Raw genomic sequence first — 144,179 nt, 5'->3', positions numbered from 1 at the left:
TATTTCACACATTTTATCACATGAACTCCTCCAGCTCTAATCATAGCCCTGCCATCGTAACGGGGAAGGAAGATAGCCCCACCCACTCAGGGGGCCACTATGCGGAGGCACAATGTCAGATTTATCGCAAGAGAACAATTCAAGGAGAACCAATTAACTTTAAAATAGTACCTAAAGAAAAGTCTCCCATTTGTTTACAAACTTTCAAAAAGATGAACTGAATCAACCTTGGCCTGCAAATCTGAATGGGGATCAGTCCTACAAATATTTGCACTACGTCAGAAAACTGAATGAAGCTCTAAGAAAAACAGAGAGGCTGGAGCACAATCAAGGTTTGGTCAAAGAAAAGATTTGTTTTGGTCTGAGACTTATTTGCAACATATGATGGACTTAGTTTAGATGTAAGAACTTCATGTTCTCTAGTCGTTCTAAGCTGTCAAGTCTTAGCAATCTACCTGCAGATATATCTAAAAGAAAAGGAGCATATTAGAACAGGTTGTCCTGACTATTTCTTTTCTAAAAAGAGACAAAGTGCAAGTCACTTTAATACTAAAATGTTGCTGCTTGCAGTTTTTACTTATGGTGTGACAACTTCGTAAAAGCTACAATAAAGGGTCCTGGTATAAGGATTAGAGTACCTCAGGGTTGAGTGATTCAAGAGGTCAGGTTAGGTCAAGGTGGGCACTGAGGTAAACCTAAAATTGCTATTATTGAAATAAATGAGTCACATGAGTCAGGACAGGGACAAAAATCAAACATTTCAGGATGACCTCAAAAAAGGACTTTAACCCTGCAGATATAACACATAAAATTAAATTCATTAGGAAGATAGTGTATATACAGTAAATTCAGAAAGTATGCATACCCTGTTCTGTTTGTGTGTGTGTGTGTGTGTGTGTGTTATGTAGCAGCCTGATGTTACAGTAAAAAAAAAAAAAAAAGAAAAAAAAAAAAAAAAGAAAGAAAAAAAAAAAAACATTCCCAATAATCTACACTGAATAGCCCATCATGACAAAGTGGAGAAAGAATTTAGCCCTCTTTTTTCCAATTATTAGAATACTGATGTGATTTTTTTTTTATTTTTTTTTTATATTGACTAGAAAGGGGGTGACTTTCCGTGGAGGCTCTCCTAGCATTGGTTGCTGCACAGATGGAGTAGGTGGTGTTTTCAGATTAGACTTTTCAGCCATTCACTAATCAACTGCTACAAATCTCCATATATTTGCAGACTACTGTTCACATTTATGGAATTCTGGCTGCATTTGTGGATCTAGGCACATATTTGTGGCTGTGTTCATGCATTTGTGGATCTGTGAGTGCATTTGCCTGTCTTTGCCTACATTCAAGGATCCATTGCAAGTTGTTTTGCATCCATAATGCCATGATAAATATGATCTTACTCCCATTACGTTTCTTGCAGGGTCTATTGCAGTGTTATGTCATTGCATTCATATGTGCTGTGGAGGACTTTTTTTCTTTTCAAGAACTACATTGTCTGGTAATGTTCAATCAGTTTCCTGTGTAAATGCAATGTGCATGAGCCACACAGTGGCTAATATAGAGCAACCTTTTTTCCATTATGAGAAAAAAAAATGTATTTTTGGTTGTTCCATAAAAAAACAGTCCTTAATGATTTGGATATATGTTTCACAGTAACCTAGTCTCTTTACCTATGAAATGATGAAAAAGCCAAAAGAATAGTCTCAATAGCAGTCTCTGTAAGGATCCTTGTATATGTTTGACAAGAGTCTGCCTAAATGTAAACTCTAGCCTCCTCTTTTTTTTTTTTTTTTTTTCCCTTCATGTTCACAATAGTCTTATTGTTTTAGGCCTTCCTCCTCATTATGACTCATGTAGACAAAGTTTGAGCCCCTGTCCTTTCACATTAAGTGACAATTAACATTACAAGGAAGAAAGAAGTATTTGGAAACAGGTAAAGCTAAAGTATATAACACTTTATTCCCATTGGCCTCCCTAAAAAACCCTCCTCTTTACTGGCTAAACAGAAGGCAGGGTTGTGAGTGTGTCAGAGTACCCACATGTGTTCTACTAATGACTGAATGATTAGAGAAATCAATCATGGTAATCATTGGCAGTCACTTTGGAAAGGGGTCAGGGATGAGGTCAGGGATCGGGTACAGAACACTGGCTGCTTCACTGTATTTGTGTGCATGCAAGCAAAAGTTTAAAAAGGCTGCCTGTTTCTACTTTAGTTGCCATCTGCAGAGCATCAACATATACTCACAAAAACTATGGTGATCCTGGATCAGTGTTTGTTCTGTCTGCAACCCCTTGCTGTTTATTGTGGGCAACCATGGCTCAGCTGGTAGAGCCAGATAGAGTGGTGTGAAAAAGTATTTGTCCCCTTTCTGATTCCTGAGTTTTTTGCTGATTTATCACACTTAAATGTTTCGGATCATCAAACCAGTTTTTATATTTCACAAAGACAACCCAAGTAAATGGAAAATGCAGTGTTTGAATGATCATTTAATTTTTTTAAGGGGGAAAAAAATCCAAACCTCTCTGGCTCTGTGTGAAAAAGTAGTTGCCCCACTTGTTAAATTACCTGTGATTAACCACAGTTCTTGGGAAGCTGAGTTCAATTTCAATGGCCTCACGCAGGCCTGATTACTGCCAGATTTGTTGAATCAAAACAATCACTTAAATAGAAACTCTCAGACAAAATAAAGTTGGCAATAAGATCTCAAAAAGAAACGCATCATGCCACGAGCCAAAGAAATACAAGAACAAATGAAAAAAACAAAGTGATTGGAATCTATCAGTCTGGAAAAGGTTACAAAGCCATTTCCAAGGCTTTGGGACTCCAGCAAACCATAGTCAGAGCCATTATCCACAAATGGAGAAAACAAGGAACAGAGGTGAACCTTCCCAGGAATGGTCGGCCAACCAAAATCACTTTGAGAGTGCAACCACGACTCATCCAGTAGCTCACAAATGAACCTAGAATGATATCCGAAAACCTGTAGGCCTCACTGGCCTCAGTTAAGGTCATTGTTCATGATAAGAAAGACACTGGGCAAAAATAGCCCCCATGGGAGAATTCCAAGGCCAAAACCGCTGCTGACGAAAAAGAGCACAAAGGCTCGCCTCACATTTTGCTGTGATTGATGGAACAATTAGTTCTGCTGTCTACCAGAAAATCCTGAAGGCAAACGTCCAGCCATCAGTATGTGCCCTCAAGCTCAAGCACTCTTGGGTTATACAGCAGGACAATGACCTCAAAATACACCAGCAAGTCCACCTCTCAATGGCTCAAGAAAAACTAAATTAAGGTTTTGGAGTGGCCCAGTCAGGTTTCAGACTTAAATCCAACTGAGATGCTGTGGTGTCACCTTAAATGGCAGTTCATGCTGGAAAACCCTCCAATATGGCTGAGTCAAAGCAATTCTGTGAAGAAGAGTGGGTCAAAATTCCTCGACAGTGATGAGAAACACTCATCACCAGTTATCGCAAACGCTTGATTTCAGTTACTGCTGCCAAGGGTGGCACAACAAGTTATTAGGTTCAGGGGGCAATTACTTTTTCACACAGGGCCAGATAAGTTTAATTAAAGGGATTTCTTGGTTCAATAAATCTGGTGGTAATCAGGCCTGCGTGAGGCCATTGAAATTGAACTCAGCTTCCCAAGAACTGTGGTTAATCACAGTTAACTCATGATTTAACAGTGTGTGTGTGTGTGTGTGTGTGGGGGGGGGGCAGTTTTTGCATAGGGCCAGATAGGTTTGTTTTTTCCCCCTTAATAAATAAAATCATCATTTAGAAACTGCATTTTGTATTTATTGGGTTGTCTTTGTTAGATATTAAAATCGGTTTGATGATCCAAAACAATAAAGTGTGATAAATATACAAAAAAAAAAAAAAAAAAATCATGAATCAGAAAGGGGGCAAATACTTTTTTACTGCACTGTCCATATGATACAGTCTGCCTGGCAAGTTAGGTTTGGCAGGAACATCTGGTGATGCAAAGAGAAAATACCCTAGACCAGACCATTTCATTTCAAATCAGCCTGAGAGGTTTACAAGTTATCAAAGCTAGAGCTTTTGGAGGATGCTTCCCTGATTTTGTGAACAGCAATCCATCGTGTTCAGTACTCTCTGTATGTATGTTTCAAGTTGCTTCTGGAACCAGAAGATCATTAAGCTGACCTGGAACATCGTCCCAACTAAGAGCAGAAAAGGGGAGATAATTAGCAGTTGCCTGGCTGTGTGTGTTGTTCAATGGCTGCTTGCAGCTGCTGAGATAGAAGGTGTCTTTAGTGATTTATGGATGTATTTTAACAAGGAGTCATCAGTGAACTAAATGTGAATTTCTTATTTTGGTTTCAGTTATGATTGGCATTGTATGTATTTAACTGAAAAGTTACTTTCCTCATTTGTAGCCATGTATGGAAAGGTATCAGAGTGAAGGGGTGACAAATGTGGCTCAGTAAAAAGAACAATAGTGAAGAAGACAGTGCAGGCAGGACAGATGAAAATGTAACTTTTATGCTCATACAAAAGGATTTGGAAAAGTCCTTCCACTTTTAGTTGAAGAAACTTTTGTACACTACTATAATAACATCAATGCATAAATGAATAACCTCATATAAACCTACATCATTCTTCCCCCCTCACCTCTCTGTCTAGTGGTCAATCTTTGGCATAGAGACAGCAATTGTGAGCAAAAAATCTGATTTTAAATTTTGTATTTTTTTTAACTTTTCCTTTTCTTCCTCACACCTTCTTTAGGCGACCAATTCCACATTATCTCTAATGTCTCCTCTTGCTGCTGGAAAATCTATCTCTGCTCCTGTGTGCTTTTTGATTACAGGACTATTTTAGGTCGATGAGTCGTGACAGAAGCACAAAGACATGTTGGCAGGAGTGTCCTTGGAGCTGAGCACAATAAAGTACAATGAGTACAATCTTATTCTTTAGCGCCATCTCTTTCCTGCATAATCCATCTCTCATTTTTCTTTCCATGCTGTGCTTTCTTGACCTCTAACCCCACTTTCAATTTTCAGCCATGTCCAAAGAAATCTGTTCATTTTTTTAAAAAGCAGAAATTGCTTATCAGTTTTGCTTGTCTATCTTTTATCTACTGCAGGCAAAGAGAAGGTTCCCTCTCACCCACACTCCAAGATAAAGTGGTTGGATAAGTATTGCGTAATACTGTACTTAAGGTTTGAACTATTTATTTGGTTGGCTGAGGTTGTAATAGGGCTGCACAGTCGATTCCAAGTGTTCTGTGTTTACATTTTTCCAATTCTAAATGGTTATGTACATGGCTGTAGGAAGATGCTGACTGAATCCACATCAATCTTTTGCATCTATTTGGTCTCTATTCATGTCACTCCATTTTCTGATGATAGTTTTTTAAGTTAGTTATGTTTGTGTAGCCGGTGAACTAGAGACTGTTTAAAATACCGTTTCAGTAACCTAAATGTTAGATTCTAGTCATTATCACTCTAAGAGCTGCTACTCATTCAGGTAGCACTGTCCCTTTAAGAGCCAAGCAGGGCTAGACCTGCGAGAGCACGGAGTTGTCATGAGACATTAGACGCATGCAGGAGACGTAAACAGAACGCTTGCGAAATGCTGGACTTCTGAGGTGTGTATTTTGTCCATGTAAAAGAGAAATATAGCTGTAAACATTAATGTAGTCCAAAAATATGCATCAGTGGATGATGTTATGCTAACGTTGGCACAGCAAGGCTGATGAGTGATGATTCTGTATTCCTGACGATTTTTGTAGATTGAGAAAGTGTGTGTGTCATGGCTGCCGCGCTAGGGGAAAAGACTGAGCAGCAGAGCAGCGTGAGTGGTCATTTCTATCTTTTTCTGGTAGAAGTCAAAGACAACTGAGTTATACGCTAACTTTGTCACAATATGTGCATTTTTGTGTACTTTTGCCTGATTTAGAGGGGAGATATGTCGAGTTGAGTTCCAGAGGTGTGTGTCTTTGAGTGCAGACTACACATTGCGGTGAAAGCGAGTTCATTTCTCTGTAAAATGTATTTTCTCTGTATGTAGAATTATTTGCACTGTTAGAGGAGTATTTACACAATGCACTGTGAATTTACACTGAAATAATGCACTTTTTCTGAGGTTACTGAGAAAACTGTGAGTCTTGTAGCTCAGGAAATGTATTAATACAAAATATATTTTTGCTTTCTTTGTCTAGAAGCGAGCCACTACTGTCGTCTATTAATTTCTATTTACAGGTATTGTCTATTTAGTGTTGTCTTTTCACTAGTGTTGTCTATTAACTACTGTTGTCAGTCAAGGATTCAGATTACAAGCTTTAAGAATTTATTTTGAAACAGAAGTGCAAGATAACTGTGCCATACAGTGACTACTGTGAAATCCCTACAGTTCCCAGTTCTAAAACATCAATGCTGTTCTTATCTAAGTACAGTCGGGGAATAAAGACCCACATAAAAATGTATTTAGTGTGTTCCTGTCTCTTTTTGACCCGGTCACATTTGTTTTTGTACAGTTGGGTTAATAAGCAGTAAATGGCAAATCTAAGGCAGCAAAGAAGACTTCTCACCACATCACTGAAAATTTACTGAAATAAAGTAAAGACAAATAAAAATTTTGCACACTTGTTACGTTTCTTAGTCCAAAATAAGGTATAGGACAGATCTCAATAGTTTTGCCAAGTTTTTAAGTCACTTTCTGAAGTTTTACTGCTGGCTGCTCACTGTTTTATCTGCACTTTAAACTTAGCTCTGTAGTTTTGGTCATTGGATGCATCAGTAAGAAATTACAGAGCGACTTCAACATGGAAGTGTACTGGCCAGTAGCAGGCTGGTGGTTGCGGTCAGCTGTCAGACTGCACACTGCTTTCATTGTTCTTAATCATTTTCACTGCATTTGTTGACTTTTTATACACTGAGGATTTTAATTCCTCTTGAAGCATTTTATGGACTGCTGAGGATTTGGACTTCTGACTATTTTCTTATGAATATACTTTTTGTTGGAGCTGCCATGGCCTATAAGTCTGAGTGTGTGTCTTGCTCACTTACCATCTCAAAGCTGAAAAAAAGCATTGAATAACGGTATTGTGGAGTTTTTAACTGTAGCCACAACCCAGGCCAAGGACCTGGCAGTCATGAGCGCCTCCAGTCATGGATTTTCTAACATGGCCAGCCTCTACCAAAGCTCCACTCCAGTAGCTCCAAGGGTCAGTGATCTCACTGTTCCACGGTTCGGCTCCACTATTGCTGGTGTTCTCGAGTCTGAGACTGCTTCAGCCCTTCCTGAGGATCCGTGGCTCCTCCTGGGACTAAAGCCCAAAACAACGGCGGGATCCACCAGCCCCCATGTACCTGCAGTTCCAGCATGTTTGCTAACCTTCTAAAACCTTCATTGTCCACCGCTGAAAACAGATGTAGGTCTTTGCCCATATATTTCCCAAACCCCATGTGTTCTATGGGAGCCTTCAAGCTGTTGTAGGGAAGTGGGATTATGAACGCTTCCTTGAGCGTCTTTTGTGGCTCCTCATGTTATGCGTATTCCCCATCAAGTGTGTCACCACATTCTGGCAGTGTCTGCTTATTGTTTTTGTTCGTCCGTCACCTTTTCTCCTTTCTCATTTCTTGATACTGGGAATCTGAAATGCTTCCAAAAATCAGTAAGAGGTCACACAATCTTAAAAAACTTAAGTTGCCTGGGTCTTCCTGTAGACTGTAGCATCAGCCATTTTTGGCATGTTAGATCAAACCAGTGAGTGGAGCGCAAAGGATAAGTATGCAAGGGCCAGATGATCTGATGTTGTAATACTAGTTAAAAGACAGTCATTGTTTATTGCTGCTGTAGTGTTCCCTAAAGGAACAGTTGAGTGTCTAACGGCATAAATCCACTATTATTTGCTCCTTTGGGTTTTCCTCCTCTGGTGCCCTTCTGCTGAAGTCTTACATTGGCTTTCCTCCTCAATGGTTCGTGCATCCAGTTAAGCAACTTGAATGAATACATCCATTACTTGAATACAACATGTAGGTGAGAGGTGTAGGTGTAGTGTCAAGTAAAAAAAAAAAAGCTCTGATATGACGTGTCTTGAGTTTAATAGAACTGAACTGGTTTCATCGATCTCTCTTATTTCAAGCTGCAAAGATGAAGAGCCGCCGAAACATTTCGGAGTTTATGACTATTGAATGTTTGATGTTAGTTGGGGCAGCAGTGGCAACGAGAAGAAAAATCTTTTAGCTCTAAGCGTGGTGTGTGAGGGATAGACTTTCCTCCCTGATCTGACCCCTGTGTGAGCCCATACACACACATAAATACACACACACACACACACTCCCTCAAAAGCACTGATTGTAGATTGTCAGTAGTCGGAGTAAAGCTCCAATATTTTTCACGGAAATGTTTGGAGAGGAGTAATATGGTTGTCCCAGCTCACACCACTAGATGTAGCACCTACTTAGACCTGACAGGCAATACCATACATAATTATATGCTCTGGAGAAAGCTGATGTTTCTGTTTCTTATTTTGTGTATGTGCTAGTGTGTGTGTGTGGCCTTTTCTGCCTGTCACTAGCTGCAGTAATGTTTAGTGGCAGAAAGCTAAGAGGTTTCACTCCACTCTGACCGTGTGTCACCACATACACTGATGGAGACAGGGGAGAGGAGACTAAAAGCTGAGAGAGGCTGAAAAATAAGGTTGCACTCACGCATCAAGAGAGCTAGTGTGACAGTCATGGGGAACAGGGGATGAATTAAGAGAAAGGGAGCCTGTAAATGGAAAGAAGAAGGAAAAGGCTTAACCCATGGGGATCTCATTGAAATACTCAGAAATTCAAAATGTCAGGTCTAGAATATTATTGGTATATAAGATATAATATATATATATATATATATATATATTATCTTTTAACACTAATGATTTTTATTGTCATGGGGAAGATCAAGGTCAACAAAGTGACCATTGTGGTTCCTTGAAAGTATATAGTGAAAAAAAAACCATAAAGTTCATGCATATTGAAATACTAATAATGGAAAATAAACACTACTAGAGTCTAATGAGTCTCTCTTTCTTTATTTATATATTTCAATCATGAAGTACATCTTTAATTCACAAAGAAGACAAATTGCCCCTTTTCAGTTCAAGTGACTTCTGGTATGAGAAGATGTGGTATATGGCTGAGCTCGTCTGACTTCCAGTATGAAGTTAAGGTCCGTCGTCTGCATCCAGGTCCCTCTCCTTAAGATTCAAGACATGCTTCAGTTTAAGTAATTGTGGTACCATCAGTTTCATCTTATAATTCCAACAGGGAACCTTGAAAAATAAAAGAAATTGAATAACTTTGTGAATTTTAGCAGTGGTGAGGCTCACAATAAAAACAAGAACTGATTTATATAATTTAAAACTGTAAAACTGTTGTAAAACTGACTTAAATCACATATACAGTCACTAGAAAAAGTATGTGAACCCGTTGAGATTTTTTGGATTTCTGCATAAATTGGTCATCAAATGTGTTCCGATCTTCATCTAATTCACAACAATAGACAAACACAGTCTGCTTAAAATAATACTGCACAAAAAATGATATGTTTTCATGTTTTTATTGAACAAAACATGTAAACATTCACAGTGCAGGGTGGAAAAAGTATCTGAACCCCTAGGCTAATAACTGGTTGACCCTCCTTTGGCAGCAATAACCTCAACCAAACGTTTCCTGTAGTTGCAGACCAGACCTGCACAGTGGTCAAGAGGAATTCTGGACCATTCCTCTTTACAAAACTGTTTCAGCTCAGCAATATTCTTGGGATGTCTGGTGTGCATCGCTCACTTGAGGTCATGCCACAGCATCTCAATCGAGTTGAGGTCAGGACTCTGAAGGCGTATTTTCTTCTGTTGAAGCCATTCTGTTGTTGATTTACTTCTATGCTTTGGGTCGTTGTCCTGTTGCATCACCCATCCTCTGTTGAGCTTCAGTTTGTGAACAGATGGTTTTAAGTTTTCCTGCAAAATGTCTTGATAAAATTGAGAATTAACTTTTCCTTCAATGACAGCAATCCGTCCAGGCCCTGAGGCAGCAAAGCAGCCCCAAACTATGATGGCCCCTCCACCATATTTCACAGTTGGGATGAGGTTTTGATGTTGGTGTGCTGTGCCTTTTTTTCTCCACACATAGCGTTGTGTGTTCCTTCCAAACAACTCAATTTTGGTTTCATCTATGGACAGAATATTTTGCCAGTAGTGCTGTGGAACATCCAGGTGCTCTTTTGTAAACTTCAAACGTGAAGCAATGTGTTTTTTGGACAGCAGTGGCTTCCTCTGTGGTGTCCTCCCATGAACACCATTCTTGTTTAATGTTTTACTTATTGTAGATTTGTCAACACAAATGTTAGCATGTGCCAGAGATTTCTGCAAGTCTTTAGCTGACACTCTAGGATTCTTCTTCACCTCATTGAGCATTCTGAGCTGTGTTCTTGCAGTCATCTTTAGAGGATGACCACGCCTAGGGAGAGTAGCAACAGTGCTGAACTTTCTCCATTTGTAGACAGTCTGTCTTACCATGGACCCATGAACATCAGGGCTTTTAGAGATACTTTTGTAACCCTTTCCAGCTTCATGCAAGTCAACAATTCTTGATCATAGGTCTTCTGAGAGCTCTTTTGTGCCAGGCACACATCGTGGTTCACATCAGGCAATGTTTCTTGAGAACAGCAAATTCAAAACTGGTGTGTGTTTTTCATAGGACAGGGCAGCTTTAACCAACACATCCAATCTCATCACATTGGTTTGACTCCAGGTTGGCTGACTCCTGGCTCCAATTAGCTCTTGGAGAAGTCATTAGCCTAGGGATTCACATACTTTTTCCACCCTGCACTGTGAATGTTTACATGGTTTGATCAATAAAAACATGAAAACATATCATTTTTGCACAGTATTGTTTTAAGCAGACTGTGACTTAGATGAAGATCAGAACACATTTGATGACCAATTTATGCAGAAATCCAAGAAATCTCAAAGGGTACACATACTTTTTCTAGTGACTGTATGTCATTATTTATACAGTTTTTTCTGAATAGCTCAAGCAGAAAATGGACGACATCACACATTTTAATGTCTGTATTAATTTAAGTAGAAATAAAACTCACAGTTTAAAAAAAATGATATAAACCATATAAGACAATAACATAATGAAACTGTAATAAGGTTTTAAAAGTGACCAAAAATCATGTCTATTTCAGTACTTATACCTTGAAGAGTTCTATAAATTAGTCAGATTAACCACTGGATCATTCATACATTTTTAAAAACCTGTGGCAACATGCAACTACACAAGAGTACTGTTATCCTATATTATAACTAGTTATTTGTCAAGAAAATATCTGTAGTATTGTTGCTGGATGAGTTGCCCATATGTCTTAATGTAGACAACATTTCACACCACTAAATGGGAATATGATCAAATATGGTTCCTCCATTTTTCACATTTAAATTTCAGTATTTGCTAGAAATCCTACTCATACAAAGCCCATAATGACATTTAACTCTACTCTTCATCTTTGTAGGGTGTGTTATCAACTTACCATGATTAATTATGATTTTACAGCCAATTGTTTGGGACCAAAGGAGACAAAAAACTGCATTTTTTGTTTTAGTTCTGGAGGAAACAGGACGTTTGAGACACCCTGGGCCTCTGCAGATTTGTCAGATGCTGTGACAGTGAACATGTGGTTCCTTAGCCCATATCTATCTATCTATCTATCTATCTATTCCAACGATGTAGACATACAGTACATATCTGCTAAAGCAAGGTAAACATATCTCTTAATCATTCTCCTGTCTATTTTGGCTGAGAGACATACACAGCACGCAGAAAAAATAAGGGTGCCTTCTATTCTCTAGATTGACGTGTGAGACACGTGTATCCGGCACGCGGCACACGCTCAGGCAGTCTCAACACTCTGACTTGTTAACATTCTAACTGATGTGAGGATCATGCTGTGTCGGGGCTAAATCGTGCGTTTCACATGTCCAGTCCAGTGGGATTTACTGTGTCCCAAATCAAACCAAATGACAGCTTTTCAAGCAGCGTCTAATACTTTTAAATGTAAATAATTGGTTTCATTTCAGTTGGGAAATATTCAAATGATTAAAACCCAAGAGACTTTAAAAAATTAAATTATTAAAAAAAAATAAAGCTTGCTACAGTGCAGATGACAGGAGATTGTCTCATTTCAGACCAGCCTGAGCTGTCTACATGGGCTATAAAGGCTGGGTAATACAAATATGCTAACTTTGAAGTATGACACAGCTAAGGCACATGTTGGTTTCAAACAAAACAGGAAATGTCAAAAAGGAGATACAAGAAAACAAGGGCATGATCTATAGTTAGCTACAATTTTCACTGTAAAGAAAGGTATGTTTTTGACATGGCAATGTTTGATTGACAAATGATCAAGTTGGGTGTAGCCATTTAAATCTAACCTCTATAAAAATGCAGCCCCTTAAGCTCCATAAATAATAATAAGTAAGCAATAAGCCAAGCTTAAAGGTCAAAAACCGTTATTTAAAACCCAATGGGAATCGTCAGAGTGGTTTTGTCCACTCATATTCATATTGTTTCCATCAATGTGTGACTTTTATTTAAATGCTGCATTGTCTGTCCTCTACTCTGAGCATAAGTCAGTGCTCTGCTGGCTGGTGTTAATGTCAATTATTATTTGGCAAGAATTCAAAGGCCCAGATGCAGCCTGACTTAATCAAAATCAAGCAGACATTTTTTCTGCGATTGCACTCGAAGCAGGAGGTGATTTATCAGTGAAGAGGCTGGTAAACAGTACAAGACTGACAATGAAGGATGCAGAAACATGATGAAGAATCTGATTAAGAGAGGCTTAGCAATGCAGCACATTGAAGAGAAGGGTTAGTGGGGGAGAGAAGGCCTACAAACGGTCATAAATGAATAAATAAGGAGGTCACATGGAGGGTATTTGGATAAAGGATATGACCCTAAACAAAAACAAATGAGTTGTGACACAGCGGCCACCATGATTACTACACCACATCCATGTGATTGCATTGTGTACAGTGACAACCACATTTGTTCACCTGTCTGTCACGTCCTCACCCTGTGGGTATTGTCATCTTTCTTAAATCTGACTACCTTTTCTATCCCTATCATTTTCTTTTATTCTTCCTCCCTTTGTGCCTCTCATACACAGCCCTAATACCCCTTCCAGACAGATATTGTTATAAATTCAGCAAGAATGAATGCATACACAGGCTGTGTCTGCTTCCTGAGACCTCTGACAAGGAACCATTGTTGTATTGTATATAGATGCATTGAACTAAATGAATTCTACAGGGAAGGAAATAATGAATGCTGCTGGAGTCTTTCGTATGACTGACTTGCACAATGTAACTGCTTTTACTAAGACTTTCAAAGGACTTGTGTGTTTTCATATGCATGCTGCTATATATTTACTAAAGGAATAATTATTTAACAAACATAAGAATCTGGCTCTCCAAGTTCTGTTTTTTCAGTGGATACTGAAAGACTTCATTGTAAATGATGATTGCAATTTACAATTTTCTGACTCACTTTAAATGTTCAAGATCATTTAAAAAGTCTATTTTGAATTTACAGCTGTGCATTCTTATTCAGTTATTTTACAGACCAAAAAACGTCTTACTAAGAGTGAACACAGACATGGCCTTTAACCATTTCAGGTTTCTTGATACTCAGAGCAGGAAGGGTACTGAGTGGGGAGCAGTGATGAGGAATGGTTCCCAGACAACTTGAATGACTTTCACAAACTCTCACACATGAAGCGTGAACAGGTTTTTTTTTTTTTACTCTGAACCACAGATACAGTCATATACAAACAGGGTGGTCTGCAACATTGACCCCCTCACTCATGGTGTCACACTCCAAAAAAACACTTCTCACTAAAGACACAAACTAATAAACTAAACATGCATCATTTTTAATAATGTTCATGTTCATTGCAAAGTTGTTATTATGCGTGTTTAGTCTATTAGTTGATGTTTTTGCCTGATCTGTAGAATACAATGTGGTTCTTCATATAACCATTAGAAGACAAGAGGGTTATTGGTGAAACCCTTATAAAGTGGTCCCTGAGTGGGTTCTAGATGTAACCCTTGAAATATAAAGGGTTCTCAGTGGAACTCCCTGTGTGGGGTCTAGATGAAACCCTTAGAGGGTGAAAGGGTTCTGGATTGAACCCTCAGTAAGGGCTATCAATGAAACCACTACACCATTGCAGGGTTCTTTGTATGACCTCTCATAGAGGGTACTGGGTGGAACCTTTCACAGATGGTTCTGGGTATAACCCTCCGGAGGGGTTCTCAGGTGGAACCTTTATAAAGGGTTCTAACAGGGTTCTCCTATGAGGACGGGCCGAAGAACCTTTTTTGGTTCTATTCAGCACCTTTACTTCTAAGAGTGTAGATTCACCTTAAGCTGCTGCTCCCCCCTTCAAATAGCACCTGCACAGGTAAATGTCAGATTTCCAAAAATGGTGTCTGCCTGTACAGTATGGTGCAGAACTTTCGGGCATGTTCAGACCAAAAAATAAGGCAGAAGTAATGTGTAAATATAAGCTTTGACTGACACCATCCCAGACAGGCCCTGGATGTCCATACATATTACCAGGGGTATGGGACAATAATCTGTCAAAAAAATAATAAAGGCTATACCAAAAGAGTGGATTAAGGGGTGGATGGTGAGTTAGCACAGCCTTGGATACCCTTCAAGTAAAAGGGTTTCCATGAGCCCAGGTCATGCGGTGAATGCCTCAAGGGCCCGGTGGTATCAAGCAAATTTACAAGGGGTGATAAAACCAGGACAAATGAGATGCCATTGAGCTTGACTGTGGCTGCCCCACACCACCAACTTTGGGTTGTGGCACATCAAGCCCTGTCATGAATCCCCAGAAACCTTCATGCCTGGCAAACTGTGTCACTCTGCAAGCTGTACTGTAAAAAAGTTCCAGACAAAAAAAATGATTAAATGTGCTACTAAGTTGTAGATATAAATTCCCCATTAAAGTGGGTAACATTTAATAAGGCTATGGTTGTAAATATGCCTAATTATAAACTGTTCTGCAGCACCCTCAGCACCCCCGTGCTCCACATTCTACCCTGAGGAAATAAAAACGCAAAATTATTGCATTATCTGATCTGTAAGATTATTTATCTCATTAGTGCTTTCACAACCCTGATTCTTTTAATGCTGACAGTTCCACATTCACCCCTGCTGTTCCTGCTGTGCTGTTTACATCTTGTTTCGCACGTTGTCACATCCTAGAATTCAACACAGATCCAACACTTGTTAATAATGTGTCATAAAAACTGGCTGTGGTGCCCCAAGCTTCCCATTGTTCTCTTAGTATTTTGCTTTGAGCTTGTTGTAGACTGTTCCAAGGTAGGGGGAAGTTATTTTCGGTACCTTGGTAAATGAAAACCTGCTGTTACAGCTCCCGTCTGGAAAATAAAAGTTCCCCACTGTCTGGAAAAAGCTTTGCCAATGCAAAGAACTTAAGGTCTTGCTGATTTTGCTACTGCTGCCACTGTGCCTGTGACACCTGCTAAGAGTGGGAGTCCAAACTTTTTTAACTTCCACCCAGAGAGCTGTCATAACAGACAGAGCTCACATGGTCACACATTCAGGCTGCAAAAAAATGTTTCTTACCCTGTCCTGCTGCATTTCTACATCTTTTGTCACCAAAGCCTCCAAATGTAAGCCATGCTTTATTTCTTATCCCCAACTATTTAGTTGTGTGCAAATTGTGCCAAGTCCTTTTTTAAGCTGGAATCTGCAGTCCCAGCTGCCCAAACTTAAGCCTCATGCTTATACCTATATGAAGAATTAAGGTTTAATATCTGTGCTAGTTTGGCCTACCTATTTATAGCTATGAGCATTTCTGACTAAGTCTAAATCATTAATATAAGCTTCATTTCAATACCAGGGGCTTCTCTCAGTGTGCATTCTAAACTCAACATTTTTTCTTACTAGTCGCACCTCATTGAAAAGCATGTGCATTGAAACTGTGTTGTCGTAGTTGTGAGTTATTGTTGTAGTTGTGAGTAACATTTTACCTGAAGGACCTTGTCCAAAACCTGCCAGGTGACCTAACTGTTCATGCTTTCTGATTTCTCTCTTGACTGAAAGCCAAATGAGAAATGTCCTTTTCTGTTTTAAACACCAAAGATGTGCCACCAAACTAAATCCAACTGCTTCTTTTAGCTGTGTTAGTTGTTGAGAGTAGGTAATTGTTAATTTATAGTTCTTAGTAATTTGATGTGTTGCCTGGAGGGCAAAAAGAGTTTGGTGAAGTTGCAGCCATCACAGAGCTCAGGCCCGAAGTGACTAATCTTGAGAATTGAGAAAATGGGCCTGGGTGGCTTTAGGGTCTGCTAGGCCAGTGTATAGTAGCATTAAACAGGCTGCAGTTGAAATGGGTGGAAAGGGCAAGACATTTCATTGTCTGAGTTGCTGTTCCCCTCACAAATCTCTCTCTCTCTCTCTCTGTGCTTGGTTGGGCGGAGATGGCCGTCCTCGTGTGTCCAACTAGAAACACCAATGTAACATTGATTCTGCATGTAACTTGTCAGTAGTTAATACCTCCGACCCACGACAGTCAAGTTGTTTTTCAAAAAAGAAAGATGAACAGTAACTACATCATGGTTGGCAAAAAAAGTTACGCAAAAAAATAGAAGCTTATGCGGCCTAATGTGCAAATTTATTTTATAAATTACAAGCTCACTGCTCATAAACACACCAGGTGTAGATGACACAGGTAAACTAATAGTGCCAGATGTTCTTAACAATTGATCAATTTATGAATCAGTCAATGAATTGTATGGTCTTACAGCCTATATAACAACTTAGAATATACAATACAGATGAGCTTTAGCAACAAGTTTAACAAGAAGTTAGTGTAAAATATCACCTCATCACCAATAACAAGCACAAGCCACAATTGTGAGAAGAAGGATTTAGTCAATGTTAAAAAACCCTTATGATTTAGGAATATGTAAATAAAAATAAGTTTACATGTAAATGATGGAAATCTGTCTGTCTTTTTTATTATTATCATTTTTTATTCAAGGGAAGACTTTTAACTCTGCAAGCGTTCAACTCTACATCTCTAAAATTAGGACATAGGTGTTTTTTTTTTTTGTTTTTTTTTTGCTTCTTTTGGTAGTCTTGAAAGTGGTCTTGCACTGTATTGTAATCACCTGAACTGGCCATGCTGAACACTGGGTTTGGCTTTGCCATGTTGCCCGTTTTTCCCACATTGCTTACATTGACTGGCAAATATGATTTTGAACATTTTCTAGACTTGATTTTTTTGTGTCAGTATCAGGTCCAGGCCCTAGTATTGAGTTCAGTGTAGTAGTTGCTGTCAAGGCCTAGGCTTGCTGTTGTCAGGCTGTGTGTAATTAATTGCGCATAATAAAACTGGTTTCACATAATCTCCCTACCTAAATGCCAAAAGAAACTTTTACTGCTTTTAAAAACAATATTAGTAGTTGAATGTTATTATACTCAATACACAATTATATATTCTGAGTCAATAGTTGTGAACTTAAGTGGGCTGGTCTGATAGAACTCAACAGTGCCTACCCACTTTTTTTTTTGCCAAATCTTGTTCTGGAAGTAAATTTGCCATTTAAATCTTCCATAGACATTTGTAAAAATCCTTATATCAAGCTTTTTGATACAGGAACTTAGCCAAACAGCTACCCCAATGCTAATTTCTGTCAAAACAGACATTTCCATGGTTACAGCAGACCCCACCAATCAGAGATGCTGTTGCACTTTAGGACTGTGGGTACTATACCATGCCATATTTCACACTCAGGTAGTTTGTAGTCTTTACAAGTGATGTTAAATTTCATTTTGTGGAGAGCCCTCCCCTAACACAGCCCCAAGGAAGAAAGTCTATGAAAGTACAGGCAGTTGTATGTATTTTTAAATTACTCATTTTTATGTATTTTTATTAGGGAACTGAAGGACGAGAAATTTATTATAAAAATAGGTGAGTGTTTATTAGTTCATATAAGTTAGTTAATGTTGTCTAACAGTAGTACCATGATCACAGTCAGCTACCACTATAAGTCATTTTATGGGTCAGTAATCTTAGTAAAAATGCAAAATGCAAAATGCAAAAAAAAAAAAAAAGCAAAAAAAAAAAAAAAAAAATAGCACAATATTCTATATGACAGGATGGGGAAAGTCTGGTCTTTTGTTTTCTACAGGGACAGCAGAGTGTCAGAGAGGATTCTGTAAAGTAAAACTGACATGTAACCCATACACTCACATTTGTGGTGCATTAGTGTTTATTAATATGACTTTTTTGAAAACCACCACTGTTTTACACAATTAAACTGTGCAAAGGGATACTCCCTAGATTCAGAGAGAGTGGGAAAATAAACACCAAGGCACTCTCTCCAGTGGTTGAACTTTGACGTGTTTATGTGTGCGCATGTTGAAACTCTTTGCAGGCCAGCCCACTGTTTCTGAGCATTTGTCCATTTGACTTCCTATGGTTTGATATTAAAATGTGTCAGAATGTGTTTTTAAGATTCACTCGGCCATACTATGAAAATAAAGGCATTTTAACCATTAGAAAGGGAGCCTTTGTGTTTTTTTCTTCTTTAAACTATTATCAGGAAATAAACTCAACACAGTTGGAGAAAGTGCAGAAAAGCAACCCAGTAGAAGTCTGTATTCAATCAGTCACATCCTTGAATCCCAGCACAGTGAAGTAGCTTTTCTGATGTTGAAATATCACTTAAATGATTGAGGCACTCACTGGATTGTTGTGTTTCTAAATGCCATTCAGCTCATAAAAAGATTTGCTACAGAAAACCTGCTGTTACTATTTCAAAGTTAAAATTCTGTATGGTTATTGATTTCAGCCTTTTCTCACAACTGCTTGGTTGTTACCCACAGTTGGTGGTCTTATGCACCCAATTCTAATCTTCCCTGAGGTGCCCAAAAATCTAGAGCTTGTACGGCTTAATGTTTATAAGAAATAACATAAATACTTCCTCATTGTTTAGAGCGTAAAACAAACCAGATAGATCCACTAAGTTCTTTCAGTTTCTGAGAATTCAGGAGAGTTTAGGAGAGCCTGAAAGCTGTACATAAAAAAAGTCTGCTGAATGTAGGTGCTGCAGCTAAAGTTGTCCTCAGATGTACAGAAAGTGCTCGGATAACTGTCGGAATCAGCACAAAATATGATTGAGGCAGCTTTTTTTCTGCCTTCCCTTTGGCCAAAAAGTTTAATGTTGTGGACATGTCCTTGGAGACGTAACTTCATCAAATCTAAAATAAGATCTCTCAAATTTGAGATTTGTGACCTAGACTGGATTTGACCACTGTGGCTTCAACTCTTCTGGATGTTCTCCCAACACTGGAGAGCTTTCCATCCCTATAGGTGCTCTATCTCCCCTGTGACAGCAGCAGGAGTGGCTGCAGTAATCCAGTTAGAGGAAACTCACTCACTCTAAATAGCAGCTACAGAGATTATTCCTCCGGGTAAAATGGCACCCCGTTCATTTGTGTATGTGCTAGTTTGTTGCGGCATGTGTGTGTAAGTCTCGAGGGAACATGCAGTGTAATCACAGGAGGCGATTACCTGGTAGCAGCCAGGCTTTTGCCAGTGTGTGTATGTGCAAATCCTAGGAGAGCAACACAATGTAATCGCAGGAGACTGTTACTCAGTGGCAGTCAGGTGTGTTAATGTGTATGTGTGTTATTTGGTTGTAGAGATAAGAATGTATGCACTAAGATAAAATATCTGCTCTGCAGATAGGTCGGAGAGGCTGCATCACCAGACACACATACTTCATCTCTCTCCATCAGCAGACTGCTTCTAAGTGCACCTTCGTCTGCAGTTTTGATTTAAAATGTGGGTTTGAACATCAACAGCATGAAATGACTTTCAGTGAATCATTCTGAATACCAGCTGCACAAAGCAGTGGAAGTTGGGCCTGACTGTGCATCGTTTGTCGTAGTAGTTAACGGGGGAAATGGTGTCCGACGATGAGCTGATCAGCTACTCCTGACTGGTCTTATAGATTTCTGGCATTATGTCTTGGCCAAACAACTGCACACACTCTCACAATGAGAGCAGAACCACAAGCAGGATGCACAACTTTGGGGCATTTTTCCTTTGTAAACTAACATACAGCATCTTAAATTACCATAAAAACAGCAGGGATGCCTTTTTGATATGCCTTCTCCAACTATAATGAAATAAACTAGACTGGCAAGCAGTACTGGAGGGCCATCACATCCTGATGCATGCTGGGGTGTATTGCACCTGCCTGAGTGAAGCTACTGCTGGGTGTAAGCACAGCAGAGAGACCATTCAGATTTTCCTAGAACTGTCATTTAGTCAAATAATGAGCATATTGCACTTTGCATATGAAGTAATACTGGCTTTCAACACTAGATGGCAGTATGACAAAGCAAGGTGCAAATATATAGAAGTTATCACTCCAAGACTGACATTTTTAGCATGTCAAATTCAAAGAAGGTGGGAAGTTTTCAGAGGTGTTACTGGCTTCATCCAGTAGGTGACGCGACAACAAAACCATAAGATGAGCATTTAATTGTGTAGGGAGGCCAACCCTGATCAAACGTGAGATTTGAAGCCAATCAGATATTTCATATGAGAGTTACTCCTACTTCCTGTGTCAGCTGGTGAGATACTGAAATGGTCATTATCACTGCGAAGACGTTCTTTGATTAAATTGTCAGTGTTATGCAGCCCTTATTTGAAAATCAGTGCTTGAAAGGTATAATAAAGTAAGAGAAGTAAAGAAATTGCCTGATTTTAACCTCCTGCTGCCAGTAAGGGGCACTACGATGAAATGTGTCTGTGGGTATGTTCAGTGTGTTACAGCTGTCTTCTAAGACATAGTGGAGGAACACAGAATAAGATGTACAAACAAGGTAAAGCCATCCAGCACCATCAGAAATGTCTTATTTTGAAACTGAAAGCTGGTAGACTTCCTGTTGTGATACATGTCCAAGAGGCTTTTTTGTTGCACTTATGATGACCCATATGTAGACTGAAAATCATAAGCCTAGATTGAATTTTGTGTGGGGACTGACTGATTTTGAGAGGAAAAAAAAAAAAACAACAATAAGAGGAGGACATATTCAAAAGCAGAAGGGGGCACTATAACAAAGTAATGATATTAATGAATTAATTCATTCAGAATCAAGGTACGATCGTCCCTGTGAAATTTGGTGATGACTGAAATAAGCACTATAGACTTAAAGCATATGGAGTTATTGGTTGCAGCTTTATTTTACATTCAGAGTTTGAGTAGTGATGAGATAGCATCTTGGCTAACCTCGGAGCATTCAAGTGGGTGCAGGGGAGGTGATTTAAGTTAACAATGTAATACTGATTTAGGGCAGAGGTGGCAGTGGCAGAGCTGAGGGATACATCAGAAATCTTGCTGATTAAACAGACTGCCAACTGGGAGAATGATTGTCAAGTTATTGGATAATGACACGTGTCAAGTGTGAAATCAGCGCGGCTTGAGTTGACCGTCTAACCTTTCTCACAGGCATCATCCCAATTACGTATTTCAAAGAATATAAAGTGTATGCTTGTCTGTATAAGTGAAAGAAATAGCAGACCAGACTTCTGTTTAAAACACAAATAAAACCTTTGAAAATCTTTCTCCAGACTAAATCCCAATTGTTTTGTACTCTTATGCAATACAACAACTAAGATTCAGTGTCGTTAAAGCATATTAGAAAGCATTAAGTTATGACAAGATGATGTAGTATAAGTCTCTGTCCCTTGTGGTAAACTGGTGCTCTATTACGACACAAGTAAACCAAAAAAAAAAAATTAAAAGAAGATTTGTTAGTCTGTTTGCATTTTTGGTATTTGGGCTGAACAGCCAATCCTGGAGGTGTGAGCGAGATAGTCTTAATCAGAGAAACAACACGTCTTCATTGTTTTACAGCAGCTTTGTTCATAAGCAGCGGTAAAAGACTTTACCTGAATCCAACCAAAGCAATGTTTTGTTGTTGTTATTAAGGAGAATACTTCACTGGCAGAAGGTTGACCCCATCTAAATTGCAAAACAGGAGAACAGGAAGGTACTTAAAGGATAAAATCTGCAAATTCAAGCATTTTCTCTAAGTTGATAAGATCTTACATTGGGCCCGAAAATTCTATGTCTGTTCCGATGTACATTCCTTCTGAGTCCGGCCCAGCCTGTCTCATTAACTATACTTTTCTGATTTATTTTAATGGAAATAAAAAAGATCAGTTTAACAATCAAGTGTACTGAGATCGCGTGCTTCTTTTTGCTCACTTGTCCCCCACTGCACAGTTTCACTGTTTCATGTAATAAGTGAGAAAAACTGGCGTAGTGTCTCTGCTTCACTCCATGTGCACAAATATGCATGAAAAATCTTATTTTAAGAAATGTGACTACAGAGCTGGGCAGAAAATCACATAATTTGGGCGGTGGGTCTGTGCAGAGGAGTGTTCTGAAGTCAATTTGAGAAAAACAGAACAAAAAAACCTCAGACCTAGGCTACAATATAGTTGTGCTGTTGTGAAGATAGACTTTGACTCCTTTCACGTCAAACTTGTCGAGTGCCCAAGAGGCAGGTTGGGGATCTTAGCCTGACCAGGGTCCAGGTCATGAGCCACATCAGCCCTATCTCTGGCTCAGGCAGAGAATCTAACCTTTAGTCACAAGTTATGATTGAGAAGAATGTTTTGCGTTCAGTCTAAAATAATAATTATAATGTTACATTTAGGTTCAGAACCCGCTCAAAATATTTGATATCTACCAGTGATTCAGTCAGCTTTATGTTATTTTATTGGTGCCCCTTTTAGAGACAAGGATGCATTGTGTATGGTGTGTCCTCGAAATGCTCCAAACCTCCAGTCAGGGTGGTCATAGAAATAAACACTCTTTGACTGTAATGACGAAGTTAACACTGATGTTCTAAAAGCATTATGTCAGCTTTCATGGTTCATAGTGGTACTGAATGAACACTGCACGGTGCCTATAAAACATATTCATCCCCTTGTTATACCCTTTTATTTATTTTACAAATCAAGCATAGTCAATATAAACTGTTTGTTTTACAAAAAAAAAAAAAAAAAAAAAAAAACAGTACAAAAAAATAAAAAGAAACCTCTTAAATGTCAAAGTGAGTGACTGGTGTCAATGAAATAAAATATTTAAGGTAAAATAAGAGACTGCATAAATATAAACTTCCTTCAAGTCAGTATTTGGTGGAAGCACCTTTGGCTGCAATCACAGCACAGAGTTTGTGTGAACAGGTCTCAGTCAGGCTTGCACATCTGGATACTGCAATTTTCTTCATTCTTCCTCGCAAAACTGCTTAAGCTCTGTCAGGTTGCATGGGGATTGGGAGTCTTTTAAGTCCAGCCACAAAAGCTCTATTAGACTGAAGCTTTATTCGGCCACCCCAGAACATAAAGCTTGTTATCTTTAAAACATTTCTTTGTAGCTTTTGCTGAATGCTTTGAATCGTGGTCTTGCTGGAAAATAATTATTCTCCCATGCCTTAGCTCTGTTGCAGACTGAAGAAGAAATTCCTCTAGAATTTCCCTATATTTTGCTGCATTCATTTTACTCTTCACCTTTACAAGCTTTCCAGGGCCAGCTGCCAAGAAGCATCCCCATGGCATGATGCTTCCACCATCATGCTTCACAGCATGGATGGTGTGTCCGTAGTGATGTGCAGTGTTTGGCGTCTGCCAAACAAAGCATCTTGTCTGATGGCCAAAAAGCACCATTTTGGACCAAAGAACTTTCTTTAATGACCACTGAATCTCCTGCATGCATTTAGGTGAATCCTGCTGGAGATTTAACATTGGTTTTCTCCAGCAGTGGCTTTGTCTTTGCCATTCTCCCATAAGCTTGTAGCTTGAAGCTTGTAACTCCTTCAGAGTAGTCAAAGGTGTCTTGGTGGTCTCTCTCACTAGTCTTATCCTTGCATGGTGACTCAGTTTGTGAGTACGGCCTGAACTAGGCAGATGTACACGTGCTATATTCTTTCCATTTCTTGATGATGGGTTTAAATGAACTCCAGTGCCTTGGAAAATGTTTTTATCCATTCTCTGACCTGTACATTTTAATCAACTTTTCTATGAGTTGCTTGGGGTATTATTTTTGTCTTCATGGTGTAATGGTAGCCAGGAATACTGGTTAACCAGTGACTGGACCTTCCATGCAGAGGTGTCTTTATACTACAATCAATTGAGACACATTCACTGCGCTCAGGTGATCCCCATTTCACTAAAAGTGAGACTACTAAGCACTAAATGGCTGGCCTCTACCATTCATGTAACAACTGGACCTTAGCGCAGCTTTGTCAGGTTTTTAGCCGTTTATTATGAAAGCTTCATTATTTTTCAGCAAGTCAGCCTATTATAGAGTTTCCAACCAACTCATAAATTTCAGACTTAAATTAAGCTGAAAAAGTCTGCTTTTATCCATTTCTGCTTTAGCCTTCAAAATTAATAAATCTCTGCTTTATAATTTTAAGGCAAGCTGAAGTAAACAGACTCTTTCTTTTCTATCTTCTCCAACTTTTTCAAAACTTCTTTTTACAGAGCTACCAAAAATGCTTCACTAAAACTATATAACCACTGGCATCGGTTTTAACTCTGAGGTTATTTAGTCAATTTTAGTCAAGCTCATTCTGCTCAACAAAGCTCTCTTAATGTACATTTTTGAATGTAATAGACTGCCTCTCCACCACCCACTCCCCTTGTCAAATCATGCTTGTGCTTCAAACGTCAGACCTTAACAGCTACTTCTCTCAAACCTGACTTCATTATTATCAACACCTGAAATTCTTCTTTTGTTTTTTCTCTTCCTTTGATTTTGCTTTGGTCAGTGCACAAAAGTTTCTTTTTCCAGTTTGCACAATCCAATGTCAGAATATCTGACTTCAGAAAACATGGTTTTCACTCATGTTCTTGCTCTACTGAGACTATTATGACTTTGGGGTCCATTCTCTGAGCAAATCCGAGCACTATTTTTGAAATCACATCACACGAAAAAGCTCTTGCTTTCGGCAGTGATAGATGTCTGAAAACCTCTCTGCAACCTCTTTTCCATACTTCAGGTTGTCAGTTTTTATTTTCAACTCCAATACCTGACTATTTATTTCCTTCTATTTTTCTTTCTCCTTTTGATCTCTACTCTTTTATGTTCTTGCATTTTTTTCTTACATTTTTCCTTTCAATTTTATTTATCTCTTTTTAGTTTTACTCATTTCAACAAATATATACATTAGCACAGCATTACCTTTTTGAACAAATACTGAGATTTTTTTCTCCCATGATAAAAATAAACCCTCCTCAGCTGTATTAAGACTTTGGCTCAAAGCTAAAGACAACCATTGGCTCAGTTGCTCTACAAAAAGTAATAAAAGTTCCAAATAAACCAAAAGCCCTGGTGAAAAATAAGATGACTGCACAACTTGAAAGGTTACGCTGCAGGGCAGGACACAAGTGGAGGCAAAACAAAGCAGCTGCATTATGACATTTTAAAGGACAGCCTTACAAACTCAGTATTAAAGCAGCAGAGCTTCCAGGCAAGCCTTTGTCCCCTTCCTTATAACTATGTTCTATATCTTTCCCCCCTTTTAAAAAGAAATCCTGGAAGTGTTAACCTAGATACGTTTATGAGTTCGTGTTACGGCCTGTGGGGCAGCTCAAATAATTCATATTTTAGCAATATCACATACACAGAGTGTATGGAAAATTACTGTGGCATTTATTTCCAGTGTGCTTTTTGATAGAAAATGTTTCAACAAGCTGCATATATCTGCACAAATAAACCAGTTATAAAACCCTGCCTCCCATTCCCTCCCATTTTAGAATGGTGGGTACTCTTAAAGGCTGAAAAACCAAAGCTCTCACCAGACATATTTTAACCATATGTGACAAAATCATACATAAAGTTTTATTCTAGACATATTCAAACTAAACGCATTATTAGATATATTAATGTATCCAAGCATTGCTCTTAGATGTCCGCAATTGTATTGTACCATGTGCTCATCACAACAGTAACCTTGTAATGCAGATGGATTAACCAGACTCCATGTCTGTCATCAGGCAAATCTATTTTTGAAAGCTCCAAACTACAATGTTTGTGACAGACTCGAAAACTGTTTGGACCAATGAATGTCATTTGAGAACGAGGGCGGGCTACTGGTGTAGCAATTAGCCCAGGTTAAGCTGTAGTATAGCGCAGTTTTTATCAGAACTCAATCATATTTCTTTATTAAACCAAAAACAAAGAACCACACAGAAAGGTGTTTATGGTAAAAAAAAAAAGGTGATTTTGCTCTTATCTTGACCTGCCTCTACATGAGACTGTGATCATTACAGACACATCTCCTGATAGGTTTTGGCATGAATTTTAGCCACCAACAAGCTCATAAACCATGGCAGCACTAGCCTGTGCCTCTGCATGACTGCCACCTTATTTTGTCATGTTGCTCTGATTGGCTGATCATGAACATTTGTCCAATCACCTTCAGAGAGTTCTTTTGAAAAGTCCTGCCCTTCCCAAAGGCTTTATATGGAAGATGTCCCACATGAATGTTAAAAAAAAAAAATGCAAATGATATGTGAAACACCATGTCAGGTTAAACTGGGAAGACTGTGACTCCTGCAGCTCTGCTAAGAAGGCACCAACAGTAATCAGTCCCTGAAGGCAAGCCATATGCATGTCTATCAAATTTGATCAAATGATGTCTACACACACCATAAAGCACATTATCTGTGTCCAAATTCAGGGACTACATCCTTCAGAGAACACATTTAAGGCTCATTTCAGACTGATCACATGAGATGCCTGTCTTGGCAGTGACACCGCTTGATTTTAATTTCAGTTTGCATGTTAACTAGTCAGGGTTTTCAGACTGCCTGCATGAGCGCTGCATCAAATGTGCCCAATACACGCATCTCACACACAAAAAAATTTGAAGAACTGCCAATTTTTGTCTGTCTTTCAGCCATTAAGACAGGAAAATGATAGAGAGAAAGCCACGTTTGCCTTTTATTAGCAGATATGTTTGTCCACATTAGAAGAATATGTTTGTAATGAGCTTCTTGATGATGCAGATGGGGAAATGTGCCAGTCTAAGAAAGCTGCTATCTTAACTTCAGCTTTCATGTTTAACATTGGATGAATATGTTATGGTCAAGATAAACATAGCACTAGTACATTTCTGAAGATTTATATATGTAAAACCTATGAAGAGGGGCACAGATGGCCTAGTGTCACCAAATGGAGGACCTCTGTCTGGGCACAGACCAAGTGTTTAATGCGGACCCGTGGCCAATTTCTTATGAATAAAACAGGACAAAGTAATGAATCCTCATGAGGTTCTGTCCTATTCCTCACAAAGATTGCAGCCTAAGTCTGTGTGCTCAGCTAATTCAATTAATGCCACAACCCCTTTCTGTGATCAAGTTACTCAGATTAGCCAATCAAATCATTTGTTTACCACAAGAGCTGAGTGAGAGTGACAGGACAACATGACCTGTTTGAAAAGTAAGGAAAGCTGATGCATAAAGTGTAGTGATTAAAAATGAATGGACAGACCAATATATGTTTAGTCTCCCAGAGGATGGCACAAAAACATTGTGTCTTATATTTTGTGAAAAGGTGGCATCAATCAAAAGTGGGAATGTTATGCATTATGAGAGTAAAAATGCATCCTTCGAGGAAAAATATCTACTAAAATCTGAAGAGAGGCTGAGAGCCCAGTGCGGCAGAGCCACCTGACTCATCTCACATTCATTTACGGGTCAGCAACGAGGACATTAATGTTCACTATGGACTGCATGGATTTTGAGATAGCATAAAAAGCATTCACTGACAGGGCAGTTTGTTAAGGAGTGTTTCAATGTGGCTGCTTAGATGTTACCCGAAGATAAAAAGACAATCTGTGTGACAAAATCAAGCAACTGTCTGTTCTTTTTGATCCAAATGTAGGCCTGAAGTACCCATGAAGGAAAGTTATGTAGGCATATGTAAAGAGGACAAGGACAGCTTAAGTTTCTGAACTTGCAAATTCATATTGTTATGAGGAATTTTTAGTAAAGGGACCCCCGTGCATTTTAATTGAAGACCCCTTGCCTTATGGTAAGGTCATGCCTCATGTACTCAGGAGTCCCGGGTTCAAGGCCAGCTCCTTTCCCGCATGTCTTTCCCTTTCTTCCTCATCCCTGTTTCTGACTTTACTGACTGTCTCCTTCTATAAATAAAGGCATGAAATACCCCCAAAAATATATCTTGAAATATAAAGAAATGTATGAAAAATGACAGGGTAGTGCACACCTGGTTGGTATAAAATTTGTGGCAGTGCACGCCAGAGCGGACATGGGCAGAAGCTGCATGGAGCGAAATAACACCAAATCCAGCCTGAAAAAGGCGCAACTCTCATGCAGACTTGTGCAGAGACTTTCAGAGGGGCAGTCAAATTAAAAAAAAAAAAAAAAAAAAAAAAAAGGTACAGGAAACCAATTTGAGTTGATTAATTTAAAAGTACACAGAAAAACAATCAATTATGTAATTTTTTTAAACAAAATCTTCAGATATTTGCTGGTTCTGGCTTCTCAAATGTGCGGACTTGCTGCTGTCTTTGTCATTTTTAAAATACATGAAGAATTTAAGGGATTTGGTCTGATGTTTATATATTTGAAAAAAATCCCTGCATGTCATTTTGTGCTCTTGGATATTGTGATGTTGTATAAGGTCTTTGCACTCTGAGTCTGTTGCGTTTTATTTGTACTGCAAAAATTTGTACAATATGGCAAACTGTTTCGTACTGCTCCTTTAAAATCACTCTGGATCCATCCATCCTGGCAGAGAGCTTTCAACAGCACCAGCTCATACGATGTAAAAAAGAGTCAGTGTGCAATCACTCTATGTGATTGGTAAAAAAGAGTCAATAAACCACCAGGGCGTAAAGCATGATTTGCCACACAAACACAATAATAATGCCATTTTTTCCAGTAGGTTTTCTCTAGCGCTAATTATGTCTTAATTAATATGTTATTTCAAGAATTAGACCTAGATAAAGAAAAGTCACCTTGTTTTTCTGCAATTGCGGAGATTGATCATCAGTCATGAAAGCATTAAGGTGCAGAGTGGAGCACCTCAGCTGTGATTTCTCTCCCTCTTCCTCCCCTCTGTCTCTTTATATGCTGTCCTTTTTTTCCTTGTTGTCTTTCTTTGTGTCTCCAAACGGTAAGAAAGCACAAAAGCTTCTATGGTAAGTAGGTCCCCATTTCATGCTCCAAAACTGAAACAAGTTTGGAGTTCATGTGTCAAGGCAGTCTCATGCGCTACATAATGTTTTTTGTCCATTTCAAAAGTACAGGTGTTCAAGCACTGTTTGCTCCTTGCTTTTCATGTGCAACGTCCTTCACAACATTGGCACATTTGAAGTGGCCAATTAAAAATCTTTTGAAGTTAAAAGCTGTGATATGTGGCGCTATTTCAGTAATGTTTGAATCAAAAAATAATTTTGATCATAACTTTTTGAATCAGCCAGTCAAGGTAAGCTGGCATGTAACTAACCAATGGGGCAATGTGAATGCATCCTGGTGTCTGGCAACAGAACAGTCAGAAAAGGAACCTTGGATTTTTACATTGAAAAGTGGCTTTAGTTATGTTTGTTCCACCAGCTTATCCCATCCTCATTATTTCACCAGTGATACCAACACTAGCAAACAGGAAACTTATCCTCTGAGGACCATCAAGGCTGGGTTCTTCGAAGGATATTACACCTGAACCGAAGACAGCAATCAACTTGACAAATGTATCAAAAGCAGTGCATCCATTAAGCACAGATAAAACAATCAGCTGCCACTTTGCATATAGTTACCCAAAGATCAGAGTTCTGCCTTCAATTTTGCATTTTAACTATAATAAATATTGTCTTTATCAACTAAATTTTTATAATGTAGCTTACGGTTATGTTGTACTGAATGTTGCTCTTGATATTTGCATTCATAGAAGGAGCAGACTAACAAAAAAACTTTGAACACAATGAACTCAAGTAAGAGCCCACTGCAACCTCAAGAATGAACATAAAAAAAAAAAGTTCATAGCATTTCAGGTGTATTTGGAAGGCTTAGCTATTGTACCCAACATGGAGCTCTGCCATTCAGACTTCTTTTTTAGGAGAATAGTACCTGTGAATATAAATACTCCTTGCCTAATGCCCCAGGAACACTCAGTAATAGGATAAGGCAGGCTGTCTGTACACTGAGAGATGAAACTCAGGGCAGAAAAGTACCCTGAGCAATATCTTCAGCACTTTGCTGCTGTTTTAGTTTTCAATGAACACGTTAGAAACAGATTTATGAGAGGATACACTAAAACGTGAAAAAGGCTGATATCCCAACTTTGCAAAGTAGATTGATTTGCCTGTTTCCTTGTTTCTCACTGGCGAATCCATCTTGCAAAGCTCCTATGTGAACAGATTGGGCCCTGTAAGAAAGTGACAGGACCAGTCAGCGTTGTTTGAGGAGTAAGAGGCAGTACTTCCAGATCTGCCAGAGTTGTGGCGTAAACAAGCAGAGACAAAAGGCCAGTGCAATTATGGCGGAAGAGATTGGTGTGGATGCTGCTATAGTGTCAGTTTTATCAGAACTTGATGACATTTCTCTGTTAAAAGAAAAACAAAGAACAGCATTGAATTATTTTCTTTTCAAAAATGACAAAAGTCGTGTACTGGTATGTCTTTAAGTTGCTGTGGTTTACACTGTGCAGTTCTCTATGGAGTTTACTCCTTGATAGCAGCGCACACCTACGATGTCACGTGTTTTGTTGCTCTGATTGGCCCGTAAAGATGTGACAGAAATTCCATCCAGTCACCCTCCAAGTTTTTTTTTGTTTTTTTTTTTGTTTTTTTTTTGTTTTCTTTCCAAAGGCTCTGCCCTTTTCCAAACATCTATGGGAGGTTTTCAAGATGGATGTGTGAAACACAGTAACCTAACACAGCATGTTAGGTTACTGATATCCTGTATGTACTGTAAGAAGACCAATCAGGAGGAATCATCTGACATGCTACCAATGTATCCATTTACTTCTTAAACGATTACCTTTCTACGCAACTTTACGTTTGATAACAATGTGAAGAACATTGGGGAGAAAGAGTGGAGCTCTTAGTGGCACATGCTCACGACAAACTATGTGGATAAAAGAAATGCACTGTAAGGCTATACTTTAGTTAGGTTTCTAACTTATCCATCCATCCATCCATCCATCCATCTTCATCCACTTATGCAGGGCCGGATCGTGGGGGTAACAGGCTAAGCAAGTCCACCCAGACGTCCCTTTCCCCAGCAACACTTTCCAATTCCTGCACACCAACGTGAGACAACTGAATGCACCCCTCACACCTTCATCCTCACACACCATGTTGCGTACTCCGCTAGGTAGGACAGGACATCAGGTGGTGTTTTTTCTTCATTTAAAGAATTTCCCTTGATTTGAGTTTAATTAAAAACCTGAAAGATTCAGGGATTTGGAGAAAACATCCATGGCTCAAGCCAAAGTCACCCCCTGGCTATACTATTTTAACTTTTAATATTTTGTACTATTTTTCAGTCATCTATTAATGCCCCTTGTTTAACTGGCTTGGGAGTTTTCCATCTGTCTCTACTCCTTTGATGGAAATAAATGATGCGGCATGCAGGGGTCTCAAGGAAAAAATACAGAAAACTCAAAAGTCACAGATTCCACTTGACCTGTGTCTCCTGGCCCATGTGACAAAAAGCCTCTGAGCTTCACAAAGCAGCACAGCATGGAAGATGGATTGATGCGGAAAGATGTTTTGGGTTCTTTCAAAGCAATATGCTGCCAGTTCACAGGTATCGTGAGAAGGAGACACACACTGGCCATCAGATGGCAAGCTGAGAAAATCCCATTGGAGCAAAGAAAAAAAAAGTCATACTCACACATTTACTCTTGATTGCCCATATTCAACCATGTGAGAGCAAGCACAGCACACAAACTATGCACACATACACAGAAACATTTATCCTGTTCACTCTGATACACTTCTGCCCCTAAAGGTATCAGGAAGCACAGACACACTATCCCACACATACACCATCTCCTGTGCTTCCAGACAGTAGGAGAGACTGTCAGACATGGTGTCATGCTGAGTTCATGTGTATCACCTCTGATTTGGTTGTCAGGATGGATGGGGATGTGCAGTGATTTTTTAGTGGTCTTAAGGGCTCTGCAGGACTGCTCAGCACCTCATTTGAACTGAAAAAAAGTGAAGCTGAATGTTTTAGCAGCTGCAGAAATGCCTGTAACCTTGAAGTCAAAATGGCTTTTAACATTGTGAAATGTCAATAAGTACAAGGTGTTTTTGTCTTTTTTTAAGTAAAACCTGCAAGGTGGGGTATACTGCACATGGAATAAGGGGGATAAAAACAGGGAACTTAGCAGAAGGATAAAATAAAGATGAACTTTAGTAGCTTTAGCTTTCATCACACCACTCAAACCTGAAATGGGAGCAGCAGTAAACAGAGTATCATAACTCCAGGCTGTGTCTTAAAGGTAAAACTTCTGCTGTTACAGCCACAGTGAAGGAGTAACTAAACCCTATGATGACTTTTTCAGATGAAGATCCCCTGTATATGGAAAGGAGCTTCATTGCTTCCTTTATTATCTCATTTACCATAGGATACACTGGACCATCCTTTATGAAAGAATTAAAGGAAAGGGAGAAAATCACATCCCACAATACCATATACAGCTCCCCACTGTGACTGTGTTCACCAGGAAGGACCCATTAGAATTCCAGGTAAAATGACACTGGCGTTTCTTCCCAAACTGTCAGACTCACTCTAGGTGCTACTGGTGTTGAGTAATAAAACAAAAATAAATGAATTTGTATTGTGAGCCTTAGACCTGTGGATGGCTGTAGCTAAGAGGTAATGTATTAATCCAGTGTCACAGAAAAAAATAAAATAGATAAAACAGGTCAAAAAATGGACTCATAATGCACTCAAAGAGGATGAGCTGTTTCATTTAATAGATTTTTTGTCTTTTTTTTTTTTTTTTAATTCCTCCATATGGACTGCGGAAAAAAAAAGAAAATCACCCATGGTACAAGGAATCTGCTCTTAAAGACCCAAGGGGGAGGCTGCCAAAAGCCTTGGCTAAAATGTTCCCTGTCCAAGTGGTTGTTGGTTTTCAACTCCCGGGTGTCAGACCCACCAATCCAGGAGTCTCCACTGCCTCTCAGTGCTCCAGTGAGTCAGCCTTCCAATGCCCAAGAGCTCCAGCTTTCCAGTGTTCTAGAGACCCAGCCTCCCTCTGCCCAAGGGTCTGAGCCCTCCTTTCCAGTTCTAGGTGAAGAGGCATCTGGCACCAGTTAAAGTGGAGTGGTACCTGCCTATTTTCTCTCCTGAACATCTCTGGATCCCCATTTGCAGACTGTGAGGATCACCCAGGCTCTCCAGTTCCCCATTAGCAGCCTAGTTACTCCCAGCTCCTGATTCCCCAGTGCCTAGACCCCTACTGGCAGCCCTGCTGGTGCCAGCTCTTGGATCCGGTCAAAGGTCCTGCCGGCACTCACTCCTGGTTTATCATTGGAGGTCCTGCTTAACCTTCCCTGCCCCTTGGTGAGCCCCCTGTCTGCCCTTAGGACCTGTCCCAGTGTCTAGTTGGTCCCCTGGCCACCCTTCGGACCTTTTTTGGCCATCCGGTCAGCCTCCTCAGTTCCCTCCTGAACTTCTGTTTTAGTTCCTCCTCAAGGCTCCCTCCCCCCTTCGTCTTCTTTTGTACTGTTTTTTGGAATCAAGTGTAATTTTTGATGCAATGTCTAGAAGCCATCTCTTGGATGGAAGAGGGGTTATGTCATGATCTTGTTTTTAACTTTATGTTTGTGTAATTTCTTTTTTTTTTTTTTTTTTTGGATTGTTATATTTCTGCTATCCTTTCAGCTTCTTTGTACCTCCTGTGTTCCTGTCCTTGTGAGTTTATTGGAACTTCCCAGTTTATCCATCAGCTTTCCAAGTTATCATCACCTGAGGGGAAAACAGCTGTTTCCCCTCAGGGAAGGGACATAAGCAGAAATCTTTGCTTATGCCTTTTTTTAAAAGTCCTAATACAGCAGTCTAGTTATGACATTTTTTGTAACATGGCCTCCTTTTATCTCTTTTATTCTCTTGGCTCTTGATGAAGTCTACAAGCCTTGTTTTCAGTTGGCCTGCTTTTCCCACCTACTGTAGCCAACGCTGCTGTGACTTGGAGCTGGTGGCTTCTTTTCTCCAGTAGTCTGGCAGGCTAATCTCAGGCTCCTTCAGTTTATATAATGTAGTGTTTTTGGCAAGACATTAAACATCAGTAGCACAAAAAGGCCCAACCACGATGCGTCTCAAGTCATTGTTAAAGTTAAACTGATCTATCGCTGTGGTCATAGATACACCTGGTGTTGTGACAGCTTGGACCTTTCACTTTATTTTCCCTGGCTTTCCTGTATGATGGACTCTGTCAGCACTATATCTATCATGATCACTCACTGTCTGCAGTCATTTACAGGGCACACAGAGTTGTTACAGAAGTGTAGTTGTCTCTGTGCAATCGATTGGTCAAGACTCTGGTCTTTGCCCACATGATCAGGCCACATGATGACCGTTATTACTGTCACTGTTGGGGACCTGCTGGCAGTGACACTGCTGAGTGAAAGAGTGACTGTCTATCAGATCACACTGTTTTACTTTCACTTCTGGGACATTTTCAGGAAGATTTCCCATAAACTGTTGGTGTGAAGCAGTTAGATGCTCTGTCGTGACAAAGAAGTTTGCTGTATTTAACCAGCTAATGTACATTACATGGTCATGTTGTTTTAAGGTAAAATCTTGTGTTCTACCAACTGAGTTCCTAGGTACTTACGATAGACATAGTTCAAATTTATCTGCACAAAATCTGTACAAACCACTCCATCCATCAACCCATGTTCCTCCACTTGTTCAGGGATTAATCATGATGGTAGCAGGCTAAACAAGTTGAACCGCACATTTTAGTAAGACCTTTATCCAGTTATATTTTAGATATTTTAAACGAAGGCATTAAGTTGATAAGATGATATAATAATATTGAGGAAAACAGAGGTAACAGCTGCAGGCATTTAGTTGAACTGCAAATGCAAGCCTGTAAAAAATCTCATCAAATGTAGTTACTGTCCAGCATTATTCTCCTACCTTATTTCTATTATACTAGGTCACAGTCTCTGGTTTAGCCTTTGGGCACCAGATGTCTGGGCGATGCTGAAGATACAGACATTTTCTTGTGTTTTACATCTGTACAACTTGCCTCCTTCAAATTGTGAGGTTCTGACAGTTTATAATATACATTGTCTGAAAAAAAAAAAAAAAATCTTAATCTTTTTCAAATGTTAAAAGTGTTTTAGATGTTTTAGTGCATTTTTGAGTATTTTATCTTGAAAATAAAACAAAGGTGATCTCTTCATTTAATCTGAAAGATTGAGCTTTGCAGCTCAAAAAACTGAAGCTTATAAAGTGCTTGGAATGCTGATAGTACCTTATAATTCTAGGGGGAAATACTGTCAGTATCACTTAGTCACTTTTCATCACCTCTGTAGTAAACCGCACCCACCGCGCTTTGAAGCACGGGGGTGTCTCGTTTGTTCTCATTCACTCTGCCAGCTAGGCTGCTTTTCCTTTCCTCTACTGTGTTGACTAGTTTGAGGGAGGTGAAAAAGATCGCCATTCATTCAGTGTTATGTTGTTGACAAGGGCTGGTCATCAAGCTAGTATTAAGCAATGTTGTTCTGCATGAATTCCTCCCAATCCTCAGACATTAGGGCAAACTTGGTCCCTTGAAGGCTCTTGCATCTGGTCTCCTTTTAGACAAAGCACAGGTACCTAATGGAATCCGTTTTGGGACATTATCTCTTTGAGAAATGCATAGCCCCAGTCAGCAAACCTCTTTAAATTAATGTGCTTTCTTCTTTGTCCACCATTTGCATTTTTTTAACAAGAGCACTACAACTCATTCAGCGCATCTCCTGTCATATCACACCTGTCATCCCATCATAGTCCTTCATATGTTTTAACATGCTATCATCTACTCAGCACAGGAAAGCAGAGAGGGCATCATCGATGCTGTCTTTAGCGTTCTGTGAGGCTGGCAGCTTCTGTCATTATATATTGACATTGTTTCCTGCCAGGCTTTTCACAAACTGCAAATTATCCATCTTTTGCCATCTCTTTCTTCTCCAATGAAGGCAGATTCAGAGGGACAGCTGGTCAGCTCTGCTCTGCTGCCAGCACAGCAGCAGGAACAGCCCATAGAAATTCAGGAGTTTTCAGGACCTATTGCCAAAAATAGTAAGATTTACTTGGTATTTTATGAAAAACTAATCTCATTTTACTAGTCAAATGTATCCGCTAGCTGGTCATACTAGCCTAAAATGACACACTGGTTATTATAGGCTAATAGATATGGTAATATTAGATCCTATTTGAGCCTGACATACTGTACCTGAATATCAGTAGATGTTTTGTTCACAAATATTAAATTAGGATTTGCAATCCTGAGCATTTCAGCTTAGTGGGATTAGATATAGTCTTGTGATCTTGGCATTATGTTCTTATGTTAATATTCTTAGGTGAGGCTAAAGGTGGCTTTAGTTTTTCAGTGATATACAGAAACTAGCAATACAACTTTCTCAGCAAAAGTGGGAGGGACAAAGGCCCAGGAAATGTTACAAAAACAATGACACAAGACATTTTCTTCAACATATATGGTCACTGACTGCTTTGGTCTTCCACGATAAAAATATACAGATCTATTATGGGTTTTCCAATTTTAATAAAATACCTCATTTATAAACATGATGTGCAAATGTTCAGGATAAGTCTAAGTCACACGAGTTCAACTTACTCTGAGTTACTGCATTTAAAAAGGTCAAAATGACTTTCTTGGTTATGCTGACTTGTTTGACTTTACAGTCTGTTAATAATTTTATCATACATTTATCTATGCCACATTTGGAGTCACAGGGTGTCTGGGGCCACTCCCAGCTGTCAGTGGCAAAAGGCAGGTTATACCCAAGATGAGTAGTCAATCACAGGGCTGACATATAGAGACAGACAAATCTCACTTTCACCTATGAGCAATTTAATGTCATTTATTACCAAACATGCATGTCTTTGGACCATGAAAAAAGCTCCCTGGAGATACTTCATAGGGGAAAGAAAAACTCCACACAAAAATGCCCTATCTGACAGAGCTTGGAGACCACAGCTCTAATTACTGCCTCACCGTTGAACTAAGATCAAGAAACACTGGCCTTCATTTCCAAAGTTGTTGTTGGCTCTTTTTTTTTTTTTTTTTTTTTTTTTTTTTTTTTAAGATTTCCAAACTCTGATTTTCCCCAAATCTTCTGTGTGAGATCTGTCTTTTCTTTATTCTGAGCATGAAGTGAATGATAGCCAGAGCAACTAAAAAGAACTCTGTTCTCTTGCTTTAAAAATAAAAACCTTTTGACACTCAGTGATTTACTTTACTAGAAAAATGAGGGTACAGCTTCTTGTTAACAGGGACTATTGTGTGACTTTCTCGTCACACACTGTTCAGGTTCTGATGATTAGACCTCATTTAAAGATTTTCCTGTCGGAGTCTTCTGCCCTCAGGGAGTCTAAAGGTCTAAGCCTGGCCTGAAGGCACTGTTGTTATGGGTGAACTGAAGAAGTGACCTCAGGCAATGTGCCTCCTGCCAGGCCCAATTTGTGAGCTCCACTTTATGAACTGAACTGCATTTTAACTTTTGTTCAGCAGGGTATACTTAGCCTGGGTAGAGATGTGCTGACAACTACAATCAGAAACATTGTCTTTAGTTTTTGCAGTGTAACAGATTTAATATTCTCCACTTTCTAACCTTGGGGTTATATTACAAAGCACACTGGAAAACACTGATGCAAACGTCAAAATACTTCTTAAACATAAAATGCATGTAGTATTGGGAGATATATTAAAAATGCCTTAAAATATTGTGAATAATGATTTTTGTCATTAGTGATGAACTTCTGGCCTGTTTGGTCATGTGTTTTTATTCTCATGTTGCAGGTACTGTCTGATCAGAGTGAATGAGGACATTTGGGCCTAATGCTCCTGATCACTATTGAAGCAGCCACCTTAGTCTCAAATTGCTCTAGCTAGCTCCAAAATGACAGAAGGTGTTTTAAATGAAAGATTTTTGTTAACACACAGACAAAAAGGCCTTCGACTAATTACTTTAACAAACAAACAAGCCAGACGGTGTAGCAAATCTAAAGGCTTTTTTTCCAAGCTGAGTTCTGATCCTTGGGACAAATAGTAAGAAAACATCCTGAGATTAAAAGTTCCAGAGCTCTTCTGACTGATGTAGGTCAGAAGATAAGAAGGAAGAAGGCAGAGAATTGCCTTGTAGATAAGAATACCCCAGTGATTTAGTTTTTTGTCCATCCAACATGTTCAAACAATGAACAATGATGGGTGAGGGCCTTTAAGTCAGTGATGAACCTATAAGCTCCATAAGGCATGTTGTCTAGAGCATGTAAACTTTGAGACAAAGCATACATGTCCAAAACATTGCTATAGTCCAGCACTAACATAAAAGCTGCAGCAACCAGTCTCTTTATGGATTCAAAAGAAGGGCAGGATTTAATTGTGAAATAGAAACCCATTTTAGCTGTGGCCTTTTTACCAACTGCTGAATGTGAGGAGAGAGAGAGATTAATCTTTCCAAATACCAAGATACATCACTCCAAACAGTCTCAACCTGTGTACCTTGAGAATTCACAATTGAGAGCAGATTCTGTGGCTTAGTAGTAGTGTTAGAAAACAGCATGACTTCTGTTTTGTCTGTGTTTAAAACAAGTTATAAATCAAAAAAGCCAAATCAAAAAGGTCTTGGCACCTGCTCATTGTGAAGCCCAAACTACCAGAAACTGGTTTGCTAACCACGGTAATATTATGGTATGGAATGTCAAGAGAAGGATGAGCAACCTTGGCTTCATAACACCCCAGCAGTGCCACAGACTGATCAGCTCCATGCCACATACTGTGGATGCAATCATTTGTACAAAAGTAGCGCCAACCTGGGTGCAACAATGAGCACAATATTCCAGATGATTAACATTTCTGTGTTATTAATCTTTTTTTGGACTGGTGTTTTGTGAAATTCTAATATTTTGAGATAGTGGATTTTTAATTTTTGTGAGCTTTAAGCCTTAACCATCAACATTAAAACAAGAAAAAAGTCCTGAAATATTTCACATTGTGTGAGATTAATCTAGATTAAATGGAAGTTTTCCATCTTGAATTAAATCACAGGAAAAATGTACTTTTCATTGTATTCCATTTTTTAAGAATTACCAGTGGTTTCATTTAACTCTTGGTTCTCCACTTCATTTTAAAAATGGACATGTTCAAATGCACAGCGAAATCCTCACTTAAAAGTTGTTTTCCCCGGGCCTATACTGTGGTGTCGTGACTTTACATTTTCATATATACATACCCAGAAGCCTCCTATCTTTATGATAAACCTTTGTTGTGTGGCATGAAAAAGAGCAGAGTGATTTATTTCACTGAAGTCAGTGGAGGTATTAAATGGTTTTCCACCATGATTTGACTTGTGAAGGATTTGACAAATCTTCTGCATTCTGAGATGGGCGATATCGTCATCATCTCTGCATCAGTGTTAGTATGCTCTGTAATCCTTTTTCTTGTCTATCATCTTCCTCCCCGCTGAATCTATTTGAATATTCCTCCCACTGTTCATTTTGACTCTGTGGCTTATTCAAAACCCACTGCCAATTACCAGAGATATCATCAGAAAATAACACTGGAGATATTTACTTTGTGGAAAATGAACTGTGAAAATTCTCACTGATATGTGATGGGTTAGGGATAGCTATCAGTGACTGGGGAAAGAAAGATGGTGGGGAAGGTGTTTTAGTAAGGGGTTAGATTGGGCAAATGTCACAGCTGACATTCTGAATAAAACACAAGATACTTGTGCCCTATAAATAGGATCAGGGCTCAATTAATAACAAGTTAAGGGGTTTTCTCAACCTTTATTTTTGCCCTTGCTGGCATTACTCCTCCTCATCCAAATCCACTGACTGGGCTGAGCTGCATCATCTGACATCTCCTTAACTGTCTTTTGCAAATTTCTGTTCCTGCACCCCCAGCTCTCTAAGTAATGAGACAGCTGATCTCGCTACAAACCCTCTACATCCCACTTCTACTGGACGAGTACTACACAGTAAATTTACCTGAGTAAATTCTACTCAAATTGAATAAGATTTTGCTCTGAAAAAAATAACATTTGGTCCCAGTCTATTTGGAGTAAAATTTACTCTCTAATGTTTTAGAGTTGTTTTTACTCTAAAAAGTATTTTTATTTACCCCTAAATGATGATTATGTGCTCCATAATGAACAAAATAAAAACAACTCTACAGCAACTGTACTCACTACAGAGTGATACAGACCTTAGTTTAGTCATTATAGAGCTTTTTTTTTTTTTTAACCTCAATATAAAGTGATATTTAGTCCTTTCAGAGCTTTTTTTCATTCCTTTTAGAAATGTTCTCCACTCCTTACGGTACAATTTCTCCTCCATTTACAACTGGGTAATGCTTATGTAGAACTGTTTCTTGTTCTTAATAGATTGATCTTCCTCTTTATAAAGAGCTACATTTTCCTCTTAATAGATAATTCTGCCTTTCCACCTACAAAGGGCATGACAACAAAAGAGGGTATATACAATGTTCTTATATAACAGAAACAATTGTGATGAACATATGACAAGGACCCAGGAGCAGAGCATGAGATGAGGCAGTGAGGTCAACAGTGCAAATGATGGTGAGCTGGCTGGTGGTTGACAGATTCACTGGCAGTGGGACGGAGACACTGCAAAAAAAGAGGACAAAAAACTCACCTAAAATCACTAGACTAGAAGCTGGAGTACACAGGTGTCTGAAAATTCATCACCAGGTGAGGAGGTCTTGATTGCAAAGGATTAGCCGCAGCTGAGACACCTAACAAGCTGCAGCCGTGACCAGCCATGAGTGATGCCAGCTGAACTGGAACTTAAGTGGGTGTGGTTAAAGTTTTACTCCAGCAGAATCTACTCTGTGTTTTTACTCCAACTCTGGCAGTGGCTGGTAATAAATACACTCAAAAAATAGCAAATTTTCCTACTTTTGAATAAAACATTTTTTACTATGGAAAAAATACTCCTCAGATTTTCCTGTGTAACTTTCCATCCTCGCTGTTCAGCTTCTGCTTCTAAATCTGTGTATCTCTACTCCTTCATTTCATAGGCTTCCTCCACAGAATCCTCCCATGAAACTGTCAGCCCTATAAAATAAACTATGCCCTGACTGGCAGACCATAGCACTATGTCAGGCCTAAGATTGGTGCAAAATATCTCCTGTGGCACAACACGTTTCCCTCCTAAATCTACCTGCATCTCCCAGTCCTTAGCATCTTTTAACTGGCCTAACTGATGCCTTTCTAAAAACCTGACTCCTTTAACCTTCTCTCCTTCTAGGACAAACTGAACCATCCTCGTTCCCTGACTATGTCCAGCATTCACCTGTCGCCTTCTGTCTTCAATTCCTGCTGCTAGACTTTTCAAAACCCTGACATGTCTCCGTGTATATCTACCTTGTGACGGACTAATCTTAGATCCTGTCAAAATGTGCCTCAAGGTTGCTGTCTCGGAGCACAAAGGACATGATGGGTCCCCGTCAACCCAGCACTTAAGGATCTGGGGTGATGGTAGGACATCATAGGTAGAACCTAGCAGGAATTTGATCCACCTATCTTCCATACTCCATAGGTCTCTCCAACTCAGCTTCCTCTTCTCTTCACTGTCCTAGTTCATCCACTGTCCCTGCTTAGCCTGAGCCACAGCCTTAGTACCCCTTACTACTTCCTCCTGTCTATGTACCTGTTCCACTACCAGTCTCCTTCTATCTTTAGGACCTGCTTTGTTCCACGCCGGTCTACCTGAGCCAAGCCACAGGCCTCCCCGGCCTATCCGGACATTGCCTACAATCTCAGCATGCCTAAGAGCTGCCTCTGCCTCCTTTACTGCCTGTCTTGGGCCCCATTTCCTTCCCCTAGTTGGATTGCAAACTACACTGCTAACTATTCTATCTTTGCTCCCTGATAACAGCAACTCTGTTCTAACCTTTGAGCACTTGAACTCTTCTGTCAAACTAGTGATCGGGAGTATCCCTTTGCCATACAGCGCCATACTGCTAAGGCACCGAGGAACGCCCAACCACTTCCTTACAAATGAGTTAATTACTCTTTCCAGCTTCTCTACCTTTGATATTGGTGTCTCATAAACTGACATGGGCCACATCAGTCTAGGAAATAACCCAAACTGCAGGCACCATAACTTCAACCTCCCTGGGAGCCCTGATTTATCAATCCTCCCTAATCCCTCCACTACATCTTTTCTAAACTGCTCCACCTGTTCATTGGCATTAAGGTCTTCATTATACCATCTCCCTAAGCTCTTTACTGTCTTCTCCCTATTTGATGGTATTTCTTCCGCATCTACAAAAAAAGAAAGAAATAAAGAAATAAAATGCCCTCCACATAAGACTATGAGGTACTGACCCAAATGCATTTGCTAGATCTAGAAAAACAACGTGTAACTCCCTATTCTCTGCCTTAGCTGCCTTGATATGATGCCAGATCATACTTGTGTGCTCTATGCACCCTGCAAAACCTGGGATCCCTGCTTTCTGCACTGTCTTGTCTATTAGTCCATTTACTTGTAAATAACTGAAAACATTAGGGTCCATTTTTGAGAGGCATGGGGCAAACTTTCAAAGAAGGGGATAATCAGGAAAAAAAATCAATAATTTTTAAAGTGAAAGAGAACAAGTGGATTAAGTTCACATGGAATTAAAACAGTTAAGGTTTTTCTTTCATTACTGAATATAATTGACCTTTTTCCTATTGTACTTTTCATTTTGTATCTGGCTGAACAATAAAAAAGGGTCACGTCCTTTTGGTTCTTAATATTTTCCCAGAAAACTCAGAAAATATTTTAATACTGTCCCTTCACAAAGAAGCGTGGACTCTTTCTCTCAAATGAAACACTTTCTTCTCATGAATCATGCAGCAAACTTGAGAGCTGCAGACTGACGTAAACAGATGGAGAGGGCTGTGTCCTGTGAAATCTAACTTATTATCCTTCATATGGAAAGTTAGAAAATCAGATTTCATGTTGGTCCGTGTTTTTCTTTAATCTTCCTGCTAGAGTTCAACAATCTGTTCAGTCATTTTCATGTAAATGCATTTTTTTTTTATTCTCTTTTGAATGATCAACATGGTAGCCTTGAGATATTAGTCTCTTTTCATACAACTTGTGTCTGAGTAATATTAGGCATACTTGAAATCCCACTGAAGATCTCTGAGCACAACTGTTGTAAAACACACAGGGCATTATTCAAACTGCTTAAAGTGCACTGTCCAAAGCATGTGGCTCATAGTTGTACACGGGGCACATTTTTATGAGGACCAGCAGGCATTAAGGCTGTTTGCAGCCCAGTGCAAAGCAGTCAAGATGAGGGCCAGCACTTCAGAGTTCAAGACCATAGTTCTCTGCTGCAAAATGGTGGGTTTGCTCCCTCTGCCTCAGGTGAAGGATTTCATTATGTCGTTTCCACTGAGTGGTCCAGTATAGTTTGGTATGGCATGGTATGTGTTTATTTTCATTTCCATTATCAAAGTTAGAAAGGGTTCAATACTGGGTTCAAGGGATCAATACTGTTTCCTGGACAGTGTTAATTGATATGCGGCCATAAACTTAGTTTCCTGACATTTATCTGGACCTGATTTTAAGTGATGAATGTGTTTCACTATAATGACACCTGTGTCTGTAAGGTCAAGTCACTGACTGATCAGCATTCTTAGCTAATTTTACACCATGAGGACCAAAGAACACTCCAGGCAACTTAGAGAAAAGGTCAGTGGATGGATACAAACACATTTCCAAGAGACTGAACATCCCCAGGAGTTCAGTTACAACCATCATTAAGACATAGAAAGAATATGGCACAGTCTGCCAAGATCAGATCGTTCTCACAAAGTACATGACCGGCAAGGAGACTAGTGAGAGAGGCCACTAACACCACTATGACTACTCTGAAGGAGTTACAAGCTTCATTAGCTAACATGCAAGAGCAACAGCAACATTTGCCAGGGTTCTTAATGAGCCAAAGCTTTATGGGAAAGTGGCAAAGAGAAAGCCACTGTTAACAAAAACGCATTAAATCTGAACTAGTGTTCACCAAACAGAATGTGGGAGACTCCATGGTCAAGTAAGGGAACGCCTTTTGGTCTGATGAGACAAAAATGCTGCTTTTTGGACATCAGAAAAGGTGCTATGTTGGCGGACACCAAACACTACACAAAATCATCATGTCCATTGTGGAGCATGGTGGTGGCAGCATCATGTTGCAGGGAAGCTCTCTTACACTCCAAGCTCCAGGAAGGATTTCAGTCAACAACAGTGGTAGAAACGCCAATATATCACCAGTATTTGATATTGGTAATATTTTTGTCCTCTTACACACATTTTTATCTTTGTCTTTGGTCTTTTTATGACACCAAGTTTATAATAGAAATGAACCAATTAAATACAATAAAAGTTAGGGTAATCTTAATTGTTTAAAATAGGCAGAAGCAGACAGACAAGAGATTTTGTTGTACCGTACAACAGTTAACCCAGGAGGGGGGCCTTGGCAAAAGGTCATTAGAAATGGATAGCTTATATTTGTTCTGGCACTCATGAATGAATCTAAATCCAACTTAGATATGGCTCTACAGAGGAGAGCTTAGAAACCTCGGCTTAAAGTTTGAAAAAAACAAAGGGAAATGGGTTGGAAAAATGTCTACATGGAGAGTATAAAAGAAACTACTTCACCATGGTGACCCATCAGCAATCCCTTATTTCCAGGACACATTTATGACTGTGTTGTAACAGACTCTTGAGCAGCTATAGTTTCTGGAACATTTGAGCAGGATCTGGGACAGAACACCCTAATTAGCTGCGTTGTATAAATCTAATTTTAGAGATGAATTTGCCATGATCTGATTATTCGCTTTTACTGAGACGATTACTGAACTGATTGGCATCTGAACATCAACAGCCTCTTTCAGGCATTTTTTTTTTTCTTGCCCTGTTTATTTTCTCCCACTCATTATTTTCTAATGAACCTCAGTGATGATGCTTGCAGTGGTTGCTATTGACACTGTGTTGCATCTGCAAAGCATAAAGTGCTGCTCAGAAAGAAACACGTTGCAGTGGGTGTACAGCCGACCATCCACCATGCAGTGTCATGTTTTTGCTGTGGCTGGTCAGAGAAGAGAACGAACTGTCACATCCACACACTGCCCACCCATCCAGGGAACACTGCTGTCATGTCTTTTCAAAGAGCAGCGAGATAAAAACTTTTAAAGCTTGCTTGTGTGGGTGTTGTCTGTAGAGGATGGATGTGATTGAGACACTCTGGTGGCAGAACTCCTGGATTGTAATATTATGCTTTCATGCAGCTGTCCAGCTGTACTTGTGATAACAGATGTGCTGCTGCCATTGTTGCTGTGTGTTCATCTTTGTCTTCATCTGTCACACTGCTTCATGATGCTCCCGCCTGTCATCTTTTTTCTCTTCTTCTTGTTTCTCACTCTTCCATCTTGTGCCTCTCTGTTCTGATAGCTGATGGTTTTCCCTGAAAAATCAAAATCTTACACATCTCTATTTATTTCCTCCAATGACAACAAAAGTAAGTAGACTCAGCAGTTAAAGACTTGAAAATAAATCAGAAGATGGATGAATGACCACAAGACAGAATGGTGTGACATTAGTCACTTTTTAAAAAGATGGTTTTATTTCATTCAAATTTAAGTTTCTGCAAGCACACCAGACTATAGTGCAACTATATACAGTGCTTAACAAATTTATTAGACCACCACCCAAAGAAGGGTTTATGCCACAGCTGCTCTAAATTAACAGCATTGTTAAAAACTGGTAATACCAAAATCATGTTTTATGTTTCTACAATGGTTAATACACCAATATGTAGAAGCTCTTTAAATGATATAAATGATATTTTTAATGTTAAAATATAATTATTATTGTTATCCAGGAATTTTCAAATTGACTGATTTACAAAAAAAAAAAAAAAAATGAATAGAGTAAAGCACATTATATTTTCTTGATTAATATGTCAAATTATAGTTATTTACTTGCATTCCTGAACAGAAAAATGAGTTTTAGTGGTTGAATGTTATGCTTGATGAATTTCTGACTTCTCAGAGAAGTCCAGTGAGCCGGCTCAAATTTGGGTATAAAAAGGCGAATTCAGTTTGAAATTCCTCATTCCTGTTCAAAATGGTAAAACATGGAGAGCTCACTGAAAATGAAAGAGTCTGCATTAAAGCACTTCATGATGCTGGATGGTCTTTGAGACAAATATGAAAGGTGGTCTAATAACTTTATTAAGCATATTATTATGAGAGTTAGGACCCATCAAAAATTAAAACAAGACAGTGAAAGAGCAATAGTGGGCAATGAAGATGGAACTGAGGCCTGGATGGCCTGGATGAATATATGTAACAGTGGACTTTCCAAAAAACTATAATGTGTCTGGCCTTGGCGATTGCTGCCCAGAGTGAAGTAGGCTAAAATATCTCAAAAAGCAACACATCGTACTGTGATCTAAAGACATTCAAGAACAGATGACAAAGTCGTTGACATCTATCAGTCTAAAAAGGGTTACAAACCCATCTATAAGGCTTTAAAACACCAGAAAACCATGGTGAGAGCTATTAACCACAAAACTTGGAACACTGATGAACCTTCCCAAGAGTGGACGGCCAACCCATCCAGGAGATCACTAAATAACCCAGAACAAAATCTAAAGACCTGCAGGCCTCACTTGACTCAGTTAAGGCCAGTGTTCATGGTTTAACAATAAGAAAGAAGAATAGGAAAAAATGGCATCAAAATGGAGAGTTCTAAGGCCAAAACCACTTCCGACCAAAGAGAACACTAAAGCTTGTCTCACATTTGCCAAAAGTCATCTTGATGATCCCCAAGACTTTTAGGAAAATATTCTGTGAACTGACTAGAAAAAAGTTAAACTTTTTGAAGGTGTGCTTCTCATTACATCTGACATAATAACACAGCATTTCATATGAAGAACATCATACAAACAGTCAAACATGGTGGTGGTACTGTGATGGCCTGGGGCTGCTTTAGTGCTTAAGGACCTGGATCACTTGCCATAACTGAACCATGAATTCCGCTTTCTGAAGGAAAATGCCTCGTCGGTTTGTGACCTCAAACTCCAGAGCATTTGGGTTATACAGCAGGGCAATGATCCGAACACACCAGCAAGTCCAGCCCTGAATGGCTTAAAACATCAAAATGAAGATTTTAGAGTGGTCTTGTCAAAGTCCAGACTTGTATCCAATTGAGATGCTGTAGTGTGGCCTTAAACAGACCTTTCATGCCCTAAAATCACGAAATTCTTCTCTCAACAACGGTAAGCTAACATTTATAAAAACTGAATAATAATAATAATAATAATAATAAACAAGGCTGCCTAAAATGATAGGTTCTTGGTTGAGCCATAATGTCTGGTTTGTAAAAGGACAAAGGGAAACTGATGATTGGGCTAAGCTATTTTGACAAGCTGGACTAATCAGGTTACTGCTGGATGGCACCCATCACAACATTATTGAGGTCTTGTGGACATACAGTGAGGGTTGCAGTCATAATCATGATGGATCATGATAAATAATAGTTTCAACCTACAGCAGAGTGTACAACTTCCCTTTTTACAACATGAATCCTTTCATATCCTCCTTCTGAGTTTGAACCCTAACTGTACCCCAACAAACCATCCAATTATTTGCTTTACCAGAGTTGCAGTTCCAAAACAAAGAACTTCTTATCCTGTCCTCTCTTTTACAAGCAGCAGTCTCATTAGAGAAACCACTTTAACTAAGTGAAAGTAACTTAGAGTTGAATACGGGTTATTTATCCAAGTCCACATCTCAGCCTCACATGAGTCACTGCAGGAAAATGCGGCTCTAATCAGCCAATTAATTCTACACTAAGCGACATAGTACACATTAATTGGATCTTTAGATTTAGGTTCTTCTTTTGTCATGCTGTGCTTTATGACACATTATGTGTGTGCCTGCTGAGAGCTTGCAGCTGTTAAAAAAGCAAAAGTGACAACTGAAGATCAGTGCTTGGACAATTTGATATTACTACATCCTTCTGATCTGATCCACACTCTTCTTGTCCACAAGAGTATTTTATTTTGCTTCATGGACTTGGAATCCCAGTTATCAAACTTCAAAAATAAAGGAATAAATGCATTTAAACAGAAATGAAATGCAACTTCTCTTCAAAACAATTTGCACTCCAAAGTCATTTCAGCTTTGCAGTTTTGGCCCTGGGGCATAGCCTGCTCTCAGTGAAAAATAACCCAAGAAAGGAACTGAGAGTCCCAATTTAGCTGTTCCAGGGGCCTGATGCATCAACATTAACTTCTATATGACAACTATCATCAGTAATACAAGTGTATGATTTTGTGTCAGGTTTAGTTTTAGCAGAGCTTCAATACAGCACTAAAAAGACGTTTGGATAGGTGTGACCACTAAAACACATGTATCCTTTCCTTGACAGAAAAAGGATACAGGTAGATATGAGTAAACCCATAGATCTGTCATCATGATTTAATTCCCACAAGGCTGGCCAGCAAATTCAACATAGTCAGTTCATGCTGCTCTGATCAGTGTTTGCCCAAAAATGATTTTGCCATCCATTGACTTTTGTCCTCTGTGACCCTCTGACCAAATAATGATCCATGGCTTGTGCCAAAGTGAGTTGTAATGTTATAGCTGTGAGATTTGCAATCTGGATTTTGTGCATTGTGGATGAAGAACATACAAAGCATGTGGTTATCTTCAAAATAGTTGAGCGGATGCTTGTGAATTCTTCCTCCTGTTTAAGTTGATGGTGTGTGCAATAGAACTGCAAAGACAGTGTGCACCTTATGCAGTTGGAGTATGTGGAATTTGAGGGTTACACTTGTACGCAGTTTCAAAGATCTGAAGCTGTAATGACAACAGGTGAAGACTAAACCAAGTTCACAATTTCAAAAGCTCACTGTCACAAAGGTGACGAAGAATACTTGACGTTTCTTCCAGCAAAGTTGTCAGAGGTGAGACTCTAACAAAATCTGTGGGACCGTGTCTCAAGGCTGAGAAGCTCTATTTTTATTTTATGCATATACAAACAGCTCTATTGCAGACACTTTGACAACAGATTTTCCCTCTCTGCTTCATAACCAAGGTATGTGACCTGAAACTTACACTTTGACCAATACTCTCCACTACCTTTATGTTCATGTGGACACACATGATAATACCAGGCACAGCTTTGACCTCAGTTGACAAACCAAGTGCAGATTTGTGGCTAGAAGTTGGTTTAAAAAGTAACAGCTGATATTGGGTATGTCAGTATTTTCACCAGTATGTCCAAAAATCAATTAAAGTGTTGATAGTGCATTGATACAACTGTTGGTTTACTTCTTGTTTTGAATTGAAGACTCTGTTCATTGAAAACTGCGCTTCATTAGGTGTATGTATTAGACAATAAACCAACTTTCACTTTCACTTTTATTAAATACCTCAAAATGAAGGAGGAAATTATTTTAAAGGAGCTTTTCCAGTATTGTGTTGCAATTGATTTCAGCATGCTTGTGAGTAGCATGACTAACTAGAAGGAGCTTTTTTTACTGCCCCCCCATATCATGTGAATTTCATAGATGAAATCAAAATTGTTATTTAATACACCACTTGCGGTGCTGTTATAAGATGACTGTGTTGTTGTTAGTTAATTTTACTGTAATAAAACAGATATTTTCATGAAGGAGAAAGACTAGTTTCTCTCTGACCAGACTGGAGCAAGAAGGCATTGATTCAAACAAATACAATCAATTCTGTTTATACTTTCAAGAAGCTGAAGCTGTCAGACTGTCAGGCTGACAAATTCAAAGAAAAGTGTCCATCAATAATCTGAACCATGAACTGCACTGGCATACTGTGTTAGAAGAGAATGGCACTGAGGGTTTAAATGCTATTGAGATCAGAAAACCAAATAACATGGGGAAGGATTTAGTTTTTTTTGCTTGTAGAAGGATTGTATTTTTAAGGAGTACCCTTTCTAAATATTATTATTCAAGAGGCATATTTCCCTTTTTTTAGGGGGGCATGGCTCAGAATAACCAACAGCTTGACTAAAACTATTAGACATTGCTGTTTTGTGCAGGTCAATGACTCTTGGACCATTAGGCCACCCGGCCCCTTGAGGGGATCTTCCTGTGATTGAATGTTGGCAACAATTGACAATGAACCTGAGGCGGATACTGTGGAGGCGAGTTATTATTCAGTCTAATGTTTCACAGTCATTCATGCCTGTTGTGGGACTAGACAGGACAGAAATAACTCCAGGGAGGAATTATGATGCCATGTTGGCTGTGATTTGAGTTTTATCTGGAAAAAATGACCTCTGTGCTTTTCTGCTCTGCCCGAAGACTTTCCATTCCTCCATATATACACAGTGCTTAACCAATTGATTAGACCGCCTGTCATATTTGTCTCAAAGACCACCAGCATCATGAAGTGCTTTAATGTGGACTCTTTCATTTTCAGTCAGCTCTCCACGTTTTACCATTTTGAACAGGAATGAGGGAATTCAAACTGAATTCACCCAAATTTGAGCCGGCTCACTGGGCTTCTCTGAGAAGTCAGAAATTCATCAAGCATAACATTCAACCACTAAAACTCATTTTTCTGTTCAGGAATGCAAGTAAGTAACTATAATTTGACATATTAATCAACAAATATTAATGTGCTTTACTATTTCTTCAGGTTTTTTGTAAATCAGTCAATTTGAAAATTCCCGGATAACAATGATAATTATATTTTAAAATTAAAAATATCATTTGGGTTAAAGAGCTTCTACATATTGGTGTATTAACCATTGCAGAAACATAAAAAATGATTTAGGTAATTATCAATGCTGTTAAATTAGGGCAGCTGTGGCATAAACCTTACTTTGATTAGGGTTAGGGTGGTCTAATAAATTTGTTAAGCACTGTATATATATATATATATATATATATATATATATATATATATATATATAATCTCATAATGTAAAAGTGTTTTACAATTATTGCATAATGTAAACTGCATACCTATGGTACCACATATTCTATGGGTTCATGTTTCCCTCAGTACAAGCATTCTTATTTTTGGTACGAAACTTTTGGAAAAGTGCAGAGCTTGACATGATAATGGTGTTCTCAGTCCTCTGTTTTCCAAAACTCTGGGCTGACTCATGCCTTCAGCATGAGGCTGAATCATGAATATTCTGGAAAGGAACCAAACGGCTTGCAGTTTTGATTGGCAACTGCACCTCTTTTCCACACAGACAGAATACCTGGGGTATTAAACTAAAGATAAATTCAACAACTCAAAATCAGGACATCCATGTATTTTTATGTTTTGTAACAGTGTCTGCATTTAGAGACTTAATTATAAAAGCCTATTATATTACCACACATAGTAAAGTATCAAGTTGAACTGTAAAACTGGTCTTCATAATACCACTCAGTGCCAAGCCAACACTAATGCCATGGTGAACTTTGAATTCTCTGTCTGACCACAAAAAAAAAAAATGTTGGTTTCTATTAAATTTCAAGGTTGAATTCCTTTATAACACAACACTTCTACATAACCCTTTGTAATTCTGCACAAACCAAATGGACCTTGAAATCAAATCAAAGAATAAAGGGTCGCACATTTCTCTTCTGAAAAACAAAACAAAACAAAAAACCTAAAATAACACTATTATATTTGCTTCATCAGGCACTGGAAGAAGTCTGTGTTCAGAGCAGACAAACAAATAGAGCAGTGCAACAGTGTACTGTAACTATAAAACTAATGTGATAAAACAGACAGTGGACAGAATGTTAAACATTTAATTTACACTCTCTTGTGCTAATACAGAAGCTCGAGAGGACATACAATGTTTTTCCTCATCTGTTTTCAAAAATAGTCCTGTCCGTATGCTATCGTCTCAAAAACATCTTTCTTCACAGGAAAACGTATAAACTCACTTTTACATGTTGTAAGAAGAATGCATGCCAACAGCAGTGGTATTCTATGAGATTTTATTTGTCTCTATTAAAAAGCCCAATTCACTACAAAACAGTTTGGCTGCATACTGTAGCTCTCAGATACCCCCTCTTGCAGACCACTACTGTGAGATGCCCCCTCTGTCAGGATGGAAATACAATCTAAAACTTTTAAAATATAATTGTATTTGACTTCCAGTTAGGGTATGGGTTAAGGTAAGGGTTATCATTCCAAAGGTTAAAAACGTGACCTGATAAACTGAATTACAAAACATTAAACCAAGTTAACAGTCTGCTTACAGGGGGAAAAAACAAAAAAGCTTGTCCTCCATGACAACACTCTAACGCAGCTAATGTAGCTAAGGATAAAGCCAATAAAGATCAGTTCATAAGCTACATAGGTAAAGTAGCTAAAGCTAATGAAGCTACGCTGGCTTATGTTATGTTTACGTAGTTATGTAGGATGCATTAACTATGTAGCGTATGTATCAAGGTTTGCTTTAGCTTTGTTTGCTTAAATTCAATCTGCTAAAGCTAACATAGCTACACTAACTAACGTAGTAACATAAACTCGGTAGCTAAAGCTAACATAGCTACACTGGCTTACGTAGTCACATAAACTCAGTAGCTAATGTAGCTATGTTAGCTTTATCTAAACTAAAACTCTTTCTAAAACTCTTCTAGGCTGATTAAATCCCAATTAGATCTCTGGCATTTTTTCCATTTTATTTATTAAATGTTACTTAGTCTGTATTTCTTAAATGTGGTTATTTGAGTGATGTAACAGCCAGACCTTTTTTACTTAATAAAGCTGAATTGAAAAAAGAAAATCAGGAAATATTTTGTACTGGCAAATTACATCACTTTTGTCCTGACCAGGTGTGGCAATCTCGTACTCTTGGGTTGCAGCACTCAATACTGGCTAATTATCCCACCATCAGAGAAAGTGAGATTATATCTGTATGTACTTGTGTGGTTGCGGAACGTGAGCATCTGCGGACCATTTCCAGAACTTGCCTGTGCCAGTGTCATAAGATTTACCAGTCACTTTAAGGTAGTTGTCAGTGCTGGGTGTCTCTACCTGACCGTTTTCTTTCTCTAATTACAGCAGTCTGATGGCCTTTGCAATTCATTTAAGAAGAACTGAAAAGTTTCCTCAGTCTCCTCAGAAGTTTTTGTTTTTCATCAGCAGGAGTTTAGTTTCCTCTTCAGTGATTTTAAGAAAGGGAGATATTTCATTTTAGGTCATTACCATTTCTGTTTACTTTCCCCCACTGCTATTAATTGTTCACAATTTTGACAGTTATTCTTTTTGAAGTAACTTTAAGGGTCCACAATTGCTTCCCCTTTCCCTTCTATTGGCAGGCTAGATGCTTAACTTTAGGTATGTATCTTCATTGGAAAAACAGAACTGTGTTGAGTTCTACTATGCTGCAAATGGAACAAACTGCCACTGGAGATAGATATGCTCTCAACAAATCATCCAGGGTAGAACTTCACATATGATGTCATGTTTAACTCTTGATGACATTTTATGTACTTTTTCTCTGTATTTTTATCTCAATTGTTACATCTACATCTGTATTGTCTTTATCTTCTGTTTGATTATGAAAAGCACATACATAAACGCCTTTGTTCATGAGATGAATAAAGTTGACTTACCTTGTCTTGCCTTGCCTTAAATAGCTGCGTCAATACAGTGTTTTTCTCTTATTGTACATGCACGCTGTTTCCGTAGTGACAGACAAAAAGACATAGCAATTCCTGTGTATACTGTGCATTAACACAGTGTACAGTGCTGTATACTCTCATGAAGGACAATCAATGCACAGCCTCTGGTGCATTAAAGGAATCAGTACAAATAAGTTATGATCCATAAAAAACTTAAGGTATGAACCATTATTGTGTGAAAGCATTTATAATTCCATCAATTGAAACATTGTGCAAAGGACAACTAAACTGGTCGTGAACACAGTAATGGCTGGCATAGGTGGGCTATGAAGTAACCGTTTCAGGAAAGATTTTGTTGGTCGTAAACACGGAGATGAAATGGTTGGTGCATACAGATTTGCTCACTCTGGGACCTGGTTTAAAAAAAGAAAAACTGTGGTTTTGTTTGTTTGTTTGTTAAAGGCAACCAGGAAAAATCCCAGCTGTTTGTGTTCAAACATAAAGCTCAAAGACCTCTTCTTTGTACATGTGTACATGTGCATGAAGCTCAGAGGACAAAGCATATCTTGGTTCTTTACCAAATGTCACCTCCTTTCCCTGTATGTTCCTTCTTCAACATTCTGTATCTCCAGCTTAATATCACTAATCATCTTGGTTTCTTTTTTTAATCTTCATGTCCATCTCTGGGGACCAGGTGGAGAGCATCCTCACAGTGCTTTCTCTTTCAAACCCACTGATTACATCACCCCCAATGGATAAAAAGGCATCACGCCATTGGAACATTTACAGATTGATATTCTCCCACAAGCATGGCCCCCAAGTGATATCAACCCTTTTTACAGCAGAGGCCCACAGCTAGTAGGATATCAGTCTTGCAATTACAATATGTAAAAAGAACCTGGGAGGCCTTCCATAGGGCCCTACAATGAGAAGTAGTTTGTATAGAAATCAGTAGAAATTTAGTTCAAAAAAGAAAGCCAGAAGTGAAAAATAAGATATAGTGGCAGGATTATACATGGAGGAATATCCTTTGTCAGAGCTATTTTGTAATGCCAGTATCCCCCAAAGGAATTCCATGAATCAGTATGAGACATGGCAATGCATTAGTATGGAAATGAAAGACCTACAGAAGAGGTGTGAATTCTATTACTGTCACTGCAGGATCAGGGGACTATGGCAGCTCCATCAATGAGAAGTCATGTTCCATACACATTACAGCTAGATTAACATAGACATACTTTAAAACAAAATCTATGCAAGAATTCTCATCTCCACCATTGCTTCTCTAGTAGAGGAAATGCAGAAAGTTAATGTAAGATACATTTCAGTTTTATCTATTTCCTTTCCACCGGTGCAATCAGTCTCCTTTTCTGAGTTTCCTTTGCAGATTAGGATTGTATTCCAACTATGTGCCATCAGAAGAGATCAAAAACATTAGTTACTCTATTTTTGACAATGTCTATCTGACAATGGAGCGCTGGTTGTAAATTCATAGGCTTATCTTTGCAACATAATCATTCTCAAGCATCAGTAAGAAAAGGTATAAGACCAGTCAGTATGATATTTGAATTACTTAGTTGACTTTTTTGTCTCAAGCAACAGCCATCCAGGTGAAGTAAAGATCAACAATTTTCTCTCCTTATGATAGACTTCCAGGCAGGGTGGTACTTTTCAGCCCTGGAGTGTCAGACCAGCCCGCCAGCAGAATCTGGTTGAGAATGTGAATTAGATAAGGATTTCAAACAAACTAAAGCACATGTTTTATCCCATGTCCATAAAGTCTCATCAAGTGAGACACCTAAACATTGTGTTCGTAAAAAAGTCTCCAATGAGTCACCCTGGTTACATTAATCTGAATAATGGTTTTCTATACACCGTACAAGGTGTAGTTATTCCACACAGGAAATATCTGAATCTGAGCTTTAACATAGCAATCATCAAAGACTAAAGTATACCTTTGCATAAGCCATCCCAAGGGAAATGTAACCGGCACATACTAATGAACAACCACTTAGATAAGCAACTTCCGGTTGACAGCAACAACGTGTGACGAAAACACATGCAGGTCCCTGGTGTGAAAGAGAGAAGGTGACTCATTACATTCATGTAACAGGAATTTGTGCTAAATGACATAGTGCATTTAAAAGAAGCCCATTGTCTAAATAATTGGTGTACTTTAATGGACCACATCAGCTGTTGTAAGGCAAGAAACAGCTCTGGAGGAAACTTGCTTCTAATATCCATTTGATATGATGCTATAACCCTGGAGAAAGTCTGTAAATCAGTACCTCTAAAAGACACTTTCCTTCAGCAATCAACAGTGCATGACACAGTAAAACACATACATGGAAGCGTTTGAATTCCATAAGATAATTAAGGAAACTCCATTAACATCCCAGCAACACATGGCTAAGCTACATAATACCATTCTTCTCATTTCTTTATCCCATAAGAGCCAAATGATAATTATTGCAATGTTGTGCAGTTTAAAGTGTCAGTACAACAGCTGCAGTCACATGTATTATCTCGTTAATGGCAAGCAGAACAACTGACCATCAGGCTTAAGAGATGAATAAGGACTGATCAGGTTTCTAACATCAGAGGACAAGAGAGAAGCAGCTGGTGTGTGCATTGTGCTTCAAATTCAATTCATTGGGCTTAATTTTGTATTTATTATGTCACTTTTTGGTTAAAGCATTTTCACAACAGCATTTCAAATATGTATTTATTAATCCATTTCCTTACTTACTCCTGAGAATAAGGTCAGAATACAAATTGACAAGCACTGACAAAGAAGTGTGTTACCATCCAAACATCAGGATTTGAAAATTATAGAAAACAATACATGCAATCCACTAAACAAAAACGGTGCAGCCACAGTGCTCTCATGATGTATATCGATAGTTCTTTATGGTTGGGGGGATTCCTCTGAAGCCATTTACATTCTATTCACAATGGAACATACACTGAAAAAAATGAATCTGGGCAAAAGTTAAGTTAACTTAATTTAATCTGTGATATCAACCAAAAAATTCCAAGTTTCTAGCCTGAAATAAGTACACTTAATTTTGTTGTCAGTTTCTTTTGTTAAAATACAAGACATTGTGAATTTTTCCTTAAGAATAATTTGGTAATGTGAGACAATCTTCCAAAGTTTGTCCTAATAACTAAGCCTGACTTTGTTACCTTTACTCAGTTTCATTCTGTGTTTCAAAACTACAAAATACTACCCATAAATAAATGACCCCTGTGATGCATTGTGGGTCATATTAGTGATAAATGGCTTTTCTAACAATCAGGAATAGATGAACTGATAACTGAAGACATGGCAGTGATGATAGATCAGATTGGTGGGATTCAAATCTGGGGATATGTAGGCAGAATTTTCCCATGATGACCTGGGGCAGAGTATTTATATGTGTTTAGATATGTTTAAATGTGATCAGGTGAGTTTAGATGTTGAATGTTGTACAGAGATCACTGCTGGGATTCCCTTGTTCACCTTTCTGATGGAGTATTGTTGTTTTTGGTGGTCAGCACTTTTGCACCATGAGTGAAAAGAGTACTTCCTGAAAATGAATTTGACTGCCTGTCATACTTTCATGTTCAACAATTTAACCGTACTCTGATAATTTCAGTAATGAGGGAAAATTAAGATGGTATGGAAACAAATGTTGATACTACCTTTGCAAGCACTAATACAGGTGTTTCTAATTTTGGAAAATGGCATTGGTTTAAGCAGGGAGCGGACAGTGAATGTGTTTATTATTATTTTTTCTTTGAATTAGACCTCCAAGGTTTAGAACTGTGAATGCTAATTCAAATCTGGGGTCTCTGCAATTAGCTACCCAACTCCTTTCAAAAAAGTTAAAACGGACAAGGCTAAATTTGCCATCTGATTTAGTTTGTAAGATAACTGATCATTTCCAGCAGAATTCTTACCAGAAGTAAAAAAGAAGTCATTGTAATTTGATTTTTTTTGTTTGTTTGTTTTTGCCATTTTCTCTACAATGTTTATCTGATATTTCTATGGTAGCTTCCTATTCCTCAGCATAGCCTCAGACAATATGTGTTTATATTCAATCTAATCAACCCAAGCCTCAGCATGATATGGTGCCTGTGCACAGCTTCCTCTAGTCACCATTGCAGTGAGTCACCCATGCAGTTCGTGCTCCTTGAAATCCATTTTGTCCATCCCAGACATGTCTCACTTCAGTTGGCCAGTCTGGTGTCATTCTGCCCTCAATTTTTGACTCACTGTTCTCTCCCATCACAGACAGTTTTGTGGTTTATGGTCACCGTGAAGATAGAGTGGTGTTGTTTGATTAGCATTTGCCTCTACAGGTTTTAAATAAGCAAACCTATCACCATGTTAAACTCTGGACACTATGTGCACAATCCTAGCGAAGCCTTTAACAATCCCAGACATGCTTCCTGATGTTTTCTGTTTCACTTATAGCAACCAATCATAGAGTTAAAAACTTAACAGCATAATATGTGACAGGTTATAATGTAGCCATGCATTGCTTCAGCTTATAAAATATACAACCAGATACATTACTTCATTTTCTGAGCAATGTATGATTTAAAAAGCACTTTCTGGCATTGATACACCCAAAAATGTCAAACACGATCAGCTGACTCTCTCTCTCTGGGGGAAAGAAAACGTAATTTAAGATGGCAATGCAAATGTACCGTGTCACATGAGACACTGAGGGAGATGAGGAAAGGGATAGAGATAGATTATTTGAGCTGACAGCCTTTCATGTCATATACTTTCTCCATCAAGTGAACGATCATCTAGCCTTCAAACCCCCCACACACATGTATGTGCACCCACACTCACAGCCAACTGCCTGATTGCCTAAGCCTCCATGGTTTAAGGCCTTTTCCAACCTTAATATCCATGTAAATCTTCATAAGCCCACGGTAATGAAAGAACAACATGGATATGGCACAACTCTCAGAGCCCAGTGATATGATGTGACACACACACACAGAAGTACACACACACAGTAGGGGGAAAAATAAATAGGCAGTGCTTATTCAAAGTTAATGACAATATCGCCCTCAGTGTATAAGTCTAAAAGCCAGCTGCCTTCCCTGAGGTCCACAAGCTTTTGCCTTTAACTTAAACAACACTGGTCAATCAATTTGAATAACTGGCATAATTAGCAGTAACCCTTCTTCTAATGTTGAAGATGATTAGCATCACTGCCTCTGCCACAAGAAAAGGCCATTCCTTAAGCTAAAATGAATGCAGTTGTGCTTTGAGGATTCAGGTAGGGTAAACAGGTGGCTGGCTGGGATAATTGCTAGTTGTATATTCTTTTTTTTTTTATTTGCAAGATAAGTCGAGTAAACTTTTCCCACCAGGGTAGAATAAATCATTTTGAATTAAGCAGCTATGGAGAAATAAATGGCACACGCTACAACACAGAGTGATAAGGGGAGGAGAAAAGGAAATGCTTATCTCATTTCTTTTGTAATTTGCTTTATGGCATCGATGGATTGAAGGTCATGGTGTACATGCAGTTTTATTTACCACCAGAAGCCATGTCTCATCAAATTACAGGCACTTAAATGTCAAGTTCTCATTAAAAAGGCCCAAAGTGGCCATTTTTATCATAGTTCTGGCACAGCATTTTCTTAAAGATCATCTGTCAGTCATACAGAGCTGTGGCATAATTTTATTCTTGAGACAAGAGGAGTGCATGAGTTCACACACATACACACACGCCCACACACACATTTTCAATGCAGCAACACAGACTATAAATATCAGAGAAGTTGTAGCTGATATGTGTGCTCTTTACAAATTTGTAGTAGTGATTATCAGAAGATTAGGTACAATCAAAATGTTAGAAATGACTTTCACATACAAGTCAGTTCAGTAGGTGTTACCAATATGAGGAAGGTATGTTTATTTTTTTAAAGATTCTTTTTTGGGCTCTTTTGCCTTTTATTAAGATGAGACAGCTGAAGAGGGAAAGGAAACATGGGAGGGGGGGCATGCCCAATACCACTGAGACCAGGAATCAATCCCACAACCAGCATGTTGAAGACTATAGCCTCCATATGGGTGCCTGTGAGCCAACACTGAGCCAAACCAGTGCCCACGTAAATTATGTCTTTAATCATGGTGTGAAGTTCACACTTCGTTTCCACATAAGTGTGGTTACGGAGATAAGTCAACAGGAAGTCCATTCATTCCAATACAAATCTCTGTGATGTCCCGCGACAATAATTCAGTGTTATAAGGAAGTAGCAGGTGCTGTTTTGAATCATTAATCACCCATTTGATATGGACTGATACCCACATTTGCACTAAGTCTAACCTGCTCTGAAGAAAAAACTAAAGAAGGAAAAAAGTTTTAAGTGTGCAAACATGATTAGAACATGAGCTTGATTTTATTATTATTATTATTTTTTTTTTTTTTTAACATGGAAATAATTAGGACATAAAAAACAGACTCCATTGGCAAAGACCTTATACAACGAAACTAGTTATTGACGCAGAAATTGTGTTTTCACTTAAATTGACCAACCAGTGAAAAGCATTTTTAATCCAGTTTTTCTTGCAGTGCTGCCTCTTGTGTCTAATTATCTTGCAACACAGGCTACAGCTGAACATAACTTCTGCAACCTACTGTTAATCCTCAGACATCTTCGAATTCAGCATAAAACAAACAGAACACACTGCTGACACCAAACAGCTGGTAAAATCATCTGCTCCTTGTAATCCTCAGAGTTATCCCACTTTTTTAAACTATCACCAAGAACTTTATACCTAGTAGGAAGCACAGTAGGTGTAATATAAGTTAAAACTTTAGCCTACAATGAAACTGTATCAGCTGGAGCAGCACCTTGAATATAAGTAGAACAGAAACCCTTTTCTAAGTAAGACCTAGGCTATGTTTAAACTTACTGTTGCAACCCATAGCTGCTCAAAAATAGAAAACAAAAATATGAAACTAATGTGCAGACATAGCTCAACTGAAGAAACCTCTACTCTGGTAACAAAAGTAAAGATTATTAGCACAAAACATGAATAAGATGCAACAACAGAACAGCTGCTTCTAGAAGCAGTTCCCTTTTCCTTATGCAGCCGTCTAAAAAACATATTTGCTGAAACTATGCAGTTGCATCATGGCTGCCACATGTCGCCGATGATGGTTTGACATGACGGCTGTGCACGTCCTCATAAATAACTATAATGCAGAGGAAAGATGCAGCATGCACATGACTGGTACTACAGTACAGCTCAATGCCCTCAAGGAGTTGCCATAGGTCTAATCAGTGTTGTGGTACCAGAGTTTGAATGTCACAGCTGACATTTATTTACATGAAAATGTCAGCGAATGTTGACTCAAATTTAAACTTTGGTTACGATTCAGATTTACACACTAAATAAACTCATGTCGATAAACACACTTAGTGGAAACATGAATATATGGAAGAAGGACACCCAGCTGGGTCACTGAGAGTGAAAATGATTCATTTAGAGAGGAAGAGCAAGGTAATGGCTCTTTGAGCTCCCCATTAAACTGTGTATTATGTTGTGATTTGATCACAGTTTAGTTCCCATCAGCATGTGTATGTATGCTGCAACCGTCACCAAACCATAGATTGACTGATTATGTGTCATCTACTCACAGATAGGGTCTATTCCAGGTTCTATCAACACACATCATTGGCACACATCATCATCATCAGCATCTAAGTGAGAAACTATTTGTGCTGCAACGTTCTAGATAGCTGTGGTCAATGAAGTGTCCGGACACATTTATAAGGTGTGTTTACATATCCTTGTGAACCTCTACATGTGAAAACTTGTTATCTATATTCTGTATGTCCCTATCACCAGACAGTGTCGCTCAGCATATCTCACAGCTCTGAGTTATTGTAGAAAAATCACAGGAAAAAATAATCCTAATGCCATGTTGTGTTCATTCATTACTTGTGCTGATGGATATGACTCCCATGACTTCACCAGGATCAATCATTTTCAATGATTTTATCCAGTCTTTTCAAAATTGAATTAGAAGAACGACAGTGATGTGTGTTTTATATTTGTGTGTGATGTCTTTTATCTGGATCTTGATTCTGCAATAAAGTATTAAATACTCTTTGAAGCACTAAACCAACCAGATTATGCCTAATCTTGTATTGGCCAATCATCACACAGCCAAATCTATTCTCCTAGCTCTTTCACCATCACTTGGTCATTTCAGTTCGATTGCTGTGACCTTCCTCCACTCCTGTCACCTTCCTATCATCTGATCAGTGTCCAGATCCAGCTCCTCAGAGTATTACTCCTCATCCTGCATGCTTGTCTTTACAACCACCTCCATCAGTGTCCACCACATTCCATCAGGGGATACCGTACTTTTTTGCCCTTAACCTTACTACCTCTTTCAGTCTAATCACCAAAGAAACCACAAAATTATCATTCCTGTTTGAGCTTGTAAAATAAATAATTGTGCGCACACATGAAAGGGTTTTCTGACTGAAAGGTACAATATGAAGAATTTTTACACAAAAATGTCTGAATTAAGTCATTGTTTAGGCAGGCTGAAATACTTATTTTAAATACAGTGCACGTTCCTGGCTATATTATTAATAATAATACTGGCCTACCCTCATTTATCATTGACACTGTTTTTTTTTTTTAGATTGAAAGTGATTTTGTCTTGCTCATTATTTCTGTTTTTTCATGAATGCGTGCATTTTTGCAGATGTGCATACACATTTGTCTTAGAAACAGACCCATCTCTGTGTGCTTTACCACACTGATAATGTTTGGGTATTATCCTTATTGTTTTTTTGTTGTTGTTGTTGTTGTTTTTTCTGTGCTTTCAGCGATAATGACATTTTACCTGAGGATCATATGTGTGTGTGTGAATGTAGTTTTGTATTCATGTTTTCAGGTGGATTAGTCAATTTCTGAAAGATGGCTGTATTTATTAAGGACATGGTCATTAAATAAAGATTAGATCATGTCTGAATATGGAGGGGGACGGTTAAACACCGATGAACAGTGCATCAATATTTCAATGAGCATGTGTGCTTCTCTGCAATTATTTTAGCATTTCCTCCACAATAATTTGTCAGGACCCAAAGAGAACAGACTGGTTTAGCAGATGTGCAGGAAACGCCCCCATTTCCATAATTACCTACACAGAACACATTCCCCGTAAAAATCAATTTTCCTCTCTAACTAATGCACTCGTAAAGCAGTGAAGACAAACACAATGAACTGCAGGGAGCAGCTGTATCTCAAGCTAGTTAGACTATAAAATGTTCTGATGCAGTCCCAAGCAAGTGCACGAATCAGTTCCTCAGTTTCTCTGTTCCTCGGTATTTTGATGTGATTAATGTCACTTGTTTCACTGAGACATGCAATAGTTCCTGAGTCTACTGTGAAAATTAATAAGAACTTTGTTTGAAAGACCTGAGTGGTTCTTAGTTTTTGGTGAATGGTAACAATTTCACTCTGTTTATTTTTTTACCTTTTGGATGTTTTAATATGAAATAGACCACTTATTCAACTCAACTGGGTCCAGTAGTTTGCCTTTTTATGGTTAATCTGTTTCAGTGTTTTCTTAAAGTTATATGTTAAAGGTAGTTTTGAAATAGTCTAAAAAGTATAAAATAGAAAAAGAAAAAGGCAAGGTTTTTCTCTTTTTTTCTTTCCATTTAAGATAATGCAGCCAGAGATAGCATGGTGGTGCAGGGTTTACTTTGATTGCCTCACAGCAAGAAGGCTCCTGATTTAGATTGGATTTCTCTGTGTGGAGTTTGTATGTTCTTCATGTGCATGCATGTGTTTTCTGTAGGTACCCTGAGTTCTCACCACAAGCAAAAGCTATGCTCATTAGGTGAGATGGTGACTCTTAATTGCCCAGTGACTGACTGGAGAGCAGTTCAAGGTACATCCCCATATTCACTTCAGTAAAGGCAAGGACCAACCCCCGTCTTCCACATAATAAAAGCTGGAACTAGTAAGTCACTGCTGGTGGTCTCCTTCTGGCACCACTGTAGCATAGCACATGGTTCAAGTCCAGCAGCTCATGCAGCCCACCCTCTGGACTGAGGAAATTATGAGCTGCATGGTTCCTTCACTTTGCATCTTCCAGGTTCCTCTCAATACCATGACCATTACAATTTTCATCAAATGACTGTTATAAAAAACAACTAAATTTGTAAAGACCAAATAATTTCAAACATTCCATTGTGCAATAACTAACATGAGCACACAATTCCAATACAAAGTCAATGATGGGAGCATGATGGGAGATGTTTTTGGCTTTTTTCAACATTTTAGTGTTGTCTAATTTGCCATCATTAGATTTGTCTTAGGCTTCATGTGGTTTTGATTAGGAGCATGTCTAAATTGGCAGCACATGTTGTTTCTTGCCCATGGTTTGCTCTTGTCAAGTACTGTATAATGGTGCTCATGATTTGGTGTGCAACAATCTGAGTGTGGTAATTTCCAGGAGAGTTAAAAATTCTCACTTTAATCTTTAAACATTTATTTCCAGACATTTTGCCTTTGATGGGACATATTGTAAAATAGGAAATGTTGGGAGAGAGAGTGGGGAATAATGTGTGACGGGAACTGTAGTCATTGTTTTGGGCTGAGCTAATATCCCCCTGAAGACCATAGGAAACGAACAGAGGATACGACCAAATGCCATACCAGGTCTCAGCTTGTGTACACACATTTTCAAGCAGTGTGGACTGGTTGTGTCAGCAGCTGAGAAGCATCCCCATAGCATGATGCTGCCGCCACCATGCTTTACAGTGGGGATGGTGTGTTTGTGGTGATCTTCAATGTTTGGTATCTGGTGTCTGATGGGCAAAAAGCACAATTTTGGTCTCATCAGATTAAAGAACTTTCTTCCACTTGAACATGGAGTCTCCCACATGCCTCCCACAAAGCTTTGACTGGTTTGACTGGCAACAGTTATTGTATGAAGAGTCTCTCCAATCTCAACAGCTGAAGCTTTAAACTCTTTCAAAGTAGTAAACAGTGTCTTGGTGGCCTCTCTCAGTTGTCTTCTTCTTGCACAACAACTGAGTGTCTGAGGATGGTCTGACCCAGGCAGATTTACCCATGTGTCATATTCCTTTCATTTCTTGATGATGAATTTAACTGAACTCTGAGGGCTGTTCAGATCCCCTTACTTATACCTTTCGATAACATTTTCTCAAGTTGCTAGGAGTGTTCTTTTGATTTCATGGTGTAATAGTAGCCAGGAATACTGATTAACCAGCGACTGGACCGCTCTTATTTAAAATTGTGTTCAGCTACACTTATCAACACCTACTAATTTGTACACTGTGATTAGCCGGATCCGCTTTCTTCAAAATCACATGATGACCCTGTCGTTACATGACTTCTTCACCCAAATGTATGCTGGTTTCTACACCAGATTGATATATGAGGGCTACTGAGAGGCTGCGGTGAGAAGGTGGAATAGGACACATTCTTGGGATTTCCCCTTGCGGGACTAATAAAGGAATATCTTATCTTCTCCTGTCATAAAAAACCTGTGTTAACCACTTTATATTGAATGTGCAGCTGGTGGTGTGGAGGTTAAACTCCAACACCTTGCAAAAAAACAAATTATGTTTTTATTGTGTTAGTGAAAAAAATCCAGACTGAGGAGAACATCCCCTCTGTGTCCTTATTAGAAGCAATGTGCTAACTCATAACAGTTACAATGTGGACTTTCAGAGTACTTTTTGTTAAAACCGATAAAGGTGACATGTTCTCAACTACTCTCAAAAAAGATAATATATTAGCTCTGTATTTAATTAAATTTGTTGACTAAAAGGCTTTTCATTGGTGGCTCAGGCCATTGTATCAGAAGCTATTCAACACTTTTCTTCTGCAGGGCCTTGACAAGATTTCCTGGTCAACTTACGGAACATGATAATGATGTGAAAATAAAAGAGAAACATGTGATGTCCTTCTATGAATGCTTTCGTAAAGCATTGTGAAAAAGTAAGAGACAGTGAACAGATCTCTTCCTATTAAAGAGACTTTAATTCTATGTTGTCCTCACATGTAGTAGAGCAAAAAGACTCCTTTCTATGAGAAATAGAAAGGAAAGTAATTGTGTCCTTTTCACTTTCATAGAGTAGTTTGTGTCCTTGTACTCTGAACATCCTTTTCTATTATTTATTCCAGTCCTTGTCCTCTTCCATATAAGTCCTGTTTGAAATTATATGTAGTTTGATGACATGTAGACTTTGATTTAAGAGGTAAATAATTTTACAAAGCATATTTTATTCCAAGACATGATTGCTTGTCATTATTTTCTTTCAATCATGATTTAATTTGACATTCTTTTAATGTCTGCCACTGAGTGTCCATAGATAGAAGTTTTCATTGACAGTATCCTGCATGTATGTGCTGTATGTAAAGTTGCTTTTACTGTTGCATGGCCTTGATCAAGTTACAACCACAAAATGATCATTCGTAATTGAGCAAACAATAATTATTTTAAAAATTTTGACAAAAAACAGTCACAAAACATCCTCTGTGTGGTTTGATTGCTTCTTTGTCGATAGTGATTAGTGTTACCCACTTGTTCCTAGATGACAGAGAGGAGACAATCATGATGCAACACAAAGGGTACATTTTCTGATGCCCTCTATTATAGTGTTTCTGCACCAACTGGTCCCAAAATGTCTGTCGTTACCTCTCATGTGGTGTGTCATAGTACCAAGGACAAATCTAAGACACCTCACAACCTCAAGCATGTTTGATTTTTGACCCGCCTTCTCTTCTCTATTCTTTCTTTTCCTAAATTTTATCAATGGGCATTGCTCACTGAGCTGTAGGTATAGGACTTGGTGCCTTCAACTCCACCAAGGTAAGGTTGGCCTGGGGTTGTTGAGCCTCTGTAGCAACCAGACAGCTATACAGACTTGTGCCAAACATCCAAGTGAGGAGGATCGCAACTGTGTATAAGGTCTCCAGGTTCCCCAGGGTATCGGTAGCCCAGGCAAAGTGGTGATCACAGTCCTCTTCTGTAAGACCAAGTGTGCTATTAATTTGCAGTGCAGTGTTAGTCCTCTAATTTACAGCATTGCAGTAGATGATCTAACGAGTATGTCCTGGCATTCTCTGCAATAGTCACGCTGCAGATGTCTTTTGCCTCAACAAATCGGAAGTCAGCAGTTGAGTTTATACAAGCTTGAAACTGGCTAATCTTGATGTCTTCATGTGCAAAAAAGCCAGTTATATTCCATACCCCTGTGCCCTCAATGACCCCTGTGCCCTCGATGACCCCTTTAAGCACAAAGAAGTAAACTCAACTGTCTTTAGGTGCACCAAAGTCAGGAAACTGTAGCATGTTCCTGCTCAAACATTAAAAACCAACTAATACTAATACTAGTTTACTTTTTTATCAGTGGCACAAAAATAGCCTAATGCCAAAACTGTGCTTTTTTGTTTTTTTTTCTTCATCGATATCAGACATGACAATCTTGTTGACTGCCTTTTTTAAACACCTCCAAAATCCATCAATCACATGCAGTACAAAACACAATCAATGAACATCTGGATATCAAATCTATGAGCATCCTAACCTCAACCCTCTGAAGATAATTGCTGATGCTGTATCTCAAATATCGTTGAATATATTAGAACCCTCAGTGTTCACACTTCAGGTGGGTTAGATCTCATACCAGATATAAAATGCACTTATTGAAACCATATGAAGTTATTAAAACACTAAAAAGAGCTTCTACACTCCCTGTAGCTTTATATCCTCATGCTGCACTCTGTCTCCTGCTCTATAGTGTCCCTTTTATTGTGGCGGACAGGCTAATGTCAGCCTTTACATGGTACAGTATGTACTTATGAGTTCCCTTTTATCACCCACACTAACTTCAATACATTTGTTCTAAAGATTGTAGCACCATATATACAATTCAAAGTTATCTGGTAAACAATTTTGTGATTGCATTTTAAGTTAAGAAGTCACCACACCTCCGAGTGCTGAGACACAGAGCTGCAGCTAAAATCATCCCTTTTGTTATTGGTCAGTGTGATTACATGGTTTGGTTAGAAGCTGAGATCAGCCATACTGTTTTGAGGAATACACTGAAGAGTATTGCCGACTCAATCTATCGCATCTGCCTGTGTTGAGCTGCCGAGAAGCTTTGATGTAAGTTTATATTACTTCTTTAAAATGTTTGAACAAGTATAGGAATATATTTTGTTGTTTGTTTGGACATCCATACTTTACAGGATATTTGCTAAATGCCAGATTGAACTACATAGAAATAAATGTTATGGACACATTTTCCCAGTTTTGATACTGTATTCAATGCTGTGTATGTTTTTTTTTGTGTATTTATTTTTAGTTTCACAGGGCTTGTCTGGATTACATTGTAAGAAAGCTGTAGCATAAGGACAAACAAGTAAAAAGCCTGAACTTAACTTCTATGTCTGAGTCTTTATTCAATCCTTTCAATGCCCAGGACATCTGTTTAGCTATCTGTCATGTAGTTCAGCTTTACGGATGAAGGGGACAGAATGCATTTTCTGTTTTTTGAAAACATTTTGTGTTTACTTAGTTTTGGTTTGTCCAAATAAACAAGATTTAATTTGTTAAAAACATAAAATAAAATCAAGGCCTTGTTTACAGGACAACTCTCTGCTTCTTTTTCCATTTTTATTTTCAAAAAGTTCCACTTTTAGATGGCAATGTTTTGAAAACAATCTCTGTCTACACGAGGCCACAGGAATCAAAACAAAAGTTATTTACTGCACAATAAATCTGTCTCTACAACAAGGACAGTAGCGACTGCATGTTCACTGTTTTTCATGTTTTTTTTTTTTTTTAAACATGTGACATCTTTTTCACGGGTGCAAGAAAGTAATCCATCACCAGATCTTCCTCATCATCATCGTAGTGTGGCAGCGAAATGTCACAGCACACATTAACAGAAAAATGCCTAGCTTGACCAGACTTGTTAAAAGGGAAGATTTGCTTTAAGACTGTTTATTATTCCATGGACAATTTTTTCTCCTACAGCCTTTAATTTCTCACAGAGTTTCTCAGAAAGTGCAGCACTTCCTGCTTAAAGCTCAGCAGGAATAAAGATAGCCTTTTGAGAACGATATTTTTAGTTATCTACAGGCTGAAGTTTCTGTGTAAGAACTTTAAGAAAAACAGATAAAGGATAAATCATTTCCAAGAAGAAGATATACTTGAAAAAAAAGGGGAAATAGAATTATCATTCTGAAAAGGCTCCAGCTGTGCTCATGAGCAGTGCTGTGCTTTATGTGAAAATCCATGAGAAATTAAAGGCTGTAGGAGCTGAATTTGTCCATTAAATTTTAGTTATTCTCAGCGAATATCTGCATTATAACAAGACTGATCTTGCAAAGCATTTTTTTGTGTTAATATGAGCTGTGAAATTTCTCTGCCGCACTACAATGTTGATGACAGTTGTTGATAAAAAGGTAGGTATAATCATTTCCAAAATTAATAGCATGACTTTGTCTAAAGAAACTGGCATTGATAGCCCTCCAAACAAGAATAATGTTTCCCCTTCTCTAAATCCAGCTGTCTGTTAACCTTGCATAGCAGCTAGATACGTCCGTTTCCATGTTTCTCACTGACGAATCAATTTTGCAAAGCTCCCGTCTGAACCATTTTTAAAAGTGACAGGACCAATCAGCGCAAGGGGCAGTACTTTCTGGCGCAGCGGAGTCGTGACGTAGGCAAGCAGTGACAAGAGACTGGTGCAATTAAGGTGGAATATTAGCGTGGATGCTGCTAAAGCACCAGTTTTAGCAGAACCTGATATAATTTCTTTGTTACAGGAAAAACAAAGAACAGCAGTGAGTTGTTTTCTTTTCATAAACAACAAAAGTCATGTACTGACATGTCTACAGTCCCTATGGTTCGCATTATGCAGTTCCCAATGGAATTTAGTCCTCAGTAGGGGCGCAGCTCAATAGCGGCTATGTCACGTGTTTTGTTGCTCTGATTGGCCTGTAAAGATGTGACAGATGGAGCATTCATCCAATCACACTCCCAGTTTTTTTTTTTTTTTCAAAGGCTCTGCACTTTCCCAAACACTGTGTATGAGTGGTTAGCTGTCTGTGACTTAACCTGAATCAGAGGTAACTACACCTGACGGCTTGGTTCAGAGTGCTGCGGCACTCACACTTGACAACTGACTGCAGCCATAATGCATTTCATGAAGCATCATTTTCCCTGTTTACACAGAGACGAGGACATTTTGAAAACTTTCACTCTGGAGCCTAGTTCCAAATGGTTCCGTTTTCAGGCACCAAAACGTTGTTCTTGAGTAAGCAGATAGCCAAAACGCTAGAAAAGTTTTGCATTTTCACCTGAAAACTTTGTTGTGTAGACAGGGCCTGAGGCATCTTAAAAACATCTGATTTAAACATCTTAAATATATTCTTTTTTTTTCTCACATTGTGAGGTGACATGTTATTTAAATGACATTACACCATATATCTCTAACCATATTTTGGTTAGTCAGGGGACTTTGTCCCAAATCTTTCTGCTCCACCTTAACATCCATGTTCAAAAAGACAGATTGCCTCATCTGTGGGCAGTAGACAAGACATCAGACGAAGTTTACTGGAGTATGAAGGGACTGGCATCAGAACGGCCCTTTATCTCTCTCCTAATGTTTGGGTGGTGAAAGCTGCTTCTTTAGTATGTTTCTTGACCTCACCCACTCATGCGTTTTTCAACCTTGCTTTCCTGGATTTCTGCGGTCTTTTTCAATATGCCTAACACACTAAATTGTGTTACGTCCCTGTGCCTTAGATACTCAGGTTTTTGTTTTTCTTTCTAAATGCATGCCACAACCTTCACCTGCCTGCTCGAACCCCATCATAATGACAAGGAATATAAGGGTTGTAATTGACTGACAGTATTTGGTAAGAATTACATGCCAATTTCCATGCTATTGTGTGCTATCCTAATCTAATTTTTCCATCCATTCAGTCTTTCCTTCATCTCTTATTGTAGTAAAGATTGAGTGTATCTCCTGACTCTGGGCTGAGATAATTGTCCATCAGCTCAAATCTACCTTCAAGGACACTGTGGCATGCTGTATTTGTTCTTGTATAAGAACTTCATTTAAATGTTTCTGCCTCCCTGTACATTTATATAAGCTGAGTTTCTTAAGCATAATTCACATGGGACAAGTTTTACCTGTGGACCTCTGTGAATTTGTGAAGTGCCTGTTGACATCAGTGTTTGGTTCAGTGAGTTTGTACAGGATTAGTGAAAGGTGACAGGTGACACTGCATCCATGTATCCTCCACATACTGTCAACTGAGTTTCCCATGCCAAAGTATTTATATATACGGTGCATCCAGAGAGTGTTCAGACCCCCTTCAATTTTTTTCAGCTCTGTTATGTTGCAGTCTGTTGCTAAAAAATCATTGTTTTTCTCATGAATCTACACCCAGTACCCGTTAGTATCAAGGGGAAAATGTATCAAAAACAAAAAACTGAAATAGCACATTTATGCAAGTGGTCAGACCCTTTGCAAAAACACAATTTAGCCAAGGTGCTGTCCATTCCCCAGTATCATTGCTGAGATTTCTCTGCACCTTGATTGGAATAAACCTGTGGTAAATTAGATTAATTGGAAATCATTTCTAAAGGCACACACCTTTCTTTAGAAGGCCCCACAGCTGAAAATGTATTTTAGAGCAGAAACCAAGCCATGAGGTCAAAGGAGCTGCCTGTAGACCCCAAAGATAGGATTGTTGCAAGGCACAGATCTAGGGAGGACACAACCAGGACTCTTCTAAGAGGTAGCCCGGCCAAACTGAACAATCGGCAAGAAGATCCTTCTTAATGGAGATGATCAAGAACCTGATGATTGCTCTGACTCAGCTCCAGAGATCCTGGAGATGGGACAAAGTTCAAGAAGGACAGACATCACTGCAGCCCTCCACTGTTCTGGATTTTATCCTCTAAGACCCTGTATGTACCCTATATAACACCACATTACAATATGGCTTTCTTATACATATTTTAAGTTAAATTAATTTGCTATATATTTTCAGTGATTATCATGGCATTGGAATCAGTTTAGATATTTTGGAAAATTTCCTTGAAAACTCTATTTTCATGGAAATTTTTGATATTTTTCAATGGAAGTTTTTAGGGGAAATTTTGAATATTCTTTGGCATTTTCATGGGAACTTAGAAAATCTGTTTGGATCTGTTAGAGGGAATTTAGTCATTCTGTGGCATTATCATGCAAATTTGGGGAGGACATTTTTTTTTTTTTTGTAAATTCTTGGGAATTCCTTGGGAAAATATCTCAGTGGAAAATTCTGTTGAAGGATCAGCACGTCATTGGTGACAATTGTAGAGCCCACTGGATTGCAGGCTTCATTGAAATTTTTTGGGACAATACGTCTGAAGTTTTTGTTCAGGTCAGAGGACAAACATTCATTCTAAGGATGTTTTGTCAGGTGGCTTTGACCTTTGAAATAAAGAGAATTATGGTGTGCATGTTAAGTTTATACAAAGGAATGGAGCAACCTGCTTTGGATTGAAAAGATATTGTATTATAACTGAACATTTTGCTGTTATAAAAATATTGCTCATTGCCAGAGGCTACACTATGCAAAAAAAATAAATAAATAAATAAAAATAAAAACATTACAGGGTATCACTTAGAGAAATAGAATGCTAGTTGCATGCAGACCTATTGGAGGACTCCCTTAATTTGCAGAAGTCAAGCAAATGTGCATCATTCAGTTGAGCCCTATTATCTATTGCACAATGTACAGCCATCAGTGAAGTCCTCTATTTGATAATATCATACTGGTTTTCTCTGATACATTTCAGTTATATGGTAAGCCTGAGAGGATTGCATCATAAATCCAATTTGTCATGCTATTGAATATTTTCTTATTTGTCTTCTTATACAGTTAAAACTGCTTCTGTCAAACAAGTCAAAAAGAAGGCATGTCTGAATATTCACAAAAGTCATCCGTCAGCAATTTTAAGGGCCAATGATGTTATCCCCTATCATCTCAGTTGCTCTGCAAATTAAACAGCTAAACTTCCATAACTTCCTTTGTTTCTTGGCTTTTTGGATTTACTTCCTGGAATCTCTGCTGGTTGCTTGGCAACCACTGTCAGCCAATAAAAAGTCTGGCACATAAAACTCCATAAAACTGTGAAGTAATCATACAACATAAGATATTTCTTCTGGATTAAACACAAGCACATTATAAGGTGCAAATTAGTGCTGGTAGGTGTATTTGTAACTGAACACACCTGCGGTCATCACCAGGATATTGAAACAAAGTCAATCTGGGCAGAGCTGATGAGGAATGTAAAATGAGCAGTTAGCTTCTGTCACAGCCTTCCTGCACATGCTGTAAAAGCATCTAAGCTTGATGTATATCCTTAAAGAAAATGATTACAAAAGCTGTGCCCAGGCTTTAAGAAGTTGTATAAAAGGGTTTAAAGGGGACTATTTTTCTCTTTTTGGCTGGCATGTAACTGTACAGACACTTTCCATATTGCTGATGAGACTTTTCAATCAACAAGGCCTGCTGTGTTGCTGCCTGTTCTCTATGCCAAGGCTCGGTATCATAAAATTGCTTCTCAGCAGTTATGGGTTTAATTTTTTTTTTTTCTGTTTTTTTTTTTTTTTTTACAATTTAGCGCTTTCATTAAAATGCTTGTGTTCTTAGTAAGCCATATAATAAGTGAATTAGCTCTGTGAACTTTTAAACATTTATGAAACTTCTTTCCAGAAAACAAAAAGGAACCCACTGAACTTAAACAAGGGAAACAAGGGAAAGTGTTTTATTAGTGCATCATGTGCTGGCTGAACACTGCTAGAAGTCTGTTAAATCTTCTCCACACAGTAAAGTTCAGCACGGGGACAGTGAGCTGCCTTGCCTTTGATGGTGCTGCTGGTTTACAATGCCCTGACCTGTGATTAAATGCTGACAGTCAGGTCTTTTGCTTGGCATTCACTATTTCAAGTTAAATTTATCACAGTCAACATCAAAGCAGGATGACTTAAGCTCACTGTCCTAATACTTGTGATTGTATTTACCATTAGCAGGCCCATTGGTTTCTGTGAGCTGTAGAAGAAGACATATGCCTCTGTCAGCTAACTCCATAGGCTCATTATTAAATGCCTATGGATTTACGGTCGGTTTATGACCAAGTCAATATGGTTGTAAAGAAGCTTCAAGCAATGCTCTCACTGAGCTGAATCACTGACTCTGTTGGATGTCACCCTGCAGTTCCTGAATTTATTCGACTATAAAATCATGTAAGTAGCCTATATATCTGCGTTGGTCCTGGAGAATGCAAAATAAGCTTTTTTTTCAAGTGTCAAAACTCACATGACAGATGAAGAAGTTGCAGATTTGTCTTGGTGGATCTGCTAACTCTGAAACAAAGTACAAAACAACTTTGCTTGTGACACTGTCATCCTTGAAAGACGAATGAGAAATGTAACAGCATTGTGCTTTGATAAGATTCAACAGAGATTTATCAAGATAGCTAAGAGTAACTAAACCTTCGGACCATTTTGTACAGATGCAAATGAAGTAGTACTGTTGATTAGTTAGATCCATAACTTGACATTAAGCACAAAGTATTGCATCTCTACATTTTGTGTTAAAAATGTGCATAGCATAGAGCAAAAGCTACACTGACAGTATTTAAAGACAACAACTTGAATGTTCTAGAGTGGCTGATTCAAAAAGCAGAAGTCAATCCCATAGAGAATTTTAGGCTGGACTGGAAAAAGGCTGTTCACTGTCCCCGTGAAACCTGGCAGAGCTTAAGCAGTTTTGCAAAGAAGAATTGCAGTGTCCAGATGTAATTTTATTTTTTTTTTTTTTTGGATAAAAATCCTAATTACATTGACCATGACTGGGTTATAAAATCAACAAGGGTGTAACATCCAAGGGGGTGAATACTTTTTATAGGCACTGTACATGATAACCACAATTGTAAATATGTCAACCAGCATTCCTGCTATTAATGTAAAACTCCAAAATACGCTAAAAACTATTCTAAATTATGACATTTATACAGTACATGTACACAATGGCACATAGAAAACAGACATAAATTAATGAAATATGTCTTCCAAATGGGAAGCTATTCTTAATCAGAGAGCCTCAGCCACAAATAGTTGGTCTTTCCTACAAACACTGAATTATCAACTTTTCCTTCTACACAGGCTGGGTAAGTCTCTTGTGTGAAAGTCAGCCAATTCCTCTTCCATCCAAAGACACCATCAAGCTTTAGGTCCCCCCTTTCACTTTCTCTGACGTTCTAAGTGATGGACAGCTGAAAAACCCACTCTGAGAGTAAATATTATGGCAGATCAGGTGCATTTAAAGCTGTATGGTCATACAGACACTAAGAGTGTCCAAATAGTTTGCCAGTTGAGTCAGTTTCATGTTATTCTGCAGCACTGATCTTGATTAAAACATTTATGAACAATGATTTAGAATGCCCTGCACATCATTTCTAACATCAAATATGGTTTGGAGGTGTAATCAACATGTCAGGTTGGTTATGAGTTACTTTGCATATTCTGCCTGATGAATGTTGATTAAATCTCATCTATCCACTAACACGGTCCTTACGCGGCAGATTAGCTGCAGCCATTGATTAATATGACATGTAAGTATGTTTTTTTAATAATCTGACCTCTGATACATGATATGTCATGAATATACAATGTAAAAGAGTAGTACTTAATGTTTGAAACAATTTTCGCAGCTTTAAACTGAGCAAAATGAGTTTTGTTTTAGGTTATGTTTTATATTTACAGTTAAAATCCTAAAACAGTATGACCTGACAAATGTGCTTTCCTCTTGAAACAAGATTATTCATAAATGTATGCTTTTAAATCATGCTCTTTTACATTAAGGTAAGCAAACCCTGCCCCTGCTGATGCACTCAGCCTTGATGTTTCCATCTATTTTCTACTGATGTGGTGTAAAAATCCTCTGACTTGAGCAGTTAAATTTAGCAAGGATACAGAAAGTCTGGTAGGATTATTCAAAACCTATGAGGTTTCAGCTCAGCTAGTTCTGGTATGGCTCCTTTTAGTCTGAAATTAAGTCTTCAGACATCCACAGAGGCACAGTCTTACCTTGAAAACCACTGAATGGGTCTGTCATGCTTTTCATAAACCAATGAGCAGTGATGTCTGGCTACATTTTAGTGCTGGCAAAAACATGACTATCAGTGTAGCTCCAGTGGTATGAATCTGCTGCAGGCTTTCATCTGGGGCGGTTAAGCAATTTACATGGTGGACTAGCAAGTAACATTTTAAAATCGTCAGACAAGGGGAATAATGGAAAATGCAAATGCAAAGAAGATCATACTGGCTCTACAAATTACACACAGACACATCTAAGTATAGTCATTAGGCTGGTACTTTAATAGAAAACTGACATGTAGAGGAATCATTTGCACAGTTGGTGAGATTATGGCACATAGCAGCGTGTAGTACTACTCGTTACACTGAATATTCAGAGCTTCACAATTTTTTTTGGAAATGAGATAAAATAAATGTGGACCCCAGCAGAGAGATGAGTGCATAAAACTTCCATTCATCTAGTCATTGCATAAAGGCACAGGAGGAGAAATGCACTGTTAGAGGAGTGGTGAGTGATGGTGGAAAAAAAAACACTCACCTGTTTGTATAGAGGCTTAATGAAGCTCAAGCTTGGTTATCGCCAGAGGATATGAGCAAATGCCACAAAAATAGATTGAAGTAGACGAGAGCTTGTACAGAACAAAATAGCACACCCAGCTCTTTTGTCCCAATGGCACTGACATGTCGAGTGTTGAGAACATTAGGCCACTTAACTTCTACTTCTAACATGAAAACTCTTATGATTTGAAACACCTTTATATCAGTACAGTTAGTTAAAACAGATGTAGCCCAGTCTAAATTCTGTCATTTCAGACAAATGCATGTGTCAAAAGTCCTTAGAAGGCATTTTATTTCTTTTAAGAGATAAAAATGCAAACCTAACAGCAGAGAATGTTTATCTGCCAATCTTTAGTTTTTGTTAATTGCATTGGCTGTCACGAATCCTTTAGCTCTATCAGACAAGTAAGACCTGATCGCAACTACCAGTGTGGATCAAAGGGTCATTACAATAGATAGTGCCGAATGCCTACGCTCAGTTTCAGATTTTGGGGTTTGCCTGTGCAGACTGCATTAATAGTTAGAGGTGTAACAACATAAAACCAGAGAACTGTCTATGGGTGAAAAACAGGCAATACTGAAGCTGAGCAAAGATGGAAAATCAATCAGAGCTGTTGCACAAATACTGGCCGTAACAGTACAACCATTAGGAAATGAAGAAGAAAGAAACCACTAGTGCGCTAAGTAACAGACGTCCAACGGGTAAACCAAAGAAAACAGCAGCGAATGATGAGAACAATATTTTGAGAGCTCTAAAGAAAGACCATAAAACAACTGTTTGTGACATCAGCAACAACCTCCAGATGTCAGGAGTGAAGGTATCACCATCTACTGTTCACAGAAGACTTATGAACAAAAGTATAGAAGCTACGCCAGAAGATGAAAACCACCCATTAGCAACAAGCCAGGCTGGAATTTGCCAAAAAGGAAAGAGACAAGCCTCAATAATTCTGAGATAAAGTTCTATGAACTGATGAGACAAAGATGAACCTTTACCAAAGTTTGGAGAAAGAAAGGATCTGCTCATTATCTCAAACACACAAGCTCATCTGTGAAACACAGTGGAGATAATGTCATGGCTCAGGCTTGCATGGCTTCTCCTAGGAAGGGCTTATTAATCTTTATTGATGATGTAACACATGATGGTCGCAGCAAAATTAACTATAAAGTCTACAGAAACATTTTGTCTGCCAATTTAAGGAAAGATGCAACTAAACTGATTGGGAGATCCTCATCATATGAGCCAAAACACACTGCCAAAACAACAAAGGAGTTTATCAGGGGAAAGTAAGTCTGCAAACTTAAACCCTGTAGAGCGTGCATTTTACAGGCTAAAGAGAAGACTGAAGGGAGTAACCCACCAAAACAAACAACTAAAAGAAAATGCAGTGAAAGCCTGGGAAAATATCACAAAAAAAGAATGTGAAAGTTTGGTGATGTCAGTGGGTCACAGGCTCAATGCAGTTAGTGCAAGCAAAGGATTTGCAAATAAATGTTAAGACTTACTTACTTTAATCTATTTTAAGGCTATCTGTTCAAATACTTTGCTCACCTTAAGATGTGTAACCTTGCAAAGCAGATGGATACGCCCATTTCTGTGTTTCTCACTGGCAAATCCATCTTGCAAAGCTCCCATCTGAACAGACTGAAAGTGAGAGGACCAATCAGTGTCATTTGAGGAGTAAGAGGCAGTACTTCATGGCGCAACGGAGCCATGACATAAGCAAGCAGTGACAAGAGGCCGGTGCAATTATGGTGGGAGAGATTAGCATGGATGCTGCTATAGCATCAGTTTTAATCATGGCTTGATGACATTTCTCCATTGAAAGAAGAACAAAGAACATCTTAAGTTATTTTCTTTTCAAAAACGACAAGAGTCGAGTACTGACATGTCTACAGTAGCCATAATCTCAATGAATTTTTCATCAATTTGTTTTCTTTCACGTTTTCATCAGCAAACATGTATTCACACACTGTTCCTTAAACAATATCTCTGTTATGGTAAAATGTCAGCATTGCCATATTTGGTTTGTAAACACAATCACCTTGAATAGAGTTTGTTATACAAAAATAAAGTCTACAGTTGCCATGGTTTGCATAACGCAGTTCTCTATAGAGTTTACTCCTCTGTAGTAGCGCACACCTACAACGTCACGTGTTTTGTTGCTCTGATTGACCTGTAAAGATGTGACAGACAGAAAATTCATCCAGTCACCCACTGAGTTTTTTTTTTCAAGGCTCTGCCCTTTCCCAAATATAGTCTATGGGAGGTTTCCAAGATGGATGTGTGAAACACATCCTTACAGCGTGTCAGGTTATAAAATGTGGTGTTCTGTTACAAATAATGCTATCTTATCCGGTTGTGAATACCTCAATAAGAAAGCTGAAATGTTGATCTCGTGTCAAATTCATCTTCTGATGTCAAACCCAAATGTTTTCAGTCCACAGCAAATACAATGGAATTGGCCTCACTGCTCGGATTCTTTCTGAGGGGAGCTGAAGTGCTATATTTGGGTTTCAAAGCCTAATTTGCAAAGGCACAGTTCATTGAATTTCCTCATTCCTGGTGTAAAGCTCAATATCGCCATAGAAAAGTGCAGCTACAGTATGTTTGTTGTCATCATTGGGTGGTTCAGATCACCCCTCCACTACGGTAAGTGTCACTGACAACCATTACCACACTGTTTAGAGTTAATTGATGTCTTCATGTAGAGGCTCAGTGTAGGGTGCTTGGAGATAATTGATGAGCTGTTTGCACCGTACTGAAGGCTGTTTGTTAATAATGGATACCTTACTATGGATTCGCTTGTGTGTGAATACACATATGTTCATCCCACAGTGTGTGGCTGCAGTGATGTGTGGGTGCAGATATTAATTGATGACTTGATATGCTCTAAGGAAGGCCTGAGTGCTCCAATAGTGCTCAAAGGCATGTTAATGACACTAGAGGTTATAATGTACAGCACATACACACAGTCACACACATGCACACGAAGTTCATGTGTCTAACAGCTGTGTCTGACAGCGTTTGTGTTGGGCTGTCATTTTGAATTAAATGGCTAAGTGGCTCATTAAAATAAAACTTTTTACATTTATTTAGTATTTAGGATAGTAAATCAATGTTTTCATTACAAACACAGCAGGAAACATTATTTAAAACAATTAAGAGGCGGCATAATGAGACATTAATGGTGCCACTTAATGTCTTTCAGGTGACTGTTGAACCATTAATGTTTCACAATTGACATGAGCTTTCTGACTCTACTAGAAGACTGATTTAAAAGCAATTAAATTGTCCGTTATGCAGCAATCATTTCAGATATTGTCTTGTGTTTGTTATATTTTCCTTTAATTCAGGTTTCTTGCACTTAATGTAAAGATTGCATAACATTACTGTACAATTTGTTGTTTAAGATGAATGTGACAGGTTAGGTGTTTGTTTTAAATTCATTTTTTTAACATGGTTTGTATTTTATTGCTTGTCAGTTGAGTTTTATTAGTTGCGTGTTTTACTTCTTATAAAATTTTACTGCTTTTAGTGATTTTAGTGTGTGTGCAAAAATGGTTCTCCTCCTACTTGACTGGTGCCAATATAAATATGAGGTGGGGCTTTTACCAAGGGTGAGCTTTGTAATGCTATTGGAGCTACAGTAAAGCAGTAAGAGACAATGCAGGATATTTGAAATTAAGTAAGGCAAAGGTGCTTGTTAAATGAAGATTCTATTTTTTTGGCACTCAGTGACTCTTGAGTGGTCATCAGAGTAACTCTGTAGCTAGATGGACTGAATGTGCTACATATTTTACCACTCATGGCATGAAGATGTGTAAAGACTCAGGCTGGGTGAGAGAGTGGACAGTCAATAGTAAATGTACAAGAAAAGGAGATGTGCAACTCAGCTGCTGGCAAGGGATGACATGCCACAAAAACAAAAAAAAAAAACAAAACAAAAAAAAACCTTAATTTGATGTAATACGCCCTTAAAAATGTTTACCCTCTGTGTGACTTTAACTCTGCTCAACTTTGATTTTAAGAGACCTGTGGAGGTTTATCTAGGTGGTGTTGTCGGTTTTTAATTTTCTAACTATTATTTAGTTAATTTTAAAATCTTATTCTAAAAGCCATTTTATTACTACTAGGCAGTGTTGGGAGTAACAAATTACAGTAACTCAGTTACTTTTTATGATAACTATTAATGTAACGTGTTTCTTTTTAAAATCATTAACGCTGTTACAATTACTGAGAATTTAAATCACTTGTTACCCTTTACTTTTACAGCTGACAACTCATTGATGAAGGTTAGTAAACGTCGGTTTGCCGAACGACGAACCATAAGCACATCAGCATCCTGTGACAGAGAATAGCCTCTGCAGAAACACACAAACAAACAGAGGCACTGTAGCGCGCACACATCATGGCTGAGCACTCCAGCGTGAGCTCTCTGTCTTGGAAATACGAGCAGTACTTGTCCCTCCTCGGGATAAAGTATGAAAAAGGACCAGGAAGTAAACTTATCCACCACCAATAACAGTTATTCCAACCACATGAAGTGCCGAGTTTAACAACATGTCTCAGCTGAACTAGTTTCCAGAGAGCTTGACACTACAAACACCGCTAACCCAGGCTCAAGTTAGCCAGGCAGACCAAGGAGGAACCACTCCATGTAAACAACCACGGCTGGATTTTAAATCAACACCAGCTGCACAGTGTGTCACTAAGGAGGCACTAAACAGACTGAAAGCAAGGTATGTTGTTGAAGACACGCTTCTGATATAAGCTGTAAAGTCCGCTGCATTCAAAGAAATAATGAGAAACAAAACGATACAACGAGAGAACCGTCATGCAGAAAGACATTTAAAGAGCAGCTGGGATTTAATCTGTACTCTGTCAATAGAGTACAGCTATTTTAGACTTCTTAAACAGTGTAAAATGCTTTAACACTGTCAAAAGTTGAGAAACATTTCTACTGTGTTCTATTGTTTCACCACTTTCCAACATAATGGTAATGGCTACAATGTTATATGACATTAGTTTATTCCTCTCACACTGCCACAACAGCATAAATTAATGTGATGTGTACAATAATGAGGATTGAAGCAAAAAAAAGTAACACGAGTTATTTTTCAAAGTAGTTACTTTTACAAAGCAGTAACTCAGTTATTAACTCAGTTACTTTTTGCAAGCAGTAATTAGTAACTGTAATTAGTTACTATTTTTTTTAGTAACTTGCCCAACACTGCTAGTAGGGCCACATAAAACTTCTCTCTCTGTGTATATATTTTTTTCATACAACAAAGAATGGCGTGTTTCATACATACCAGCTAATGTATACAACCAATAAAAAAGGACAAAATGTTGGGACATGTACCAGCATAACTGCCACTATGACTCACTTCTGTTATACGTAATTTCTCCTTGTAAATTTATGTTTAAAAACGGCCACATGCACCCCTATGATAACATGGAGATTTCAGAGTGAGAGGCTGCAAATGAAAGAAGCCCAAGCTGTTCAGGGTTTGGTGCTTAAGGATGTCTTTGCAGAGCTTGGTAAGTTAACCTCTTCCACAACCAGTCCTAAATTCCATACTTTGACTTAACCATCAACCCTTTGGTTCCTATAACCTAAGACCTAACAGACTGAGCCCCAAGAATAGGACTGCCGTCACAGTCCAATAATGTTAGTGCTTTATACTGTCTGCAGCCACAATAAATCTAAGGCTCTTTCCTTGTTTTTCTTTGCCAATATGCTTTTAAACAAATGCAAACACATGCAGAGTGATTTTTTATTTGTCTCAGAGATATTCAAACAAACTCACACACAGACTGTTTTGAAGTGTGTGCAGCATATGTTATACAACAAAGAAGCAAACAGACTCAGAAACAGAGCTTCAAAATCCCATCAACTATCGTCTTCCACCATGATACCATATGGATCTACAACCCTGAATCTTTGTGCTTTCTGTGTGGATTTGTGTGTCACAGTGTGTGTAGCTGAGAGAGAACTGCAAATTTGATTGGCAAATTGAGTGATTATTAATTAATCATGATGATGATGTTTTCTACAAATTTTACTTCAAAGGTAAAACTAGATCCATTATAAGAATCCACTGAAGCACTTTAGACTTAAAGAGAGCTCCAGAGGTGAAAAATTGTTAATAGAATGGTTTCTAAGGCAGACTAAGGAAATAGATTATTTTAAGTGCAATTTTAGGCTTGATTTACCCCAAATGTGTGGTTCCAATGTGAATATTTTAAAGCTCCCTAAAACTGTAAATAAAACATGTAAGGTAAATTGTTCTGAGTTATGTGATGTTATGTAAAAAATATATTAGATATTTCTTGTAAATGTTGGGATTGCTTCATTGCTTCATAAAAAAGACATAAATGCTTTGTATTTGTATGTGACATCTGTGAATGGAGATATCTATAATAAAGAGTTAAGCAAAGTTAGGAGCTCTCAGAGTTTCCTCAGATTGTTTTGAATACAGGCTGGTGGAAACAACTTGGCACAAACTCCCCCATAGGTGAGTGTGTAATGACACACAGGTTTACTGTTAGTTAAAGATGCTAGTGCACACACACACACGCAGCTCATAGATGTCTGGAACCAAAATTCTCCTTGACGTGACCTTATCATCATGCTGGGGGAGAGTCGTTGTCACCAGCAGCTTAACATCTGTTAGACCTGATGGAACACGCGACATGTACACAAACACAAAAAGAAAACACAGATCTCGCACCGCCATATTACAGCAATGTGCACATATGCTCTCTGCATGATTATTTCAACAGGAAGATATGTAACAGAAGCTCTTAGTGTGAAACAGCCTAGTAGCAGGTTTAAAACCTACACCCACAAATCTCCATGACACCTGTCTGGGTGCGAGTGCTTGTTTACGTAGTGCTCGTCGGCTCTCATGCCTTATGCACAGCAGCACACACACTGCCATGACAGCAGTGTGAGGTGAGGAATCAATCTGCTGAGGAAAAGAAACTTTGACGTATTTGAGGATAAACATGGTCCTGCACTTTCTCCTCTAGTTATAAAGCTCCTCTCGATCCATGGCTTATTAGTGGGTCAAAGCTCTCTGTGTATGCATGTGGTCCTGCTGTGTGTGTGTTTTGTTTGTGCATTTTAGCCAGGGGTGCTGCATTTTTTTTTTTTAATAAACAGTAAATCTACCATCAGTGTTTTGTTAGAAACTCAATTTCCATTGAAGAAAAAAAAATATTTGTATTTGTTGTCATTCATAGTGCTTTCAAAGAAAGATATTAGTATAGGCAAAAAACTGGAATCAGTAGGTCAGACCAGAAATCAGTAAAAGACATTACATACTGCTATCTCCAATTTCTCAGTGACTGTCTCCAGCAGCAGTGTATGACACATACAGGTCATCATGTAACAAAATGAAAATTAAATATAGGCTATTTCAAGATTTTTGTTTTAATGTTGATGATTATGGCTTACAGCTCAGGACAAACAAAAAAACAAACAAAAAACCCCACTATCTTAAAATATTAAAATATCACTTAACATCAGTCCAAACATGATTTATGATATAGAAATGTTGACTGTCTACACAATTATGCTCATGCACACAGTAATTGGTTGGAGCTCCATTTGCACAAGTTACTGCATCAATGTGATGTGCCACGGAGGCAATCAGTCTGTGGCACTGCTGGGGTGTTATGAAGCCCATTGCTCTGCAGCCTTCAGCTCATCTGTATTATAGAGTCTGGTGTCTCTCATCTTCCTCTTGACATTTCTCCAGAGCTTTTTTAAGGAGTTGAGGTCAGACCAGTTGGCTGGCCAGTCAAGCACAGTAATACCACAGTCAGCAAACCAGTTTCTGGTGGTAATGGCTTCACTGTGGACAGGTGCCAAGTCCTGCTGGTAAAGGAAGTCTCCATATCTCCATAAAGCTTCTTAGCAGAAGCATGAAGTGCTTTAAAATCCCTTGGTAGATGGCTGACAGCGTTGACTCTGGACTTGATAAAGCACAGTGGACCAGCAACAGCAGATGACATGGCACCTCAAACCATCACTAAGTGTGACAACTTTAAATTGGATTCCAAGCACTTTGGATTCTGTGCCTCTATGGTCCTCCTTCAGACTCTGTGTTTGGTTTTCAAATGAAAATGCTGAATTTACTTTCATCTGAAAAAAGGACTTTGGACCACTGAGAAGCAGCCCAGTTATTGGTCGAGGGGGGGAAGTTCTTGATGTTGTCTGTGGTTCAGGAGTGGCTCTACACTAGGAGCCTGACACTTGTAGGCCATTTCCTGGACCTGTCTGTGTGTGCTCACTCTTGATCCACTGACTCCAGCCTCAGTCGACTCCTTGTGAAGCTTCCCTCTAAGTTCTTGAATCTGCTTTGTTTGACATCCCTGTTGATCCCTGTACCTTTTCTTACCTCATTTTTCTCTTCCAGCCAATTTTAAAATGCCTGGATATTTTAAGAAAAGCCTGCCCTTTCACCAATGGCCTTCTGTGGCCTACCCTATTTGTGAAGGGTGTCAGTGATTATCGTCTGGACGTTTATCAAGTCAGCATTCTTAACCATGATTGTGGTTGTGTGAACTGAACAAGAGTGAGGCTCAGGCAACCTTTGCAAATTTGACTTTTACACAACATACTGATAGTTTAAAGTAGCAGTGTTTTATTTTTTGAGAGCTGTAAGATGTCATCATCAAGATTAAAACAAAAAAGTCTTGAAATATTGAAGTGTGTATGAGATTAATCTGGAATTAATGGAAGTTTAACTTTTTGAAGTAAATCATGGACAAAAAAGGAACTTTTAAACAACATTCTAGTTTTTTGATATGAACCTGTATCTCTTGAGTGTGCTGTTTTATATGTACAGTGAGAAGTGCTTTACTAATGGCACTAATGCTGAAGACTCGAAACTCTGCAACACCACAAGCCATTGTTTCAGATAAATTATATATTGCTTGTGTCACATTGAAATATCTCCAAAGTCAATACTTTTCAAGGAATGAAAAAAAAAACTGTATTTTTGCAATTAATTCAACACTGAATGGTCATGGTCTGCATGTTTTTCACCTATCGCTTCAAAACAGGTTAAAGCCCACTGGCAGATGTAACACGTGACCAACAGTACTGATTTACGAAAAAAAAAAACAAAAAAAAAAACAAACAATTGAATCATGAAAAATGGAGATATGAGGATTTGTCCTGACTCCAGCAGCGATATTTAATTCATCTGAAACCCCAATCTAAGTAGTTTTAGTGCCTGAAGCCTTATTTGCACCAGCATTTATTATCTTGGGACTTCTGAAAAACTGAAATAATTGCAGAAGGCAAACCTTTGACTTTCCATCCTGTGCAAATAACTCATGTCTGTAATTTATAAAACCAAAATACAGGGCAAATCACCTCCCATATTTAAGCGTACGTAAAGGTCCTCTGATAATAGCGTTCCAGTCTTAAATGGTATTCATGTTATAATTTTGTATTTATTTATGCTTGAAGGCAGCTTTCTCTTTACCTTTTCAGGGTAAAAATAATGAAGGGGGCAGCATTACATATGGAAAACAAAGGTTTTTGGCTTGTATAGGCTATGAATCATGATTTTTAGAGAAGTAAGATCAAGAGAACATAACACACTCTAAAGATTTAAGGCAGATACTGGTGCAGAGGTTTTAAAAAGGTGGAAACACACTAAATGTGCATTTGTGACCAAGCTCCACTGACATTATAGCAATAATTTGCTGCTATTAGCTGTCGCTATGTTCCTTTCATGTGTTTGCCAAATGGTCCATTTCTTTCTACCGCCTATACTGGATTTACACATTTCCTTGAACTTTCTCTGATAAGTTATAGACTTTTCAATTTGTTCACTTTTTAGTATTTCAGGGTTATTCTCCTCTCTGGTAGCACAATTTTCTCTTCCAGTTTGTCTTGTATAAGTTAAATTTCCACACTCAGAGGTGGAAGCTCATTATTCTAGTTATTACTCCAATGTCAACACTGGGCTGTCTTTACTGTGAGTGTAGCTCCTGCAGTTTTAAATAAGGTGAGCTGAGGTGAGATGTAAGAGCACTGTTTGAATCACTTACAGTAACTACTTTCAATTAATAGAAGGATTTCCCACCTGGCTCTTAAAGTTGATATGAAAGCAGTGTCTAAAAGTGCCGGCCCAATGGTATACTTTCTGAGCTTTAATATGTTTTATTTAATTTCTAAATTTTACAGCACACAATCAGGACTGTGTTATTGTTAAAACAACATCAACAGCAGGCCAAATTTAGGTATAATTTGCATACAGAGGGACCTTGAAGTTGAGGAAAAAGAATCAACTGCAGGGACATTAAGCTTTTCTATTCAGCATGGTTTCACATGCTCATAGCAAAACATGCCACTTGAGTGGTCACTTCCCTGAGGGAAGCCAGGGAATGATGAGATGTATTAGCATCAAAAACATATCAGTCACTTTCACATTACTGAGACATTAGAGAGTTTTAAGAGTGAACAACAACATTTATCAAGACAAGATGGCACAACTGCAGTGGTGTATTAGGTCGGAAACATAGAAGGGGCAAAAAAATCTGTTGGGTGGAGGTTGTCAAATTGCATATGAACGTATTATACAAAAAATGATAACACACTTGTGTGCTCTACACAGCCCTACACACTCTGTTAAACAAACATCCATGCTTTTGATTCAGGTTGTATTTGACAAAGTTGTAATTTAGGTATTTTTAAAGTAGTATGTTCCTTTTTAGTATGTTGGAGGATGTGTCTGCTCTTTGTAGGTGCAAGTATGGAGAAAACAAGAAACAAAGAAAACAAGGTTGGGAACCACTGTTCTACATTAATCAAAGTTGCATTTCTTTGAGTTGTAGAATGTTCAGGAAAGATGGTTGCTAGTGCTAATACTAGCCAACAGAGATGTTCCTTTGTGTTTGCATGTTCTTTCTGATCTACCCTTCTCCCACAGTCCACAACTAAGCACTTTAGGGTAAAGCTGGCCATGCACTACATAATTTTAAGCCTGACTTTTGTCCAAATTTAGTCATGTTAGCTGTGTTAGACTGTTTTTATGCAGGTAAGCTTTTTATAGTCAGCTATATTTAATGTTTTATAATAACCAATGCATAGTCACTCTATCCCTGACCAGAAGCTAAATCCCATTTTATTTTGAAAGTTTTTGTGTGTATTTCCATCCTGACAGCAGTGGTCTGCAAAGAAGGCATTTGGGAGAGGGGTCTGCAACCCAACTGTCTTGAGAAATACATTGCCAACTCCAGAAAAAAAAAGATGGGGCACTATGGAAAATGTAAATACAACAGAATGCAATGATTTGCAAACATCATAAACCCATGTTTTATTCCCAATAGAACATAAACAACATATCAGATGTCTTAACAGAGACATTTTTCCCTCTATGAAAAGTAGCTCATTTTGATGACAGCAACACTCTCAAAAAAGTGGGGACAGAGCCATGTTTACCATTGTGTAGCATCCTCTCTTCTTTTAACAATAGTCTGTAAACATCTGGGAAGTGAGGAAACCAGTTGCTGGAGTTTTGGGAGAAGTGTGTTGTCCCATTCTTGTCTGATGTAGGATTCTAGCTGACCTAAATTCAAAACCTACGTTCTTTCAAAAAATTGTGCATACATGACAATATTGAAGGTTACACATGAAGTGTAAGAGAAACAAAACTGCTCGGAGCTATACATTACTGCTGACTCTTCTCCTGCATCACAGGAGCCATTCAGATATCTTTGATTAATTCAGTTACATGTAAAAAAGTCAACAGCAGTGATGAATCTCAGGACCATGAGAGGAATGTACATGGACTACTGTAGTGATCAGTAATTGAATTTACTCCAAAATGTCTCATGTTTGAGATGTTGAATTATGTAGTGTATGGATTGTTGCAGAGGGCCCTCTCCCTGTCATAACAACCAGTGTAAGACGCCCTTGTGAAAAGGTAAAAATCAATACAGCTAGCAAGGACGCGCAAACTAATGAATTTATTATATACTCCCACAAACTCTGCAATAATACATACCTCTGACTCTGTCTCCATCACTGTGATTTGATCGCAGAAAGACCACCACATCCATCTCTGTCACACACTCACTGCCATGTTAATACTGTAAACACACACACAGAAAGTTAGTCTGAAACACATACATCATGTTTCAGTAATACACAATGTTAACTGTTTGTATGCTTTTCTTGTTAGATATGGTTTTATCTATCTTGAAAATGTATGCTGCTTGGTAATTCAATTTTGTATCCATTGTTAAAATATTTGTCTTGGTTTTTCCAAGTCTTGCATTATAATGTCACAGTTTTATTTTGAGGTCTTTTTTTTTTAACTCTTTATGGGGCAAGGAAACATGTATGGTCACTTTGGTTGACTTCCTTCATGGTCTCCCTCCAACTCTCTGTGATACAGTAGAACCATAATCATTTTTCTCTGCCAATCAGTGGAGATTAGTCATCATCACAGAAAGTGGCATCACACCATCTGACCAATCAGCTGTGACCCAGAGCATCTTAAATTTCCTGCTTGCTCCAGAACTCATGAAGAAAAATGAAGTTTTACGTTTTTATGTCTGAATTCATAACTAACCTTCTTAATTAAACTGTCATATTCTAAAGGTTTGTAGTAGAGCTAAATGTCCCAATAGGTTTTGTTTGCATTGGATTTCTAGCAAGTACTGAAATTTTTAATGTGAAAAATGGAGGAACCATATTTGGACATGCCCCCATTTAGTGGTAAAAAATGTTGTCTTTATTAAAATATATGGCCAATTTATCTAGCAGCTATGATAAAGGTATTTTATCGACAAACAACTTCTGTGTAGGATAACAGTAGTGTAGTTGGAAGCTCCCAAAGGTTTGAAATAAATTAAAAAGTGATCCAGTGTTAAATGTTACAAATTTATAGAAATTTTCAAGATGTAAATAGTAAAATAGTAGTGATTTTTGGTCATTTTTATAACCTTATCTTCTAACTGTTCTGTTATACGTGTCCATTTTATTTTTACTGTGAGGTCAGCATCTAAAGGCAGCCTTGCCATGTCTTGTAAAATGAATATTTTGTATTTTAATACATTTTAATGTGCAAGTAAATACTCATTAAACACCACTGTGTTTATTTGTCATAATTAGCATATTCATAGGCTTACACAGTATTGATTTTGTTTTATCATAAATTTGCAAGGAATCAAATATGATCATTACTGACATTGATTTTTACCTTAACAGTGATTTAAAAAAATATGAGAGACAAATATAAGAAAAGAAAAGAAATCGGATGTCCACCAATAATATTCTGGGACTTGAAATTTGAAATTTCAATCAGTGCAATACAAAGGGATAAGGGGTGCTAGTCAGACCTCTTCTGGCATTTAAGGCAAGTCTTTTTTTTTTTTTTTTTTTTGACAAAAATGTTTAATAAGGATTAAACAAGCAAAATATAAAGCTGTTTTAATCTCCTTTTCTCTGACTCTGTCTCTCTCTCAGTTGCACTGAAAGCCCACTATGAACAGTGTGATTTACCCAGGTTATGTGGATTTCAACCATAAAACATCACAGATAAAGACCAAAATTTGTTCTGACACTCACATAACAGAGACTGAATTTGAAAGCTTGGCTCTGTGTCTGTAGCTTTGCTCAGCACTGTGACGCACAAGCTCATGCTATATCAAGGTTTCTGACAGGATTTTTTTTCTTCACAGTACAAGACCATGTTGCCATGCAATGCAAATTCACGCGATAAATAGTAATATAAATACACAGGACTTATTCTGCAAGTTCTAACCTTTAAAGTAAAAATCAAAAAACAACAAATGCACCAAAATCTAAGTACTCAGTGTGCAAAGACTTACATTAAATGACAACTGAGGTACACATATACACAGTACTGAAGGGAAATACAATGTAAAAAGCCTTTTTTTTTTCAACTCAGAAAACATTAAATAATGAAAACTCTTAGGCACAGTGCACAAAGTGTTTTCAAAAATATAACAAAATCTCAAAAAAACATTATCCCCAGTTCCCTCCAACATGAGGCCAATGCAAATTCTACTTAGTGTACAGTGCTTAACAAATTTATTAGACCACCACCCAAAGTAAGGTTTATGCCACAGCTGCCCAAAATTAACAGCATTGGTGATTACCAAAAATCATTTTTATGTTTCTGCAATGGTTAATACACCAATATGTAGAAGCTCTTTAACCAAAATGATATTTTCAATGCTAAAATATAAATACTATTCTTAGGGGTGTCAATGACTAAGGTTTTTCATAGTCGAATGTGATTCATCAGATTTTGCCTTTAGTTGACTAATAGTCAAACGGCGTTTCCGCTTGACTTTTTTGTCCCCAGTCAAAATGACCTGCAGTTCTCAGACATTTGCTTTAACATTATTTTGCTGCATTAACAGCAGCAAAACGCATAAATCTCTCTTACTTTTTTGTGTAAGTGGTTTAAAGTATCAAAATAGAATCTGCATGGTTTTCCTAACACACACAGTCAGTTACACAATATACACCCATGTTAAACTCATCAACAACAACAGTTAGCTTCACATCAGCACCATTAGCCTGTTAGCACATCGGCTGCTACCATAACTTTGCAGCTTACAACAGCCAAATACGATCCTCCACCGACAACAGCGAAGCATCCAAACACATAACAAAAGTACTCTGTTAACTGGACACTGCGTTAGAATTCTACATTTCAAATGAAAAATGAGTCTTACCATCAGTTGCTAATATCAGTCCTCATGATGACAGCTGAAACCTCTGCTAAAGTTGGAATTCCAACCATCGTGGTTTATTTGGACTTATCCCGAAAAGACAAAAGCTCCACAGCAGATAGCCCGGTCCAGTCCTCCTCTCATTAACGGCTTATCCAAGACCACTTCTGCTAATTAGCTGGCATAGGCCTCTCTCTCTGCTGCTGCTGCATTGGTGTTTATGGCGCTCAGCTATAGTTCCATTCTTTTCAGCCTCTTCATTACTCGCAGCGATGAGACAAAATCCCCCCATACCGCTGATATTAAGCCTTTGGTTAACCAGGAAAACCTCACTTAGATTAAAATTCTGCTTTACCACAAAGCTCTGGTCAAACTTTCCCACTTTCCCTGCAGAGTCCCCAGCGATACTGAGCACAGGCAGAGAAATAGCTTTGCTTTGACTCATCGTGCATACATAATTAGCCATGTGCTTGCCATCTGAGGTGCTAAACAACCCCAGCACCACAGGACAGTGATTCGACTATGAACCTCATAGTCGAATCAGACTCCTCCGAATCGAATAGTTGAATCGCTGACAATTCCAGGTCACCCCTATTTATTGTTATCCATAAATTTTCAAATTTACTGATTTACAAAAACTGAACAAATAGTAAAGCACATTATTATTTCTTGATTAATATGTCAAATTGTAGTTACCTACTTGCATTCCTGAAGAGAAAAATTAGTTTTAGTGGTTGAATGTTATGCTTGATTCATTTCTGACTTCTCAGAGAAACCCAGTGAGCCTGCTCAAATTTGGATATAAAAAGGTGAATTCAGTTTGAAATTCCTCATTCCTGTTCAAAATGGTAAAATGTTGCAGGCTCACTGAAAATGAAAGAGTCCACATTAAAGCACTTCATGATGCTGGCTGGTCTCTGAGACAAATATGACAGGTGGTCTAATAAATTTGTTAAGCACTGTATATTTGTCATTTATTTATATATATTCCCCCAGTTCAAACACAATAAACAAATCAAATTCAGTGACCAGTCCAGCCAGTCAGAACTCTAGGAAAGGTTTTGGCTGGAGTTTGATGTGTGGAGAAGTACTAGCTTCTGTGTTTAGAGTTAAGAGTGAATGTGTTTTTTTCAGTGGTCTACACATGGAGCAAAAACAACAGAGCATTTGGTTGTCACACTATGTTTAACTGACAGTTATGTGCTGAATGATGGACTACATTTAGCTAATTTAAAAATAATCAAAAGTAAACAGGGACTAGAATTGACCCTTGGAGAACACCATTTTCACAGTCAAGAAGAAAGAATGCCAATTTCCCACTTAATTCTGGCAGCCAGTCATTGGAATTCAGTGACTTCCAGAGCAGACTTCCTTTTTCATGTGGTGTACAACTGCAACATACATTCCATAATTTCTGGGTCCATTACACCCCCCAAAGTACTGCCCCCTCATCTCATGGGCAAAATATTATAACAGATTAGACTGTGAGACCTGGCGATGAACAAGTGAAGAAGCAGAGTATATATGCCCTGAACGCTGATGACTTCATTGGAGAAAGGTGAGCTCAATGATGCAATCAGGAGATGGTAACTGGTACAGCAGGTGAGGAGTCATGAGGATGGACACACACAGAGAGAAACATAGAAACAACAGGAAACTCAAGGAGGAAGACAGGGGGCAGACTTGTAGTCTTGGCCTGGCCACAAAAAGCAAATGAGAGATTGAAACCGTTTGGGGTCAATGCGCAAGGCTTGGCCAATTAAAACCCCCAAAAAACCTAGGCTGATATTGGAGCAACATGTGATGACACCTTATTTCTCTTTTTTCCTAGGTCTCTTGCAGCCATGGAATTTTTTTCTTTCTGCTCACCAATTGATCCTGCCTTTTCTTTTCTGGTGTGATGACAATAGCTGGTAGTTCACCGGATCATTTTGTTAGATTTGTGGATGTTGTGCTGGTTTGATTGAATTATTTTGAGCAATTTTACATTTTAAATACTGTTAAAAAACTTATGTAAGCACAATATGTCTTTCCAACAGTGCTACAAACACTTAGCTCTAAATCATAGGTCTATTTTAAATGGTCTGTCTTGAAAATTGCCAACTTGCCACTTTGCTCTAAAAGCTGCTGCCACGTCATGGTGTTATTTCTGGAGTGTTCTGAGTTGAGTTGAAATAATTACCTTTCTGAAATGTCAAATTTAGACAGGAATACTTAAAAAAATCTGCATGGGTTTGTTTGTGTTGGTTCTTAAAGAAAAGTGTGTTTATTTATTGGTTGAGCATGACCTCAATCCCCACATCAGGTTATTTTGTTTAATGTTATCGTCAAAAATTGGCAGTAAACTCAGCCTGATCTAGCTTTGGTCCTTTTCCAGTGCTTTGATGTGCTTTCAGTGGATGATCGCCCACATAGATCCAGTCTGCTTTAAAGCAGAACCCTATAAACCAGAATAATAACCCAGGTTTTTATTGTCCCCTTGATGTTTACAATGAAGGAAAGTGATCTCCAAAACATCCAATGCCTATCACAGCACCTGTCTCTGCACCTGTCAGTGAGGATGCTATGGGACATCATTTTATATAAACAGACACATAATGGATACATTACCACCAAAATGCATGCATCACATCATTAGCATTTATCAAACACAACAAAACACACACATATTCACTATAATCAAACCTTTACGCTCTATTGCCTTTACAATTAGTGTCCCACTGAGAAACAAATTCGATGATGACACTGCACAGATTTAAATTACAGTTAACTGTAATAAGAGCTTTGCAAATGGCTTAAACACAATAGAATGTGTGATTATTGCCAAAGACATAACAAGCAAGACTTCCAGTATGAGTCAGTCATTGGATAATCATGCAATCACTAGGTTGACCTCCAAAAGTGTCTGGCCTGGCCTTTGGGGCCCTTTACATTCTGCACATACCTAGAATTTAATGCACTCTGTGCAAAAATAGAAAGAAACACTGGGGATTCTTTCATCAATAAAACATTTGGATTAGAGCAGTCATGAACCATGGCTCTTACACATAAACGCTCTGCACCCCAACCTCCCAATGGAAAAGCAGTCCAGCATGCTGTGCTCTCCTATAATGCTGCAAAATACGCTGTAATTGTAGCTTGGACATTTGAAATACATACCTACAGCTCATACAAGTCTAGCCTCTGGAAATTCAAATGAGATAGTAAATGTCATAAGCAACATAAAACTTCCTTTCTCCCAAACTGTATGCACTCTTCATCCAAACAAACTATGCCCTCCACTTAGCCCCATCACACAAGACCAGCAACATGTGAGGCACACTGTGAGGATTTTAATGGTAACAAACCTTAATTTAGGATGAAAACAAGTGGAAGTGAAGCCTTGGAGAATGGTGGCACCAGACAGCAGGTTTCAGAGCTCTGAAGTTTTTCTTGTTTTTAATGAAGTGCATCAGAAATGTACAGCTGATCCATTGTCTCTCCCACAGCAGCAGACTGCAGGATCTAACACACGCACACTCTCACTCACACAGATGCTGCAGATTTAAGCTGAGCAGAGGCCCACTCTACCTAAACCCCTCCCCTTCTCTGATCTCACCTTGCCTCTCTCCCATTCAGTGAGAAATCAAACCTATATTTACATATAAACAATATTTACAATTAATAAATGCATTGCAAAAGACTATTAATCAATACAGAAAATCTAAATAACTAAATAACCCCAAATATTGTAAACTAAAGGCTAATATAACTAAATAAACTTTCCCCCTCCCTCCTCCTCTCTCTCTTCCCTGCTCAAACCTAGTTTAACAAGGTGATTGGCAGCTGCTGTGGCCTGTTTACTGCATCCCCATGTGTGCATGCCATGAAGACACGCCCCACAGGAAGTAGACCTCGAAGACCAGAAGTGTTAGGAGGGTTTACTAAATAAAATAACAATCTGTATTAAATAATTGAACTTGACAGTCTCTGCATCTTAGTGTGATCTTTATCACCTCAGTGAGGGAGGTGCTTTCCAGCTCCGTCACACACACACACACACACACACACACATCAGAATTTTTGTTCTTGAAAAAATGTACAAATTTGGCAAAGTGGCCACTTATATGAAAGAAAAAAAAAAGGATTTATTTGAAAAGAGAGAGAGAGAGAACATCAGAGATTAGAGAACATTTTTGAGGGTAGGTTGTTTGTGAAAAGAATCTTGAAAGTTTAACCCCTTAATGCCTGTTGTCGCATATTTGATACATACTTTTATGATACCTCTATCTAATCAATATGCTCAATAAATTACTTAACAATAAATAACACTTCTGAATACAATCTGATAAATGATAAAAATGCCCTCAAGTGGATTATCAGTTACCAAAAACACCTAATGAATGAAATGAGATACTAAAAATATATTTGTGAAAATTTATTGAAGTTTGGATTTTTTTTTTTTTAATTTCAGTAGAAAGTATGAAGAAATTGTGGGGAAATATGCATAAGTGGTGCAAAGAAACTGATATAACAATGGGATAAATAACAGTGAGAGAGAGAGCTTTGGAGAAAAATCCCCAATATTACTGGATTTATCCAAGCATTATCCCTGAGGAAGACACCAAAGACCCTCCAGCAGCAGTAACCATAGAGCCAACGCCAGGGCAATAGCCACTGGCATACCCCAGTGCTGTTTTTACTATCTTCTTCCACCAACACGGATCATGTGTGAATATTTTAACAGTTAAGTTTTAAGTCAAGCCACTTCAGGAGGTGTAAGCCCTGGGTTGCTTTCATGTAGCCCTGCCATTTGACACCTATGAAAACCACAATTTTTGATCCAACAGACAAAATCTGGTTATTTTGCACTTAAACTGAAAGAGTTCAATTCCTAAAAAAAAAAAAAAAAAAAAAAAAAAAAAATCAATATTGGATTTTTATTGACATATCTGATCTGATCCACTTTTTCACTGACTTAAAAAAAAAATCAAATGCAAAAAGTAGATTTGTTTTATAAAGGAAATCAGATTTGCGTCTACTATATAATTGTCTTTTCTTAGTGTGGGTTAAATTCCCCAAAATCAATCTTTAGTTGATCAGGTCTGAAATTTTAATTTATTTATTTATTTTAATGCATGCATTTGATTTATTGCTTATTCATTTGTGGCACCCATTTTGGCTAGACTTGCAACCTGAGTGTAACACTTATCAAATATTAATATTTGATATTCATGATCAAGTCTTAACTTGTGTAAAAACAAAAATGCAAAACATTGCCATTTTTGGCAACTTATAATGACTGTAACCATTTATTTTACACCAGCTGAGAATTAAAATTAATGAATGATGTTCTCCATCTTGTAAGAAATTGATCCCTGCACACACTGGTACTGATCAAGTGCAACACATCAAGATCCAGTTAAATCAGAAGTGATGATCTGATGTGTGTTTATCCCTTTGGTAAGCACACTAGAGACACTCACCGACTGTAAATAAACATCACTGTCGCCGTGGCAGATGTCCTCTCACTGGGAGCAGAGATTTAATTCTCCTTCTCTCTCTCATCCCTGACTTTGGATGTCTGTACTTTTCTTCTACTTTAATTTCAGAATGAACTGTCATCATGTTCAGCTGTTCTCCCTAAATAAACTGAAAGGGACAGTCTTGTCCCATAGTTGATAAAAATGAGGGCAGTGCAGGAGGACCTTCAGACTGACCTTATTCCTGACCAGGACACACATTTGGAACAAGTGTGCATGCGGACTAACGGATGTACAAGTGTGCATGCGGACTAATAACAGATGGCATTAATCCACAGTGAATAAATCTCGTATGGGCCAGAAAACATTTTTAGAATTGGTTAAACCCACTGACAGACAAGGCAGTCCATAAGGGGGGACAAAGGGAAAGCTTTCTCGGGCCCATCCAAATGGGGGGCCCATTGAGGTCAGCTAAATCATGGTCCATTGTAAAGTTAATCTGTGAAAACCATATTTTACATTTAACCTGAAAAATAGCCACTCTTATCAAAGCAACAAAAATGTTATTTATTTATGCTGATGTAACATATTGCCGTTTTCAATATTTAAACCCATTTTCTTTAAACAGATTTACCTTTATTTTTGGTCATGTTAACAATGTGGATGAATTAAACCAGTTGTAAAGCAATGTTAGATTTCATAGTGAAGCCATTATCTGCACAAATGTCAGGATACCTGAAAATAAAGTAGAAGAAATAGACAGCTTTAAGAGGAAAAAATAATTTGAAAATTGAAAAAAACAAGGCAAAAATGGTGTAAAAGTGGCTAAAATGGCAAAATGTTGCTTAAAGTGGCAAAAATTGGCTGTTAAGTTGGCAAGAAGCGATTTTAAAAAAGCTAAAATGAGATAAAAGGGACAAAAATAGTCAGAAATAAGTGGCAAAAATTGGTTAAGAGTGGCAGCTATTGGTTTAAAGAGGCAAATATTGGTTCAGACAGTAAAAACGTGGCAAAAATTGGTGATGAAGATTGCGAAAAGCAGTTATAAAGTCGCAAAAGTGTTATTGAAGGGGCAAAAATGGGTGGTAATAATGGTGAAAGTGGTTAAAAAGTGGCAGAAATTGATTAAAGTGGCAAAAAGGGGGCACAAATAGGCAGCTAACATAGCAAAAAGGGTTTAAAGTCGTAAAACTTTGGTAAAAGTGACAAAAATTGATTTAATGTGAAAACAAATGTGGCAAAATCGATAAAAACAGTGATGAAACTGGGTTAAAAAGTGGTATGAATTAATAATTTCAACATCAGAACCCTGTAATAGCTTGACTCACATTTCAGATCCTGTTAGGTAGGATGCTGGAACCGATGTTACTGATTCAACACACAATCATTGATATCATCCAGTAAATCACGACTTGGGAGGGCCCATTCTCTGTGTTTTTCAGGGTCCTGCCAATTCTGTGGACGGGCCTGCTGACAGATGTAAGGGTGACTAATAGCACAATTTTATGGAGAAGAACAAAAGGAAATACAAGGTTTTATTCTAATGCCAGCCTTATGTGGCTCATAAAGACAAATCCATTAGAATTTCTGTCTTTCAAACAACTGTTAACAAAAGTCATGACATATGCAAGCAGCAACAAGACACCGGTAGCGACTACATCACGTGTGTTGTTGCTCTGATTGGCCCACAAAGATGTGACAGACAGAACGTTCATCCAATCACTCTGCAAGTTTTTTCAAAGGCTCTGCCCTTTCCCAAATGCTGTGTATGTGTGGTTTTCCAGACAGATGTGTGAAACAAATCCATCTGACTTGCCAGGTTACATTTCTGCTATAACTGGATGGACATTGTTGTATACTGTTCAGTGCCTGTTGCAGCTCCAGAAGGTTTATTTTCTACTATTAAAAGTCAAAGACAAATACAAAGTCAACTGTCAAAGACAATATTAAGGAAAACATGCTGCATGCTTCTTCATTAAAAGGATTCCTTCACATGTTCAAAAAGCTTCAGTTTCATGGTGTGCTAATGTATTGCTGTCAGACATCAGACTAACAAAAGCTCTTCTATATACTTCCACACACAAGTGCATCTACACACAAGCATGCAAAACACCATTTGTCATGATGGCAGCTAATATTTCATGCATGGACCTGTCAGACACTTCTCTGCACAGATGCAGAAGAACCACTATCTGGCTCCTGCAAACACAGATACACATACACACACACACACACAAACACTGCTCAGGTATTGGAGAGTATTTACTGTACAGCAGTGTACCAGTGTAACTCAAGTGGGATGTCCATTAGAGCGGAGAACAGATCTTTTCACAGTATAAGTCATAGTAATGAACTCCAGCAGAACTCCCTGCAGTCTCATACATCAACACACTCAGCAGTGTTTCAATGCAGAGGGACAACGTGGAGCTGAAAAGCCAGTATGTCAAGGTAGAGGAATGAGATGAATGTCTGAATTTAGAGTGCTATTGTAAATTTAATTAAATGTGGGATAAGACATCTTTGTGGGGTATATTTTATGGTAGGCACAATTTTACATTCATTAAAGGAAGCAGCAGCAGCATTGCTGTCTTCGTTTTTCTATGAGAACTAAAAAATAATACATTTGTTTTTACAGAAGGCTAAAAAATCTCATGATTTACATTTTTATTTTCATGTAATTGGGCAAAGATGCTGCAGATGAAAGAGCAGATTTTCTATGCAGCATTTTGGGGGAGGTATAAGCTTAATAAGGTTTAAATTAAATCAGCTACTTTCTCAAAAAAAGTCACATAAAACTGCATTTTTTCTCAAATGTCTCCTAATTGCAATGTTAGAAATAAAAAATAATAAAGTTTCTACTGCTGTAAAAACTTCTGGTCTGGAAAAAAAAAAATAACAGGAAAAAATTTTCCTGCAGATAACTGTGAAACATTAAATTGCCTGACAAATAAAAATATCCAAACACTTATCCTTGAGATACATTCTTTTGCATGTCACCACCTCATTAATTTCCATTTAAATTCCACAATCAGGGTGTAATCTTCCACTTAGCATTAGAAATCATTTGGAGTAAAGACCTGCTAATTGATTAGCTTGCTAATGAGCTGGAGAGATGGAGGGACTTCCTGGTTCAAGCGGTGGGGTTGAGAAAAAGTTTGACTGAGGGGAGAACTATAAGGGGAATGAAACTCCCCACAGTGGATCTAATACAGTAAAGTATGTAAGCTAGTAGTTAAACCCATGCTTTTCATGTCAGGCATAAAAGAAGAAGACAGGCAGGCAGGCAGGCAGCCAATCCTTAACACGAGCATGGTGGAGAAATAAGATAAAGATAAGGAAGATTCTGCTCTGAATAGCATGTATTTCTCGTTAGCTGTTGGCTTTTACTTTACAGAACTAAGTGACAATGAGGGAGCAATTATATTATGAAAAAGAATCCCATTTAATACAAGCTCAGTCCTTGTCTCTAGGATGCTCCGACGTGTACACAAAGACCAGGAGGCTGGAAGGCAGGAGGGGTACATGGACATGGGAAGAACATTGAGGTAAAAAAAGAAAAATGCCAGGGGAGAAGCAGAAAAAGTAGACACATTGTTAGAGAGCAAGAATGAAGAATGGAGGGACAGAAATGGAAATTGGGCACAATTGAAATTCTATTGCAGCAGTCCATCACAGTGTGGATTGGACATGGTCCACTCAGTCCTAACCCCAGTGTTTCCATTGGGAGCGAGACAATGAGTTTAAGCCTTTCTTACACTTAACATCTCTCCCTCATGCCTTGGCTCTCTCTCTCTCTCTCTCTCTGTCTCACACACACACTCTCTCTCTCTCTCTCTCTCTCTCTCTCTCTTTCTTTATTGTTCTATCTACTTAATTTGTACTGGGCTTCTAACAATGGTAGCAGTGCCCCATCCTGCTTTTATCCAGCATTAGTAAGGAAGTGGGAGCCATGCTAGAATAGCCCAAGAAACTGGCAGCATGGTAGTCTACGATGTAAGGCTAAACTTGACCAAGGTTATGGATTGATTTAATAGATTTGTTTTTTCGTCAGGCAATTCTGGATGATAAAATGAAGCTCTGGCCTACCCTTATTAAAATACTTTCCTCTGTTGCGAAGAGTTTTTGCCAGGCTCTATTGATTGTCTGTGCGGGGACTGTACAGCTCCTACAGGAAGTATTCACCCCACTGGATGTTTTACCCTTGCATTGATTTTAAAAATCAATCATGGTCAACATGATTCGACTTATTTGAATAAAAAAAAAAACCCTCTTTAACAACATAGTGAAAACAACTTTTTTGTCAATTGAATAAAATATGTAATGTAAAATAATTAACTGCATAAATATTCACCCCCTTCAAGTAAGATCAAGCAGATGCACCTTTTTGGTTTCTCGCAAAAAATAAAAAATAAATAAATAAAAATAAAAAAGCCAAGGTATATTGATTGATTTATAAAATCAATGAAAGGGTAAAACTTCCAAAGGGGTGAACACTTTTTGTGGGGACTGCATGCTAGCTAACAGTTGGACAATTTCCAAGGCTGGGAACATCAAACCTGGCTCATTAAGAAAAAGTTAAAAGAGAAGAGTGTACCAATAACTGAAGCCCAGTCAGATATTCTGCGTGTCCCTTTGTTCCAATAAGCTGCTTAGGAGAATAATCCAGGTACCAACACCAGGTACTAACCCTAACTCTGACCTGCATGGCAGACCATCCCGGCCTGGAACCTAACTACCCTAATGCTTACACGCTAGAAAACATGCACAACATATACCAGACAGACTATGGACCCCTGAGGAGAAGGATAGAGAAAGAGTGAGTTTTGCAAGCATGCTACAAACATTTATAAGTATTTTCTTAAAACGTTTTAATACATGTAAAAATTATAATCTCTTTTTTAAAACAAAATAAAAACATGAACACTGAATCAGATGTTTTTATTATTTTATTTACTAAAAAAAGAGGAATATTTACTAACATGTCTTTGTTACACAGATATGTCTTGGAAAACAGTTGTCACTGGATGTAACTGAATTAGTGAGTTTAGAAGACGAGGATAAAAGCAGTCTAGAGGTTACCCTCAGTGATTATTTTGTCCAGGTATTATCGGTACCTTTCATACTGAAGTTTTGTCAGCTGGTGCTGGGGATACCTGTGCTGACACGTCAGGGTCATCCCATCATGTGTTGTAAGCTGGATATGCCTGGAGTTTCTTGGACTTGGAACGCCTTAAAAAACCCTTTCAAAGACTAAGGTCATGAGGTCCCACACATAAGTTAAAAATTAAAAATTGTTGATTGGTAAATATTCTCATGAGTATTTATAAATGTGTATTTAAAATTCATTTAGGGCAGACTTTTCTCATTTCTAAAATTTTTTATTCTGTTTAGTCTTATTTATAATAAATCATCTACTGTTTATAATTACTGGAGTGTTGGTTCCAGCTTGGCAGGCTTTGCCGTCCCTTTTCCCTTTTTTTTTTTGACTTGGCAAATGTGATCCTGTACATTGGATCTCCCTCTGCAGTCGTAGCCTGTTCACACTCTGCATTTTCATGGAAATACATTGCAGCCGGGTAAAGCCTATAAAAAGTGAGGGCAGTCTTTAGATAATTAAGTTCTATTTTGCACTTATCATTCACTGGAACAAAACTTAATGGCTGCTAGTTAAATACCAATGATTTCAGAACTGATTGTTGTAGAACAGTTTTCTCACATTTATCAGACTGATTTGATAAGAGGTATTATATGAGTTGCACTCCAGAAGCAGAAGCTTTTTCACTGTATTAACTGACTCAGGCTGGTGATCCAACACTGTGACTATTACAGCTGCTAGTAGATTTTCTAACAATCAATTTGATACACTAGAAGCTCACAACAAACTATTCTTTCATTGGCTATATTATAAAGTATGACAGACAGAAAACAAGCAAAACATGATGTGGAATGTTACAGGACTGCAGGAAGCATGAAAAAAAAAAATCAGTATTTGTGTTGACGTCGCATTCACTCATGTTCTGTTAAATAGGGGAACAAGTGGGGCAACAAAAAATGATGTTTTACTTCTGTTGGTTTCAGGTGAAACTGGCATTAAAACAATACCATACTTTAGGTCATGATGCTAGACTGAAACTGAGCAGCTCTGAGTGTGTTTACATGGAGCTGAGTTAATGATTAAAACCAGGATGTGGCATCACCATATGCTCTGAGAACCCTGGGACTCTGTTCACTGTGGGCTTTGCACTGTTCCATACCGGTATCAAGTTGATGTATTTATGTCATGGTGTAAGGGACAGGTTGATTGCCATCCAATGTGCAGATTCATTCTTAAAAAAATCAGCATCCTAAACAATGAACTAAAAGAACTGTTATAATAAATATATCAAAAGGACTGGACTGGAGAGCCATGTTTAGAATAAAATGATATTGTGAGGTCCTTGAAATTACATATTTAATTAATACATGTCAATAACCTGGGCCTGTCATGGAAAAACTAGATAGAGCCTACACATACACTTCTCTTGTTAGCAATACTGGCTTTCTGAAAATAGAGGTACGCATATGAAAAAGGTTTGAGAATTTTTTTGTGTCCAAAGAAGGCATGAAACAGAGCCTGTAAATTCATCAGGGATATTCTTCTAAAACCAAATAACATAGGTGGTGATATACGCTCCAGCATTAAAGATGAAAGTGTGGTAATGATAAACTGGATGATTTGACAGGGTCAGACAGAAAAATAAAAAATAAAATAAAATAAAATAATAAGAATAATAACGTAATATTCAATAAGATCAGAATTGTGTATCATAAATCATTTTTCATTTATATGTAGTATTATAATTTTATGAGATGGTAGATTTTTAATTTTTGTGAGCTGCATTTTTGATAAGCAGAGGGTGATGAAGACTGCAAAGACATTGTGGAAAGCCACCACGTTAGTGGACAAGGTACAGATATATTACTAGGTCTTGTGCAAATGTGACTCTACAGCCCGTTGTCCGCCTGTTTGCATGTGGAGTGTGTACATATGTTGTTATGATGTCAGTCATCCATGGCTAAATTTCTACTTAAACATGCTACTTAAAGTAGAACTTTAAGGTTCCAACTCTTTGAAATAGCATGAAGCCACTGATAAGGAAAGAAACAGCTTCCTGGCCTTAGATGGATTGATTTATATATTTGGACCATTAGTCTGCTGTTTTCACAAAGCTTTAACCACTGTGTAATAGCCTGTCCAATATTTATTCTTGCTTATTTACAGTATCTTCTTCTGTCTGTCTCTAACTGTTAGCCTCAGCCGTTATCAAACAGCAGCACGATGGGCTAACTTCCTGTTGTGTGAGCTAGTGCCATAAAGCCGTATGCACTTGTGAAAGAACTGTGGCCCACTGCTATACAGCCGTAAGAAATCTTTGAGCTGTTTAATCAATTTAGAAAGTATAATTTCAAGGTGAAAAAGTCACATATCATTGCTTTAGATCATTCAGAGAGCAGGTATTTCCCACATAAGAAAAAAAATCAAATAATTGGAAATAACTATGAAAATGAGTCATCATGGAGCAAACCTCAACCAACTACACTGACGAAACCATCGTTCTAAGTCCAAGCCCACCACCAAGAATTAAACACGAAGGATGGTTTCTAAACACCTCACATACATATCCTCAAACATCCCATCCTCTCCATGGGAGCAGGGTTTGCTGACAATTTTACAGACATCTCTGGTCATAGACATACAATGTACAGCCTCTCCTCTTTTCATCCCAGTTTACTCCCACTTGTGTGAAAGGGGCTGGCATGGTTGTGGCCAAAACTGGGGGTAGAAGTTTGAGTCCTCATTTTCTGATACTTGTTAAAATGTAACAAGCACAAAACCCTCCAAAAGTAGTCTCAATATTGGCCTTAAGCACAACAACACCAACACTGTGCATTTAATGAAGGCATAAATGATGTGGCATCACATGCTGCAATCTTTTCTTGATGAATAAAAGCGCCAGACTATACCACGGTTTACCTTCAGCATCCTGAATGAACCACTTTTGATTCCCTGTAAGCATAGGTTTTAGGAGGGGATTATCCTCGATGTGGTTAAAGGTTTTCATCATTTGATAAGCAATGTCAGGCAAGACTGATTTTGCTTACTGTAGAGCATGATCCATGAGCTTCATTTTCCTTTATTAGCAAGCAATCCATGTGAAAAGCTTTTCCTAGACACTCCAAGATACAGACATACACCCAGAGTCTCCTTACCCCATCCCTCCATCCCATCACACACATTCATCATTACCATACTGTAAACATCATCCCTGGCATCCTGAATCCAATCTGCAGATGTTGTTCTCACCTCCATGTCCAACAATGTAATTATACATTCCACATGATTGCACAAACATGCCATCATTTTCACACCTGTCCCACATGCTGATGTTTATGGGAATCCACTGGAGAAGGTTGCACCAATCACAGCAGATAACCCATTTCATGCTTAGGTGTTTATCAAACAAACACACGCACACACACACAGGTTTGAGAACAGGCTCAACCCTGAATACAAATTATACAAGCAAATACATACAATCACACGGAGACACGTGTAATGCATTGTAAATGTAGACAGTGGGAAAGCCTGCAATAGTGACACAGAAGATGTCAGACCCAGAATCATTCTGATGGATTACCATACTACTAGCTCATGTGATGTGTAACACCTGGGGATGCCTCTGAGTAATAAACAAAAATGTGTTATGCGGTAATTCTTATTCATTGCTGTTTAGGCATTGTGTTTCTTAACTTTTGACCCATCTGTCAAGTCCTTAGTGTCAAGATTGTCCTCCTCAGTGTAGTGGGGAACGTGTTACTCAGATTACTTTCTTTTTGTAACAATTAAGACGAGATGAGGAGAAATAGATGAGATGAGATGAGACGAGATGAGATGAGATATTAGCATGCGAGTGGTCTTAAATCACTATGGACATAATTTTATTTTATACATCAGAAAGGGTCAATATAATCTGTCTTTTTTGACAAAAAACAAAATAACAAACCCCTCTTTAATGACAAAATGAAAACAGATGTCTACAAAGTAATGCCAATTAAACAAAAGTGCGTAATGTAAATCAAATGACTGCATAAATATACACCCCCGTTAAATTGACTGACCTAATTCAACAGAGGTTCAGCCAAATGGTGTGAGGAGTCTCAGTTAGTGAAATGTGGATCACCATAGTGCAGTGAATGTATCTCAAGTTATTGTAGTATATATACATCTGGAAGGTCCAGTCACTGGCCAGTGAGTCTTTCTGGACACCATTACATCATGAAGACAAAAGAACACTCCCAGCAACTTAGAGAAACGGTTATTGAAAAGTATAAGTCAGGGGATGGATACGACAACATTTCCAAGGTACTGAACATCCCCAAGAGATTAGTTAAATTTGTCATTAAGAAATGGAAGGAATATGGCACACGTGTAAATCTGCCTACATCAGGCCGTCCTCATAAAATGAGTGAGCGTGCAAGAAGGAGACTAGGGAGAGAGGCAACCTGACACCTAACTACTCTAAAGGAGTTACAAGCTCCGGCAGCTGAGATGGGAGACTCTGCATACAACACCTGGTGCCTGGGTTCTTCACTAGTCAAAGCTTAATGGGAGAGTGGCAAAGAGAAAACCACTGTTAAAGGAAACTCATATTAGTTCTGGACAAGAGTTTTCCAAAAGCAATGGGGGAGACATGGTCAAGTGGAAGAAAGTTCTTTGGTCTGGTGAGACCAAACTGATGCCTTTTGTCTATGAGACCAGACATGTTCGGAGGACACCAAACATTGCACATCACCACAAACACACCATCCCCACTGTGAAACGGTGGTGACAGCATCGTGCTGTGGGGATGCTTCTTGGTAGTGGGGGTTATTTTATTGGGGTCAAAGTAGCCAAATCATATTGACCATGACTGATTTATTAAATCATCAAAAGGGTAAACCATCCAAGGGGATGAATGCTTTTATAAGTACTGTAGACAGATGCGTACGGGGCGCAAAAAAATAATGTATAAGGAAATATGCAGTTGACTGCAGTTAAAATGAACATTACACTCCCTCTCTAAGGGTGGGTGTAACAGTCAACTGCTGAGAGAGCAGCTCAGGGCTTCCATAGCGTCATGCAGTGGGTAAGATTGGTTACCAATTATAGATGTCAGCTTCCTCCACAGACAGTCCAGGACAGACCAGTCTGTCTGTCCCAGTCAGTGCTTCCCCCCTCCCCAGCAGATCACTACATTAAAGAGTGCAGACTCCACGACAGTGTTGTGAAAGCTCGATAACAGAGTCATGCACACCTCACAGAACCTCAATCTTCTCAGCAGGTGCAGACAAGGTTGGCCCTTCTTGTAGAGGACATCTGTGTTGGTTGACCAGAACCTCTCAAAGTCCAAACCCTGGACGTTAACCGGTGCAGTCTAGAACGTCTTCCTTCTGAGGTCCATCACTTTCTTTATCGTTTCATTTTTTAAAATTTGATTTCATTTTTATCCCTTCATTTTCTTGATTCACTTGAGTTTTTATCACTTCCACTTTAACTAAATTGTTGGTACCCTGACCCTGCATACAGTCACAGGTTGATTACTGTTTCAGACAATGAATGCAGTAATACACTTTTTATAATGCAGACACCAAGTGTGTTATTACATTTAACCCCTTGATTCCTTTTTTATCATCATTGTTGATTTTTACTTCAGTATTTCCCCCAACCTCCCAACCAGGACTTATTATTCTCTTAAACAAAACAAAACATGTGACGTTTAGCTAATCAAACAAGTAACTACTGAGCTGTATAGATTATCAGAATTAATCGTCATGACTTTTTCAGAGTCCATTTAATTACTGGACTGAAAATGCAGTCACACCCTAATAGGAAGTGGCACTGGAACAGAAGGAGAAAATAGCTCACTTGTTTAATTAAGGCATGACAGGGGAGATCATGTTAACAAACTGGATTGTCAGGACAGCAAGATTTAATTCTGCTGGACCAGGGGCACACACAGATGTTAGCAGTTAGTCTGCCTTTCCTTTCATGAGGCCATTGCTCAGAACATCAGAGAGGGAGTGCAGAGCAATGATCACCAGTCGCTCTGAAACAGTCTGAATATGATGGAGGAACACACAGGCTCATCTGCTGTTCCTTGTCAGTCAAAGGCAAATAATTCAAAAGTTAACTTTGAATAAGGAAAAAAAATGGCCATGAAGAAAGGGTGACATGGGTGTTTTTGTTCTTGAAAAATACAAGTGACCTTAAAGTCTGTGTAAAACAAAATCAGAAATTAATGTCTAAACACACTAGACATCTTGGAATCAAATTGCTGTAAACATGAGAAAGGCAGGAGCTATGCATGACCAAATACTGGATTTAGACTATTTGAAACTTTGTCACCAAATTCCAGGGATAAGTTTATTTTGTTTACAGCAAATCAGGGGCCCTAAATGATTTTTTCCAACCCCCCTAAATGCAACAACGAAATAGAAGCACTTAGCAGATTTTCTAACCCCTTTATGGGATAAGGAACCATATATAGTCACTTCATTTGACTTTTTTGTGGCCTCCTCACAGCTCTCTGTGATACAGAATAACCAGAATGAGTTTTCCCAGCCAATCAGTAGAGATCAGTCAACTTCACAGAAAGTGACATCACGACATCTAACCAATGAGCAGTGGCTTAGAGGGTCTCAAACTTCCTGTGACCTCCAGAACTTACAAAATGCAGTTTTACATCTCTTTTGGTCCCAAACAAACGGCCCTAAAATCATAACTAACCATGAAAAGTTGATGAAAATCAAACACCATAAATGTGAATAGTCGTGTTGCATTTCCTGATGGGTTTTGTTTGCTTAGGATTTCAGGAATCACTGAATTTTTATAAGAAAATGGAGAAAACATATTTGGACATATGCCCTTTTAGGTGTCTAAATAGGTGTTAATATTAAAACATTATGACCAATTCATCTAGCAACCATACTTGGGGTATTTTCTTGAAAAATAACTGGCGAAAATGTAGGATAAAAGTACTCCATAGTGTAGTTGGATGTTGTCACAGTTTTTTTTTTGTTATTTTTTTTTTTTTAATAAAGAGCGATCCTGTTGTAAATTTTACTAATTTATGGAAAAATTTAAGCCATAAATAGTAAAATGGGTGTGATTTTTGGTCAGTTCAACCGTATAACAGTGACAGTTTGTAAATAGTAGCTTGAATCTGAATGTGAGGGTGCAACAACCTTTATGCTATAAAGGAGGAGGCTGGGGTGGAGGAGGTTGAGCCAGCAGCAGCGTGGTACATCAACATTAATGCAAGCAGTGATTAGTGAGAAGTATGTCATATTTAAATCCACTGTGGAGGGCTGTGATTGGCTGTTGGAGCTGGGAGGCAATAATTGAGATCAGTTGATCATGGCTGGGTGTATGACTGCTGTGTTTTCTTTGTGAACTAATGGTGAGCTTTATTTTAGTTGATTTAAGTCAATTTCTTTGATATTCTGCATGAAATAGTAGAATGAGACTTTATCTGTCTATGCTGTGATTTCCGTAATTCCATGAACATGCAAATTATAGGGCCATAAAGTAGAGAGGGAAAGTGAAAAAATGTGACATACATTGTGCACATAATTTCTCTGAATTAAATCACAAGCCATGCCAGTTCCAGTTGCAGTGTTTGGATTTGCTTTATGCATTAGAGGGAGATTTCTAACAGAAGGAGAGCTCCATGAAAACTTCTTCTGCATCATTTTTGGTGATAGAAAAACAGCCCAAATGTGGTCCATGCAGCTGAGTATTTAGAAACAGTTTTTGGTTATTTCTCATGTGAACTTGTGAAAGAAACTGTCAGAGATGAATAGTCTTGGACTTCACTCATAACTTTGGTAATCTTTGTTCTTCTCACACCCTCTTGTGGATCACACAAACACATACACACAAAGCAGACAGCATCCACAAAGGCACACATGCACCCATGTAATTCCAATAGGAGTTATGGCCTCTTTGCAGTATCTCAGCAGCTGTTATCTCAGCATCCACATGTTCTCTGTCTCTTTCTCTCTCTATGATCATTGGCTGTCTGTCAAATGATACCAAACCCAGGGCTCACACAAACACAGACAGAGAGAGACAAGAGATAGCTGCAGTTCTTGTTAATCTGCAGCACTTGAGTCAGTTTGCAGACTGTCAGTGGTGGTGGCGGCTGATGGTGTAAGTGACTGGGTGGATAGGGGGTAGTTGGGTGGATGCACTTGTCAGTCAGAAGTTGAACCTTCCCCAGCCTGGTTGTTGACTGATGAAACAAAGACTGAATGTCCTTTAGTTCACAAATACCAGGCTGACAAACAGAAGGACTGGTTAAATACAGGGTAGGTATTACATGCTCAATCTGCCCAGAGACTGAAGGAATAATCAATGACAAGAAAATTAAGAAGAGCCCAGAGATGTTGGGATTGGTAAACAAACTTGTTTTCATACTCACTGTTTGTACCCAAATAACTTAATAGGTATGATTCCATCACTTGGTACTTTGCTGTAGGTCACCCCAAGTGTCTCATCTCAGTCTCCTGTCTATTTACTGTCCTCCTCTTCAGTAAAGGCACCCAACCTCAAAAACAGACCATGCACCTTGTAGCTCCTTTGAGGTACTTTTGATTCCTGTTGATTTTGGCAACTTCAATGGAAAAAGTGGTACCTTAATGAGATCAAGAATCTCACTGACACGATAGTTCTGAGCAGCATCAAAATTAAAAAGTTGAAGAGAGATATATATATATATCAAAAAAATAAAAAATAAAAAAAGATTTCAAACACAGATCAACCAAGTCTCAGCCACAAAACAGAAAGTCATTAGTCAAAGCAACCACAACCTGGTTCATCTTCTTCCAGTGCCTTCAAGATACTTTTAAAAGCTCTAGAGACCAGACCCACCAATAACAAGTGTTTAGAGGGTCATAGAGCATATGAATAAAATTACACATGAATTAGGGAGGCAAGATACGTTAAGTCCTGTAAGAATATGCCAATGATTCAGTCATAAAGAGACATTTATCTGTTCCATAACCAGAAACAAAGTCATTGTAGCTTTGAATAATCAGAGTCCCAGTTTGTAAGTGTAGTTAAAGGCCACTTCCTGTTGGGTCTAGGGCTGTTAAAGCTGCAATATCTTTTATATCCTCTCTCTTTTGACAGCAGTCGGTACTTGAAGATAAGGTAAAGTGTTTGTGACAACCCCTCCCACTCCGCTCTAACTCTGCCTGCCTGCTTGCCTGTCTCTCTTTCCTGTTCTGCTCTTTCAGGTGTTGGAGTTGGGGTGTGGGTGGAGCTGGGAGGATCGTCAGCTGTTAGGTTCAGCTGTGTGGGGCCTTCTCAGAGGCTTACAGGCCTGCCTGACTGAGACTCACATACTGTTTCAGCTGGACTCACTGTACGCAGCTCAACCTGCCTTCGTTTGATTGTATGCACCTGTCAGTACAAATTATCCTCACATTTTCACTCATCCTCACATTTAGACACGACTGGTCCTCATACTTACAGATCACTATCGCTGCCGTCAGGGCAAAACCTCCTATCTCTAAAATCACCACTTTTAAAGAAATGAAAAAAATGCTGTGCAGTGAAGATTGACTGCTTGCAAAATTTCAACACTGTAATAGATTCAGTAAGTAATAAGTACGGAAAATATATTTTTTAGTGCAAATATACATGTAAGGTGAGGCATTTTCTGCAGTGATTTAAGATACAGTTAATAGATTAATTTGTGCAAATGTACATATGAGGTGAGACTTTTACCGTGAGAATTTTTACCGAGAGTTTACAGTGAGCTTTCTTAAAGTATTTGAGATACAGTAAAGCAGTAAGAGAAAATAAAGGATATTTTACATTAAAAAAGCTAGGGTTCTTGTTAAAAATGTTATTTTCTAACACTTTATGACTGTTTTAGGGGCCATCAGAGTAACTCTTTGTCTGTTGAGCGGTCATCAGGAGTAACTTAACATATAAAAAATAACCTTAAAACCCAATAACATTGATTGCACTTTTACTCCGGGCTTTATCTAGAATAGATACAGTCAGTGTCACATTATAGTCATGGGTGAGGCAGCTACCTGGGGACAATCCTTCCCCCCATAATGCACTGCTGCAAATACACACATTTTAAACTTCAATCAAGCTGTAATGCCCTACATTGAATCATTCATGTCAGTTTACAACAATAAGGTATTACTGCAGGTCCTTTCAGAGTTAAACCCAAGACAACTGGACTTAGATTTTCTGAAGATGTTTGACCATTCATCCCAACACTAAAGAATCTTTTCAAACAAGAGGCAAAACTTCTTCAAAAACTGAAACCAGTTGAGGTTGCCTTTTGGATTGAACTCTCAATCTTCTCAACTCACCCACATAAAGAATAGTGTAGCAGAAACATTACAAACAGTAAACCATTTACAACAAAGGTATAGTCTGAATGCTCTGAAGGGCCAACCCCTAGCACTCTCTTTATATGATGAAAGGCTGATTAAGACAGTAGGTAGTTTGTTGAGCACTATGTAACCCAGAGAATAAATACAATATGAATGTAGGAGTAGGAAATGTTGATAATAGCACTAGAAAGACCATGGCAGTCATTCTGACAAACATTTAACTTTTCTGAAATTAAAATTGAAAAAAATAAACAGGTACATTTTTCTCCTGTAATGGCAGCTGCAACTTACCTGCTTAGTAACATTCATTATCTCTCAGTGTTAGCTCAATTACAGACTTTTGGTAGTTTAATCAAACCAGACTGAGGGGGTTCAAGGCTGGTATCAGCCAGGATTAATGTGCCACATGGTGGTGCTGATCAAGGGCTGGTATGACAATTCTAGGGGGGACCGTACTGAGACATCACCTCTATCCATACAGACACATCACCAAACATTGTTTTGAATGTTATCAAAAACTCTCAACATTATCTTAGTACAGAGCAGTCCAACTAAACATGTTAAATTAGCACTGAGAAAAAAGCAACAATAATTATAACAAAAACAATGGGGGGACAGTGGATCAGTGGTTCTTACAGTCAGAAGGTCGTGGGTTTGATCCCCAGCTCCTGCACTCACATGTTGATGTGTCCTTGGGGAAGTTACTTAACCCTAATTTGCTCCCACTGCTGCATTCATGGGTAACATGTATGGGTGCATCTGAAAAGTGTAAGGTAATACTGATGGCCGATTCTCCACAGCAATCCCTGACATCAGTGTGTGAATGTTGTGTGAATGGGTAGGTGTGTTCTACACTGTAACAGTGCTTTGAGTAGTCGGATGACAAGAAAAGTGTCTTACATTTACCAATGATAATGAAAATAAGCTTAAATGCTACACATATAATGTTCTGTGTTGCTATTGCATAACTTGTACATTTTCTCTTGGTGTAGCTTTGGTGTAGTGACGCTTCATTTTTTCAAGAGTGATTAATAGCAAAAAAAAGAAAAAGAATCAAAGTCACAATAAATAGAGAATTCAGCTCTGCATTGTTAGAGAAAAAAATGGTGAAACTAATGAGATTAACAAAAGTTGCACTTAAATTCTTAAATTATTAGGACTCCACCACTGTATGATAGAAACCAATTTTTTTTACAGTTAAATTTTGATTCAATTTATAAGACATTATTCTGTTTTAATCATGGTTTTATAATCATGGAAAAAAATGAATTATCATTTAGATGAATTATACACTGGTGTTTTAAATGAAATGATTATGGTTCCCTGTATAAAATGAAAAATATCAATGAAACATTGAATAACTTGCTAAAATGGATTTTTTTGGTGGTATGTCTTGTATTCTTTCTTTTTCTTAAAGATATCCTAACACTGTGAATGCATTTCTATTTGACTGTATTGTGTATCAGTCAGAATTCAGAGTCTGTAATCTAGCAGATAACATTACCTCTCATTCTCTCTCAGGTATGGAACTCTTGCCCCTCTAGTGCTTAAACTACCATTCGGGTATTTCATCATAGTCACATCAATCAGATCATAACTATATTAAGTGTGCATTTTTTTTAATATGTGTTAACATGGTTCTTTTGAATAGCAGGAATTTTAGTCAGAATACACACTAGCTACTGAATGTCTGTTTCTGAATACATACACTTGGTGATGGCTGAGCAAGCATCCAACATTTCAGCTGATTTGGAAGGAAAAGTGAGCTGCAATGTGATCTCAATCTCTGTTTGTCCATCCAATCAAGAAACAAGAGGGAACCATCTATTTTCCATGTGGGACAAACACAATATGGACCGAAAAGCCTGTTGTGAATGTCTGCCCAATAGTGAGCGTCTTGGCCGCATTGTGTGTGTGATGACCATGCCAGTGAGCCAGATGGGGAGAACAGAAAGAGCTCAGGATCAGAAATGGCTTTGATACGATGATCTCAAGGCACCCACTGGAAACACACACAGAAACACACAACAGCAATAACAACATTGACTAGAATTTTGTCCAAAAGAACCAAAATGCCATTTAGACTCAGGCATCCTTGCACAGGCAAACTATGCCAGCAGGTCGTTTTTCAGTCCATAAATTCTTTCCCCAATAATCTGAGGCAGTCGTAGAATATGGGATTAGCAAGGTTGCTTCAGGGTTAGTGCTGGTTCTCCAGGGCTATGACAGTAGTTGGCTTCTTGCTGAGGTAGTATGGCCAAAGTAACCACTGATGCACACTTGGTGCTAAAAGTTTAATCAGAACCAAAACTCCACCTAATAACCAACAAATGTCCTGAAGACTCTCATAATGAAAAATAGGTGGTACTAGACAGAGCTACAGAAAATGCTGCAGGGCGACTGTGGCTCAGCAGATTGTTTCAGTTGCCTCTCAACAGGAAGGTCCAGGCTTTGATCTAAGCTCCTACAGTCACATGTTAACTATTCTTTCACTGCTGTGTCAGTGGCGTGAGAATATGTATTTATGAATGGGATTCGTTCATACTGATCGGCACTTTACTCTACGGCCTTCTCCAATACTGTATGAATGTGTTATGAAAGGATGTGAATGGTTAAAGCTGAGGTCAGACATGCTTTTAGCAAAATCATACCCCAACCTGACAGCTGTAGGGTTTCAGGCCCTAAAAATTTGTTGTTTCAACAGTAAATGACCTGCATTTTAACACAAACTCAAATGATCTGTCCATTATCAGTTCTAATTCTTCTTGATCTTTCTGCAGCTTTAATACAGTGGACCACAACATTTTAATTAATAGATTAGTAGAATGGGTGGGGCTGTCTGATACAGCCCTACTTTGGGCCAAAACCTACCTGCAAGGCAGCAATTTCTTTGTGTCTTCAGGTGAATTTAAATCAAACAAAGTAGGTTTTAAGTGTGGAGTACCTGAAGGATCAATTCTTGCACCATTATTATTGAAAATTTACATGCTATCAACATATCATTCAGCAATACAGAAAAAAATGATTGTTTCCCCTGTCGCTTTTCCTCTCACACACACATTAGGTCAGTGTAGCATTTCACACCTTCAATTTCTTTATATACAAATATCTATAAATCATTAAATTATTAGTATTTAAGATTAAACTCTGAGATGGGTTTTTTCCTCATGTTTTGTTGTTGCTCCATGTTTAAGGGTGGTGCCCTGTTATTTATTAATATTTATAATTCATTTTATTTATTTTTTTTTTATCTGAAATATAAGTATAAATACTAGGGCTGCAAGCAGAGCCAAAAGGGCCCTCACACCTTCATGCACCTTGGGTTTGGGTGCACATAAGTCTTGTGGCATAATCACTAAATTGCACTGCCTCAGAGACATCTATCAAAACAGAGAAAATGAAAAACTCTCTGACCCTTTTTGTCTGAGATTATACTGTGTTACTGAGCATATCATGCATTTATTACTTGGTTTTCACAATAGATTGTCTTTTGAAATACAATGTATTTACTCAACCTACACAGGACCCAAAGTCAATTTGAAGCAGTGATCCATGTAACATCTTAGGCAGTGGTCTGCACAGAAAAATAAGAGCTGACCCTCTCATTAAACATGGCAGAGATGATTACCCCAATATTTTAACATAAATTGAATTCAAAAGATGTGGGATGTTTTCATTTTTTTGTAGGATTTATAGGAGATTTAGGAAAAACACTCCTCCATGCAGCCAGTTGGAGGCACCATGTTTTAGAGAAAAAGAGAAAAGGCTATTTGTTTAGGCAAATAATTCCACAAATCTACTTCAATTACAATGATATACATGTAAGTTATAAGAGTTTAAGTTTTACTGGTGGGACAGCACTGCTAAATTCATAATTTAATGTGCTGCCATTCCCTCAAACTTTAATGAAATTTACAGATATTAAACGCTGGCATAGTGATGAACAGACATGCACTAAAACCAGTCTTGATAGATTAAGATCTGTTTTGCCAAAGAGTGTTTCCATGACAGCAAAATCCTATGATTTGGAAAGATAGCTAACTTTGAGGATCCACCATGGCCATGCCTTTTGACTAGTGAGAAAGTTCCACATAACTTTTGACTAGGACATCTCTTCTTGCTCTACACCAAAAATTAAGTTGTTTGGATGAATGCCCTCAGACAAGTTAATTCAAATATGACACCTGAAATATGTTGTTTTACAAAAAAAAAAAAAAAAAAAAAAAAAAAAAAGGCAAACTTCCTGTTTGATTTAAGATATGGGTGGAAGAGGCTTTTTGTGCATCCTGACAAGACACACATGCCTACAAATGTTCAGAATCCTAGGTTGAACCTGTTAGGGGGGGCTAAATTTTGAAACATTTTAGGGAGTTCCATTGAGCCAATAGGCCACGCCCACCAACAAACATCATATCAATCATTTCAGCATGCCAATGAGAATTTTTCTACCAAGTTTTATTGGTTTACACGTGTCATAAGCCCCTGAAAATTCTGCTCTCTTTTAAATGGCGAATAAAAAATCACCATGCCAATGCCTTTTTACGTAAACTTTTGATCTTTGAATATGTGTAAGGTCAACTCCTTGGAACCCTTCTGGGCAATTTCAGCATGGTTTGCCCAACCTTGTAGGACATGTAACATGAGATTCAGAAACAGTGACTTCCTGTTGCCAGATGGTGGCGCTGCACAAATAATCAAAATTTCAAATATGAATATGTTCTGGCCTGGACAGTTATCGAGTAGAGAAAATTTGTCTCACATACAATGATGTAAACCAGAGTTATGACTAAATTTGTGCCAAGACAAAACGACGCCCCACCAAGGCCACCCTCTGAAGAAAAGTCACAGATACTTTCATGAACATGAATCCATTTCTTAAGGCCTTCCCGACACCAATTTGGTGTGGATTGTTTGGATTGTCTTGAACAGCAGCTTGTATCATAAACCTTGACATTCACTGTCACCACTGGAAGGCTCTTCAATGTATGCTAAAACACACCATATAAATGCATGCAGGCATGGACCCTTCATCAGCAGGAAGTTTGAGTTTGATTGGACTTTGCACAGCTAAGTTACAACTTCCTGTTTGTCAAAAAAAAAAAAATGAGGGCTCACCACAGCTGGGCCTTTTGACCTTTGAAAATGTCCCATGGAACTTTTCATCATCCATGTCTCATCTCACTCTGTGCCACAGTACAAGTCAATCGGATTAAGTCCCTCTGACTAGTTAAATAAAGTATGACCCCTGGAACAGGCCCAACACGCTTCAATTATGGCTAATTTATTCAAAATGGTGGATATCCTGAGGATTTTAAGAGTTCTAGGTGAGTGTCAATTTTCATGCAAATTGGTGTACTCTATGTCTAATGTCCCAAAAATGGGCAAGAGTGGGAACAAACATGAAAAGCCTATGATTACAATAGGGCTCTTGCACTCTCAGTGCTTGGGACCTAATTATAACAATAACCAAAATCTAGCATCACAAATCACAACAAAACCTACCAAAAGTGTTTTTTTTTTTTTTGGGGGGGGGGGGGGGGGGGTTGTTTTTTTTGTTTTTTTTGTTTTTTTTTTTCTGTCCATCAAAGTCACTGGATTACTTTAGCACCAAGGGCAAAATTTGCCCCAAATATTTTACTTTGACATTCTTTAATGTATTTTCTGATTAAGACAAGCAGAAGTCAGTAGACAGACAATTGAGGAAACTCAGTGCAAGGACATTCACCACCAACAACTTTAGGGAAAGTAAAAACTTTCCTAGCAGTTCTGAAGTCTGTTTGGGCCTGTTTACCGGAATGCTACAGGGTTTTGAGAGGAACAGCATAAAGATACAAGCCACTTCCTATCTCTTTGTATCTGCAGATCTCCCCTTCTCCTTCTGTTCTAGTTTTATTTATTTATTTATTTTTTTCTGATATTCACTGCTCTCCATCTCCCTCTGCCATCCTCTTGCTTTACCTCTTAGTTTCCCTCCCATTCTACCTCCCTGGTTTGTTGATGTTTAAATTCCTGTACCGTTCTCCTGAAAGCACCTCCCTCCAGCTGCCATCAACTATGCATTTTCCACACCATTACACTCAAATGGGTTAAAATAAAAGAAAAAAGGTTTATGTGTCATTACGTTAATCAATTAGTGCTGCAACCTGTGGATGAGGCAGCTGTGGACTTCAGCCATGAATAAATGTAGACTGGACCAGTTTTTATACAGTTAACTGTGTTGCTACTGGATGAAATAAATATTATCTTCTTCTTGTTCTATTTGCTGAACCATATCTCTCATACTCTTTGTTAAACTGAGTTCTGTAGATATGAATAGGGACTATATCTTATTGGTCTCCTAAGGGTCCACCCTATCTTTTGTTTGGCAGCCCTGTGTTATATCTGTCCATTGGGGTATTTCTTACTTACACTCTCCACTGTTTACACAGTATAAAAGACACAAGGACAGATAAATAACAGCACAAACTAGAGGAGACGTGCAAATAAGAGCAAGGAAGCAGTATAACAGATTGCACAGCCTAATATGTATTGCAAATCCATGTATTTTGATAATAAATCAAGTTACTTTAAGCGACTCTCATAATTGTTAATGGTTTTGTGACAGTGATTGTTTCTGGTGTTGTAGGAATGCTTCTTTAAATACGACTTGAATCCATCATTATTTTGTCCTTTATGTTCTGGGTGGGGACAGAATGGAGGAAGAGAGGTTAAAAGACCTGGCCTGATTTAGAAAAATCTGAACTCCTCTCTCTGATGGTAATCAATGTTTTAGATGATTTATGTTGTGCCCAAAATTCAACCACGCAAAATAAAGGGACTTAATCCAACTGCTCTGCATCCTCCACTTCACTGTGAAACCTGCAAGAAGCAGTTGGACACCCCCCTCTGTACACAATGAGCTTTAGATCACAGAAACAGGGCCTTATGACTTCCAGTATACAGTGCATTCACCAAGTATTCAGACCGCCTTACCTTTTGTTAAGTTTTATTCTGTTGCAGTCTGATGTTACAGTCATATGTACAGCATTTTTTTTCTCATTAATCTACACTTAGTACCCAATATTGACAACGGGACAGCAGAATTTTTGATTTTGTTGCAAATATATTTAAAAGAAAAAAGAAAATGAAATATTGCATTGACATGAGTATCCCTACCCTTTGTAACAGCACTTGAAAGTTAGATCAGGTGCCTCCCATTTCGCTTGATTGTTGCTGAGATGTTTCTACACCTTTATTGCATTACACACATGGTAAATTATACTAACTTGACTGGACTGGAAAGCAACTGCTTGCAGAGCTCAGAGACAGGATTGTTGCAAGGCACAGAATAAGAAGGCTGCAAAAAAATATTTTGCGCTGAAGGTTCCAAAGAGTAAAATGGCCTCCATAATTCACATATGGAAGAAGTTTCACAGAACCAAAACTCTTCCAAGAGCTGGTTGCCTGGCGGAACTGAACAATTGGGGGAGAAGGGTCTTAGTAAGAGAATTGACCTGATGGTCACTCTGCCTGGGTACCAGAGATCCCGTGTGGAGATGGGACAGTTCCAGAATGACAACCATCACTGCAGCCCTCCACTGATCTGGGCCTTATGGCATTGTGGCTTGGTAGAAGCTTCTCTTGAGTGAAAAACACATGAACGCCTGCTTAGAGTTTGCAAAAACCACCTGAAAGGCTCTCAGACAGTGGTAAACAAGATTCCCTGATCTGATGAAACCCAGATTGAACAGTTGGGCTTCAATCCTAAAAGTTATGAGGAAACCTGGCATTGCTCATCACCTGCCCAATACCATCGCAATAGTGAAGCATGGTGGTGGCAGCACCATGCTGTGGGGGTGTTTTTCAGCAGCAGGGACTAGGAAACTGGTTAAGGTTGAGGGAAAACTGAATGGAGCAAAATATAGAGAGACTGTCAATGGAAAGCTGTTCCACAGCTCTCAGAATGTCAGATGCGGATGAAGCATTACCTTCCAACAACACAATGACCCTAAGACCACAGCCAAGACAACACAGGAGTGGAGTAGACTATTGGCCCAGCAGAGCCCTGACTATCAAACATCTCTGGAGAAAACTGAAAATGGCTGACTGAAAATGATGGAAAATGACAGTTCCCATCCAACCTGAATGAGCTTGAGAGGATTTGGAGAGAAGAATCACAGAAAGTCCTCAAATCCAGGTGTGGAAAGCTTGTTGAGTCATATTCAAAAAGACTTGAAGCTGTCAAATGTGCTTCAATGAGATATTGCGGGGGCAGGAGGCAGTTTGTTTTCTAAACATCCAAAATTCTGTTTTCACTTTTTCATTATGGATGAACTGAATGTAGATTAATATAAGAGAATACTGAATACTGAAATGCACTGTAAGTGTCAGGCTTCCTTGTCAGGAAACCATCAAAAGGGAATATCCGTCCACCCATCCATTTTCTTCTGCTTGTGAAGTGAATATGACTGGGCTAAAAGTCTGTATTTTTCAGAAAGATTTACCACATTTCTCCTACAGCAGGCAGGTTCTTGTTGTTGTCATTATCTAATATTTCAGCTTTATACTCATCTTGCCCTCTACTTTTCAACACCCATCTTTTCCTTAACCTTTCCTTCTCTTCTTGACAAAAAAGAATACAGCTTTATGATGCTAAATGACAGAACCTCATGGGGATGTACTAAAGCATAACTTAAATACCAAAGGGACACTTGAAAGAAAAAAGAGGTAAAGGTCTAAAGTAGATGCAGAAGTTCTGGCACACACACACACACACCATGATATACATGTTCAAATACACACACAAGGCTGAGTCAAAAGTTCAAGGCTGTTATTTTTCTGAAGAAGTGTGTTTGTGTTTTTTTATTTTTGTTTGACTCACTGTGAATGAGTGTGCTTACAGCAGCAGAATATGTGTATGCTTCTATGATGCAAAGTTGAATGAGAGGAAGTGAGAAAATGATAGACCAAAATGGTACAAGATAAAAGGCATTAGACACAAACACATACAGAGATGCAGACAAGACAATAACAAGTCAGTGGCGCGTGGGACTCTTGTGGGAGATTCCATATTATATTTTTCCATCTGCCTTCCGTTCATCTTTTCATCTCTCTTCTCTTTTCTTCCTCCACTAGAATCAGGCTGCAGCCCCATAGTGGATATGAAACTGTCAACAACTTGTCATGGAGTCACACACCTTTTGTTCAGCTGTCAGCACGCACACACTTACTCACTGCACACACACATAAGCCTTTTATATCTATATCTAAATACAATCCACACAAATGCAACTAATGGGACTGGGGAAATAACTATGTATGTGTTAAATAACATACAGTCTTCATGTATTATGTCACGGGCAATACCTTTCTCTGTTTCTCCCCTATGGTCTCCTGAACATGAAAACAGACACTACATCGGGTTTTTGGATTATTCCTGTGGCTGAATCTGTCTTCTTGTATAAACATGTCCCATGAGAAAAATATAATTTGACAGACTCCACAGATCATTGTGGTAAAGCCTCATCTTTTTTTCATCAGAAATAAGCTCATAGCTCAGCTACCCAAGACTTGAAAAGGGCATTATCTGATACCATCACTCAGAAATAGCACGGGTAAACAGTGTCCCTATAAAGTGATGAAAAAACTCTGTATTTTAGATTCATTGTATGACAGACCACTGAGTTATGAACCACCAGGCCAAATTTTAGTCATGAAAAACATCTCTAAATTTATAAAATTATGCTTCAAAATCATGAAAAATGAGGCAGTAAAATCTGATCTAGGATCAGATGAATGAGCTGAAGCCACACCCACTGATCCTGTCGAATTTTAAAAATGCTCCTGGTCAGAAAGCAGCAGCCTTGCTCTGTGGCAGACTAGAAAGAGACAGAAGATGGGATTAAATGTACTTTTTTTCTGGTACAAATCTCTCCGTCATGACAATTTTAATGCCCCTTAGGCCACATTGCGGATAGATTTGGGAAGTTTACATCACAATGAACAAAAACAGCCTTTAACCTGCTGTTAACTTTCAGTAAAGGCAGGCCCCATCAAGACTGGTGACATCATGGGCTCCTGTATTTGCCCTGCTCAAATTAAACTAAGTCATGAAAAAGATGAAAAACATTCTAACGGACAAAATCAAAAATTCAGTCACACATAGATCTCAGTGTTTTCACATGTTCAAAGCAATGTTATCCCAACATATCCAGTATGCTGAGGCACAAAGTTTGTATTTCACTTCACAGGGACTTTAAAAAAGTCAAACATCTTGAAAACAGTAAGGGAGCCTGGAAATAACATTTTAATGTAGTTTTAGTCCTTAAAGTAATACAGGTCCAACTATTACAAAGAAGAGTTTCCATGCATCAGTTGAACATATTCTGCAGGTTTTGGCTCAATGCTGTTGATGTATTTCGTTACTTACCTGTTCTATTATGGTAATTTTGGTCTTGCCATCAGCTGACTTTGTAAACCAGGCAACTTATGTTTATTACATTTTCAGGTGGTCAAAACTTCAGACTTTATCCACCTTAGCATTAAGAGTTGGCTCAGTTTGCGCATTACAACACACACCAACTGTGACATAATTTTAACCTCTCTTGCCAGACCAAAACCTTTAATGAGCTCATTGTGTAACCAGCTCAATGCTGCAGCTAACAATGAAAGCAATGTTGGTGTGATATGTTATCCGAAAATGCACAACTTTATTAACAAAAATGCAAATATAAATAAATAGGCAATACAACTGAGATACCCTCTAGAATAAAAAGGTCCAAATAACAAAAGATTCAAATAAAAATTAAAAAAACTAATCTAATAACACAAGAAGACAGAACACTAAAGAAATCCACATGAAGGGAAACATCACAAATAGACAAAGACAAGGAGAAACACATAAACGAAATAGACTGGGGGTGATCAGACACAGGTGTGATGACAAGACTCAGGTGAACCTTCTTCTTCCTCTTTGGAGTCCTATGGCATTTGGCGAACCAGTTGAAAGGCTATAGGCAGGTTGGTGTCTTGAAAGAGGAACATTTCTGTCCCTTCCTGGTTGTACATTATATGTTTGGGTTCCTCACATGTTATGTTTGACATGGAACTGTTACCCAGAGGTGTTAGATGAGAGAAGTTTTTGCTCAGTTTGCCACTAGATACAATTCTACCACTGACTTGGGCATTCCTTTGCAAGGGATGCACCTTTTTTTTTTTTTTTTTTGCAGTTCTGCTTGAAGTTATTCTGTCATGAACCAGATCTTGGAAAAATGGGAGGTTTCTAATAGTTTCTCTTCCTCTGAAGTCAAAATTTTATTTGATTTTATCATTTAAGTGGATTGCATTTCCATTTTTTCAGAGCTGATTTGAGGTGAGAAGAAAGTAATAGCATGTATGTTGGTCCAGTACAGCTTGGAATTGGTCTTTGGAATGAGTTTAATTTTGTCAACATAGATTATCAACTCTTTGATTTCCTTATCTTGGCTCTACATATTTTCCATAATTACACAATTTTTCCCAGGTATTGTAGGATCTTGTAGCCATTTGACTCTCCAACATATTCTCCAGGTGAATCCCACTGAGACATTGAACTGAGGATAATATTGGTACAGACAGAGAAGTATCAGCCATTGTTCACTCAATTTATCAGTGTCTTCCATCATCAAAATCATACATTTCAATGGAAAAACCTGATCATATCAGCAGAGCAGCATAAGCACCATAATATGCAACAGCTCAGTACTTATTATCCAGAAGCATGAATGTTAAATCATTTGGAACAGCAGATGAACCAACTGCACAAACTAATAACTTCATTCATCAACATCAGTCAACACTGATAACAGCCTGGCCCCACATTGGGCTCTGTTCCTGTGGCATAACTGGAGGCCAACAAATATTATATTTATCTAAATTGGGTACCACACAGTGTAGTCTGTTGTTTAAAATCTCAGGTCAGAAGTGATAAGTTAAACACAAAGACATGCTGCAAAAGGAAATTAAAGCAAAGATCATTTATCTTTCCCCCTCCTCACCTTAATTTCAGGACAACAGAAGCACCAATTATCCTTTATAAAATATAAAATACTCAATAAAAAAAGAAACACTTCAGAAGTTGATGCAGACTAAATGATAAGCTTCTTCTTCAGTTATTTCTTTATATCCCCAAAACAATTACTTTAGTTGTGTAGCTGAAATGTCCCAGACAGCTAATCCATCTAAACTCAAATGTACCAGAACAAACCAGCAAACAAAAATGTAACTAGCCCAATTTTATTTAAACACCAAACAAAAATAACATGCTCTTAACATGCATTCAACCATTTTAATGCAAAATGGATGTACTGTTTCATTTGGCAGAGAAGGCTCTGCTCAAAAGATGCTTCCTGGGTTAGAAAGCAACATGTTTTGACTAGCATAGCTAGAAATCCCCATATCTATAGATGCATTTATGACCATGTATATAATTTCAGACGCAATTAATCCATTGTAGCATTAGACTGAATATTTGTGTGCATCAGGCTTTATGTTATAAAGGAGGTGGCTGGGGTGGTGGAGGTTAGCTTTGCAAGCAGCAGCATGACTCATCAAGCAGGAATTAGTAAAGTATGTAATTTAAATACACCGCTGTAATGAGAGAATGAGAGCTGCGATTGGCTGTGGGTGCTGGGAGGTAGTCATTGGATCAGCTGGCCTTCAGGCAATCACATCTTGGCATATGACTACCGTGTCCTGTGTGAACTATCACTGAATTTCATAAATTAAAGGACATGAGTCAATGTGAGAATGTATTAACTTTAATCCAAGAGTCCGGCTTCATACTGTAGATCTCAGACGCCCACTCTCACAGACTGTTACTTTGAGACGCCATCTCACTCAGAATAGGAGTACTGTAATCTACTGGTACTAAGTATTTCCAGTTTCCACTTTTTCTTTTAAATGTTATTCATAAACAAACTGTCAGTTGCACTCACGAAATAATTACACTGCAAAGACAGACTAAGCAACATTTTATAACTAAAACAGAGAAAAATGTCAGCTGTCTAATCTGGGATTAAATCATATTAACCCGTTTTAGAAGAAGATATGTAAATGGTGGCTAACTTTAGCTTTGTTAGCTTTAACTGAAGCTAACATAGCAATGCTAGGTATGTACCTAACATTACTACATAAGCCAACATAGCTAAGTTAGCCATGAAGACAAAGTAGCTTGTGCAGCTAACATTAGCTTCATAGCTTCATTATCTACGTAGTTTACATGGCTACCCTTGTCCTAACCTAACTTTAAATTTAATCTGATTTTATTTTGACAGTTTTAGCACGTATTTCCATTCTGACAGTTACAGTCTGCAAGATGGGTCTGCAGCCAGACTCCTCTGTTTTGAAGAGAAACCATAGCCAGAGATTTAAAAAAAAAAGTTTAAAAAGAAAGAAATAAACTGATGTAAGACGGTTTTATAAAATTAATCTTAAACCTGAAACCCTAATCCATGTATCCTTGATGTACTTAAGAAGAGGTCTCAGTTCTTGACAAATCAATTGGACTTTCCTCAGAGAAACAGTCTTATTTTCTCTGGCTAAAGAAAGTATAGATGTTCCAAATCTAATGTGTATGAGACAAGGCCTGAGGAGATTAATCTTCATCAAGATCAGTCTCCCGGCCTGTAAAGTGGTGCAGACGATTACACTCTTCTGGTTTAAGGAGGATTAAGGAGGCTGGAACCCCAGAGAAGAGCAACTTGATGGCTGGTGGGTCAAGTTTAGGACCAAGTTTTTCAAGCAAAGTTTAATAGTTCAACAGCCAAAGAAGTTACACTGAGCAAGAGCACCCTGAGAACACCTGTTATACAGAAGATTACTGTGAAGTCCCATCAGAGGTTTGATCGGTCAAATTGGATGAGTGAGAGCCCCCAACCTAATGTTTAGTCAAACCATAAAACACCACAGACATAAGGAAACTTTTAAGCACTTTTTCTTTTTAGAATTCTCTAAAAAGCACAAATTAGATGACACAGCCAGACTGTGAGACATGTCACACCTGCTGTCTGTAGTAACAATTCCACAGTGAAGATTTCACACACACTATCTTGCAGAAAGGAGCTGATTTCTAGAGAAAAAAAAACAAACATGGAGGACGGTCAAATCCTCAGCTGACTGCATGAGTCACAGTTGTGCCAAAAATCAAAATATGATTAAAATAATGTAGTTGATAACCTGGCTAAGGTTAGAGGGAATATCCACTCTGCTGGATTTCAGTGGTTGTTGTAGTAGCAGTTCAACCACAAACAGCAAATTTCTAACATATTTGATATTTATGGATTTGAGGGTCAGGGAGACTCCAACATGGCGGGGGAGAAGAAAAATCCTTGTAGTGTACCAGAGGATGGTGCACGACACGCACCAGACATGTTTTTTTAGCATGTGCATGATTAATTCGGAAAATAACATTGCTTATTGTGAAAGGCACATCAAACTCACTTCGAATCATTCACATTTTTATGTTGTTTATTTGTGTAGTCTTTGGCGTGCAAAGGTCTTAGAGATAAAATGAGGCCGAGCTTGGGCATCGAAGGGAGCCGTTGGCTGAGGTGGTTAAGGCATCATCAGGATTCCTCCTGGTTGCGTCCGTGTGTAGCTCTTCAAGTCCAACTTGGAGGAGACTCAGGGGCAGATCTGGAATTCACTGGAAAGATTATGTTTCCCATCTGGCCTGAGAATGCCTTGGAATTCCCCAGGAGGAGGTGGAAAACATTGCTGGGGAGAGGGATGTCTGGAAAGACTAGCTAAGCCTGTCCCTGAAGATAAATGGATGGATGGAGTTTTGGGGTCATTGGATACATGAATAAGTAAAATTAAAGGTCAAAAGCAGTATAAAATAAGGGAAAACCATTGAACAAGCACCAAAAGATCTCCACATACAAAACATCACCAACTCTTGTTATTAATACAAAAAAAAAAGTATTTGCTCATTTTGTTTAATTTGGCAAGCATTAGCATTTCTGCTTTAACTGCTGTGCCAATGGATGTGAACTCTCTTCTTTCTCTGTCATTTCATTCCCTGTGTTCCTACAGTCTTATAGACAAAATCTGGCAGCCTTGCGTGTTTTTAAAAGTGCACCAACTTATATTTTTAGGTTGTTTTACTTCACCAAAGGGGAAGTGTATGAGCACCAGGTGTTTTCCTCCCCACTCCTCCTTACGCCTTTTCCCTTTACCTCTCCTCTTTTCTCCTCCTCTGACTCTCTCAGCACTGTGGGAGTAGTAGTACAGGCACTGGCAGTAGAGAGAACAAAGCTTTGTGGAAACATGTTGGTTTTACTAATACCAGCTTTGTTCTCTCTCGCTTTCATACGAGAGCAGCTGAACAATCTTTTCCCAGTCTTACTTATTAGTGTTTTGTTGTGCCTGGATACTTTCAGAAAAAAAAAAAAAAAAAAAAAGAGGAGTTTTGCCAGTAGCTGCTGATCAGCGTGCATGCTCTTCTCAGTATTAAAACTAATACCCAGCTTACACACCACAGACCCTGCATCAACAATCAGGAGGGAAAAAGGGTAGAGGGTGTACACAGATTTTATTCCAGGTGTCAGGAAAGGCTTTTTAAGTGATACATGAGGGATTTCTCCAGCTACTGCTTACATCCAGGTGCTTCGAAATACTGACTAGCATAAACTTAATACTTTATCTCTGAATATGAGATCAATCTGGTATAAATCTGAGACCTATATTTTAAGAAAAACATGAGGAAACTTGCGATCACGTGTATAACAAATAAGCACGATGTTACGACTCCCTAATTCAGAGGTTTCCATACTGCAGGGGCTTTTAACCCTGCTCCAGGATTAGAGAAAAACTGTATCCTGTATCCAGACGTATTTGGCATCCAGCTGTACATGTGTGGGTATTCTGTTTTATTTTATACAGACCAAACTTAGCTTCAGACAGATAGAAAGCACAGTCTGTAAATCCTATTACTGGTGGGCCCTCATCAAAAATATAACAAAATAGTTACAAGTATCTAAGAAAACCTGCCCCCCCCCCCAGGACAGACACAAATAAAAAAGTGATAATTTGTGGCCAAAATTTGTATAGACTGTAATTATTATGCTTCCAATGCAAAGTCTGTGATCTACAAAAAACAGACCTGACGGTTAAACGTGCACACCTATAAGCACACGCTGACCTATGCGTACAAACATCTAGGAAGCAAAGGGAAACTGATGGCAAATACTGTGAAGTGGTGAATTGATGCCAGTTTGTTTATTAATGATTCATTTCAAGCAATCATTTTCACTAAAAACTAAAACTTTATCCCACTATACATTTTATCTTATTTTAAAGCAAACAGTTTCATTTTTACACATGCCTAGTGAGCTATACTTTACTTTCCATTATAAAAATGTGTTAATATTTGCCTTTTGAAAAACCTGTTGTACATTTCATTATTCAGGTCTCACCTTCATTTGCCCTGAATGGAGGTGGCTAAACCTTAACTTCATCTTTTGATGTTGAAATCCAAACACCAAGAAGTGTGAAAAATGCATGGTTGCTAGTTTCACCAGAAGAAATGACTGTTTCAGATATTTAAACAACATAAAATAAAACAGCTTCATTCTGATATCAATGGCCTCATATGGTTGCATAAACTACTTAGTGTTAAATTATCATATAAATTCTACCCAATTTTAGTGATTATACTTACAAGGTGTGACTTATGCCATCAATTATATTTTTCAACTTTGAATCTTCCCCCAGCGTTACACTGCCAAAACTCCTCTACTGTGTTTGTATAGATTTTGAGATGAAGCTAACCTGATGCTGCTTCAAAGAAAGAGGTTTTATTTAAACTCAAACTTCTTCAAACTGAAGTGTTGAAGACTCATAAAACCTTGGCTGAACTTCTGAAAGTGTCACCCGTGGGTGAGCCGGGAAGGCAATCTTTCTTACAGAAATGCTTTTTACCTCTCTCAATGCTTCTCACAAACTCACCATCCCACATCATCTTACTCCTATACTTGTTCATTTTCAATGCATTTTCCTTCATCTCACATCAACCACTGTTTCTTCTTTGCACCTTACAATTCCTCTATTTGATTCCTACTCTCCTGAAGCTTATGATCTGACCTCGTCTCCTCACTCACACATTCTGGGCAAAATCACAAAGCAGGAGACTTAAGAAAACTAAAATGCCCCTTTGTTGGTATAAGCATTTATTTAAAATGTCTAGAGCATTTTTTTTTTTTTTTTTTTTTTTTTTTGCTTTGTTTGTTTTTGGAACATTACAATTAATGGGGGCCTGAAATATAGAAACAATAACTGTACTTTTCAAAGCCCACGTTGGGCTACCCATGTTTTCACATAATGCTTTTACTCTGAGGTTGTTTCTGAGGAAGTTGTTTGGTGAATGAAGTCACTTCCAGGAGTGCTTAGCTCTTTCTTGGCCTCTCTGCTGAACTTTCTTAGTGACTGATGATATGTATGATCACCTCATCTTCATATAGATCTTAAAAATAAAGTTGTTAAAACCTTTTCATGTGAAATCTCCCTTTTACTCATTGCCATCATTTCAGTCACTTTTCTGAAGTTGTTTTGTTACCTGTACTTAAAATAAGAACATGTTCTTAATGTAGAAACTGACAAATTACAGCAACTTGTTTTCTAAAAGCTAATTCCTGTGTAACAACTCTAATAAAGGCTGATGTGTATAAATTAGGTTCTTTGCCTTGCAAAAAAACCCACAAAATTCACAGATGAGCTTTCAGAGACTGTGCAGATATGATGCAGGGATCAGACACTGGGGTACTTGTATTTCTTATGGCAGGGATAATAAAGTTAAACAATCACTGACGAAAGCTTCAGTTTCTGTAAACTTGCAGGTTATGTTAGAGTTTCAGTAACAAGCACACCATGCTATTTTTTTCACCTTTTTGTGCCTTTAGGTTGTGATCAAGCGAACTACAAAGCATAAGGATAACAGTAAGTTGTAGTCTTGTCACTATCCCAGAATTTGAATTTCGATACTATAAGATCAAATTGAATGATACTGATACATTTTATGGGGGATTTTTTTCCAAACTGGACATTAGAAAGGCTGATGAATAAACGATTAACATGCCTCAGTGAGACATATTCTTTAGAGCAGCCTTCCCCAAACTTCAGCACTTTTCTACAACCTTAACATGGGTCTCAAGGATAAAACATTTGATCACATTTTTGTTTCATTGACAGGGAATTTTAACTTAAATGCTTTGCTTACAGACACATTAAAATTAGTCAGAACTACAGATGTAAATGTATCACTGAAACGCAGTATCACGGTAACAGAAACGCCTCAGTGTTGTCCCAGACATATTGGTTTCAAACAGTAGGTCTTCAGGGAGAAAGTATAGTTTTTGTACTACTGCCTATGTGTATTAATTGTTTTTGTTGCAGTAGTATATTTTATTTCTATGTTCTAACACAACAAAATACAAAAGAGGGGCTTCATTTAGACCCCTTCATTAGCTCTGCTGCCAATTAGTGGTTAAATATAAATGCTGGGTCTCCCTTCACACCTCTCTAAACTCCTTTAGAGTGTAACTGCTGTAAAAGAATCAGTCTTTTCTAGCCACAGAACACCCACTCTCTGTCATTTGATCACCCAATGCTCTCTCTCTCCCTCTTATTTAAAGCACATTGTATTAAAAAATATTAAATACCTATAAATTTTGATGACACTGGTTGTTCTAGTATAATACGGGCATTTGATACCATGTGTTTTGATAGGATCCAGTCTCCATTGTTTCAATAACTGATCATATAAAGCTCATTTCAACTAACTTTATTATTTTAAATTTCTTTTTTGGCCTTTACTGCTCAGTATTTCTGACAAAATCTTCTCTGCAGCCTTGACATTTAGTCCTTCCCTCTCTCCCCTTCGGAACTCCTCTCTCTGTTCGTCTCACCTCACCTCCTCCATCTTCCTCAGACTCCCAGCTTGTCTCGTCTCCGGGACTGTCCACAATTTGCTTTTATTTTTCCCCCCATCTCCTTTCCACCTGCTCCTTGTCTGTTTCAATTCTGTCATCTTTTATTCTAATCTCGTGCCATCTCATCCTCGCTCTGTTCTCACAGAGAAGAAGGGCTGATTTAAACAAGTGATTTAGTCTGAGGGTGAGTCACTCTACTCTCTCTGGTGCATTCAAGCCTCCGTGCTTCATTGGGCGAGGAAACTGTGGGAGTTAAAAATGAATGAGTAACACTACTTCAGTACCAACTATTCACAGTCCCTTGAGCAGGGAACCTGTTTCTCCATCTGCAACTCTACTGAAGATGGTCAGAGGTCAACAGAATATTTAACAGGAAACTGGCTGAAGTGAGTAACTCTCAAAGGTTGATGTGTGCCATGCAGAAATTTAAATATGTCCAGATGAATGAGATGAGCCATAACATGTAGAAACAGTGACGAGAGGCACATTGTTCTCTGGGGGAGTTCAATGCCTCACAGACAGACAGAGATTACTTTGAAATGACTTGATGACTTGAAAAGAGATGACTTGAAAATAACACATAATAACTTACCCTCAAAGGAAGGTCTTCCACTGGGCAAAACTTGGTAAAGTGCCCTCAAGGTTACCCTCCCTGTGGACTAATAATAAAGTGTCATCATGGTGCAGTCTTATTGGACAAACCATGATAAAGTGCCTTCTCTATCCTGGCAAAGCTCCTTCATAACAATGTATACGTCACATTACCAGTGATTGAATCTGAAGCTGACATCCTTGTTGTATGACAGATCACTGTGTTATGAACCCCCCAGTCACATTTCAGTCAGATAAAACATCTTTAAGTTGACCAAATTAAGCTTCAAAATCATGAAAAATGAGAAAGTTAAAAAAATGCTCCAGAATGGTGTGGGCGTGTCTGTTGAATGAGCTGAAGCCACGCCCACTCAGGAGAAATAATCCTCTCAGATTCAAAAAAATAAAGTGTTAAAATCTGAATGTTGACCTCATGATTAGAGCACAGCAGCCTGGCTCTGTGCCATAGGAGAGACAAAGTTGGTTTTCTGACTCAAATCTCCGTTACAGCTCTTTAAATGATCCATAGACCACTGTGGCTGATAGCTTTGGTAAATTTACCTCACAATGAACAAAAAAAAATTTAACTGACTGCTAACTTTCAATAAAGGCAGTGACATCAGCTAACAACAGACTGCCCTGAGATAACCTGCTCTATGATTTTATATTGTAGCGTTAGAGGGGCGGTGTCATTCCCCACTGTGGGCTCGTGACATCATGAGTCCACATATTGCCCCCCCCCCCACATGAAATCAAGCCAGGAAAGAGGTGAAAAGCTTTCTAACAGTCTTAGCTAGGATTAACTCACATGTAGAACTCAGTGTTTTCATATGTTTACAGCAACCATATTCCAACATAATGTTCAGACACAAAGTTTGGATTTCACTTTACAGGGTCTTTAATGGTTCAATGGTTCATAATCCTTGACAGTTTTATTACTGACGTTAAAAAGCTATTATCACAAATAAACAATTTTTAACCAGGATTTCTAACTGTTTCAGCATAAATGTGCACCAAGTTTTCTAGTGCTGGTGCCCCACCACCAGGTAGTCTTTCATTATTTTCCCTCTGCCCCAGAAACATCCAGAGTAAAGGTAAAAAGACTGAATTTTAGGTATGAAAAATAGACTGTTTCAATAAAAAATTTCATCAGTGTGGTGGTAACACATCCGAGTCACAGGTTTTCAATCTGGTTGAGAATGCTGTGCAGCTGCTGTGTGAAGGCCAGCTTTTATTTCTAGATTAAAATCAGCAAAGACTGAAGACAGGAGCTGACTGGAAGCCAGAAAGTATCAAAAAATACTGTGTATAGGTCTTTCCAGCCATTTACCAATCCTATAATAATTTTGGTGTAGTGTTGGGCCACAAAGGCTTACAATTGTCACTGTGCTAATTCTGTGTAATTGTGTATGATAATAAAACTCACTTGACATTTTCTTTGTTATTTTTGAAAAAGTACCAGCAAAGGTCAAATGTTGCATATTCATATAAAATCATTCACACACCAGTGTCAGAGGAAGTCATTCAACTCTACAGGGTGTTTCCAGATAGAATCAGGTTGTACTAATAAACACTTTTTGCTGAATACAACTGTGGAGACCTTCTGCTTCAGGTTGGTGTATTGGCCAAAGGCACCTGGAGTTTTCACCTGGTGCTTGGAGAGCTGTACAAAACAAAATGGCTGCTGTAGTGATCACAGTGTTAGAGCAGGTTCAGGGTCTATGTTAGGTGTAATAATCTGGGAGCGTGTTTGAGGGTAACAGGTGCTTGTTTACCTGAAGGGAGGGGGAGTTAATGACCTAATCAATGTTGTGCAGCAGAGTGTGAAGTTTCATTAACACGAACTGGAAACTCAAACACATATTCTTAGCATGGGTTTACACTCAGGCCTGTGCACACAAACAGCCATAGACACCTTAACTGTAGTGCTAAAGTATGTTTCATGCAAACAATCATGTGTGCACAAGATATAGCATGAGGTGAGACAAAAACCAGGTGATTTACCCCTTAAACACACACTACAATGTTTAAAGATACAGTGTGTAAAATTAGGAATATTAGCAGCATCTAACAGTCAGGTTCTAGGTTGTCATGCTCACTTATTGTGGTTACAGTGGCAGCTGGTGGGATAATAATAATATAAAAAAATAAAAAATAAATAAATAAATAAATAAAAACAACTGTATCTGTTATTTGGTCCTTTCTATGGTACTGTAGAAAAAATGTTACGTTGAAAAATCCAAGATGGCAGAGTCCATGGAGGGGACCCTCTCGATGTGTCAATTATATTGATTATTTTGGAGAAATAAAAACAAACAATCATGTATATTTCAGTGATTACACACTAATTTAGATAGGCCTACTTATAAATATATCAACTAAGGCTAAATATTATAAACTGTGTGTAACCCAGGGTTTAATTCCATTCCCTGTTGAAATCCATTCCCTGTAGGCCAGTGCTAGTTTTCCACCTATTTAAGTAATGAAATCCAATCCATTTCATTCTGATCCAGTACTGGTTTTGTACACCTCCCATATACACACCACATGACAGGTTCACATGGTCTTAGACATCCAATCACATCCCTTGGAGGTAATGTTTAAGCTGCCCTGACTTCCTTTTCCTTTAGTTGTGTGGGAGAGAAGTCAAGGGACAGCAGCTTACAGGTCAGTACCTCCAAACAATTAAAACAATTCACAATTCATCTTAAGTTGGTTGAAACTAAGAGTTTGTATACCCCTTTTCAGGAACCAAAATAGATAATCTTGTGACTGGGGAACTTGTCTTGTCGTGTGCATTGAGCTTACTGAACTGGCCAGGTGCCCTATGAAAGGGTTAAAGTGATGGCGAGCTAGTGAAATCGGCCTGGAGCTGACCCCATTCCCTGTTCTGTGAACTGCTATCCATGGTCTGGTAGGAGGCTGTGCTGCCTGTCTTTCTGTTCTCCCTCCAACTCGAAGCTACGCATCTAATCCACCTACAACTCCTCGGAAATTTATGCGCTTTCGGACAATCCACCCTAAACAATAAACAGAACGGACTCGGTTATGATACGTTGCTTCACTTTTGTGGAAGAAAGGACTTTTGGATTTTTGTGTGTTGATTGAACTATTCGTCAGAGACTATTGAGTTTCCACACTCTTGACCTGTATTGTAAATCTGCAGTGTTGTAAATATTGGGATCCCATTTTGCACCCTTAATTTGTATAATACACATCATATAACTCAAATACCCTTTTTTTTTCTGGTCTTTATTTACTGGTCCCTGCCCTCCAGCAGACGTTCTTAGTCTTCTGTTTCTAGCCTACTCTATTTACTACTTATTACATCTGTTACATTATTATTACACAATAATAAGCAAACAGTGGTTACATGTGCAATTAAATTACAATATTAACTGTTCAGATGATATTAAACAAATATGATCAATTTAAAAAGATGAAAAAAATCTGCCTCCTCAACTTCGTCCGGTTTCACTTCTGTGGAACCTTCTTCCATAAACAGTGTCTAAAGTCTAAAACACTTTTACAAAGCTTAAATCAAATTTACTAGTTTACATTACCAAAATACTTTTACAAATGAGGAAACTAAAAATTAGAAATAAAAAAAAGTTAAAACTCTAATACAAAAGTGCAATCTGTGAAACATTTCAACATAACTTGAAACAAATCTACAAAGTCTGATACAAAATTACAAAGCCTGAAACACTTTAAACAAAAATATTTTTGCATTATAGGAAACAATTTTGTATAAAAATATAGGCTATGTTAGTATTTTGAACTTACGTTTTACACTTCTGTTTTTACAAAAATGAAAACACTTTTACATGAGCCAAGCGAAATGAACAAGTTGTAGAACAGGTTTATACTTTCTGAAGCAAATTTACAGACTACTGTTTCTAAAAGACAGGGAATGTAATTATCCCAGGTTCATGTTCTTTCAAGTGTTTCAGACTTTGTAATTTTATATTGAGCCTTGTAAATCTGTTTTAAGTTTTGTAAAAATTATTCATACTGTAAATTTGTATCTGACTTTGTAAATCTTTTTTGAGTTTTGTGAAAGTGATTAATCCTTTGTGATTTCCTATTGCACTTCCAGGCCACCATATAAAAACAGTGACTTCATTTGTTATGATGTTCAGAGTTAGTTTTTTAAAACCATTTTTTCAATTGTTATGTTTATTTTAATAATGCACAAAGTAAAGGATCTAGTAGAGTGAAGCTGACTAGTCAAATGGTAACAGCATTTAGATCCTTTACTCTTTTTTTCTATTTATTTATTTATTTATTTGTGTGACCTCACTCCAGAGTAACTTGTATAGTTCAACTCACTATTATGGGGGACTGAAAAAGCAGTCAAAGGTTAAGTCCCAATTGAAGGACAGCATCCTACATGGACTAACCCAATGTAAATGTCAATGTAAACTAAAGCAGAGCTGCCTGATTTGAACATGACCGCAACACTAACATGCCAGCATAGTTCCTGGCCTCACAGAGTTTGGTAAGAACACTCATTTTATTCAATTAGTGCTTTTCATTACACTGAGCCATCTGCACTGAACTGAAACATGAGCACAACAGGAAAGAGAAAAAGAAAAAGTGCACTGAGCTGACAGAGATATCCTGACAGCGAGCTGGAGAGGAAATGAACAGTGGACTATTTCAAGATGTCAGATTCTTACAAACAGGGGACTTGTTTATGTGTTGAATACTACCTTAAAAGAAAACATGATTATGTCATGAATACCACGCATGAATAGAAATTCCATACTGACCTTTGCAACACAATTTATAGATGTTACAGTCACAGACATAAGCGGAATACAAAGGACATTTTCCAAACCTGTTATTCTGTGAGATTATTTTTCCAACAGTTTTACTTCCTGAAATCTTGAATCATACTTTTAAGTTTTATAAAACCTGGGTAAGTTGTTTCTCTCACCTTTTACTTGCTTCAGTGCTGTGATTGTTTTATGTAGTCTGAAGAAATACTCATCATCTTTTTATTAGTGGTTGGAGGTTTTCTGAGTACTCCTCTTCTGTTGTGTTTTTCTTTTAATTTTCCAGCATAACATTTTAAACTTCTAAATCAAAACGTTAGGACTGCATAAATAAAAGACCTGTAAAGAATTTGCATTACTTTCTTCCACTGGGAAGTTGCACATCTTTCATATGTAAAAATAATTTCAGGAGAGTGATTGCTGTTTTGGTTTTACAGTCATGGTGAAATGGTTAATGTCAGTGAATTCATGTTCTGAACTAGAGATATGGAGTCAAAGAATCAGGGGTAAGAATACATAATGCTGCAGAGCACATACATGAAAGTACTGCCTACATCCATCTAACAACCTGTACTAAAATAAATAACAGAAAATTGAACATAAAAAATGTCTAACTATCAAAAGAAATTTCTAAAATAGCAAGAAATTGGTTGTAGCATGGAAACTCTTCACCTGGGACCCACCTGCTGGTTTAGTCTGAATGTTTATTTGAGTTCATTTAAACTATGACCGCTAAAAATATAGATTAAGTAAGCAGCTCATGGACACCGATGTGTCCCCTTGCTTTTTCAGCTTTTTGTAGTGTCTTCATGGAGTGTTTTAGTTGTGCTGTTTGAAAAGCTGAAATATGTTAAGTTAATTAGTATCAGCTCAGGCCTCCTCAAGTGCTGGGAAATTCAATGAGCATAAACAATACTTAAAGTTAGCAGACCATGCACATTATTTAATTAAATACAGTGCCTGTAAAAAGTATTCACTCCCTTGGATGTTTTAATTGATTTTATACAGCAATCATCATCAATATAATTTAGCTATTTTGACAAACAAAATGATGACAAAGTGAAATGAGATGAAGTAATGTCAATTAAATAAACTATGTAATGTAAAATAAGTGTCTGCATATATTTCCAGCCTCTTCACTTCATGTTGTGAACAGGACACAACATGGAAAATGAACCTTAACATTCAGTTCTCAGGTAGCCCAGGGACTAAGTTCAAAGATTTTAACAACAAGAACAATTTATTAACAAAGGTCAAATTTAAATTCAAATACAGTAGACAAAGGGGTAGACACATTAAACGAACAAAAGATTCTATGGGAGAGACAACCATTGGTCTAACTAAACTAAGGTTAAAACACAAAACATAAACAAGCCTTAAGAAATAATAAAAAAAAAAACCCAAATGTTCACCTTACTAAGTAATCATACCTAGAAGTAGGTCAAGTACAGTAACAAAAGTGCTGCTCTAATCAGTGCTGTAACACTGTCAAAGGCTCAAAATGAGCAGAGGTGTACCAAGTAACAAAGTACAAATACTTGGTTACCTTACTTAAGTAGAAATTTTGGGTATCTACACTTCACTGGAGTAATTGTTTTTCAGCCAGCTTTTTACTTCTACTCCTTACATTTTATCTGTACTTTCTACACCTAAAATTTTGAAAATAGCCTCGTTACTGCTATTTCATTTCAGCTTGTTTTCATTCCGGGTTGTCATTGTTCAAAAATTAAAAAAAAGCAAAAACCTATCCTGATAAATAGCGCCATCCAGATAGAGTGAATTTGATAGTGGTTGGATGAGAAGTATAAAGATAAAACCATTCTGACACCCTATTAGTTTGTACGCGATCCATCGCACCCGTGCACAACCCAAATCATGTTACACTCGAGCAAGGAAATAGCAGACGTATGTAGCCTTGTACGAAGATGTCTGTGGCAGAGACTCAAGAGAATTCAAGCGAAATGTCCCAACCAAGCATCAGTGAGGAGGATGGTAGCCAGGAAGGCCAATACTTATAGGCAACTACTCATCATATCTTCCGCTCCATGAAACACATGTTAATGCTCAGTAGTACACAGATATGGTTCTTGAATGTATTTGCATTGTACTAAAATGTGTTGATTTTCAATGAGCATAAATACGGCTGAAACAGGTGCATCCCAAAATTTTTCAACATTAGCATTTTGATATAAAATTATAGTCATTATGGCCTTTAGAAAAATGTGCTTTTGGGGAGGTGGGGTTGTGCACTATGGTAGAATGGAATGCAATGGAATGGAATGGTAGAATGGAACGGAATGGAATGGTAGAATGGAACGGAATGGAATGGTAGAATGGAACGGAATGGAATGGTAGAATGGAATGGAATGGTAGAATGGAATGGAATTGAAGAATGGAATGGAAAGTATTATGGAATGGAATGGTAGAATGGAATGGAATGGTAGAATGGAGTAAAATGGAATTGAATGTATAATGGAATGGAATTGAAGAATGGAATGGAAAGTATTATGGAATGGAATGGTAGAATGGAATGGTAGAATGGAATTGAATGTATAATGGAATGGAATTGAAGAATGGATTGGAAAGTATAATGGAATGGAAAGGTGGAATGGAATGGAATTGGCCCCTGTGGCACGGCCTAAGCTTTTGTCCTTAGTGTCATTTCCCCCCTCTTACATTACTTTCACTTTTATACTTTAAGTAGTTTTGAAACCAGTACTTTTATACTTTTACTTGAGTAAAAAGCTTGAGTTGATATTTTAACTTCTACCAAAGTCTTTTTAAACCCTAGTATCTATACTTCTACCTGAGTAATGAATGTGAATACTTTTGACACCTCTGAAAATTAGTGATTTCAAGCATTCTCAACTGTGGAAAAGACAGGTATTTTTGATGTTCTCATTTGCAGGTGGTGACTAAAAAGAGCAAAAGTGAGATGGAAAACTAGGGTTCAGCAGTAGCTGTGTCCCTGTTCAGGGATAGCATTCTTCAAAGGAACCAGCTTACAAAAGACCAACTATTCTTAGGCGATATAGATAAGCAGTGACACGGCTGCCATGAGATGGCCTGATCTTCGGATAATTTTCTCTTTATGTCACCAGCTTTTTCCACCTTTTCCTTATTGATAGCACCACTCTTGACACCTAGCAACATCAATAGCTAACCCATGCTACATAGCTTATCCTATCATTATAGACATAATTTAAACTTTCACATCCACTTTTGATTTTTTTAAAGCTTTGTATCACTCTTCAGTTGAGTTGAAACTACATTTATTTAAGTGTAATCATCAGCAGATTGAATGCTTACTATGTTGCAAGAAATAGCTTACAACACATTTAGGGATATGCTAGGCCACAATGGATTCCCCCTAGATAGATGCTTTGTGGAAAGGTATGCATCCATCAGCTGCATTTGAAGGAGGTTCTGAAATGTGACATCCTGATGTACTACTGAGACACAACAGGCCTTCAACTTGGCCCTTAAAAGGATGCAGGCCCTGAAGTGAGACAGATCTAATGTATCATTAGAGGGGCTTCAGTAGCAGCAGAAGTTGAAGTCCTGTTACTTGTATGGACTGTGAGGAAAGCATGTGCCCTGATGTAGGCTGTGTTGACAGCTTTAATAATACGTTAACAATACTCCTAGTATGCTAATGCTGTCTTCTGGCTGGGTAAAATGACATCTGCTTGCCAACAAACTGGACAGATTTTGTTTCATTTAGTGCACAAAAAAGAAATTAAAAAACAGAAAGTCCGTTGTTAACTTTGAATCTATCTCTGATGAGGACAAGGTCCACAGATATGACCCATAAATGCTTCTGAATGATCCTTGTTAGACCCAAGAAAATAATAACACACACTCTTTGCACTTGTTTAAACTTTGGACAGTGCTTACATTGTACATAACATTGTTTTTTGTACATTCATTTCTCTAAGATGCAACTATTTACTACGACACTGGTCTATGAACTTATCATCTGCCTTTATAACAGGATTATAAAGGGTTTCTACACAAATGGACTAAGGACCAGATATCTGGTTTTAAATAAGGATAATGCTTATGACCCATAATTATACAAGGGATGACTAGTTTTTTGTTTTTTTTTAATACTATTATTAGTTTTTAAATTACATTTAAAATATCTTCAGACCTTGACCCAGTTAGAAGACATAACTCTACATTATTTCACTCTGGGAGCCACCCTAGATCCAAGTGATTATTTCAGTTATCATGTGACGACTCAACACACATTGCAAAAATGATTTATACTAAGAAAAACAACAGTCATACCACATTTGTCTTTGCTTTTAGTAGTAAAAAAAAGAATTTATTAAAATCAATAATGGCTTGATTATGACCATTTGAGATTATTTCAAACACAGCACTTATTGAATTAAAAGGAACAGAAAATTAATGCTAGATCAACGATGTTGCTTCCTAATTGCCTTTTACATTAAATAAATAATGCAAAATCCAGCCTATTGAGACTTTGGATGCTGGGCTATTTTTAGGACATGAGTGGATCATACATCACTGAGTAGCATCTCATGAGAAAAGCAAACACAGACCGAGAAGAAGCTGTTAAAGTGTGTGTTTGTCTGGCAGCAAAATCATTTAAGCATCATCTGAGTAAACTCCACTAATTAAGATTATGATCTGATGGGGAAATAGCACAGTGTATATTCACTGTGAAGAACCTTTGGGCTACATCCTGACCTCACAGTGATCTTCAGTGGATGTTATATGTGTTTGAAGTTGTGGAACATAGATAAATGCTTCCTCAGTGCTTCAGTACACAGGAAGTTAAGTATTGCTACAAGCAGGAAAATACTTAAATAAAACTATATTTTAACAGCTTTTTCTTGACAAAGTTGGTTGGCACAAACTATTATTACAGTTTTGCTAAAAGAAAAATATACGTATATGTATCAGCCTTGTATGGACTGACTTTATTGTATTGGTTATCATTATTCATGTTCTGTTCATTCTTGAGCATCTGGTTTGTTAAAAGTTTAGGTTTTTCAGAACACTTAAATATTATCTTGAACATTTACCATCTGAGCCCTAAGCTATTTTTTAACCAATTTGTCTTGACTGGATTAAAGGCCTTTGCAGACTGAGTCTATTTCTTTCTTCCGAATTTTTCGCACATTAATAAAGTAAATCGATTTCATGTCATTCTAGTAATGCTTACACACTGACACTGAAATTTTTGTCCGTCATTATTTTTTATAATGGGTACAGTTTAATTTTTGCATTAATGGATGACTGATGATTCAGAACTGCACCTGCTGCTTCCTTCTTACTCTCTCAACCCTGCCCAACCCCTCCCCTCTCTCTCTCCCTCTCGTTGGCTGAGAACTCACTTTGAACACCATGATTTGACTGTGTATTATGTGGATATCAACCATAGAAATACAACAGATAAAGAAACAAGTTTGTGTTCACAGCCGCTGAATAAAATGTTTCTCTCCATGCTTCAACTTGGCACAGCTGTGGTGCATGAGCTGGTGCCATATGAAGCTCTCTGTCAGGATGGATTCAGTGTGATTTTAAATAACTGACAGAGGCAACGGCTTATCCTCACTTCTTATTTTTTCTTGCAATACGAAACAATTTTTCACATTCTATGAATTTTTGGAGTGAAAACACAAAAAAAAAAAAACACAATGGACTCAGAATGTAAAGTTAGAATGTGGCATTTTCTTGGATTACGAGTTAAAAAAAATTTATCTGAAAAATAAACACACTCAGTGTGCAAATACCTCTATTGTCTTAAAAAGTTTGAAATACCTCAACCCTGTGGCAAACAGTCAAGCTCTAAGCATCTTTTTTTTCAGGACAAGCTAGAGTTTAAGAATAATGTTTGCTACAGTAATGTAACTTGAATATTTAAAAGGTTATGGTACAACAAAGACAAAACAAAAACTGAACTGAATGGAAACATTAAGATTATTATGTGTGACACACAGTAAACAATAATGACAAACTCTGTCTCCAATCTCTAGGGGGGGCAAAAAAATGAACAAATAATCATTCTTCAAAATATGCACATATTTACAAAAACAGTCCTTGTGCTTCTTTGAATTGAATCTATATGTGCCATTTTTCAAAGCAGGTCCTGTCTACAGTGACACAGAGGGCCACATCGCAGGCTCTCTTTCTCTGTTACTCTCTGCATTATGAGCTATTCAGGCCATCCTCTACATTATCTGTGCATGCAAAAAAATACAAAAATGGTGCATTGCATAGCTGTGAGCAGCAAAAACATTTAAAAATTGATTCATAAATAAGGATAAAAGGATTTTCATTATTTGATTTACTGGAATGGATTTAACCTTTAAAGACCCTGGAAAGTCACCCAAGTTCCAGTTCTGCTAGTGAAGCTTCAGTGAGGGCTACAAAGGCATGGAGAATGTAACTGGAACAGCAAACATCGACCTCCAAGAGGAAAAAAAATTATAAGAGGCTACAATTTATTGTTCAAAAGTTTTTCAAGGATATTTTATACTGCATCACTTCTTGTCATATACAATGTTGTCTTAGAGGGTTAAGAAGGATCTCAGTAACTTTATGAGAAACCTTTCTCACTCCTTTAATACTTTTTTTTAAGTGATGATTTGCAAAACCCCACCCTCTTGGTTACTTTTGCTATGTCTGTCAAGCTTTCTCACCCACCAAGTCCAACTATAAAAGTAAAGAGTATTCCAAATATCTATGCACATGTGGTCTTTCACACTGTTGTATTCATATCTGACATCCCTCCTCTTGATTTTTCAACTTTGAGGAAGTGAAAAATCTCAACACCCTTCACTAAACCTGCAGAGTATCATTTTCAGATTTGCAGGTCCCCTAGGCATGCCACGTTGCCATCCTAACTTCTGCTGCAAGCTTCACAGGCCTCCTGAGCTTGGTTATGGCTGCTAACGTAGGACTGGACAGTGGCTGTTCTTGGGAGGGGCTTGGAAATGGGTCAATTCAAGCTTTCTGCCCTCACCTTCGCTTACATCAGGACTCTTTCTGTGATATTTGCTCAAGGAAAAGTCAGAATGTATTGAAATCTTGTGAAAATAAATCAAAAGTTAATTCCAGGGTCTTTGCTAGAAAGAGAGTGGTTTTCTTTGACCTCTGAGCAGTCATTTTAACAATTTCATTTTGATCTCTGTATTACATTTGCACAGATGAATACTTATTCACACTGTTTGAAGTCAGACATATTCTCCCTTTTTAAGTATAAATCAACTTAGAAAATATTTTAGCTGTTTTAAAATGGAAGTTTTATCCAATAAAAGTTTTTCATTGGCCACATTCACAACACAGAGGCTCAGAAATAAAGGCTGTCTGAAGAGCACTTAAACTTTTTCTTTCAAGTGCAGTTCCAGCATTGAACTGGAGCATTGTTCCATTATTGCTTTCTCTGTCTGTCACTGGGTCAGCCCACACACATACATCAGAGCTGAAGAC

This window comes from Cheilinus undulatus, linkage group 10 (genome assembly GCF_018320785.1).
Source record: "Cheilinus undulatus linkage group 10, ASM1832078v1, whole genome shotgun sequence".
Taxonomy (NCBI): domain Eukaryota; kingdom Metazoa; phylum Chordata; class Actinopteri; order Labriformes; family Labridae; genus Cheilinus; species Cheilinus undulatus.
This window is presented reverse-complemented; position numbering follows the sequence as displayed.